Raw genomic sequence first — 120,482 nt, 5'->3', positions numbered from 1 at the left:
GGTTAAGCGCAGGTGGCGCAAAGCACAAGGACCGGCATAAGGATCCCGGTTCGAACCCCGGCTCCCCACCTGCAGGGGAGTCGCTTCACAGGCGGTGAAGCAGGTCTGCAGGTGTCTGTCTTTCTCTCCTCCTCTCTGTCTTCCCCTCCTTTCTCCATTTCTCTCTGTCCTATCCAACAACGACGATAACAATAATAACTACAACAATAAAACAACAAGGGCAACAAAAGGGAATAAATAAATAAAATAAATATTTAAAAAAAAATTTAAAGAAGGAGAACAGAGTCAGCTCCCAGGCTTGCTGTGAGGATAGAATGTGTTAAGACGAGTAAGAAGTTTAGAACGGGGTCGGCACAAGGAAAACATGGGATGTGTTTGCTATTGCACTCCCTCGAGGCCTGTCGGCTTCACCTCCCACTCTTCTCCCTCATGCACTTTGGCCCAGTGTTCCTTCTACCTGGATATGTCTCCTTGTGGGATTCTGCAGATCCTAACACGGGAGCTAAGTCCACTGATGCCCTTCATTGGGGTGAACTTCTTCGCCTCTCCATTCTTACATGGCATCATTTCTCTCTCCCTCTCCCCTCTCTCCCCTATTTTTTTGTTTTGTTTTGTTTTATATAACATCTCTGGACTTTATCACTCTAGGCTGACCTATTCAATAGAGAAAGTGAGGCAGAGTGAGGAGGGGGGTAGGGGAGGAGACACACACACACACACACACACACACACACACACACACAGAGAGAGAGAGAGAGAGAGAGAGGAAGCTATCACTACACCAAAGCTTCCTTCAAAGTGATGGGAGCCAGATTTGAACCTGGAAAAACACAGCACTGTCCAAGTGAGCTGTTTTTGGCATCCCTGTTCCTATCCAATTCGTTCTTATAATTCCAAAAGTACCATTCTAAGTGCTTTCTACACAGTGATCACATAAATAATACATAGATTTATCATCTATTACAATATCAATGAGTAGCCAGCGTTAACACTATTATTATGGCAGAAAAACCAGACGCCAGGAGATAGCTCAATCAGTAGTGTCTGCACTTTACCACATGTGAAATCTTGTGTTGGAGCCCTGGCACCACATGGGAGAACCATGACTCCAGAGGTTACACAGATGGTAAGCAGAATTGTGCTCTCTCCTTCTCCCTTTCTCTCTGCCCCCTCTCTCTCATGCCTCAGCTGTCTGTATCTACATATCTGAAGTAAAATGAATGAGGGAAATGGCCTAGGAGGGGAGAAATAAAATATGTGCAAGCCCTGGCATTGCATACTGAAGAAAAAAATTACAGAGGAGAGTGGCTGAGGAGATAGCATAATCTTTATGCAGACAACTTGTGTCTGAGGTTCAGAGGATTCAGAGGACCCAGGCCCAATCCCTAGCACCAACATAAGCCAGGGCTGAGCAGGGCTCTGATAAGAAAGAGAAAATGGAGGAAAGACTGGTTCTAGGAACCCAGGTTCCGAAGTTGAAGCCAACATCGTAGCTGCCTTTTGGAATAAAGTAGAATTTATGAAATGCAAAGGTAATTTCATTTTATGAAAACTCAGATGGTTTCTGGAACCAAATCAACACAGAATCAAACCTCTACTTTGAGATGAAGCCAAGTGTCCTGGGTCAGGAAGGGTGCTATATGACTGTCATGTGTCCTGGGTCAGGAAGGGTGCTGTATGACTGTCATGTCCTTATCATCGCTCTCGAAGAGAAAACATAGACCTTTCCAGATTAATACCCATTTGGCCATGACAAATGACCCCTGATGCCAAAAGCCTTTTACATTCCCCTACTTCTTTCTCTAGGAGTGTCTACACACCTTCCTAAAAGGTGAGTTGTCTCCCAGGATCAAGCATTTTGCATATGCATTCATTCACCTCATCCTCCAAACTGTGCTGTGGTGAGGCCGGTTCTCTTCTGAGCTGTAGCTTATCAATGAGAAAACAGAAACACAAGGAAGTTGAGTAACTTCCCCAAAGTCATTGTCTAGTGCATGTTTCTGCCCATCATCCCACCTTTGCTGTCCTCCAAGGAGGTGCGGTGGAGACCTGGGCAGACTATCTAGGACAGTCAGCTGCTTTGCAGTAAAGGAGGTTAAAGGGGTGCTCTCAGGTGCATTCTGGTCTGGTCCAGCGGGACATTATCAATTGCAACTGCCTGTTAGGATCAAAGCTGTTCACTCAGTTAAGGCTAAATTCAAGTCAGATTCCCAATTCAAGGGCAATTCAGGTGAGAGTCTAGCAACGGACTCTCTGGGCAGTGGTAATATGAGATCCAGTAAATGTTGCAGATGACACATTCATTTTAGAGAAAGAGACACCCAAGAGCTTGGGATAAGCAGGAAGGGGGTGGGGGAGTTAAGTGTTTGGGACAAGGACCAGGGAGATAACAATATGCACAAGACATTCAAATCTGAGGTTCTAAGGTCTCAGGTTCAACCCTCAGCTCTAGCATAAGCCAGAGCTGAGCTGTGTTTTGGTTAAGAAAAAAAAAAGGGGGATTCAGGTGGGTGGTGGTGCACCTTCGGAAGTGCTCTATTACAGTGGTCCTCACCTGCAGGGGAAGACTTCAAGAGTGGTGAAGCAGGGATTCAGGTGTCTATCTTTCTCCCTCTCTATCTCCTCTTTCCTTCTCAATTTTTCTGTCTCTACCCAATAATAAATTTAAAAAATACATTTTTAAAAATTAATGGGGGAGAAGGCCTAAGGAGTATACAAAGTGACTGACACCTGAGACTCCAAAGCCCCAGGTTGAATCCTCTACACCATCATAAGCCAGAGCTGAGCAGTGCTATAGTATAAAAATAGAGAAAGAAGGGGAAAGAAAGAAGAAAGAAGAAAGGAAGGAAGGGGGAGTCAGGTGATAGCGCAGCGGGTTAAGCGCAGGTGGCGCAAAGCACAAGGACCCGCGTAAGCTTCCCAGTTCGAGCCCCCGGCTCCCCTCCTGCAGGGGAGTCCCTTCGCAAGCGGTGAAGCAAGTCTGCAGGTGTCTCTCTTTCTCTCCCCCTCTCTCTGTCTTCCCCTCCTCTCTCCATTTCTCTCTGTCCTATCCAACAAAAAGGACATCAATAACAACAACAACAATGACTACAACAATAAAATAACAAGGGCAACAAAAAGGAAATAAATAAGTATTTAAGAAGATGAAAGGAAGGGGAGGCGGGCGGTGGCGCAGCGGGTTAAGCGCACATGGCGTGAAGCGCAGGGACCGGCGTAAGGATCCCGGCTCGAGCCCCCGGCTCCCCACCTGCAGGGGAGTCGCTTCACAGGCGGTGAAGCAGGTCTGCAGGGGTCTGTCTTTCTCTCCCCCTCTCTGTCTTCCCCTCCTCTCTCCATTTCTCTCTGTCCTATCCAACAACGACAACACTAGTAATCACAACAATGCTAAACAACAAGGGCAACAAAAGGAAAAAAAATAATAAATATAAAAAAATTAAATAAAAAAAGAAAATGAAGGAAGGAAAGAATGAGAGAGAGAAAAAGAAAGGAAGTAAGGAAAGAAGGAAGGGGAAAGGGAAGGGAAAGGAAGGGAGGGAGGGGAGGAGAAGGGAGGGGAAGGGGAGAGGAGGGGGGGAGGAAAAAGTTTGGGAGGAAGCTAGACCAACAGTGTAGGGCTAAGGATATCTGTAAAGGTGGCCTCTGGGAGCAACTCAACCAGAGGCTACTATTGCCACATGTTAATCCATTCTGCACACAACAGGAGAGATTAGGTAAACCACAGGTCCAATCATGCCACTTCTCTACTTAAAGCATTCATTCCCATGATTTCCCAGTTGCCTCAGGGTAGTCGGAGGTCTTGCCAAATAACACGGCCCTTGGTGATCTAGTTCCTGCCTTCCTCTTCAGTCTCATCTCATCATTCTGTGCTCATCTGTCCGGCCCCACCCACCCATCCAGAATGAAAACAAACGTTACCCAATAGCTTAGTTACTCAAAGTGCTCTGCTCTCCTGCTGTCCTTGTTCTGAGTTCTCCCTCTCTGTGCCCAGCTATGACCATCCTTTAGGTCTCCCTCTGGCTGCCACTTGCTCTGAAGTCAGCCTCAGGCCCTGATCCCAGTCTGCCATAAACATCCTTTCAGTATATTCCCACCACGCTTTGCAGTCATCTCTCAGGATCAGCCATCTTGGATTCTAACTACCTATCTCTCCAAGTAGATTAGAAACCTTCCGGTCTTGTTTGCTTTCCTATTTCCACAATGTCAGCAATGCAATAGATACTAGCAAAGAATTGGTTTCCATCAAAAGAAAGACTTGAGCCTGAGGACAGAAGAGCACAGTACAGAAATGCCTCCTGCTGCTGTAATGGGGGTAGGGGGTAGCAAAGAGAAGACAGACAGACGTACATGATGCACATTAAATGTGAAGTAAACACACACAAAGAGGAAGGATTTTGAGACACTACTAAGTGTCTAGAGAGGGTCTAAATGTCATAGATTTGAAAGCTATTTATAGTGTTCCCACTATTGTCACAAACATGTATCTGCTGAGTATCTTTGCTAGATCAAAAGTTAAAAGCTTCAGGCTGGCAAAATATCTCACCTGGATAGGACCCCTACTTTGCCATACATGAGAACCAGGTTCAAACCCAGTTCCCACTTCACTGGAGAAAGTTTTGGTACTTTGTCTGTCTGTCTGTCTGTCTGTCTGAAAAAGTCAGCCTGCACTGATAGGCCACCAGAGATAATGAAAGGAATCAAGAGGCTCAGCTGGAAGGCAGGAGTGTGACTCTTCTCTAGGGTTGTCATCTCATGGGAAGAAGCAGGAAGAATGACAGAGCAGGGAGAACACTAGGATTCATAAAAGTTAACTACTATCTCTTTAGAACTGACATGAGCCTACTGATTAGGGGACAGGGAGAAACAAAGGAGTGAATACAGACAATGGGAATTCTGCAGCATTAGAATGTGGCTGTGGGGAGACCACACAGGCTGTGATTTTGTTGTAATTATTAAATATACCCCAATCACAATGCTATGGAGGGGAAAAGACAAATTAATCGAAGGCTTCTCGTTTTGTGAAAGTTTAAATAAGCAAACAACTTTGAGCAATACTACGAAGTCAACTAATAAAATAAATAGAAAGAAGATCCAAGAGCTTTAAACATGAAAGTTGGGGTGGGGGCGTGAGGGGGAAAGAAATGCACAAAGCAAAACAGACAAAACACAAGGCTAACCAAACAAAAGCTAAATCAAATAAACAGGCATTGCTGTGTGCCCTGGAGGACTGCCAAGGAGAGTGAATTTCAACAAAGAAGGATTCTGCTGGAGAACTTCAATTGCAGAAACGCTGAAGGAAGGCTACAGCCACTGATGAGTAGCTCATGGTTGCAAGGGCAGCAGGTCAGATGTGATTTCAGGCTCTGAAGACAAAATTTAGAAGCTTCCTCAAGCAAGACACGGTCAGGCAGCCCACTGCCTTCCAATATGTCCCAAACACAGCCTATTGTAAGAAAGAGTAATAGTTGTAAATGAAAAATTTACAATGTTGAGCATTGCTTGCAACAGTCTTCTCTTTTCAGTTTTCAGACTAAAAGACCATTGTAAGCACCTCCCTAGGCCATCCTAGTATCCAAAGGGTTCAGATATGAAGAGTCTATGAAACCCAAGTAAAACAAAGCACAGGCCAGTAGCTATGAGCATGGCCCTCGTGGACAGAGTTTTGGGTCTGAAAGGAGTGGAAAGAAGGCCAGGTAGGTTACTCTAGCCAGGAGGTGCTGCCCATCTTCACTGCCATAGCAATGCAAAACCAGAGAAATGCCTTGAACACATGACTGGCCACATGGCTTAAGATCCTAGTGGTAAACCAGAAACGGAAGAAACCAACTGGGGCCAAGATGGCGCCTGCAATGTCCACGGCATGGCCCTGAGCCTCATTATACCATCGTGATAATCAAATCTCCATACTAATTGGGCAAAGGCCCATCATGCATCTGATGCCAGAAAGCTCTGAAAATGACACCTCTGGTCAGAAAAGAGGAGGACTGAGAATCACTAGGAAAATTCCACCATCCATTAAATCTGAGCTGCAACTTACGGATATCACTCTCGGAATCCTTTCTGGACTCTGATAAGAACCTGTATCTAAGTTTAAGGTATGTTTTTCTACAGGTCCTGGGATCTCCATGCTATATCATCTTCCATAAAGAGCCAGGCAGATCCAGATCCAATATCAGAGGAAGAAGAGCCAGTCTTAGTACCCAGTTTTGGCCTGGAGTACTCTGGGTAGTCAGAGCAGTAATGGTAGTGGTAATGAATACCACTACCTCCGTCACCTTCCCCACCACCACCAAGGTGTCCCCTGCCAGAGTATTTATTCTGCACCAGACACAGTGCTGGCACCTTGCATGGATTTCCCCTCTTAACCTCTCAACAGCCCATAACTTTCCTAGTTTTAGTAACTCATATTGTGAATGAGAAAACCAAAGCAAGTTGAAATATTTTTCATAGGCTTCAGAGCCAGTAAGCAGAGGGACAGGGGTTTAGCCTTTCAAGGAATTATTCCAGATCTTGTTCTCTTAATTTGTCCAATAACCCAATACAAAAAAGCTAGTAGTCAACCATAACCGCTAGCCAGGTAGTGTACTAAAAAGTAGGACAGGTGAAATTGGAAAAGAATGGTTTCCTTTTTAGAAAACTAGAATTCCTTTTATATCATTGAAAAAATTTCTTGAACTTGATTTGTCATTGAAGAAAAAAAAAAAAAACCTACTCCTGAATATCTAGTATAGCTACTCAGGAAATATTTAGGTTGTCCAAACCCTAAGGTCAATAAAACAAAAGAAGTGTTGATAATATATAGTTTCATGGGGTTTCTTTGGGTTGGTACTGCTCAAAATGCAGAATTATTTAGCTCTAAACGCTGGGGAGACCGTGAATCTGAGATGTCTTAAGATTTCCCTCGGTAGAGCATTGCTCCTCCTTAAGTTTCTATATTGCTCGCTTTATTCAAATTTTTGTACATTAATATGTGCTTTATTTCCACATGACCTATTTCCCAATGGGACTGTAGGGAAGCAAATCACAAGTGCATATTTAAAACCACGAAAATATTTCAGTTCTCCCTATTTTATCATATATTTTCGGTACTTTCTATTTGAGATGAAAGATAAAAACTTGCGTGCATGATTAATTGTAATGATGAAAGAATGCGAGGCAGTTGCTTAAGAAACGAGGACAACAAAGGAATAAACTATTGCAGGCATCACCAGGACTGGAATGACACCGCTCTGTGTACTCGATTGCCATGGCAACCGGCAAAGGGAAGATGAATGTTTCATAGTCGCTCCGCTCGGCGGTACACGTCTATAAATCAAACTTGCATAAAGAGCACAAGATTTCTGCTGTGGGCTCTGCTCGGAGCTGGTTTATTTTCCTGGTACCGTATAATTATGGAAAAGAAGCCCCAAACAATGAGGTCATTTTTAGTAGGGAACAAACTCAGAAATTACGAATACACCTGCTGCACACTACGCCCAGAGGGCAGGCCAGGCCACCCCAGGAAGGCCGAGAACTGCGGTGCGGTGCGTGCCTGCTGAGCGCTCCCTTCCCCTCTTCTGGGCTCTGAAATGTTCATAGGAGCACCTTCATTAACTGCCTCGGAGACTGTCAAGAGTTTGCATCCCGATAATTGGGCAGATACGCCACTCCATTCTGGGGAATGAGAAGTTTATGGAGCCTGAACAAGCACACATTTGTTTTTGTTGTTGTGTTTCTGTTGACACTGAAAGGGGTTCATCCTGTAGAAGTAAGGCTGGAAGAACGCAGTATGGGCGTGGAACTGGGAGTCAGGAGACCCGAGTTTGGACCCGGGTCTGAGGAACCCTGGGTAAACCATTGTGCGCGATCTGCCTCCATTTCCTTAGCTCGAATAGGAAATGGTGGGTGTGACCCTGCAACCAGGATCCTGCAATTTCTCAGTCGCAAAGGTCTGAATCTATCAATCAAATCTAACCAACGGAATTAGTCAGCTATGCGACTCCTAGAATAAAACACACCTTACATAGTTTGATGTGTAAATTCTATCCTGGCTGAAAAAAACAATTAATGGTGCTTTGTGGGGTGACAGCATAATGGTGATGCAAAGAGACTTTCATGCCTGGGGCTTTGACGGTCCAGGTTCAATCCTCAGTACCACCATGAACTGGAGTTGATCAGTCCTCTTATCTATTTCTCTTTAATTAAAATAAATATTTTTAAATAAATATTTTTTTAAAAAAACTCAAGTTTAAAAGAAAGTGGTTTTGATTTAAACATGAAATCCCAGCCTGCCTCCAACTTACGTCAGCCTTCCGAAATAAAACTATCAAAGCCTAAATACACATATATATATATATTCCTATAGCTGAATTTTATGATCTTATAAAGAATATTTGAATTTAAATAATCTTCCTGTCTGTACATGAGGGATGCCCTTCAGTTCCTGCCAAGCAGGAAGTAAACTGCTTCTTGGAGTCTGCAAGTCTCAGACATAATGAAGTTCTCCTGAAGTCCGTTTGTGGAACAAGAAATGGAAGAAAGACAGGAAAACAGACATAGACCTGCATTCCAGAGGTCCAAGTTCCATCCTCAGCACCACCAATAGTCAGAGCCGAGGGTCAGCTCACCTGGATAGAGTGTCAGCTTTGTCATGAGTATAACCCAAGCTTGGCAAAGCAGAACAATATCCAGGTGAGCTATTTTGCCAGCCCAGGACTCAGGTTCGATCCTGGCTCCCACCACACTGGGAGAACTTTGGTGCTACGGTGTTTCTCATCTTTCTCCATCTCTCTTTTCTGCCTCAAATAAGAGAACTTAAAGAAGCGACACCTAAGAAGCATTTTGTTGTTGTTCAGACTGCTGTCTTGCTTATGGTAGTGCGAGGGATTGAACCTGGGACCTCTGAGCCACATGCATAGCAGTCTGTTTGCGTGCTCTCTCCCCACCATAGAAGCACTTACTATCTTGTTTAAGGCTCACGCCAACTTTGGGGGGGGGGGCAGATGTTATCCCTGCTGTACAAATTGGGGAAAATGAGTTGTAAAGAATTTATGTAAGTGGTAGAGGTCCGGGAGGTGATGAACTAGTTAAGACTCTCATGCATGAGGTCCTGGGTTCAGCCCCCAGGCAGCACATATACCAGAGTGATGTATTTTCTCTCTCTCTCTCTCTCTCCCCTCCTATCTTTCTCTCTCTCTCTCTTTCTCTCTCTCTGTCTCCTCCTATCTTTCTCATTAGTAAGTAATTAAATTTTTTTTTTTAATTATGTAAGTGGCTGTTGGGCAGCTGTGAAGTATATAGGAGGTTGTTTTCCTAGATGCCAAGACCTCAAAGGTCTTGGGCTGCACCTCAGGATCCCTTCAAGTCACAAGCTATTTCTCTACTGAACGTCTTTGATGCTGGGGGGGGGGGTGGCATTGATTCGAAGGTCGTTGTGCAATGATAAAGCTCTAGACTCACAAACAGGAGGTTCCTGTTTGATTCCTGGCATTGCACACACCACAGGGCTTCTCTGATCTAATCTGTTTCTCTCATAAAAAAAAAAAAAAAGAAAGAAAAAAGAAAAATGAATCTTTAAAAATATTTCAATATAAAAAGTGGAGTGGTTTAAAAGATTTCAATAAACTTAGCCCCTTCATATAGCACACTGATCATTAAAAAAAAAAAAAAAAAAAAAAAAAAGTAGCACTGCCATGACTCAATATTGCTGAAATCTGCACTTAACACCAAAACAGGACCAGGAACACGCCACTGCCTGCACCTCCACTCCCCAGACAGAAAGCTAAAGACTCCTCCAAGATGGAGTCAGATGTCACACACCACACTTCCCAACATGTGAGTACAATAGGAGCCGCTATCTTTACAGGTGTTCGCCACAAATACATCCTGCAGTTCACAAATAGATTTGACTTTGGGTCCTATGTTTAGATAATGCAATAATTTGGACATACACTTTTGGTACTAATTATTTGAAGACTAATAAAATAACAACAAAAAAGGGGGGGTGCTCCTTTCGTGCCAGTTTCTTACCAGAGTTTTTAGCGCCACCAACTGGTGAAAGAGACCTACTACAAATCTGCCTGGTTCTCAATCTGCTTTGTTCATTAAGGGAGGATCGTTATTTATTTCGCATTTACTTTACATAATGTAATTTATTTCAGTCACTAAATAAAATGATAAATGTCACTCCTTGTCAGTCAAGTAAATAATAATCCACTTTGGCTTTTTCACATTAGAAGAAGGTATACTTTGGTGAGTAAAAGTCATTAGAGAAAACGAAATCTACCCACTAAAAGCTAATTTGATTTATTCTGCAATTAGCTCATACTCAAAAACAAAGAGAAGAACTAGCACGTGAAATAGAAACTGGGAGATGATGCTAAAAGGCACTGAATCCTACGCTACCCTCCAGGACTCCTATCAGACATCGGACTAACAAGAAATAATGATTCAAGGAGCAGTGGCTGGAGCAATGAACTTGCACGGAATTCCACATTCAAACCACAGCATCAAATATCCCTGAGCACTGCTTTAGTCTTCTCTCTCTCCTCTTTCAGTAATAAATAAAAGCCATTTTTAAACAGATGAACGGGAGGCTGGGCAGTTGTGCGACCAGCAGAACGCACATGAGCAAGGATCCAGGTTCAAGCTCCTACTCCCCATCTGCAGAGGAGCTTCATGATCAAAGAAACAGCACTGCAGGTGGCTCTCTTTCTCCCTCTCTAGCTCCCCCTCCCCTCTCAATTTCTGTCTGTCTTATCAAAGAAAAAAGAAAAATGGGGGGAGAGGGCTGGGCGGTAGCCCACCAGGTTAAGCGCACATAGCGTGAAACGTGCAAGGATCCCAGTTCGAGCCCCTGCAGGGGGGGTCGCTTCACAAGCAGTGAAGTAGGTCTGCAGGTGTCTGTCTTTCTCTCTCCCTTTATCTTCCCCTCCCCTCTCAATTTCTCTCTGTCCTATCAAAAAAATTTTGAAAAAATGGCGTCCAGAAGCTGTAGATTCGGAGTTCCAGTGATAACCCTGGAGGCAAAAAAAAAAAAAAAAAAAAAAAAAAAAATTCACAGGTGTTGAAAATGCCGGTTTTGCAACAGGATTTATCTACTAAGTTAGACGCAGGCAGGTAGGAAGAAGAAGACAGGGAAGCAGCAGGGCAGAGGGTTACATGTGCAAGATCAAACTTGGGGGGTGGGAGGGGTGGCCCGTCATAGATAAAAATGCAGTATTCAGGGACTTGGCAGGTGGTTCAGTAGGTAGAGCACAGGCCTTACCATGTGTGAGGCCCTGGGTTTGATCCCTAGCACCCTGTGAAAACACTATGGATAGACAGCACAATCGAGGAAGACCTGTAGATGAGATATATGTGTCCTCTCTCTCTCTCTCTCTCTCTCTCCCTCTTTCTCTGTCTCTCAAAATGTAGAATAAAAATTGGGACAGGAACTGCTCAAAGTGAGAATCTTCATTAGACTGTATGAAGTGAAAGCTTTAGTGCTTAAGGCACAAATATATGAAAATTTATATAAGAGTGAGACTAAAAAGTGTATAATGATGACAATGAGATAGTTGGGGGCTGGGAAGATAGCATAATGGTTATGCAAAAAGATTTTAGTGCTTGAGGTGCTGACATACTTAAGGTTCGACCCCCAGCACCACCATAAACCAGAGCTGGGCAGTGCTCCAATGAAAAACAAGTAAACAAACCAAAGTGCACCAGCAGCTTTGTAGTATTTGATATGCATTGGACCTGGGTTCATTTCCTGGTACCATTTTAAGAAAAATGAACAAGGCTCGGGTGCTGACACAGCATGTTTAGTCCGCACAAGGACTCGGGTTTGAGCCCCACCCCCTCCACCTGCATCGGATGCTTCAGCAGGAACGGTGAAACAAGTCTGCAGATGTTCCTTTTTCTCTCTCCCTCTTTATCTCCCACTCCCCTTTCAACTTTTCTCTGTCAAATAAAATAAAATAACATAACATAAAATAAAATGAAAAAAATGGCCACTAGGAGCATTGGATTCCTAGTGTTTGTTGGCAGTAAGCCCCAGAAATAACCCCGGTGGGAAAGGGAGAGAGAGAGAGAAAGGAAAAAATGAACACAGTAATGGAAATCTTTGGTCCTGGTTTTAGGACAATAATGGAAACTTAAGAAGTGTAACTTTGAGTCTTTTTTTTTTTTTCTCCAGGGTTATCACTGGAGCTCGGAGCAGGCACTGCTTGGTACTCCTGACTGCCATTTTTTCCTTTTTTATTGGATAGGAAACAAAAATTGAGAGGGGATGGCTGATAGAGAGGGAGAGAGAATGACAGACAACTGCAGATCTGATTCACCAGTTGTGAAGCATATCCCCTGCAGGTGGGAAGCCGGGGCTCGAACCCAGATCCTTGAAAGGCCTTTGTGCTTAGTACTATGCGCGTTGAAGCGAGTGCGCCACTGCCCAGCCTCCGAGCCCATTTTTTTCATGGTGTCTTAAAACAGTATTAATTTAAATATTATATAAAATATCGATTAAATTATGTATCTTGTGTTCTTTACTAATGAAATACAAGCTTTTCATATTTTATAAATACAACACAGAGTGTTATCAACTTTTCATCCAGAAGTTGTTGGCTCTCTATTACAAAAGAAAAACAGAAGAAATCTATTTCTCTTTTTTGGTAAGGGGAAATGGCATGAATATATTCATGATGTGTGCTTATTAATAACTTCAAATACGATGAAGGAGGTGAGCAACATTGGGTCAGAGGGAAGAAACCATGACAGTGGCTTCTTATGTGACAGCTGGATTAAAGGAAAAGCAGGCCCTATGCTTTCCAACCATAAATGTAGAGGAACTGGGTATATGGGCCATGACACTTGTTACAGTGACATCTCAAACTAAACCCGGGTTGGGCTGCTGTCAAACCCAGTCATTTCCTCTTGAGAGCAGTCTTTGTCACACTGACAGACCACATCTGTATTCATGCTGCGGTGGAGTAATGTCTGTGATACGCAGTGAAAATGAAGCAGAGGGCCACACCACCCTACAGGACAGACGGCCCCTCTCACACCATGCCCCCAGCAAGCTCTCGCTTTCTAGCATTTTGTATGCTAGACGCAACTCAGTCATGTCACACCACACCCTCACTGCTGACAAGAAGGGCAGTGGCCAGAGGGTCATGGTGTCATGCACTGAGTCAGGTAAGGGGCAGAGCTGGGAATCAAACTCGAAGCCCCCTGAATCCCAGTTCTGGGGTTTGACTGCACTGCGTAATCTTAATATGGCATCTGTGTGGTATTTAGAGAATAAAACAAAAAACATTTAAGAAGACGGTGGGGGACGGTGCGGTAGCGCAGCGGGTTAAGTGCAGGTGGCTCGAAGCGCAAGGACCATCAGTTTGAGCCCTGGCTGCCCACCTGCCGGGGAGTCGCTTCACAAGCAGTAGAGCAGGTCTGCAGGTGTCTGTCTTCTCTCCCCTCTCTGTCTTTCCCTCCTCTCTCTATTTCTCTCTGTCCTGTCCAACAACAAAGACATCAATAACAACAATAATAGCTACAACAATAAAAAAAAAAAAGGTGACTGGCTGCATGAGCCAGTCCTTTGTATAATCTGCAGTTGCTTATGCAAAAAAATACAAAATGACACTAGGCTCATGTTCTAACACTAGAAATAACATAGGTGTACAAATAACTCCATACAAGCCTCAAGAAGAAATATATGGCCGATTTAGGAGTTTAAAGCAGAAGGCAGAAACCTCTTTTTCTTCCCTTTGCAGAGTACAGGGGAAGACCAGCTTTCAAACAAGAAATTTCTTTTTTTTTTTTCTATTTTGACAACAGTGTTATCACTGGGGCTCCAAGCCTCTATGATTCCACCGTCCCCTCAAGGTCCCCTTTCTTCCCCTCTGCTAAACAGAGGGAGAAAGATAGAGAGGAAGAAAGTGACAAAGAGGGAGAGAGAGTTAGAGAGAAGGAGAGACACCTTAGCACCACTTCACTGTCCATGAAGCTTCCCTGCAGCAGCGCCCCCACGTGTTGGCCAGGGGTTCAAACTTGCGCCTTCCCACATGGTAACAGGACTCTAAGATAGATAGATAGATAGATAGATAGATAGATAGATAGATAGATAGATAGATAGATAGATAGATAGGTAGGTAGGTAGGTAGGTAGGTAGGTAGGTAGGTAGGTAGGTAGGTAGGTAGGTAGATAGATAGATAGATAGATAGATAGATAGATAGATAGATAGATAGATAGATAGATAGATAGATAGATAGACAGATTAGATAGATAGGCAGACAGACAGACATCTTATCAGGGCTGGGGAGATAGCATAATCATCACACAAGGACATTCACTCTTGAGGCCCTACAGTCCCAGGTTCAACCCCTAGCAACACCATAAACCAGAGCTGGGCAGTGCTCTAGTAAAATAAATAAATCTTAACAGCTAGGTCTAAAGGAAAAACAGAATTTACATCAGATGGATTTTACATAAGAGAGGACTACAAAATCTGGGCATCTGGAGTGTGAAAGATATTAAATATTCTTTCCAATAAAACAATAAACCCCTAATAAGAATAACTAATTTAACTTACTGTCAGACCAAAATAACATATTTTATTTTTTTAAAAAAATGTGTGTAATGAAATCATCAATCTTCTCTGCTTTCACTCTGGCCCACTTTCCTGAGTTTTAATTTCTCTGCCTCCAGTTCTAAAGTTTAACTAGTCTACAATGTGAGGATTTAATTTTTGTCCATGAAGCAAAACTGATTAAGAATGCTCTGGAAAAACTGGCTTTTTAATTTTTTTTTTTTTTGCCTCCAGGGTTATTGCTGGGGCTCAGTGCCTGCACCATGAATCCACTGCTCCTGGAGGCAATTTTTCCCCCTTTGTTGCCCTTGTTGTTGTAGCCTTGTTGTGGTCATTATTGTTGTTGTTGATGTCGTTTGTTGTTGGATAGGACAGACATAAATCGAGAGAGGAGGGGAAGACAGAGAGGGGGAGAGAAAGATAGACACCTGCAGACCTGCGTCACCGCCTGTGAAGCGACTCCCCTGCAGGTGGGGAGCCGGGGGCTCGAACCAGGATCCCTACATGGGTCCTTGCGCTTTGCGCCACCTGCGCTTAACCCACTGCACTACCGCCCGACCCCCAAACTGGCACTTTCTTAAAATGATTAGCATATAATGATTCCTGACTATGTATACATTATTGTATAAAATCATAGCTGGATTTTTGATGCAGATACTACATAAATTATAACTGGGTTTTTAAAGCACAGTTATACTGAGTTGTAAGAAAAGTCATGACATGCTTTTTTTGTTTTTGTTTTTCTTTTTCTTTTTTAATTAATTAGGTTTTTTTTATTGTCACCAGGTGTCACCACTGCTCCAGGAGGCCATACTCACCCTTTTTTTTTTTCTCTATTTGTTATGACAGATGTAAATTGAGAAGGTAAGGGAGAGAGGGAGGAAGGCAGACAGAGACACACGTGCAGCACTTGCTTCACTGCTCATGAAGCATCCCCCTTCCAGGTGGGGATCAGAGGCTTGAACCCAAATCCTTGTGCATGGTGATGTGTGCACTTAACCGTTGCACCACCACCTGGCAACCTTTTCTGGTTTCCTATGCAAAAAATGATTTTTCCAACAACCTAATACTTAACATTTTATGTATGCAAGTCCCCAGAAGAAAGAAATTCCAAGGTCAGCTTGAAAAGCTAACATATACTTTTTATTCAGTAATAATAAGCAAAGAGATAAACAGAAAAAGGATTCTCTGACAATCAACCTTTGAAACAACTAAGAAAACTGAAATAACAACCAAAGCATTGCAATGCAGGGAAATATAAAAATTCATGCACTAACAGTTGAAAATTCAAGAAGTATACTTCTTTTACCACTAAACTCACGCATGACTTCATGTGTGGTTAGAATGAATGAGATATGATTTGTAGCATTTTTTTATGTTTTCCTATGCACAGAAGCATGTTGATACTTAAGAGAGAATTATTACATTCACCAGAGTAGGTATTCACTATAACTGTGATCTTGTTGAGGTCACATGATGTCATCAATAAAAGAAACATTCTAAGGTACTAAATAATAAGTAGCAAACTTCTTATAAGAGGTTATCCAAGAAAATGGCACACAAGTTGACTGCAGCAGAAAGAACTCACAGGAAGTGAACAGACACAATGAGGGATAATATTTTTTAAGACATGTAAATGATTTGGAGTGGGGGAGACAGTAGAATGGATAGAGAAAAGACTTTCATGCCTGAGTCTCTGAAGCCCCAGGTTCAATCCCCTATACCACCATAAGCCAGAGCTGAGCAGTACATGGGGGCGGGGGCGAGAGGTAGAAGAGGAAAAGGAGAAAAAAAAATAAATATATATATATAGTAAGGCAAATGATTGGGAAAAAATGCTATCTTCAGTCATTTATCTTTGGGCTCCGGGCTCTGAAAGACTCCTCCATTTAGCATAACAGGAGAGTCTGTTAAGATCTAAGCTCAGGATGATTTTTCCCCCCTCTAAATGGCTCCAACCAGTTTTCACTTTCCAAAAAAATGAAGAGTTATGTGTTCTGTTTTATTTATTTATTTTCAGTCTTCCCATATAATATAAGGAATGGGATTCCTAAAGCAAAGATAGCAGGTACAGGTGGAATAGGGCCTGGCACACAGTGCCGGAGTGTGGACCTTCTGCACACCCACATTTCATTTCTCGTCTGCGAAGCAGGAGCCTTCCAGGGCTGTTTGCCACTGACAGGTGATGTGACAAGACAAATGTGGAACTTACAATGAGACAGAGAAGGTTCCCAGGCACAGAGAAGTAAACATACATATACAGACAAAAACACCAGCCAGAAATAGCACCAGTTCTGATGGCGGGCTACGGCAAAAGAGAGCATGAAGCCAGCTCCCTGAGGATAGCTCAGGTTAAATCACAACCAGAAAAATACTCCCCGAATGAAACAAAAAGAGGCCGTCAGAGATTAACTCATAAAATCCATAGAAGGCACAAGTGGAAACCAAAGCTGGTATGATTATAAAGCTCCTGAATGTATTTTCAAGTACTCTTTCTTAGTTTAAAGAAAATGACACCATAAAGAAGACTGTATTTTCCTGTTACTGGGTATCTGGAGTGACATGGACCAATGGTCATTTCTTAAGTAGTAAAAGCATAAGGCAGCATGTGGGCACAGTGAAAGGTTCATAAATTCAAAGACCTTGTAGTAGCTTGTGCAGATAATCCTAAACACTGCACTTTATTTATCAAATAAGCAATTGAGGGGGTAATGTAGACAAGTGTAAGTAATATCACAATTTAGGACAAGGAGGTACAACTGTTCAGTGTAAGGAAAATAAGCCTTTTTGAACGAGACCTTGAAACCAAGGTCTCATTTGGACAGATGGGGAGGAAGACAGGAAATGAAATATAAATGCCCATATTTAACGGAGTATGATGCCAAGGGAAACACAGGACTTTAGGACCTGAAAGATTAATTGTAAAGAGGACTGTGGTTTGGAGTGCTAGGTTAGAGAGTCTTAACTTCACTCTTTAGAGTCACTGAAGATTCTGGATGTTTAAAATAGAAAAGATAGCACTACAATCTCTTTAATTAATTCTGTTGTACGGTTACTTTTCAGCTCTCATACCTCCTCAAATTGTGTCTTTTTGCAGGGTAGGGAGAAAACTTTTAAGAAGGACTGGAGTAAGGATCCCGGTTCGATCCCCCAGCTCCCCACCTGCAGGGGAGTTGCTTCGCGGGTGGTGAAGCAGATCTGCAGGTGTCTTTCTTTCTCTCCCCCTCTCTGACTTCCCCTCGTCTCTCCACTTCTCTCTGTCCTGTCCAACAACGATGACATCAATAACAACAATAATAATAACTACAACAATAAAACGAAATAAATAAAAATAATAAAAACATTTTTTAAAAAAAAAAAAAAAAAGAAAAAAATCTTCTGTCTATGGCCATACCACCCTGAACACGCCCGATCTCGGAAGAAAGAATCTTCTTGGGCTAGGTGGTAGCTCACATTACCATGTTTGAGGAGCTGATTAAAGTCCCCAGCCCCAAGGAAAGGTGGTGACACACCTGGTTGAGCTCACATGTTACAGTGTGCAAGGACCCAGGTTCGAGCCCCTGGCCCTCACCTATGGGGGAAAGCTTCACAAGTGGTGAAGCAGTGTTGCAGGTATCTCTCTCTTTTTCCCTATCACCCCCTTCCCTCTTGATTCCTGGCTGTCTATCCAGCAAATAAATAAAGATAAAAAAATTTTAAATAATAAAGTCCCCAGCCCCAGACTGGGGAGACAGCATAATGGTTATGCAAAGGACTCTCATACCTGAGGTCCAGGTTCAATCCCCAGCACCACCATAAACCAGAGCTGAGCAGTGCTCTGGTCTCTCTCTCTCTCTCTCTCTCTCTCTCTCTCTCTCTCTTTCTCTCTCTCATAAATAAAATATTTTTTAAAAAGTCCCCAGTCCCCACCTGCAGGGAGGTAAACTTCGTAAGTGCTGCAGGTGTTTCTACTTCTCTGTCCCTATCACTCTGTCTCACCCTCAGACAAAGAAAGAGGAAGGAAGGAAGGAAGGAAAGAAGGGAGGGAGGATGGGAGGAAGGGAAGGAGGGAAAGGCCAGCAGGAGCAATGGAGTCATTGGTGCAGGTACTGAGGCCAGCAATAACGCTGATAGCAAAAAAGAAGACTTTTCTATGAATTTTGGAATGAAACATTACCTTTGATAGAGCCTTGTTTATTTTACTTCTCAAATACACAAGACAGATTATCATACCTAAGTAATACATAAAGTGGTAATTTCAACTACTTCAAGAAATCTCAAAATGTGGAAGCTAAATATAATATAAAATGACTGAAAATTGTTAACATATAATTCTTACATATTTTTATTCAAGGACAATTTCCAGCTAACAAACAGAGAAGACACCAGGGAAGATAGTTCCTCAGGTCCCCACTGAAGAATAAACTTCAGTTAAGAAGAAACTATGTGGGGGTCTAGCGGTGGCGCAGCGGGTTAAGCTCACGTGGCGCAAAGCGCAAGGACCGGCATTAGGATCCCGGTTCGAGCCTCCGGCTCCCCCCCTGCAGGGGCGTCGCTTCACAGGCGGTGAAGCAGGTCTGCAGGTGTCTGTCTTTCTCTCCCCCTCTGTCTTCCCCTCCTCTCTCCATTTCTCTGCCCTATCCAACAACGAACGACATCAACTTTTCTTCTTCTTCTAGCGTTTGCCCTTCTTCCGTAGCCAGTCAACAGGTCAGGTTGAAAGCTGTCAGGAGCTGCTTGTTGCTGGCTTTGAAAGTGACTGGGATCCATGTGGATTCAGTCGGCTAGGAAGGATCGTCAGTTTCCCCAATGAATGGGTACTCACGGGATGCACAACGAGAAGGTCGATCCAATGCATCCAACGACATCAACAATAACAATAATAACCACAACAAGGCTACAAGGGCAACAAAAGGGGGAAAACTGGCTTCCAGGAGCAGTGGATTCATGGTGCGGGCACTGAGCCCCAGCAATAATCCTGGAGGCAAAAAATAAAATAAAATAAAAAAGAAACTATGGTACAAAGTCTAGAGGTGAGCTTTGGATCCACTTAACTAAGATGAAAACAAAACAGATTATGACTGCAGAATAGAATATGGATGTTATGAAACTATACATGTGTAATATAGATATGTATATACATATACCTCAGATTGCTTTTATTCATCTTTACAAAGTCACAGTAAACAACACCAGAGCATTTAAATACACACACACACACACACACACCTTTTAGATTTTAAAATTAGACTTAATGAATGATATTCCAGTATTTCCACCTTGCTAAAAGTGAAACGATTCTTTGATGCCTTATGCTCCAAGTCTGTCTTTTCAGGGTTTGATTAGCTGGTTGGTTGGTGAGTAGGTTTGGCTTGTAAAATAGATTTGTAATATGGACAAGTACTTCTGAAAGAGACTACTCTTGATCTACAGAATTCTTTGGGAATAATCTGGCAATTTTATTAATTAATTAATTTATTTATTTATTTTTCTATTTGTTTATTTATTTGAAAGATAAAAGAGAGAGAGAAGGATATCTACTGCAGTGGATAAAGCACTGGACTCTCAAGCATGAGGTCCTGAGTTCAATCCCTGGGAGCACATGTACCAGAGTGATGTCTAGTCTCTCTCTCTCTCTCTCGCTCTCGCTCTCACTCTATCTTTCAAATAAGTAAATAGATAGAAAAATAAATAAAATCTTGGGGGCTGGGCGGTGGTGCACCAGGTTATAGCATAAGGACCTGTGCAAGGATGGGGGGGTCGCTTCACAAGTGGTGAAGCAGGTCTGCAGGTGTCTTTCTCTCTCCCTATCATTCCCTCCCCCTCTCAAGTTCTCTCTATCCTATCCAAACAAATGAAAAAAATGACCACAGGAGCAGTGGATTCACAGTGCAGGGACCAAGCCACAGTGAAACCATGGAAGCAAAAAAAAAAAAAAAGAAGAAGAAGAAGAAGAAGGAAAGAAAGAAAGAAAGAAAGGAAGAAAGAAAGGAAAAATAAATAAAATCTTTTTTAAAAATACTGTGAAGACACTTTCAGTCATTCAAACCATTGATGACTGTTGGAATCTGAGTTCTCCCATCCTGCTGCTTGTCTCATCGTGGTCTTCAACCATCAGCTTTCCTCTGGGCAGCTGTGGGCCAGAGCAATGAACCCCATCCATGCACCTGAGCTTCTCAGAAAGCACCTCCCCTGACACACGTCACAGACTCTTAACACAGGCTCAGCACCTGACCTTTTTCTCATTATTCTGGGTTCTTCCTCTCCCTGTTATTCTTAAAAATTGTTTACATCACTGAAACAGAGATGTGTGGAACTTAATACATCTGTTTCTCTGACCTACTTCGATATATACTTAAGGGAGATGCTTCTCTCTCTTTTCTTTTTGTTTCAAACTTCATTTACTAGTTAGTATGCATCATTTATTCTGGCTTAGGGACTGTGGTGCTATAAATAATAATACAAATGGGAATTTAAGCAGGGCAAGTTTACTGAACTAAAATGCCTTGCTTGGCTGTATACTGAAGTGATTTCTAGACTGACTGGATCATACAGTCTAGGAAACACAAGGTCTGTAGGTATATGAATATATTTATTTACAGCTCATATACACGCACACTATTATGCTAATGTGAACAATATAAAATCTCTGATGCATTGATTATTTAAATATTGTATTTATTAATGACAACTGACTCTTCTGTTACGAGAAACTAGAAGTTCAGCTTGTCTTATTACTTATTTTTGATCCAAATTTAACACTAACCGGGATCCTTACGCCAGTCCTTGCGCTTTGTGCCACGTGCGCTTAACCCGCTGTGCCACCGCCTGACCCCCACAAATGTTTTTTCTATAACTCCCTGTTCCCCAAACACCCCCCCCACACTGTCAAGGTGTAGATGGATGACACATTTCTCTCCTGGATCATGACAATGGGCCATGTGATGAAATATTCTTAAGAGGGAACACAGGATACTTTAGTGTTCTCCATAAAACTAACTTCTTCTTCTTCTAGTGTTTGCCCTTCTTCCGTAGCCAGTCAACAGCGTCTGCTTGTTGCTGGCTTTGAAAGTGACTGGGATCCATGTGGATTCAGTCGGCTAGGAAGGATCGTCAGTTTCCCCAATGAATGGGTACTCACGGGTTGCACCACAGGAAGATCGATCCAATGCATCCCATAAAACTAACTAAAACAAAAGGTCAAAGGGCAGGTATATGTAAAGATTTTAGTGCCTTACCTGAACACCTCCAGAATGACCCTTTCTGGTAACCTGGGAGCCACCTGTTCAAAGGCTTTTTTGAAATCTTCCAGAGTTAAATAGCCACGATCTATTGGGAAGACAAAACGGAAAAAATAATCCACTTACCTTTTTGTTTGTTTGTTTGTTTGTTTGTTTTCTTCTTTTCTCCACACTCAGCTCTGGCTTATAGTAGCAGAGGAAGTTGAACCTAGGACCTCAGAGCCTGGGGCATCAGAGTTGCATCTATAACCACTATCCCATCTTCCCCAGCACCACCCATCACTTCTATAGATGTCCCGGCCTATATGGCAGCCATAGTGTTTGTGTGAAACTTCGGCACATTATTAGAAGAGCGGCAATTTATCATTGGTTTTACACATGAGGCAATCTGAGAATGCCTCATTGGAAGAATTTAAGAATCTGCTTCCTCTCTCCTTCAATCCCAAATGACTCCAAAGTCATTTCTAGCTCTGTCATTTGCTGGTTCTCTGAGTCCAGGAAAAGGGCTACAGTGACACACACTGCAGTGATGGCATTAAGCTGTGAGTGCTTGTGAACTTACAAAACAGTTTGTTCTTCAAAATGCATGCTCTGTCCTAGCTTGCTATTAGAAGCGTAATGCATTAACATTTCATGTGAGTGCTTCACCAGATGTGCCACCACGCATTAATATTTAGAGAGAAAGTATGACAGTGGTGAAGACCCTGCAGCTGGATTTCACAAGTATTTCCATCTTATGTATGATCTGGGGGGCTCTCTAGGGGGTCTGAAGCCATTCTGCTCAGTCACACCCAGTGTGAGAAAACAGCTCTTCCAGTCCCTGTGTCAAGTGAGAAGGCCAACAGGTGGCTCATGTCCCCACATTCCTAGACCTTTTGCTGTCCCCATCAGAACATAAGCAAGTCATAAGTACAGTTAAAAAGCTAAAAATGTTACCTCATCCATGGTAAATGCCAAGAATTTAAGATCATAGTAGAGAAAAGAACGCCACAGCAACACGGAAGGCACTAGCTAACGAAAGCAGTGAAGCAGTCCTCCAAGTCCACAGATTAGCTGATCTGTTATCATCTGCTGTGTGACTGAGTGTATGTTCCCTCTCACTGTTCCTTAATGGCAATTTCTCAGATCAAAACACTTTAAAGACACTTACAGTGCCTGTCAAAAGCTGTGAAGATGTGTCGTGCTTCATTCTGATAAAGTTGAGCTTCCTTCTTCTTCCTTACAATGTTTAAAAACTCCCCAAGGAGTACACCTAAGAGTTGGGGGGAAAACAAATTTGACAAAAGTATCTTCCTCCTTTATGAAAAATAAAATAGAAATGAAAAGTGTCAAGTGTTACAACCAGATGTTTCATCTTGACTTTGGTGGACAGTATTTACCCCGTAAATCCATGGAGTTAACAAAACATTTTTTTTTCTCCTAAGGGTGCAGGGGAGGGCTGGGCGGTAGCTCACTGAGCTAAACTCTTACTTATTACCATGCACAGGACCCAGGTTCAAGCCCCCTGGTCCGCATCTGTAGGAGGAAAGCTTCTTCACATGCAGTGGAACAGTGTTGCTGGTGTGTCTCTTTTGCTTTCCCTCTCTATCTCCCCTCACCCTTTGATTTCCCTGTCTCTGTCTATTAAATAGAGAGATGAATAGATAAATAAATAATTTAAATCATTATGCTAAATACAGAGTAACTCAACACTAGCGATCAATAGCCAGAACCACAGACATGGCTAGAGTTCACCGATCTTTTCCTGGAGATAAAGGAATGGTGATCTTGAAAAAGTATAGCACTCTCCTCCCTAACAGATCTGACAGGGCCCACAACAACTTGTGAAACAAGGTCTCTTAATTTTTCTTTCCTTCTGCCTCTTTAATTCCTCCCCCTACCCCCCCCCCAGCCAGATGTTATTACCACAAAGATTTCTTTGCCCAGCTGGAAGACAGGGGTGAAGAAGTCATTTCTCAAAAGTCAAATCCAACTGCATACCACAGATAAAGGTGGAAAGAAATATTCTATAAACAATAGAGCTGGCATGGTCCCCAGTCTCGGGTGCACCCCACGACTGTTCAGCCGCCTTGGGCCCTGCTTCCTGTGAGGCTCGTAACACAGGAGCCCAGCAGGACCACGGGAGATTGGATACTGCATTTACACTGTCTATTCAAGTGAATTCTAATGTGATCTTTGTGGAAGGTTTACAGTGCGGAGCCAAGAACTTAAATACTTCAGTGAACTGAGCCCTAAATATATACGTATTAAAAAAAAAAAGACAGAGAGAATTTTTTATAATTCAGGACTTCCACCCTGAAAGTGTCGCCCTGTTTTAAAAATAGCCCCAATCACACCAGCACCACGTGCTGTCTGTTCGGCACCGCCCGTCGCCTTGCCTGTGGGTACAGTCATGCTGAGCTGTACACCTTTCCCAAAATAGTGCCAGTGGCTTTTTAAAATGTGAAGGCTGTTTCTCTAATTTCTCAGGGTTTTTTTTTATTTGTAGCTGAATAGTTAGAAAAATTTTAAGTCAGTCTATCTTTTTACGTTTAAATGATTCCTTCATGAGTCTGACCCACTGGGTATAAATAAAGGTGCTGTCTTGAGCTCTAGGAAGAGGAGAAAGAGAACACACGTGATTCCAGCCCCAGGAGTTACTGGTCTGGGGTAGCAGACGGTCTCCACACAGGTGGAGCTTCAGTCATTCACATGGCTACACACAATAAAGAGGAGAAACAGGGGTTCCTAAGAGTCCCAGGAATTCTACAAAGTAGACTCTGGTGAAAGAGAAATCTCTTAGGGGTGGGAATATATGAGCTAAGACCTAGGCAATGAGAGGACACCAAGTGGCTGAATGGTGAGAAGAGCATTCTGCGGGGCTGAGTAGTGGCCCACCTGGCTGAGCACACACATTACCATATGCAAGAGCCCAGGTTCGAGTCCCTGCTCCCCACCTGCATGGGGGACGTTTTATGAGTGGTGAAGAAGGTTTATGAGGATCTATCTTTCTTTATATATATCTCGCCCTCCTCTCTTAATTCCTCTCTCTTTCCTGTTAAATAAAAAGGAAAAATGGCAGCTGAGAGTGGTGGATTTGTAGTGCAGGTGTCAAGCCCCAGCAATAATCCTGGTGCCAATGAAAGAAAAAGAAGAATAAGGAGAAGGGGAAGGGGAAGAGGAAGGGGGAAGAGACAGAGAGAAGAGAAGACGAGGAGGAGAAAAAGAGGAAGAAGAGAAGAGGAGATGGTTAGAAGAAGAAAAGGAGAAGTGGAAGCACCGTATGCCAAGGCCATGGGACAGGACACAGAGATGACAGAGACCACTAACCACCGCGGCCCAAGAGGGAGGAGCCAGAGGCAGGCAGGCAAGGGTCAGGACCCAGGCTCCGTGGGTGCCAGCAAGTCATCTGATTTTTATGTGGCCTCAGGAAATCAATAAAAACAAAGGTTTGAGGGTGGGGTAGATAGAATAATGGTTATGCAAAGAGAATCTCATGCCTGAGACTCCAACGTTCTAGGTTCAATCCCCAGCACCATCACTAGCCAGAGCTAAGCAGTGACATGATCTGATTCAGACTGGAAAGATTACTCTGGCTAGTGTCTTGAGAGAGGACTGGGGAGGGGGTAGACATGTTGAAAGGGAGACCCATTCGACACCTACTGGATAGAGATACGGTGGCCACCGTGCCCGAGTGTCCTGCAGCAAGGTACAGATATCTCCACATACAAAGAGGAGTGGAGTGGAAGGCATCCAGATGCACAGCAGTGTGCTTTCTGGAAAGTACAGAAATGCAGAGGTGTTCCTGTAAGACGTCCCTATACCTCTGGCTGCTCTCGAAATGGCCTAGAAATCCTGTTCCCACTACTAGCTCCACCTGCTGTCACAACAGTCAAATCGAAAATTACCACTTTACAAGGATCTCCAATAATTCCATTGCCATCAGCTTTTCACAACCATATACTTCTGTATATGGCTTGTGTCGACTCTGGAGTGAAAGAATATGCTCGAAGGACTCTAATTTCATATACAATATTAGGGGCCAGTGAAATAGCTCACTTGTGTAGCAAGCAGCTTTGTCATGTGCATGACCCACGTTCAAGCCAGGCCCCCACTGTACTGAAGCTTCGGTGCTGTGGGCTCCTATCTATCTAGCAACCTATCTATCTACCTACCTATCTATCTATCTATCTATCTGTCTGTCTATCTGTCTATTTTAAATATACAAGTACAATGCCAGGTCTTCTAGATAATTTATTCTACTAATAACAGTCACCTAAACAGACTGTACTCTAGTTACACATAAGCATACATCAGGAACTACAATATAGATCAATGTGTTTATCTGCGCTTATTAATGGGATCTCCAGAAGGTTCTCAGAAATCACCTGGCTACTTGGATATTATTAGTAATCCAAAGATTTGGGGCGAGACAACCTTACCAATGTGTCCTGAAGTCTCACCTATCCAGAGTCCTACCCCACCAGGGAGAGAGAGAAATAGGCTGGGGGTATGGACCCACCTACCAACGTCCCTGTTTTCAGTGGGGAAGCAATTACAGAAGCCAGACCTTCCACCTTCTGTACCCCATAAAAATTTTTAGTCCATACTCCCAAAGGGATAAAGAATAAGGAATCTGGGGTCCAGGTGGTGGTACAGCTAAGCTCACGTATTATAGTGCTCAAGGGCCCAGGTTCAAGTCCCTGGTCCCTACCTGCAGTGGTAAAGCAGGGCTGCAGGTATCTCTCTCCCTCTCTCCCTCTCCCTCTCCTCTCAATTTCTCTCTGTCCTTATCCAATAATAAATAAATAAATAAATAAATAAATAAATAAATAATATTTTTAAAAAAGAATAGGGAACCTTCAATATAGGGGATGGGACTCAGAACTCTGGTGGTGGGAACTGTACAGAATTGTACCCCTATTATCTTAAAATCTTGTTAATCATTATTAAAGCACTAGTAAAAAAAGAGAAAAAATATTTGGGTCTAGGCAGTGGTGCACTCATGTTATATAGACATGTTATTATGTGCAAGGACCACAGTCCAAGCCCCTGGTCCCCACCTGCAGGGGCAAAGCCTCATGAGCGATGAAGCAATATTTACAGGTGTCTCTCCTTCTTCTCTATCTTTCCCTTCCCCCTATTTTATTTGCTTACTGGGTAGAGACAGAGAGAAACTGACAGGGAAAGGGGGCACCACTTCACTGCTTGTGAAGGTTTCCGCCTGCAGGTAGGGACTAGGGGATTGAACCCAGGTGTATTGGACGCTGTAACGTGTGCTCAGCCAAGTATATCACCACCCGCCCTCCCCTCCTCTACCTCTAGATTTTTCTCTGTCTCTATGCACTATGTAAATCAAATAAAAATCATTTGAAGGCTTATTTTTAGCTCTAGAAAAAGTTCTTTATAAACACAGAAGGGTGAGCCAGGCAGTGGCACACCCAGCTGGAGCATACATATTACCACGTGCAAAGATCCAGATCAAGCCCCTGCTCCCCACCTGCAGGGGCAAGTAAGCTTCACAGGTACATCTGTAGATGTCTATCTTTCTTCCTATCTTCCCCTCTTTTCTTGAGTTCTTTATTCTTTAACAAAAAAAAAAAAGGAAAAATAGCCCCCGGAAATGGTGGGTTTGTAGTGCTGGTGCAGAGCTCCAGCAATAACCCTCCTGATAATTAAAATAAAAGTTAAAAAAAAACGGCACATTTGAATAATGCACCTGCTTTGCCATGCACATGACCCAGGTGCAAACCCAGTCCCCACTGCACCAGAGGAAGCTCTGCTGTCTTTCTCTCTGTCACTGATAGCTATTCTACACGATGAGCCTGGAAAGGAGACCTATTGTATAAACAAAAGCAGAGCTACTCAACTATGGACAAGGTGGTCTCCTCATCCTCCTCTCACCACCATTCCCCCCACAAGACCTAAACTGAGGATCTTACTGATGGACTCGAGACCAGTAATCAAATCCCTCCAGACTCTTCAAGTCTGCATTTTCCACTGGAAACACTTCCTTCTGTTTTACAAGTCACTCTACAAAATGAATTCTTTTCATGTTCCATAATGAATATCTATATTTTACTGTCCACGCTATTTAATTCATGTAATATCTATATTTTATTGTCCATGCTATTTAATTCATGTAATCTTGATATGCCAGAGAGAGAGAGAGACAGGCTAGGATTGTTATCTTTCTGACTTTATTGTTTTTAAGCAGTTTCCTATGAGGGTAATCATTTTTCACCACAGGGGTGGGTATATTCAAAAAGTCCAACAAAACTATATCATTTTCTCCCCCAGAAAGTTTCATTATGTATATTCTTTTTGTGGTTAATGGTTCTAACCTGCAGGGTCAGTGCACCCAGAGGAGGCTTTTTGAAAATGAGTAGTCTCCTTTCTGGCTATCACAGTGAGCTTAAATTAGAAACTGCAATAAACCTGGGGCGAGTGAAGGAGAAAGCAATAAAAATGCCAAGTTATTTAGACTGCGGCTCTGGTCCTGGATATAGCAGAAAGAGAGAGAGAGAGAGAGAGAGAGAGAGAGAGAGAGTGTTCATTCATGGTGCCATATATTAATATTTCCAAGGATGGCAAGAGTCTTAAAATGAGGGTTTTGAAGAATTCAGTGGGCTTTTAGCAACTCTAATGCAAGCATTCTCCAGCTTGGGAAATTAAATTCGGATGACCTCCCCTGGGGGCGATAGAGATAAAATGTGCTCACATAAGAATACAACAAGGAGGGGAATCGGGCTGTAGAGCAGCGGGTTAAGCGCAGGTGGCACAAAGCACAAGGACTGGCATAAGGATCCCGGTTCGAACCCCGGCTCCCCACCTGCAGGGGAGTCGCTTCACAGGTGGTGAAGCAGGTCTGCAGGTGTCTGTCTTTCTCTCCTCCTCTCTGTCTTCCCCTCCTCTCTCCATTTCTCTCTGTCCTATCCAACAACGACAACAACAATAATAATTACAACAATAAAACAACAAGGACAACAAAAGGAAATAAATTAAATAAATAAAATATATATATATATATATGTATATATATATATATATATATATATATATATATAAAAGAATACAACAAGGAGGCCGGTTACATAACTCACCTGAGAAGATGTCATCTCTGCTCTGTGCATGGCCCAGCTTGGAACCCCAGGCCCTACAGGTCGGGAGTGACACTCTCTCTCCCTCAGTCAAAAAAAAAAGTCAGACTGGAACAGTGAAGCCCTGGTAACAATAATATATACATACATGTACACATATATAAAAAAGAACGAGGGGGCTGGGTGGTGGTGCACCTCATTAAACACACATGTGACCATATGCAAGGACCAGAGTTCAAGTCCCGGCTCCCCACCTGCAGGGAGGATGCTTCACAGGTGGTGAAGCAGGTCTACAGGTGTCTCGCTTTCTCTCTCCTCGATCTTTCCTTTCATTCTCAACTCCTCTCTCTATCCTATAAAATAAAATAGAAAATAAAAAGGAAAAAAATGGCTTCCAGGAGCAATGGATTCATAGTGTAGGCACTGAGCCCCACTGATAACCCTAGTGGAAATAAAATCAGATAAAATAAAATAAAATAAAATAAAATAAAATAAAATAAAATAAAGAGTTTGCAATATGAAGTCAAACAAAATCTGACTATAACTGCTTACTTGCTTAGGTAGGAGCCAAAGGCAGCAAAACATATAATAGCCGGACTAGAATATGGACGTTTAAACTGAGAATACATTCAACTATCTGGTTCAAAGCACGCCAGACCCAATAGTAATAAACAGAAGTAAGCAAACCAGCTTGCCATTAACGTCATCATCCATGAATTATTTTTCTATTGCAATGACACTGGCCAGCATGGTGGAGGCAAACAGTCCATAATAACCATTACGATGAATAAGTCTCTCTGATTCTGTCACTGCAAGTTGAAAGGTGAAAATGAAGTTCCAGAGAGCCTTTTCTTTTTAAAGCATGAAAATAGAATATATTTCATATTTGTTTTAAAGATTTATCTATTTATTCATGAGAGAGCATGAGGGGGCAAAGGGAGAGAGAAAGAGAGAGAAGGACATCATCTGAGCACATGTGATGCCAGAGATCAAGCACAGGACTTCCTGCTTTTAAATGGTCCAAAACTTGGAGCCGGATGGTAGCACAGTGGGTTAAGCGCACGTGACACAAAGCACAAGGACCGGTGGAAGGATCCCTGTTCGAGCCCCCAGCTCCCCACCTGCAGGGGAGTCACTTCAGTCGGTGAAGCAGGTCTACAGGTGTCTTTCTCTCCCCTCTCTGTCTCCCCCTCTTCTCTCTGTCCTATCCAACAACAATAACAACAACAATAATAATACAACAACAGCAATGATTAACAACAAGGGCAACAAAAGGGAAAAAAAAATAGCCTCCAGGAACAGTGGATTCATAGTGTAAGCACCAAGCCCCAGTGATAACCCTGGAGGCAAAAAAAAAAAAAAGAAGTCCAAAACTCTGGCCACTGTGCCAACTCTCAGGACTCTGTTCATTATTTAAAAAGTAATAAAGGGGCTGGGCAGTGGTGCACCTGGTAGAGTGCACACATCACAGTGCTCAAGGTCCCAGGTTTAAGTCTCCAACCCCCTCTTACAGAGGGGGAGTTTCATGAGCGGTGAAACAATATTGCAAGTGTCTCTCATCTTGCTATTTCCCCCTTGTCTCTCAACTTCTTTGTCTCTATCCAAAATAAATAAACAGGGGCCAGGCAGTATACACCCACTTGGGGGCATATATTATCATAGTCCAGGGCCCAGGTTCATGTCCTTGGTCCCCACCTGCAGGGAGAGTGCTTCATGAGCAGTGAAGCAGGTCTACAGGTGTCTCTTTCTTCCCCTCTGTCTCCCTTAGCCCTCTCAATTTCTCTTCTCAAGTTTCTAGCTATAATTTAAAGAAAAATTTCTATCTAGGGACGAGGAGTGTTTCAAAGAATCACCCAGTGAAAAGAAATTCCAGGGTTCTTTGTTCAGTCCCCCCCCCCCACTTACGTACATTTTATATCGATGCAGGAGAAAAACACAGACAGCTGTGTAAGGATGGGGGGCACAGTGCATGCAGATTTTATCTGATTCACAGCCTTGGGCATACAGAAAGCAGAATTCCCCCCAAGTCTGAACTGTTGTTATTTATATAAAATACTGTACAGTTTATCCAGCAAGGAAATAAAATCATCCAAGACTGCATACGAGTCTTTGACATGCTCTGGCATTGAAGACTGCTAGTGGCCTACACTGGAGAAAGTTTAAGGACTATTCTTCCACAAGGCACGAGTGCCTCTACTCAAGAGTGTGCAGATCTCAGCATCCACAGGTCACTCTCTCCTCTGTGAGACGCTGTGGAAGAAGTAGTCCTTGTCATGAAAAATGGGGCCTCTCCACAAAAGGGAGTCCTAGTGCATGGATTAAACTCCATCTAGCAAACACACACGACCTGCTTTTGTGCACTGACCCACTCCTGAGGTCAACTCACAAGTTAAGTTCCCAGGGAATGAAGCATGTCACGGTACCCAGTACTTGTCCCAGGGGCTGACATGACCTGTGACCTTAAAACAAAAAAAAAAAAAATCAAGAGATGAGCTTGTCATTTGGTGAAGAGGATCAGCATTGAGATGAGACTGCTATGAGGTACTACCTGGCAGTCAGCTGAGTCACCCTGGGCAAATGACTCACCCTCTTCAAGCAGCAAAGTTTTTCCTTTTATACTTTCCAAAATGGAGATAATCTTAATGTGATTGAGCTGTACTCATGTTAGCAATCCACTAAGAGTGGCAGACCGTTCATCACAGGGTCTACACCTGAAGGGAATTCATAGGGGCTGGGTGATGGCACACTTGGTAGAGCAAGCAGGTCACCAAGCTCAAGGACACGGATTCAAGTTCCCACCTGTGGGGGTGGGGGGTGAGGGTGGGAGGGATTTAGCTTCACAAGCAGTGAAGCAATACTACAGGTGTTTTTCCTTCTATCTCCATCTCTCACTCATTATCTTTCTCCCTCTCTATCTCTCTCTGCATCCCACCTCTATCAAAGAAAAGGGAAAAAAATGGCCACTGATTCCCATGCAGGCACTAAGTCCCAAAGATAATACTGCTGAAGTAAGAGAGAGAGAGAGAGAGAGAGAGAGAGAGGAAGACCAAAGCATTCAAGAAATCATAGGTATAATTATTTGTGATAACTGTGGTAACACGGCACAAATTTTATTTTATTTTATTTTAATAAGTTTATTCTTTTTTTTAACTTTTTTTTTTTTTGGCCTCTAGGGTTATTGCTGGGGCTCAGTTCCTGCACTATGAATCCAATGTGCCTGGAGGCTATTTTTTCCCTTTTTGTTGCCCTTGGTTCAGCACTAAACATTCTGATAGAGAAAAGTTCTGCTAGCAACAATCAGAGGGTAGCAGTGATTTTTCGCTAGAATGGCTATTGTATTCTTTCTCTTGGATGTTTAGCCATGTGTCTCCCCACTGAAGTGAACACAAATTGCAACTAGTTGGAGAGTTAGCACCCTGGCTGTGAGTCTATTACTTTAATCCTCAAGAAATCACTCAAGAAAGTGACGCTTTGTGGAAATTACTTTACTATTCACATCAAGACTAGAAGAGGGAGGGAACCGAGGGAAAACCTGCAGGTGAAGGAGAGTTCTTTCACAGAAATACTGGGTCAGGGGGATAAGCATCTATACTGGCTTCTCATCCCTCCAGCCCAGACCCTTCCTCGCTCTGAGAAGCCCCTTGAATTTCTCAGATGATGAATATACCTTGTGACCTTTTGGAAAGTATTATAAAATGAATCATTTCTGGGAAGGCAGCATAATGGTTATGCAAAAGAATGAGAGTTCTGTGTGCACTCTACTGGGTATGCCACCCCCCTGCCCCTGAAGACTATTCAGTATAACAACAACAGCAAATTCTAGTTTGAAACAATTCTTGAATTTGAAAGAAGTGTTCCATTCGAAGCATATTCACTGTCAATGAGAAGGGGGCACAGGAGAAGCCACGTGTGTGAGATGGATGTAGAGACGCTCTCATCTAGAACTTAAAGTTGCAATGTTTGGGGTCCAGAGAGGGCAAACCAGGTAGAGCAAATGTGATATTATGCACAAGGACCCAGGTGCTAAGCTTTAAAATAGGCTCTTCACTTTCAAAAATAAAGGAAGCAATACCTCTCTCGGCTCATAACCACTATGTGCCAACCATAAGACTTACCTACTGCGCAAGGACCGTGTCTGTCTTTCTCTCCCCCTCTCTGTCTTCCCCATCTCTCTCCATTTCTCTCTGTCCTATCCAACAACAAACGATAACAATAATAACCACAACAAGGCTACAACAACAAGGGCGACAAAGGGGAAAAAATGGCCTCCAGGAGCAGTGGATTCATGGTGCAGGCACTGAGCGCCAGCAATAACCCAGGAGGCAAAAAAAAAAAAAAAGACATATATACTTACCCCCTCTTCCACCTGCTGCAGCCTGGCCTCTGTCCTCAGTGCACAGTGAAACCCCCATGTGGCCAACCCCAGTGGCTCCTCTTAAGTTCTTCAGCTTCCAGGCTTTTCAGCAGCATTCCACAGTGTCTCCCACATAGTCTCCCTTGAAATACCTACTTCTTGTGACTTTCAAACACATTCCAGATTCCCTCCTGTTTCCCTGCCATGGCCAGATCCTCTCTCTGAATGCCAGTTAGTTCCAGCCCACTGTCTCTAGGTGGTCTTGCCTGGTCCCATGGTTTCAAAAGCCATCTGCAAGCTGATGATCCCCATATCTATTTGCTTAGCCCAGAGTGGTGCTCAGAATGTCATATTCATACCACTGACTGCCTTGCCGCGGTGCCCAAAATGTCCCCGACTTAACCACATTCAATGTGGAGTTCTGCCCCACAACCCCCAGTCTCCCAAGCTTCCTATTTCGGTTCATGCCACGTCCATTCATTCAGCTGCCCAAGTCAGAAAACCCAGAATCATCTGCTGGATGTTGTAATTACAAGCAACATTCTCTTCTTTACACTTTGGTTTATTTTTTTTCTATAATAAATATATACATTACACTTATAATTACATAATCAAAACTAAAAGAACCAAAGTCTTTTTCTTTGGGGGTAACTAGAAACAAAATATGTACATAAACATAATGCTTTATAGCTTCTACATTTACTCTTAATTTTAAGTTTTATGGCTGAATAAGGGTGTTATTTTTAACTTTTATATTACCGGAGGTGTCTGCGTTTATTGAAGACATCACAGAATTGGTTTCTATCTAGAAAAGAAAAGAAAGGGCAAGTGAGTTCATCCAGTGCATTCACAATGTCAGTTGTTAAATTTAGGAGCACGGGGAAGGGATGTCTTTTGTGAGAAAATAACTTTGTGAGGATGCAGCAAAATAGTAATGTCACGGGATAGCTATTTACTTATTTATTCTTCCACCAATCTCTGTCAAATTTGATGCTAATCGGATACCAATGCTAATGCAACACACACACACACACACACACACACACACACACACCCCAAATGCTATTCTGCTGACCAAAACAGTGTAAGCAAATTAGGGCAAAATATATACCTGAAAGCAAAAGTACACAATAATCTACAGTGAGTTAGTATGAAGTTCACAATGAAATAGTGTCTACTTAGACTTAAATACCCTCCTCACCTATTTCCTATTATACTTCCCTCACTCATTCCCAAGCTACCCTTATCGAGCAAGGACTGCAAAAGCTGAATAAGGGCAAGAGACTGGCACACGTTAATGATAACTCTTTAGTCACTATCAGGCCACCACATCAGCTGGGGCCCTATTCAGTGAGTCCTGAGATTCCCAAACAGACATGATGGGCCTAGACCTCGAATAAATCCCTCTCTCCATTGTTACCAGTCATCTCTATCACAAACAACACAATAGACCCCTTTGTGGGCCCCCATTACCCTTAACTTGGATCAACAATGGTAGAGTATGTTCCATCCTCCAAAGAGAGGCTGGACAACATACTCTATGCTACACCTGAGGAAGATGGGTCCTGATATTGGGGCGGCTTGGAATGTTCCTACTCATGACCACAGAATGTGAGCTCAGATCTACAGGGATGCAGAGGTCACATAGGCTCAGAAGCTGAATATGGGCCCCAGATCACATCAAATCAATGGGGTTTACAGTCAACAATATTTATACACCTTTCCCATATTTGGGAGCTACTCTCTTCCCTGATTCAGCTTTCTGGTCCTTTTTCCAGCCATGACATCATTTCCCCAGACAATAACTTGGATCCACCTGCATATCAGATTTCAGGCTCAGAGGGGAAAAAAAAAAAAAACCTAGTATAGCCACAAGCCCTTTGGAATATAACTAAAATATGCCTACTAGCTATCTACAAAATGGAGACACCCCCCCCAAACTCTTCATCTGAACTATTCCAGCCTTTAGGCTCATGATTAGTCAACAACTGGTTTGGCTTTATATGTTAACTCTTTTTTTAGCCACGAGGTTCCAGATGCTAGTATGATACCAACCAGACTTCCCTGGACACACAACCCCACCAGTGTGTCCTGGAGCTCCGATTCCCCCAGAACCCTGTCCCACTAGGGAAAGAGAGAGACAGACTGGGAGTATGGATCAACCTGTCAATGCCCATGTTCAGTGGGGAAGCAATTACAGAAGCCAGACCTTCCACCTTCTGCATCCCACAATGACCTTGGGTCCATACTCCAAGAGGGTTAAAGAATAGGAAAGCTATTGGGAGCTGGGTGGTGGTGCAGTGGGTTAAGCGCAAGTGGCGCAAAGCACAAGGACCCGCGTAAGGGTCCAGGTTCGAGCCTCTGCTCCCCACCTGCTGGGGAGTCGCTTCACAGGTGGTGAAGCAGGTCTGCAGGTGTCCTATCTTTCTCTCCCCCTCAGTCTTTCCCTCCTCTCTCCATTTCTCTGTCCTATCCAATGACAACAATAATAACAACAACGACAATAAACAGCAAAGACAACAAAAGGGAATAGATAAATAAAGTTTTTTTAAAAAAGAATAGGAAAGCTATCAGGGGAGGGGATGACATACAGTGTTCAGGTGGTGGGAACTGTGTGGAGTTGTGCCCCTCTTATCCTATGGTTTTGTCCATGTTTCCTTTTTATAAACAAAAAATTAAAAATAAATAAATAAAAATAAATAAAATAAAATAAACTTGGTTGTCACACATGTAGTTGACCTTTCTGTTGTAGACCTCCCAAAATGCAATTCTTCCAGCTAGCTCAATTTTAAATCCCTTCTCCTGATCATGGAACATGAAAAGCAGAACAGGATGTGGCACAGTGGCTGGAGTACTGGACTTAAAATGCATAAGGTCCCAAGTTCAATGCCATCACCTATGGCTGAGTGATGCTATGGCTCTTTTTTATTTACTATTGTCATTATCATTATTATTAAAAGGTTTGTTAATTTATATGAGAGAGAGAGAGAGAAAGAGAGATAGAAAGAGAGAGAGAGAGAGAAAGGACCAGAGCATCTCTCTGATATATACATTGGTGGGAACTGAACTAGGGATCCCTTTTCCCTAGTTCAGTGCTTGAGAGTCCAATGACTTTGCCCATTTTTCCACTTCTTGGGCTGTGCTATGATTCTTTATCTCTTCCCTTATCACTCTTATGTTACCAAATATATAAATCTCTTAAAAAGACACAATATCAAATTGATGAAATGTTTAAAAAACAATAATTCAATGAAAGTCATTGTTAATACTATGGCCTAGCCTAGCATTCTTTTATTCTTTTTAAAATTTTTAACTATTGATTGGATAGAGGAAGAAAGAAAGCAAGAGGGATGTAGGAGAGAGGGAGTGAGAAAGAGAGAGACCTACAACAGTGTTTCACCACTCATGGAGCTTTCCCCCCTGCAGGTGGAGACCAGGGATTTGAACCTGGGACTAAAGCATAGACATGAAACAGCGAGCTGCATCAAATGGATTATTTGCATCCTCCTATCTCTATCAGCTAGCAAGTGTTCTTTTTATTAGATAGGAACACAATAGATTCCAGTGTTTACAACTGCAGCCACATATAAATGACATGTGACATAATTGCTTTACAGTTCCCTGACCTGCGTCCAATGAAGACTTCATTTGTTCAGAACTACTATTCAAAAATAAAACTTCCAGGGGACTTTGTGATGGTGCATGCACCATTTGCTTTTTGTTGTTGGTTTTTTTTTTTTTTAAACACACACATATTTATACACATTAAGTTTTTTTTAAATATTTTATTTAGTTATTATTGAATAGAGACAGAGAGAAATTGAGAGGGTAGGGGGAGACAGAGAGAGGTAAAAGGACACTGCAGAGCTTGCTTCACCACTTGTGAAGCTTTCCTCCTGCAGGTGGGGGCCAGGGGTTTGAACCCAGGTCTTTGTGCACTGCGATGTGTGCGCTTAACCAAGTGCACCACCGCCTGGTCCCCTAGCACATTTGTTTCAATGAACAACGACCTGGGTTGAAGCCCCCCAGTCCATACCTGCCAGGGGAAAAGCTGCTGGAACCATCGAGCAGTGCTGCAGGTGTCTGTCTCTCTCCTGCTTTATCTTCCCCTTCCCTCTCAAATTTCTCCAGATCTCTTTCTAACTAAACCCAGGTTACACATAATGCTTCACAGGGTGACTCCTTTAGCTGGCTAGCTTTGGAATTCCAACTCAATGACTATAGGTTAACAAGAAAGCTGCAATTCCGGGAGCCAGTCCTGACTCCTATAAGCTTCATCATCTGTTTCTCAGGAACCAAGCATGAACCACTGTGAAGCCAGCTGGGCTGTTGTTGGGACCTGTGTCATCAGAACATGCTTACTGTAAGGTGGGACACACTGAATCCTTGAAGGATGTAGGGGAGAAACACCACAAGGCCCCTACTAGCTTCACCAAGCCTGTAATCTGGCAAAGGGAAAGCACCATGAGGACCAGAGTGACTGCCACCCGTTGGTCTGGCAGCCGGGACAGTGGTGGCTCGGCAGGCAAAGCACACTGCTTGCTTGCGGGGGTCCCCAGCAGAGCATACAACAGAGTGGCGCCCTGTCTCTCTCTTCTCTCTCATTATGGGCTGGTGAGATAGTTCACCTGGGTAGTGGGACCCAGTTTCAAGTCTGGCCCCGACCTTACTGAAGGAAGCTTTGGTGTTATAATATCTCTCTCTCCCTCTCTCTCTCTCTCTCTCCTCTCTCTCTCTCTTTCTCCTCTCTCTCTCTCTCTCTTTCTACTCTCTCTCTCTCTCTCCCTCCCTCCCTCCCATCTGTCTTAAATAAATAAATAAATCTTAGAACAGAGCTGTTGGTCTATATCATATACAAGAGAGGGCATTCCAGACAAGAGCCTTGGCTGCTTCCTCTGCTGGATGAGAGCAGTTAAATTCCTTAAATCTGGACAAGATCTTGACTTTGATTAATTCCACTTCAATAGCTTAATAGGAGGGATCCATCCATCTCCAGAAAGGAGGCAACAGCTAAGAGGCAGGAGGAGCAACACCAAGCGGGCGGGGATAGCTTAGGAGGCGTCCTACTCAATTAAGAACCTCACTGCAGCTTGTTATTGATGAGTTAGGGCAACCTTTTCTTGAGCGAGCAGTATCCAGCAAAACTTCAAATGAACTAGCAACTGCACTTCTAGGAAATTACTACATAACTATACAACTATACAGACATAAAAGCATGCTCACTGTAGTAATATTCATAGGAAAGAGAACAGTGAAATGAGTATGGGTGAGGGAGACTGCGTGATAGTTACACAAAAGAGTTCCATGCTTGAGATGCCAGAGCTCCCAGGTTCATTCTCTTGCGCCACCATAATCCAGAGCTGACCACTGACCAGTGTTCTGGTCTCTCTCTCTCTCTCTCTCTCTGTCTTTCCTCTGCTTTGTATCTTTCTCTCTGTATCGCTCTCATTAAAAATAAACAAAACTTTAAGAAATTATTGACTTTTTAGGCTCCTAAGTCCCAGGTTCAGTCCCCTGCACCACCAGAAGCCAGAGGTGAGCAGTGCTCTGGTGTTTCTCTCTGCGTGTCTCTCTCAAAAAAAATTTAGAAAAGAAAGAAAAGAAATTATTGACTTTTTTCTCGTTTTGCCAGAGCACTGCTCAGCTCTGATTTATGGTGCTGCCAGGTTGAACCTGGGATTTTGGAGCCTCAGGCAAGAGAGTCTCCTTACATAACCATCATACCATCTAGTCCCGAGATTACAGAAACACTCTAAATGACCAAATACAGAAAAAATGGCTAAAAAAAATAATGTCATATACCTATTATTTTTGTCATGGTGGTATGGTATGAATTTATATGTTCATCTATTGTTAAGTGAATAAAAGCAAGTTAAAAGAAAACAGCATACTATGCACCCAGTTATATTTCTTATAGAATACTATGCATATAAATATTTGTCATTCATAGGACAATTTGGAATGATTAACGCGAAACTGTTAATAACAGTAATGACTGAGATATGGCTCTTGGGTACAGAGGAAGGAAATTTCACATTCAGTTTTATTTTAAAAAACTTTATTATATTTATTTATTGGATAGAGACAGTCAGAAATTGAGAGGAATTGGGAGCTAGAGGAGAGTGACAGAGAGACACCTGCAGCCCTACTTCGCCACTCACGAAGCTTTCCCCCTGCAGGTGGACCTGGGTCTTGAACCCGGGTCCTTGCACATTGTAACATGTGCGCTCAACCAGGTGTGCCACCATCTGTCCCTGTGTTCATTTTATTTTATTACTAGAAGACAGCTCAGCTCTGGCTTATGGTGGTGCAGGGTATTGGGGGGGTGCTGAGCCTGGGACTTTGGAGTCTCAGGCATGAATGAAAGTCTTGCAAAATCATCATACTATCTTCCTAGTTATCATATTCACATTCATACCATTCTGTACTTTTTGAAGTGTTTTTTGTTTGTTTGTTTTCTTTTTAAGATTTATGAAGGAGAGGAGAAAGACAGAACCAGAACATCACTCTGGCACATATGATGCCAGAGACTGGACTCAGAACTTCATGCTTGAAAGTCCATCACTTTTAGCCATTTCTTCACCTCTAGGGTCACTTGTTTGACTTTTTTTTTTTTTTTCCACAAGAGAGGTTAACAAGAGAACTGTTTGGCTTTGGCATATTGTGTTGAACCTGGGACTTCTGGGACCTCAGACATGTAGATTTGGTGTGCAATCTCTCTGGCCCTCAATTTGCTTACTATATAAATATATTACTTCTTTTTTTAAAAGATTTTATTTATTTATTAATGAGAAAGATAGGAGAGAGAGAGAGAGAGAAAGAACCAGACTTCACTCTGGTACATGTGCTGCCGGGGATTGAACTCAGGATCTCATGCTTGAGAGTCTAGTTCCTTAGCCACTGCGTCACCTCCCAGACCACAAGTATATTACTTCTGCAATTAAATTTTAAACTCTTAAAAAGATGTGTTAATATGAGAGTGAGGGAGAGAGAGAGAGAGAGAGTCATACCAGGGATCAAACTCAGGAACTTATTCTCCCAAGTCTAACACTCTACTCACTAAGCCACCTCCCAAGTCACTCTTTTCTTTAAATAAAGAAATCAATAGCCAATTCCTCTGTGAATTGTTCCATTCATTATCCTCCTCCCCGTCACTGTAACATCTCATACTGACTATAAATATTATCAGTCTAGTGATGAGATAGGCTTTTGTGAGGTTTCTGACTCACTCCTGAGTTTTTTTTTTTCCTTTAAGGTTTATTCATTTATATGAGAGAGAAAGAGAGAGAGAGAGAGAGAGAGAGAGAGAGAGGGAGAGGGAGAGAGATGGAAACTTAAAAGTCCTCTGCCCTGGCACATAAGGCACCAGAGACTGGCCTCCAGGTCCACTCCAGCAAATGCCAAACCACCTCTTCAGTGAGCATAGAACTAGTTTGTGAGAGGTCCCACGTGCAACCCCTCCAGCCACCCATAGCCACCGGGGAACAGTACACTGTTCAGAGGAGGAAAAAAGAAGAAATGCAGTAAGCACTGGGAAAAAACCTGCAACTCCTTACACTTTTCATCCCACCCCCAAATACAAAAGTAAGCTCTACCTGGGTGGGCTTGTACCCAAACAGCATTACAACAGCAACTTTAAAGTCCTCTCTGCTTAGATAGCCTTTGTTATCTTCATCACATGCTTTAAAGACCTAAAGAACATTAAATATCTTTATTAATAAGGCATGTATCGTTTGTTCAATTACTCTATTACTAGCTTAAATTCAATGTATAGTTAATATATTCAACATCTAAAATTCAGCCTGGCCGTAAGATTTGGAAATTGAATTGAATTATCCCCACTTTAATCCTCAAGAAATTTAAACGATGGGCAAAAGTTACTCGGGGAGGAAAAAAATGTGCAAACGACTCCATCGCTAGGCTAATACAAACCAATTCCTTTAAACAGCTGGGATAAAGTTTACCCTAATTTCCGTCCAAGAAAGTGCTGCCTTTTATTTTTACTTTGTTACTATTTTATTTTTATCAGAGCACTGCTCGGCTCTGGTTTGTGGAGATTCAAGGGATTGGGCCTGGAACTTCGGAGACTCAGGCAGAAAAGTTTTTTTTTGCATAACCATCATGCGATCTTCCCAGCCCAGAGGTTTTCTAGCTTACTTATTTATTCCTTGTTTTGCACCAGGTCTAGCTTAAGGTGGTGCTGGAGACTGAATCTGAGACCTTTGTTGCCTAGGGCATTAATGTCGTTTTGCATAACTATTAAGCTCTCTCTCCAGTCCCTAGATCGTAGGTTTAGTTCACTGTGTGACACACAAGAGAGAGGGATCCAGAAATCTTGCAGCCGAGGCCTCATTACTTTGGAAGGACGGTCCAGATCTAGTGAGTCCCAGACCCGGGGGATGGACTGGGCGTCCTGGGTCAAGTTCACGTGAGAGCCCGAGCTCCGGACACCTACTTCCACCCATTTCTTGTGTTCCGAGGGGCTGATTTCCCTTGTCCGTGGCCGGGCCCCGGCCTCAGAGAAAAACATCTCGACCAGCAAAACGGAGACGGATCCGCAGCGAGCGCCACAGCCTGAGCCTGCCCCAGGGAGGCCGCTGCCAGCCCGCCCAGCTCTCAGAGTGGCTCCCCAGGCGGACTGTACTTCCAACGTCTCGTTCCATTGGCCGGCCTGAGCACCACTGGCGTTGATCCTGCAATGCTATTGGACAGAACTTTTGTTTACAAACGTTTCCTAGGGATGACCTATGGCGCGAGGCACCCTAGCCCCCGCCCCTATGCTTGTTCCCGCCCCGTCTGGGCTCTTTTAACTCTAAACTTGCTGCCCAGCATCCAGCCTTTCTGTGCCTTCCTTGTGTGTCATGTTCTCTCCCCACCACTTGTGTTGAATTACTTTTAATTGTTGTTTTTTTTTTAAGTTTTATAGAGTCAGAGAGAAATAGTAATGGGGAGACAGAGGGACACTTGCAGCACTGCTTCAGCACTCATGAAACTTCTCAGTAAGTGAGGACCAGAGGCTTGAACCCTAGTTCTTGTGCACGGTAACATGTGTGGGTGTTAACACCAACCAGCTCCATGATGAATTAGCTTTGATAATTTACTTTCAATTTATGCCACTATAAATGTTATAACCTGGAAATGTTATAATGGCTACAAATTGGGTGTGAGTCCAACAAAATGACTCACCTCCCGGTGGATGGGGAGATATTTAAGTGGTAGTGCATCAAGTTTGCATAGCTGCCCGCCCCCTCCAGTCACTGACATCACCATATGGCAGAACTGGGCAGTGCTCTGGGTGGGATAAAAATAAATGTTTTTGTTGTAAGAAGAGAGAGAGTGTGTCAGGGAGATAGCATAATGGTCATACAAAAAGACTTTCATGTCTAAGGTTCTGAGGTCCCAGGTTCAGCCCCCCCCCCCCCCATACCACTATATGCCAGAGTTGAACAGATCACCAGTTTCTGGGTCTATCTAGCTCTGCCTGATGTGAAGGAAACGTTCAGTAAATGAACCAGGAAAAGGTTCCAAGTCTACTACATCAAGTCTTGTCATTTGGTCCTCTGGGAAACTTGCCTGATTATAGAAAAGCATCAAGAACAGATATTACAGGCAGCCTAATTCCATAACAAAGCTGTGGAGACCAAGCCCACATCCCATAACACACATAGTTACTGAAGACGAAGTCTATGTTTATGAAACTGTACACCTGGAACTCTTTATAACTTTGCAAACCAATACAAAACACTAACAATAGAGATTATTATCTTTTTGGGGACTTATTTATTTGAGCATGAGAGAACCAGAGGATCACTCTGGCATGTGTGATGCTAGGGTTTGAACTCAGGATCTCTAGCTTGAAAGTCCAGTACTTTATCTGCTGAGCACCTCTCAGCTCAAGATTATTTTTAATAAAGTAAATTCAAAGAATGAGGGTGGGTTGCATTTTGCAAAGTTTATTTCAAGCCCCTTATTCTGGCAAATCAGTAAGATTGAAAAGTGCATACGAAGGATGGGGGTGTGTGGACAGGAACTTCCGTGCTGGTGAGTTGTACACATACACATGTCATTGGAAATCTGTACCCATGAACTCTTACACTTTTATAAAGCACAGTTAAGCCCATATTGTTCAAAAAAATAAATTTAAAATAAAAATAAAGAGTACACACTCACACACCTAGTTCAAAGAAGAGACAAGACTTTGGAGGTTGAGTCTCTCGGGAGTACATTGAACCTTTTTATTTTACAGCAGCTTTTAAAGCCTATGCCCCCGAGAGCCCTTGACTCAGGAACACGGGTCTCAGACCCAAAGCTGCCAGACCTCTCACTGATTCTCCGTCTGCCTTTCAAGTTATTTTCAAATAACTTCCCACTGAAAGGGACAGGAGGCTAGTGTCCGAGGGTGGAGGAGTAGATGTGCTTGACACCTAGCTTAGGGAGATGTGGAATTATACCCCGCGACACCCCTATAGCTCACCATTTTCTCAAATTACTGTTGTTGTTATTATTATTACCGTTATTGTTATTTACCAGAGCTCAGCTCTGGCTTATAGCGGTATTGGGATTGAACCTGCCAACTCAGGGCCTCCATGAGGAAAGTGTTTTACAGAACCATTATGCTGTCTCCCCAGACCAATAAGGTGATTTTTTAAATAAAATTTTATTTATTTATTATTGGGTAGAGACAGAAATAAATTGAGAGGGATGGGGAGATAGAGACACAGAGAGACACCTGCAGCCCTGCCTCACCATTCATGGAGGCTCCCCCTGCAGGTAGGGACCAGGGGCTTGAACCTGCGTCCTTATGCACCATAATCTGTGTGCTTGGCCGGGTGCGCCGCCGCCTGGCATCAATAAGGTGATTTTTAAAACCTCCCCGACAGGAGAGCCTGGACTCAAGTTAGCACTCTGAGCATCTCTGCAGCAGTGAGCAGGAACTTTGTTAGGGAGCTCCAGGGAGCAGCCAAGGAGATCTCTGTTTCTGGGCCCGTTTTGGTTTGTTTGGATAAGGTGCCAGCAGCTAAGTCCAGCCCTGGAGGCACTCCCAGGACCAGTTCTCCTCCAGGGCTAGGCTCATTTGCTGGCACCTTCTTCAAAACCAAAAACAAAACAAGAAACAGAGAACCGGCGAGCCTTAGGACCCGGGGGGCGTCTGGAAAGGGAAGGGGCGAGGCCCCCCGCGGTGGCGGGGAGGGTTTGAACTCCGCGCAGGCGCAGACGGCCGCGGGACTGCGGGCGCAGGGAGCCGGCGGCTTCAGGTGTGTGCGTGGCGCAGGTGCGGGCGCGGGGGCGCAGGTACGGGCGCGGGGAGCGCGGGGCTCTCCGGAGCTGCTCCAGGGCCGCGAACCTGTTTCTTCCCGCCTATCCCGGTCGCTTGGCTGGCGGCGGACCCCGGGGACAGCCGGGCATCACCTGGGCACTGGGGAGGGTCTCCACCTCCGGGCTGCGGGGACCCGGGTTCTGCGGGGAGTGTGGCAGGAGGGACCCCAAGTCTGACTCTCCTCGCGGCCGGCGGGTGGTCTCTGCTGGGCACCTGTTGGGCCCCATCCGAGAGACGGCCCCCCCGGTTTATAGGCTTGAGTGCTGCAGACCAGCGAGGCCAGAGCACAGCAAAGTTGGTTGCTGTCTGTCTGTCCTTCCTCAGCTCACCCCAAATCTGCCTTAGGGACATCCGGTCGCCTTCTGCCTCACCTCTCACCTTGCAGGAACTTCCCCCTTTTGGACCCATGTCATTTTTGAAAGTACTGTCCACAGAGTTACAGGGAAAATTACCTTTTAAAGTAAAAGACTGTTCATGGGGGCCAGGCGGTGGCGCATCAGGTTAAGCGCACGCGTTACAGTGCGCAAGGACCTGGGTTCAAGCCCCTAGTTCCCACCTGCAGGAGGGAAGCATCACGAGTGGTGAAGCCGGGATGCAGGTGTCCCTCTCCTCTCCCCGTGCTGTCCCCCTCTTCCCTCTCAATTGCTCTCTGTTTCTATCCAATAATAAAAATAAATAAATACTCATTAACAAGACAGAGAGCCAGAGCATCGCTCTGGCACATGTGATTCTGGGAATCAAACCTACGTTTGAGATCAGTCAGAATTGCACTTGCTCTTTCTTAAATTGTCCTTAATCCTGTGCATCTGTTGGAAGCTTCAGGGTCAGGAATAAACATTTTGGTGGTCTGGGAGGTGGCGCAGTGGATAAAGCATTGGATTCTCAAGCATGAGGTCCTGCGTTCAGTCCCAGGCAGTACATGTACCAGAGTGATGTCTGGTTCTCTCTCTCTCCTTGTATCTTTATGAATAAATAAATAAAATCTTAAAAAAAAAAAAGACAAAAGGATCACTGTTTATAAAAAAAAGAAGAAGAATAAACATTTGGGGCCAGGGAGAAATCATAGCATGAGGGCACAGGACTTTTGTGCCTAAGATCCCTCTTTCAACCCCTCACTTAGAAAAATAATTCTACTGTAAAAATAAAGGCTATTTTTTAAAAATCAGCATTTTTTTTTTTTTTTGGAGTTTGACTTCTTAGGGCATCTAATAGCAAGGTGTTCATTGAAAGACAAAAGGAGAGATTTTTGCTGTCACTTGCCCAGTCCCCATAGTAGAGTCTGTTCATGCACCCTGGTCACCTAAGAAGCAGCTGGTGTTACACTAGTCAGACTTGCAGTCTGGTGTTGAGATGTTACAGGAAGTCATCTGACAGGGGATTTGAGAGCCATAGAATCACTTTGCTGAAGAGCCGGCTGTTAGTAGAAAGTAACATTATTTCCATCTTGTGTTTCCAGAGAAATAATGTCTCAGGAAGGTGATTATGGGAAATGGTCGATATCCAGCAGTGATGAGAGTGAGGAGGAAAAGCCAAAAGTGGACCAACCTTCTACCTCTTGTCTGCCTCAGGCTGAGCAACAAACAGCAAAGGAGCCAGGGTACACCTGCTCTGAGGCCCGCAGAGCTGCCCACCGGAGGAAGCTGTCGCCGGTGAAGTTTAGCAACACAGATGCAACCTCCATTGTTTCACCTCCAAAAAGGCAGAAGGGTGGGTCCCAGGAAGACCTGGGCTGGTGCCTCTCCAGCAGCGATGAAGAGCTGCAGTCTGAAGCGCTTGAGAAGCAGGACAGGACAGTGGTGGTGAAGGAGGAGGAAGGCCTCCCTCCTCCCAAAGGGAGTGCCACCCAGCAAACCAAAAACCACAGCCCTCCTGCCAGCCACAGGCTCAAAGAGGAGGAAGACGAGTATGAAACATCAGGGGAAGGCCAGGACATTTGGGACATGCTGAATAAAGGGAACCCCTTCCAGTTCTACCTCACTAGAGTCTCTGGAATTAAGCCAAAGTATAACTCCGGAGCACTCCACATCAAGGGTAAGTGGAGGCTGGGTGTTCAGGAACTGGCCCCTGCCCTTGATTGAGGTCCCTTCAGGAGAACCAGGAGGGTGTCTTAAAATGATTCACATGGTCTGCCCTTTCTTTCTTTCTTTCTTTCCCCACCCCCATTATTTATTTATTTATTTATTGGATAGAAACAGATTGTGAAGGTAGGGGAAGCTAGAGATGGAGAGAGAGAGATACCTGCAGCACTGCTTCATTGCTCCAGGGGGGGACCAGGACTGGGGACTTGAACCTAGATCCTTTTTTCTTGTCTTAACTCTGAACAGGAATTTATTTCATTTTATTTTGGGTAAAAAGATGTATTAACCTTGTTACCAGTAGTTAAATCTAGTCCATACATGATTTTTTTTTTCAACTCTGGGGGAATTGAGCCTGGGACTTTGGAGTCTCAGGCATGAGTCTGTTTTCATAACCATTATGCTATCTACCCTTGCCTCATCATATTTTATTTCTTACCAGAGCACTGCTCAACTGTGGATGCTGGTGGTGCTGAGATTAAACCTGGGACCTTTGGTGTCTCCTGCAGGAAAATCTTTTTTGCAGAACCGTTATGCTGTTTCCCTAGCTCCTAGTCCTTAAGTGATAGATAAGTAAACACATAAAGGAAAAAAGATGAGCTTTAGGGCCAGGAGATAGCTCACCTGGTTGAGTATGCCCCTTACTATGTTTCAGACCCTGGCACCATATGGGCGTACCCCGCATAGGGGGAGCTTGATGGAGCAGTGCTGTGGGCTGGCTCTTGCTCCTTCTGCTTATTTATTCTCCTTCTCGTGCTCCTGCTCTCTCTCTCTCTCTCTTACCCTCCCTTTCTGTTTACAATAAAAAGAACATAAGAATGGGAAAGTCGTTCCATGAATGGCGGTATTGCAGGCATCCCCACCAGCACCACTTCCGCTCCTTGCTAATTAGTTTTTATTTCTTTGTAATTATTCCTTGTCTAGAGCAGGAGATGAGGAGCTTATACTCTGAACAATCCTGGCCCAGGTGGCTGGGGAGCAAAGAATTAATGTTGACAACTGCCCTCTTCCAGACTGGGCTAGACAGTTAAGTGGAGGTAATAAATGTTTGACTCCTCCAACAAAGGAGAAGAATGGGAAGTAGGTAACTGCCTCCCTGAGAGGAGAGCCCCTTGTGTTTCTTTGCTGCGTGATTGAGTTCCAGAAAGTTCCAGAAAGACTCAAGACACTGGTGTCCAGGAATGTAGGTCCTCAACAGGAGGGAAGCTTGCCCTGAAATGCTTCATTGACTTCAGGAAGTCGGAAGACTTTTCTTATTCCCTGCAAGATCAGAAGCCAAACTTGGGACCCCAAAAGTCAGGCTGTTCAACCAGCTTTGAAAGGGAAAAAAGTTTTACTGCCTTTGGAAACTGCAGTGGGAAGCTGAAGTACTTTTCCCAGACCAACCTCCCCACTTCTAAAGAGGAGGAAGGGGGGCTGTGGGGCAGGGGATGGGGGAATAAGGGGAGGGGAGGGAAGCTGGAAGGACTTAAGATCACCCTGCCTCCTGGACCAGCACTGCTCAATCAGTTTGGATTATTATTGCAAGAGGGCAAGGCCAACAGGGACCGAAAGGGGAATATGAGCCCCTGATGCTGTCTTTGTACTTGCAGATCTGGATCTTGCATATTAATGTCGCTGTCCCTTTGCTAAACAACTGCTTCCTATAAGCAACTAAAGCCACTCCCTCTCCCTGGGGCCACCTCGGACAGCCTGTTTCTTTTGGGATCAGCCCACTGGGATACTTAGCACAAATTTGCAAGTTACTGTTGTTTATTTACTTTAAAGATGAAATGTGATCAGAAACATTGTACACATACTTGACAGCAATGGTTCCCTTCATCACCACCAGCACCCAGGCTTTGTTAAAAATGCAGATTTGGGGGTCAGTAGCAATGCAGGTTAAGAGTAAGTGGTGCGAAGCACAAGGATCCGGGTTGGAGCCTACGTGCAGGGGAGTCGCTTCACAAGCAGTGAAGCAGGTCTGCAGGTGTCTGTCTTTCTCTCCCCCCCCCTTCTTCCCCTCCTCTCCATTTCTCTCTGTCCTATCCAACAACAATGACAGCAATAACAACAGCAATAATAACTACAACAAGGGCAAGAAAAGGGAATAAATAAATAAATAAAATCTAAAGAAAAAATGCAGATTCACTTCTGGGAATGTCGTTGGGAAGAGTGACAAGACTTGCACCCCTGAAGCTCTCAGTTCAGTTCCAGAGTAATGCTCTGGCTTTTCTCTCTTTGTCATTTGAAACTGTTTTATAAGAAATAAACCATTTTTAAAAAGGGTTTTTTTCATTATAATTATTTTTATTGACACCAAGGTTGCCACTGGGACTCAGTGCCAGCACTATGAATTCACCGTTCCTGGTGGCCATTTTTTTTCCTTTCCCTTTTTATTTTATTTGATAGGGCAGAGAGAAATTGAGAGGGGAAGGGAGATAGGGAGAGAGAAAGATAAGACACCTGCATATCTGCATCACTGTTCCTGTAGCATCCCACCTGCAGGTGGGGAGTGGAGGCTCAAACCCTAATGTGCGGGCTCAACTGGGTGCAGAAAAAGATTCTAAAAAGCTGATTGTCTGGCTCCGTCTTACATTCATTGTCTTAAACTCTGGGAGCAGGCCCTGCCATCTCCTTTAAGAAACCTTTCAGGACCTTAAGAACACGTGCTCTGGTTCCTGATGAAGGGGGGGGAGGGGAGGGAGGCAACTTACAAAGCGGGTGTGAATCTGAGGGTGCTCTCTGGTTGCTCTGGTTACTCCTGGGAGCATCTCTGATCTGAATTTGGTCTTCATCCCAGCTTGGAGGTGGGCTTTGTTCCCAGCTCCTGAAATAGCTCCAGGGTTATAAAAGGTACAAAAGATTGTCTTTGTTATTCATAAGTAGCTCCTTTCAACCACACTGGAGTTATGCTAATAAGGCTACTTTTGGAAAGCCCTCAAGAATGGGGGCCTGGGTGTGTGTGTGAGAAGAGAGGTGGGGTGATCGCCAGGTAATCTAACCTTGTGCATCAATTTGGGATCTTCTCCCCCTCCTCCTCAACTGGAAAGATCATGATTTTTTACCCTTATTGGCAACTTCTAAAAAGTGACCCAGACCCAGTATTGACAGGGTAGATCTAAGTTTGCATGGCGTTTTGGTAAAGATTGCATAGCAAGTAGCGCTGAACACCTTGGGGAACCTTTTCTCTTGAACCTGATGGAGCAGAGTTTAGCGTTTAATCACTTTTCCTCTCCTTTGTCTCCATTAGTCAGTTTTCTGAGTCCAGTTTGACATCCGACCTTTTACAAAGTCACTTGTGATTACTATTATTGTTACTGGAAAAATTTTGGCCAAACATGAATCAGAATGAAATGTTTTGTCTTCGCAGATATTTTATCTCCTTTATTTGGGACACTGGTATCTTCAGCTCAGGTGAGTTTGCAGTTTCTCTGCGCCTCTCCCCCCATGAGAAGGATAAATAAACAATTGTCTCTGAAAATGTGGACAGTGGGGATCTTCCCTGAATTATTACCTACACAGAGGCTGCCACTGAGCCTGGCACTTGGTGGGGCCACAGCCACCAACCAAAAACACAGGGACTAGCCAACAAGCTATTTCAGAAATCCCAGCCCACTGTGGGGCCCTAGTAACCTCATGGGACTCTACTCTAAATCCTGGGGAGAAGTGAGTGACCCTGTTACATTTAATTTGCTTTAGAAGAGGAACCAGGACAGTTTTCTGCATCTGAAAAAAGAAGTGAGGAAAAATCATAGGTATTTCTTTCTACCAGTCTGGTTGCTCCTACCAGCCATCATCACTCTGTGCTTAGAAATCATGTCACATTATGGCTCTCAGGCCAAGGAGACAGTGTCAACTCACATGGCTTGCACTCAGGACGGCCTGTTCCCGGCACCCCCCTGAGTAGGGCTCTGCTTTAAAACACAAAATAAAAAGACTCAAGTAAACTTTCTGGAGAAGGTGGCGGGGAGGGGGGGGCACCCAAGCTATCGAAAAGCACAGTTTCATGTGCTTTCTATGTTCTGTGTGGTTGGCCTCAGATTCCTTGGCCTCTAGGTGGAATGTGGGGTGACTGCGTCGGGACCCATATTCACTGAGTTACTGTGTGCAGGGGGACCAGAGGTTTACAGGGGCTTGGAGGTACCCCAGGGGTGACTGTAGCTCAGGACAGACGGCCTGGGTGCAGTGGCTAGAAAACTGGTGAATGTTCACTTCTAGCCCCCAAGGTAGGCTGCAGAGAAATGTCCCTTTTCTAGAAGTCCGTCAGGGCTGATAGGATGACTTGATAGGCCCATTTATTTCTATTAATCGGGAGACTGAATGCTCAGTTTCCACACACATAGGCTATCATAGCAGGCAGAGAGGGTTTCTTTAGAACCTCCTCTTTCATTCGCACCTCCATTGTTGATTCAGAACCTGGACACCAAGTATCCCCTTTGAGATATATTCTAGGGTTTGCTCAGAATGTATCTGGTACATAACTATATCGTGGTAGCATAACTGGCTAGATTTATAAATGAGGTATGTAGAACGTCGTTAGTTTAGAGAGAGTTCCGATTCAGTAACCAATAGCCTTTTTGCAAACTGTTTGGCTGTAAGGCCTGCGACCTAGCAAATTTTCTCTCCCCACCCAGTTTAACTACTGCTTTGACGTGGACTGGCTCATCAGACAATATCCACCCGAGTTCAGGTGAGCTCCGCGGGACTGCTGAGTGGCACGGTAACTTGAACGGGCCTTTGGAAGACAGTGTGTGTTTCCCAGGCAGCTGCTGCCCACCGGTGTTGAGTGTTTCTTCTGAAACCACTGAACTCATCCGAACACTGCAGCACTGAGGAACACAATGTTTTGTTATTGTTTGTTTGATTGATTGATTGATTGATTCATCTAACTAATCCCATGCCTTCCTTATACAGATTTTAACCAGGTTTCTTTGCTGTGCTGTCCCGAATGTCCAACTATGTCAGACAGCTTGAGGTCCCATAGTAAAGTGAAGGAAAAGGGTATTGTAGGCCTGTCAGCTTGCCAGCCCCCCACTGCATGGCACAGGCACAGGCGCGCTCTCCTTTTTCTGAGCGTCTGTTATTAGGTGCTTCTTCCTGTTAGGTGTTGGGGGGGGGGGGCATAGGGCCTTTTATATCCAGGTGACGGATTTTCCTTTTTAACAATTTTTTTAAATAAACATTTCCGGGACGCTGGGTGGGGGCACACCTGGTAGAGTGCACACATCACAGTGCTCTCCCTCTCTGCCTCTCCCTTCCCTCTCAGTTTTTCCTCTCTCTATCAAAATAAATCAATGTAAAAAATTTTTTAAATTAAAAAATAGATTTATTTCGGGTTATAGCCCAGGGCGTGCTGCAGGGAACGAAGTGCTGGGCTTACAAGCATGAGGTCCTGAGTTCAAGCTCCAGCATCTCATGTACTAGAAGAATGGCTCCATCATTGTTAAAAATAAATAAATATTTTAAAAGGTTTATTTAGAGCAAGCAAAACAGCTTTCTTGGATAGTGCGCAGCTTTGCCATGTGCACAACCCAGGTTTGAGCTCGGCCCCCACAGCATTGAAAGAAGCCTTGGTGCTTTGGTTTCTTTCCCTCTCTTCTCTGCCTTTCTTTCTCTCTGTTTCTATCTGAGGAACAACAAACTTAGCCAAAAAAAAAAACCAAAAAAACAGGAAAGCAAGATTTATTTCTTGGGGGAAGAGAGAGGGAGGCTAGAGTGGTACTGGGACAGACAAGGGAGTTTGTGTGTGTCCAGATCTAGATAGAGCCTTCCTGCTGCACCAGCTGGGCCATTTTATTAAAAATAAAAACATTTATATATTCACTTGTGTTGATGAGAGAGAAGCTAGAACACTACTCCTCTGCATGTGCCAGTGCCAAGGATTGAACCTGGGGCTTTAGGGGTGCAAGTCCTGTGCTCTTAACCCTGGCCTGGGAAGGTGACAGGTTTTCAGACTTCCTGTGGCGTTTCTGGTACAGTGTGAGACCAGAAAAACCACACACAGACAGCATCACAGAAGGGCATGCCTCTGGTCCCTGGCTCAACACAGGTACATGACAGAATCCTAGAAAGTAACATGGAGGGGGTCGGGCGGTAGCGCAGCAGGTTAAGCGCACGTGGCGCATAGGACAGGAGTAAGGATCCCAGTTTGAGCCCCCGGCTCTCTACCTGCAAGGGGTTCGCTTCACAGGCGGTGAAGCAGGTCTGCAGGTGTCTTTCTCTCCTCCTCTCAGTCTCCCCTCCTCTCTCAATTTCTCTGTCTTATCCAACAACAACATCAATGGCAATAATAATAGCGCCAACAACAAGGGCAACAAAATTGGGGAGAAAATAGCCTCCAGGAGCAGTGAGTTTGTAGTGCAGGCACTGAGCCCCAGCAATAACCCTGGAGGGAAAGAAAGAAAGGAAGGGAGGGAGGGAGGGAGGGAAGAAGATTTTTTATTTATTCCCTTTTATTGCCCTTTTTTTTTTATTGTTGTAGTTATTGATGTCATTGTCGTTGGATAGGACAGAGAGAAATGGAGAGAGGAGGGGAAGACAGAGAGGGGGAGAGAAAGACAGACACCTGCAGACCTGCTTCACCGTCTGTGAAGCGACTCCCCTGTAGGTGGTGAGCCGGGGGCTCGAACCGGGATCCTTACGCTTTGTGCCACCTGCACTTAACCCACTGCACTATCAACTTCTGTTTATGAGTGGGATCATCCCATACTCATCTTTGTCTTTCTGACTTACCTCACTTTTCCGTTATTTTTAAAGACTGATTTTTTAGAGAGAGAGGAAACCCCTCTGGCGTTTACAGTGCCAGGGGTCAAACTCAGGCTTTCAGGCTTGAGAGTCCGGTACTTATCCTGCACCACTACACCCCACGGCCATCAGAACTTCGTTTGTTTGTTTGTTTGCTTGCTTGTTTTGTTTTCCATGAGGCCTACCACTAGGGCTTGGTGCCAGCGCTATGAATTCACTGCTTCCAGCCCCCGTTACCCCCCTTTTTCTTTCTATTTTTCATTGGGTAGGACAGAGAAAAATTGAAAGGGATGGTGGAGAAAGAGAGAGATGCCTGCAGACCGGCTCTACTGGTAGTGGTGTTCCCCCTGCATATGGGGAGCAGAGGCTCAAACCCAGATCCTTGCACATGCAGCACACGCGTTCAACTGGGTGCACCACTGTCCAACCCCTTAAGAGACCTGATGGTCTGATTGCATTAATTATGTCTACATGACAGATGCATGTTGTCACATGCCATACTCTGCAGTGTAAAATAGGAAAGTTTTTCCAAATCAGAAAGAGTTGGGAAGCTGTGCGTGTTCCTGAATTTCGTTTCGCCTGGCGTGTGTAGAATAAGGCCATTGTGCAGTGGCTGCTTGGCTAGGCATCAGTGCAGAACAAAATGCCTGTTGTATAACATTTCTTCTTAGTTAGTGCTGTCTCTGAATGAGTGACAAAGAACCACTCCTCAGTGCAGTTGCTAAATAGAAGTGGCTGCAGCCTTTCACCTTGCTTGATTGCTCGTTGAAGAGAAAGGCAGTTTTTGTTAGGCTAGGAGAACTTGTAAGGATACACTGATCTATAAGGATTCCGTTGCTTTGCATGAAGTAGCAAAGCACACAGTTCCCTTCTCAGCCTTTGCAGTCTATTCATGAAGGGCATTTTTACATTGTCCTTTTGGAACTCCAAAATTATAGTACAATCGATTTATCCTGGACTCAATTTCATTGCGATCTAGCCACATGGCCCAGTGAAATAGCTCACTGGGCCAGTGCCCTGCTTTGCCATGTGCACGACCCAGGTTCAAGGCCCCCCACTGCAATGAGGAAGGCTTTGGTGCTGTGGTCTCTTTCACTCTGTATTTTAAGAAAGAAAAAGAAACCCAGCCCCTTATTAGTGGGTGTCCTTCAGTTGGGAGGCCCAGTCATTTGTTCACTCACAGTGCTGGCAGCTGGTGGGTGGAGGTCCGGTGCGGAAGTGAGCCACTGCCTGGTCTAAACGAAAGGAAGGAAAGAGCATCTGGCGCACCGCATCTGGCGCACCGCATCTGGCGCGCCGCATCTGGCGCACCGCATCTGGCGCACTGCATTTGTTGCCTGCCTGATAACCTGAATTGAAGCAGGCAAATTAGTCAATGCAAAGTTACAAGTACTCTTAACAGTTGTTGTGGGCCGAAACTCCTAACTCCAGACTTGTATCACCGGGGCTTCACTGCTCTAGGCCAACTCTTTATTTTTTTCTGATAGAAAAAGGAGAGAGAATGGAGGAGAGAAAGTCATTATAGCATAGGCGCCCCCACGCCCCCCCACCCCCCAGTGCACTGGGACCCTGCCTTAAACCTCTGTTGCACATGGCAAAACAGGCACCCTTCCAGGTAAACTATCTTGCCCACCTCTAGAACTTCACTAAGTGCAAATCGATGGTCTTTTTTTTTTTTTTTTTTTTTTAAGATGTGTCTATTTTAATAAGAGATATCATAGAGGACTGCTCTGCTCCAGCATGTGGTGGTGTGCTGATGGAGTCTGGGGCCTGTGGGGCCTCCGACACTAAAGGCTGGTACACAGGCACCATGCTCTCCTCTGGGGGCAAAACCCCTCCTGCCCCCACCTGGCTTACAGAAGAGCCTCAGGAGTAGGCCATGTGACTGTGACCATTATGAAAGGACGGGCACTTGATGCACCTGTGACAGCCCCATCCTCCATCCCCACAAAGTCCAGGAACACACCTTGGCAATAAGGACACTAATATTCCTTCCCTGGGCCGAAACCCAGCTTTGTGAGTGACAGACTCTTAAGTCTTCCCATCCTCTGTTCAGGAAGAAGCCCATCCTGCTTGTGCACGGGGATAAGCGAGAAGCCAAAGCCCGCTTACAGGCTGAGGCGAAGCCGTATGGAAACGTCACCCTGTGCCAGGTAAGCTCCTTATTGTGATGTGATGTCATCTGCCATCTGGAAGGAAAGTTACATTTTTACTCTCTCTACCTTCCCAATACGAGGAGACGCTCCAGTGCTCTAATGTTTTCCTGTCTGTCTTTCTGAAATGGAGGATGAGGGAGAAATTGCCAGGGAACTGTGAAATCACACATGCATAAGATTTTTTTCTTTATTATTTTGTTTTACTTTTTTTTTTTTTTTTTTTTTTTAACCAGAGCACTGCTCAACTCTGGCTTATGATGGTATTGGAGATGGAACCAGAGACCTTTGGTGTCTCAGGCATGAAGGTCCTTTTTTCAGAACCATTATGCTGTCTCTGCAGCCCTGCATCTAGTTTTTCATAGTCTCTTCTTGCCCTCTTGAAATCTAGGTTTCAACTCTGATGCAGTTCAGGGGCTGTTTTAACCTATATGCCCAGGTGTTAGCCATGGGGGACACTGTCCCCCATGTTCTTCAGCTCTTTTCCAGATGGATTGCATCTGAGGTCCACAGTTCAGGCACCCGTCTTACAAACAGACCTGTGAGGAAACTTAGCTGTGAGCTGTGTATGAGCCAGGCTTGCTGAGGGAGCAAAACTATAAAGAAACCCCCCCCCCCGGACACACACACACACACACACACACACACACACACACACAGCTGTTGCTAGGTTTCTCTTAAAATTCCTGTAATTCTTTATTTTTTTTTAATCTTTACTGATTTTGAATAGAGACAGAAATTATAAGGGGAGGGGGAAGTAGTGCGGAAGAGAGACAGAGAGACACCTGCAGACCTGCTTCGCCACTCGTGAAGCTTTCCCCCTGCAGGTGGGGACCAGGGACTTGAACCCAGATCCCTGGGCACTGTAATGTGTGTGCTTAACCAGGTGCGCCACTGCCTGACCCCCCAAATTCCTATAACTCTGTCTTAATACTTTCCAGTCAGAATGCAGTGTGACCTGCATAATGACTCACTGTGTTTGACTCCATTGGGAAAGAATCCTGTGTGTGTTATGTAGAATCCTGTGTATGTTATGTGGAATCCTGTGTGTGTTGTGTGGAATCCTGTGTGTGCTGTGTGGAATCCTGTGTGTGCTGTGTGGAATCCTGTGTGTGCTGTTTGGAATCCTGTGTGTGCTGTGTGGAATCCTGTGTGTGCTGTGTGGAATCCTGTGTGTGCTGTGTGGAATCCTGTGTGTGCTGTGTGGAATCCTGTGTGTGCTGTGTAGAATCCTGTGTGTGTTATGTAGCTCACAGTTTCTCACACACCTTCTAGCTCTCTGTGTACTCTCTTGTGTGTATTTTGGAGGGAGGATACACTGAGGACTTGCGTACAAAGGGAGCCACCACAGACCAGAGCTGCCCCAGTGATGCCAGATTCTTGTGAGGTGAATTCGAACCTGGGCTGCCTACGGTGGGGTGCCCTATGGGGGGCGGGGGGGGGGCTGTGCTGTTCCTCAGAAGGTGGGAGGGAGTGTGTGTGTGTGTGTGTGTGTGTGTGTGTGTGTGTGTGTGTGTGGTGATTTCTATTCTCTGGATCACTTTCTTTTTCAGTCAAAGAGAGAGAGAGAGAGACTAGTAACAGAGTATTCCCATAGAACCTCCCCTGTGGTGGTGATGCTTGAGCCTGTGTGTTAACATGCAGGCACCTGACCCAGTAAGTCATCTCTGGCCCGTGTGTGTGTGTGTGTGTGTGTGTGTGTGTGTGTGTGTGTGTGTGTGTTTCAAAGATTACAACTGTGAGAAATCTCTGTCTAACCAATCTTGAATAAATCTGACAGGTTTTTTTTTTTTGGTTTTTTTTTTTTGCCTCTAGTTGCTGAGGCTTGGTGTCAGCACTACGAATCCGCTGCTTCTGGTGGCCTTTTTTCTTTAGTTTAAATTCCATTTCATTTAATAGGACAGAGAGAAATTGACAGAGGAGGGGGAAATAGAGAGAGGGAGAGGAAGATAGACACCTACAGACCTGCTTCACCGCTCATGAAATGTCCCTGCTGTAGGTGGGGAGCTGGGGCTTGAACCCGGGTCCTTGCTTATATCCTTATACATAGTACGACTTGCACTTAATCTGGTGTGCCACTGCCTGGTTCCCTATCTGACAGGGTTTTTTTTTTTTTTTCCCCCCTGTGGTTTAACCCCGTCCTTTACATAAAGCCTTCCTTCCCACTCAGCATATGTGTGGTTCAGCCTCTTCTTGGAAAACCAACTGTGCTTAGCAGTTGCCTAAAATCCCACCCTTTTGTTTCCCAAAACAGGAGAGGTTAAACTGTCACCTTATCTCTCAGCACACTAGTGGCTGTCTGAAAACAAAACAACAGGAATTCTGAAAAATACTGATTAAGTAAGCCACAGTAGGAAAGTGCTTTTCAAATCCTGGCTGTAGGAGAGACCATGGCAAGTCTGAGACCGTGCTCTGTGTTGGCCACTAGAGGGCAGAATACACTCTGGCTTCCAAACCTTCACAGGGAGCTAGCTGGGGTTTTTGTTTTGTTTTGTTTTGTTTTGTTTTTGTTTTTTGTTTTTTGTTTTTTGACTCCAGGATTATCACTGGGGCTCAGTGCCAGAACTATGGATCCACTGTTCCTGGAGGCCATTTTTCCCATTTTGTTGCCCTTGTTATTGTTAATTGTTGTTATAGCTGTTGTTGTTGGGTAGGACAGAGAGAAATCGAGAGAGGAGGAGAGAAAGACAGACACCTGCAGACCTGCTTCACCACCTGTGAAGTGACCACCCTGCAGGTGGGGAGCCGGGGGCTTAAACCAGGATCCTTATGCCGGTCCTTGTGCTTTGCACCATGTGCGCTTAACCTGCTACGCTACTGCCCAGCCCCTGGAGAGCTGTTCTTAAGCCCCCAGCTCTAGTCCTTGTCACCAGGCGGATTACGACCCAGTCCTGCCCTATTGAAATGCCTCGTCAGTGAGAGTCTTGAGGTTTTCTGTACAAACATAGAGTCATTGGATTCAACTGAAGCACTCCGGGTGAAGAGTGAATAGAAGCTTCCCCTTGTCACACTTTGTACGTGTGGCATCTCTATCAGAGGTGAGACCTTCCTGAGGTCAAAAGTTCAGATCATCTGAGCTCCCAGCCTCCCAGCTGTGTTTCTGGCTCAGCCCTTCAAGTCTTCGAGCCTTTACTTTGAAGGCGGCTTTGTCGCTCATTGAGCACTTTCTGCACAGGGCCCTCATGCAGAGGTTGGTACACCCACGCAGTGCCACCAGCTGAAGTCATTCACACCCTTCCTTCTGTGCTTGGGTCAGTCATAGCAAAGCTGAATTCTGCCACCAGTTCTTTGGCCCAGGGCTCTGCTTAGCTAGATGTCAGCTGGCTGAGTGACGGTCTTCCTCCTGCTCTTGTTCCCTGCCTGACCTTTGTGGCCAGGCCACGCACATTCACGCTGGCCCCGTGGGCAGCCCTGCAGCCGGGGCTGGTGAGGAGCCTCTTTCAGGTCCCGCCTGTGAGCTGGACCACACCCTGGGAGTGCAGTGCCCGTTGGTGGCTCCAGCAAGGAGTTCCACCCGCAGCCTGGTGGTTCTCGAGGTTCTGCCACCGCAGAATTTTGCCATGTGCAGCCCCCCCAGACTCCCTTTCCTAAGCTTTTAACTCTCCTTTCTCAATCACCCTCTAGAAGCAGCTGTTTAGACCCTGAACAGTGCCCTCTTTTTACTTTTTTTTTTTTTAACCAGATCACTGGTTAGCTCTGACTTGTGGTGTGGGGGATTGAACCTGGGACTTTGGAACCTCAGGCATGAGAGAGTCTTTGCATAACCATTATGTGTCTATAACCCCCACCCTTACTGAAATTTTTAATATTTGTTACCCAGTCATCTGTGGATGGGCATCTAGGCTACTTTCTTTTAAAAATATATTTATTCCCGGGAGTCAGGCGGTGGCGCAGTGGGTTAAGCGCACGTGGCGCAAAGTGCAGGGACCGGCGTAAGGATCCCGGTTCGAGCCCCCGGCTCCCCACCTGCAGGGGAGTCGCTTCACGGGTGGTGAAGCAGGTCTGCAGGTGTCTATCTTTCTCTCCCCTCTCTCTGTCTTCCCCTCCTCTCTCCATTTCTCTCTGTCCTATCCAACAACAAAGCAACGTCAACAATGGCAATAATAACCGCAAAGAGACTGCAACAACTAGGGCAACAAAAAGGGGGAAAAATGGCCTCCAGGAGCGGTGGATTCATGGTGCAGGCACCAAGCCCAGCAATAACCCTGGAGGAAAAAAAAATACACACACATATATATATATATATATATATATATATATATATATATATATATATATATATATATTCCCTTTTGTTGTCCTCGTTTTATTGTTTTATTATTGTTGTCGTCGTTGTTGGATAGGACAGAGAAGTGGAGAGAGGAGGGGAAGACAGAGGGGGAGAGAAAGATAGACGACACCTGCAGATCTGCTTCACTGCTTGCCAAGTGACTCTCCTGCAGGTGGTGAGCTGGGGGCTCGAACTGGGATCCTTGCACTTTGCACCAACATGCGCTTTACCCACTGCCCTACTGCCTGACTCCCTAAACTACTTCTGTATTGTGGCTGTTGTGAGTAATGCAGCAGTGAGGTTGAGGGTGCTTGTGTCAGTGTTTCTCTGTCTGTTGGATAAATGCCTAAGAATGGTGTTGCTGGATCATAGGTAACTGTTGTGTGTGTGTGTGTGTGTGTGTGTGTGTGTTTAATCATGGGTTACAAGATTTTAAGATTGCAGAGTACAGTTCCATGCCACGGCCGCCACCAGGGTTCTGTGTACCTACCTTCCCAACCCCATGGTTCCCATAAAGCCTTAGAAACAGTTAGATTGCTTCCGGGTTGGTTTTGTTTACCCAAGCTCGTGTGCATTGGCTCTCAAGGCTCCATCTTTGCTTGTTGCTGAGTTCTCCACACTATTCTCCACATTGGTTGCGCCAGCAGCACTCCCACCAGTGGTGTAACCGACCCTCTCCCTCCACATCCTCACCAGTACTTGTCCTCTCCGCTTTTGTTGCTGTGGACCATTCTCACGGGTGTGAGACAGAATCTCAGTGTGGCTTTAATTCCCATTTCTCGAGTGATGAGTGATGAGTGGAGTGGAGTGGAGTGGTTCTTACTATGTCTGTGGGCTCTGTGTATCTCTTCTTCAGAGAGCTGTATATTCATATCCTTCGCCCACTTTTTTATTGAAAGTACCCTTATTTTACTTTCTTTTTTAAATATTTTTTATTTTTATTCACTTTTTAGATAAATACAGAGAGCAACTGAGGGAGAAGTGAGAGATAGACACAAAGAGAGACACTGAGAGCACTGCCCCACTGCTTGTGAAGCTTTGCCCCTGCAGATGGGGACCCGAACTTGAACCCGGGTCCCTGTGCTTTGTAGCAGCTGTGCCTTACCAGCTGTGTCACCACCTGGCTGCGGAACCCTCACTTTAAAGAGGGGAAAGATGAGGTGTGCAGATTTAAGTATTCCCTTTTCTTTTTTTAATATTTATTTTATCTGACAAGTCAGAAGTTGAGAGGGAGAGGAGAGACAAAGGCGCAGGACTGCAGCCCTGCTTCACCACTCATGAAGCTTCCCCCCTGCAGGTGCAGAATGGGGACTTGAACCCAGGGCCCTGTGCATGGCAGTGTGTGCGCTTGAGCAGGTGTGCCTCCTGTTGGCCATTAGAGTTAAGTGTTTTCTAAAGCCACGTCTAGCGACACAGCTGGGACTTGGCTCATGCACTGCTTGCTTCATGTGTCTGTCTGTTTTTAACTCGTGGCCCCTCCATCTTGAGTCAGATTCTAATTAACCCAGGTTTTTCTATGTTGAGTGTTAAAATGTATTGACTTTCTCCACCTACCCACCCACCCCTGTTGGTTTGCAAAGGTATCATTTTGTAATGTGAAAATAGCTGGAATGTATTATCTTTACTTTCTGCTTTTGCTGTGTTACTACTGTAGGAAATTCTCTGTTTTTATATATGTCTTAGTGCTACATTCACTCTTTTTAAATGTGATATATATATATATTTCTGGATACCCTGAATACTCTAATTTTAAAACTTTTCAGTCTCCTTTGTTTTTATGCGTCTTTGATGACTAAAAATTCAGTATAATGATTCTAATTGCTATAATTTAAAATGCACTGCTATGTATTGAATCATTCTGAGCAACTCTAGTTATTATAAAAGCTGTTTTGTAGATTCAGGGCTTGTCCACGAGAGGGCAGTAAAGGGCTTTTTAAAAGTTGATGGGCCCCTTTTATAGACTAATGTCTAGTAGGCAAGGATATGTCCTGAAATAAGTAACTTTAACCTCTTTTTCATCCTAGGCCAAGTTGGATATTGCATTTGGAACACACCACACGTAAGCAACTTTATGGAACGGGGCAAGAAAGAAAGGATGCTATTTACAGAATGTCATTTTAAAGGCTTTGCAGAAACTGAAAGAGAAGAAGAGTTGCTTTAAAAAAAAAAAAACAGCGTTAAGACAGATTGCTGGGAGCGGGTTTCACGCACCTGGTCGATGGCAAACATCACCGTGCTCAAGGACCTGGGTTCAAGCTTCAGTCCCGGTACAGGGGGATGTTTCACCAGAGTTGAAACAGGCTTGTAGGTGTCTCTCTCCCTCTCCTCTCAATTTCTCTCTGTTCTATAAAATAACAATAAGCAAATATTCAAGAAGAAAGACAGTTGAGATTCTGACTCTGGGCATAAAGTCTGAAACTGCTCTGCAGTTTCTGTTTCCTGTTTAGGACCCTGATTCTACCTATGACCTATCTCCGGAAGACTGGCCTGTGGTCCTGGGTCGTGGGCAACTGTGCATGTGTGAGTCACATGCCGGGGAGTCTAGCACTAGACACAGTCTTGTGATGTTTATCAGAGTCTGTCTGACATGAAGTAGGATATTGGGTCAGCTCCATGCTGTGACTGAAAGAATGATTATCTTACCAAAAGTTGTCAACTTGAGGGACGGATGCCTGCTCCAGCTCAAATTTCTTTCTTTCTGATCCCCCCCCTTGGATAAGACAGAAATTGAAAAGGATAGGGAGATAGAGGGAGAGAAAGACACCTGCAGACCTACTGTGCCACTTATGAAGCAACACACACACACACACACACACACACACACACGGAGGGAGCAGAGGCTTGAACTCTGGTCCTTGTATCTGGTGATATGTACACTTAGCCGGGTGCACCACCACCTGGCCTCCCCAGAAATTTCTCGTTGCAATTAATTTCCTGAGACATTGCAAACCCCAGATCAGGAAGACTTTCTTTGAGACTTCCTACTGTCGACATTGTGCTTGATTATTGTCTGGACTCTGTTTCTTTCCCAGAAATCTCCAAGCTCTTTTGCTGTGTCCTTTTATATAAGTAATTCTGCAAATAAGAAAAAGAACAAAATACAATTGTTTCCATTTCAATGCTTTCATAAAACTTTTTCTAGAGGGGCTGGGTGGTGGCTCACCTGGTTGAGAGCACATGTCACCATGCGCAGGGACCCAGGTCCAAGCCCCTACCCCTCACCTGCAGGAGGGAACAAATCTTCATGAATGTTAAAGCCGTGCTTCAGGTGTCTGTTTTCCTCCTCTATCTCCCTCCTCCTCTCTCAATTTTTCTCTGTTCTATCAAGTAAAATAGAAAGAAAAGACAGGGGAAAAAATGACAGCTGTGAGCAGTGGATTTGTAGTTCTGGAACGGACCCCTGGTGGCAAGGAAAAAAAAAAAATTTCTCTGTGAGACTGGCAAGACATTGACTAAACCATAGGATAAGCAGGGGTACAACTCCACACACTTCCTACCACCAGAACTCTGTATCCCATCCCCTCCCCTGATAGCTTTCCTATTCTTTAATCCTCTGGGAGTATGGACCCAAGGTCATTGTGGGATGCAGAAGGTGGAAGGTCTGGCTTCTGTAATTGCTTCCCTGCTGAACATGGGCGTTGACAGGTTGGTCCATACTCCCAGCCTGTCTCTAACTATTGTCTTCTTAAATGCTAAGACAGCAGGAACCTCCCGCTTCCTCTATAGAGCCTATATTTCCCCAGTCCTGGAACCTCTAGGGTGGGGCTCACTTTCCTACATGCTTCTTTCAATTCATACCAAATGGTATTGCATCTGCCGATCCCAATCTAATCAATTCAGCGAGTACCACCTCAGCATGTTTCATTTTTCCCTTTTTAAAGTTTGTCTTTTTTGCTTGATAGTACAGAGATACATTGAGAGGGGAGGGAGGGATAAAGAGGGAGAGAGAAATAGAGCTATCTGCAGTCCTGCTTCCATCACTCATAAAGCTTTTCCCCTGCAGGTGGGGACCAGGCACTTGAACCTGGGTTCTTGTACATGGCAACATGTGCATTTAACCAGGTGTGCCACTGGCTGGCCTCTAAAGATTTAATTATTAATCAGAGAGACAGAACCAAAACATCACTCTGGCCCATTTCATGACAGGGATCAGACTCAGAACCTCGTGCTTGTGAGCACAGAGCTTGATTTGCTGTGCCCCTGCAGGCCACACTCCTTGGGTTTTGTTTGTTTTAATTTGCTTTTTCCCCCTTTTGTTTCCCTTGTCTTTTATTGTTGTTGTAATTATTGTTGTTGTTATTGATGTTGTCATTGTTAGATAAGACAGAGAGAAATGGAGAGAGGAGGAGAAGGCGGAAAGGTTGAGAGAAATATAGACATCTGCACACCTGCTTCATCGCCTGTGAAGCGACCCCCCTGCAGGTGGGGAGCCGGGGGCTTGAACCAGGATCCTTACGTGCACTTAACCCGCTGCACTAGCGCCTGACACCCAGCCCTTGTGTTTTTTTAAAAAATATTTTTATCTGTTTTTTATTGATTAGGGACAGAGAGAAACTGAGAGGGGAAGAGTGGAGAGAGAGACAGAGAGACACCTGCAGCCCTGCTTCACCACTTGTGAAGCTTTCCCTCTGCAGGTGGGGACCAGGGGCTTGAACCCAGGTCCTTGCGCACTGTGTGTGTGCGCTTAACCAGGTGTGCCACTGCCTAGCCCCTGTCCTTGTGTTTTATAGAGGTTCTGAATCAGCAAGCAATTTTCTTCAGACTGGTACTGGATGCGAATTCACTTATTTTCACTTGAATTTTTAATCTATCCCTATCCCCTGCTAAAATTAACTTCATTATTTCCTGTGCTCTGTCCCCACCCTCCTGCCAAAAGACACACACACACACACACTCACACACCCATGCACACACTCAAACTCACACACACAGACATACACACACTCTCAACACTTACACACTCACACACGCACACTCAAACTCACAGACAGACACACTTCTCCTTCCCGCCAAGATGCACACCTGCAGATTAGTTCCCCCAGAGGTCTTCATCTGGGAAAATTATTACAGTAGAACCCTTCCCAATCTCATACTTCATTTAGCTTATGTTTTCTTAAGTTTCTATAATCTTATAATCTTATAAGCAGGAGATTCAACTCATGTCTCTTTAAAAAAAGTTTGTTGTTGTTGTTGTTGAAGATTGTTTCTCATGAAAGAGACCAGTACAATTCTGAGCTCTGGCCTATGTGATGATGGGATCAAAACCGAGACCTCTAGGGAGCCCTGTGTTGTCTCCCAGCCCTTGAACTCAAGTCTCAACATTACTTTCGGTTTTTCATTTTAAAATGTTTTTAACAAGTCTCCGCGGAATCCCTTCTTCTTCTGGCGTTTGCCCTTCTTCCGTAGCCAGTCAACAGCGTCAGCTTGAAAGCTGTCAGGAGCTGCTTGTTGCTGGCTTTGAAAGTGACTGGGATCCATGTGGATTCAGTCAGCTAGGAAGGATCGTCAGTTTCCCCAATGAATGGGTGCTCACGGGATGCACCACGGGAAGGTCGATCCAATGCATCCCGCAGAATCCCTGTTACCTTGAGACACAGTTATCAGGTATATAGAGTATTTCAAGACCTATGTTTCCAGCCTGGGAGGTGGTCCAGTGGACAAAGTGTTGGACTCTTCAACCATGGGGTCCCAAGTTCTGTCCCCAACATTATATGTGCCAGGGTGATGCTCTGGTTCTCTCTCCCTCTCTCCCCTCTTCCATTAATTAATACATCTTTTTTTTTTTGAATGAAAGACAAGTGTTTGTTTTAGCAGCTTTTAGTCATCATACACATGATCACCTTCAAGTCTACCCATTTTGTCCCAAAGAACACAGTGTCCTCTGTGATTGCAGAGTAATACCCACAGAGTGTGTGTGCCGTCACGCCTTCAGCAAGTCGCTGTCGACGGGCATCTAGGCTGCTTCCACTCTGGCTATCGGAATAAAGCAGCTGTGAGCACAGGGGCGCACGGAGCCTCATTTGTTTTATTTTTATCTCCAGGGTTATGGGGGGGGGGGGGCTCAGTGCCTACACTACGAATCCACTGCTCCTGGAGGCTGTCTTCCCATTTTATTGCCCTTGTTGTTTATCTGTTGTTGTTGTTGTTATTGTTATTGCTGTCGTTGTTGGATAGGACAGAGAAATTGAGAGGGGAGGGGAAGGCAGAGGGGGAGAGAAAGACAGACATCTGCAGACCTGCTTCACCGCCTGTGAAGTGACCCCCGTTGCAGATGGGGAGCCGGGGGCTTGAACCGGGATTCTTGAACAGGTCCTTGAGCTTCAAGCCATGTGCGCTTAACCTGCTGCGCTGCTGCCCGACCCCCTCATTTGTTTTTTAATGTGATGCCTGGGGTTGACCCCAGGGCCTTGTACCGCAGGTGGCCTCCACAGGCCAACGTTCTCATTTATTTCTATGGGGTGTAGGGGCAGGAAAGACAGTGCATCGTCCGTAGAGCTCGTCCCCTCCTCAGTGGCACTCCTGTGTGTTGTGGGGGCTCAGACTTCAGGACTCAGCAGCAGGCTTTATGGGTTGAACTGTCTGCCAACCTGCAGACAGGTAAACTTACCCAGGTAAACTAGCCCGGAGCTGACCCGACTCCCTGGAAGTCGGCAGGGCGTGCGACTTGCCTTCTCTCTCTGCCTGCCTCCCCTCTTGTTCTCATGCTCCCCTTAAAAGACAAGCTTCATATTTGCAAAATGTCCTATATTCTACTCCCGTGATTTAATAGTGTGCGGGACAGGACACTAGTCAAAGGAAACCTTACTTCTTACCCCTTGTTTGCCACATGAGCTTTTGCTGCAGCTTCATGGACTCCACCAGTCCTTGTGGGCTCTTTTTCCAATGGGGGGGGGGGGCGGGCAGAGAAGGAGAGCCCCTGCTCCCTCACTCGTGAAGCCTCCCCTGTGCACAGTGCGTCCATGTGGCGGCCAGCGGCTTGAACCTGGCACACGGCAAAGTGTGTACTCTGCCTGGTCAGCCATCTTCCAACCCCTTTGAATCCATTTGTAACTGAGATTGGCACACGCCATCCCTTCTGTGAAAAGATGAATCTGGCTCTTCTTGGATTAGCTCATAACTGACAGGATTCACCAGTGTTAGCTCATGCTTTTCCCAGTATTGACGCCTTGATGAAGGGAGATGTCTGTAAAACTTACACCGTGAATTCATAACTGGCTCACTCTCCATTGTAATCAGCTGCTGGTTTGCCAGCTGCCTGTACATCGGCCCAGATTCCAGGGCGCACCCTTCGCGAAAGGGAGGAACAGCTCGACGCCTCTCGCTTCTCCAGCTTTGCATTAATTCACATTTGCCAGCTTGGGCTCCATTCTCCTTTTGGCAGAAGAACTGAATCTCTCCAATTCGTTTTTTTTTTTTTTCCCCCTGTTCTTACATTCCTCCTGTGCTAACCCTATTCTCTCCAAAGATTATCTTGTTCGTTTGAGAGAACCAGTGGGGGCGTCAGGCGGTAGCGCAGTAGGTTAAATGCATGTGGCATGAAGCTCAAGGAGAGAACCAGTGGTTCATCCTCCCCCCCCCCGCCCCGCCCCCGCCGCCGCCGCACATTTGAAAACCAGAGTTACATCGGTTAGTACGAAGTAGTTATGGAGTCTCAGTGGAACTGTATCCGGGCAGAGCTATAGGCTGCACGGAGTGAATTTCTAGTTGGGCAGTTGAGATGCCTGGAATATAGTTAGATTAACTATTTGGACAGGAAAATCATCCACTAGTCCATTACAGACTTAAAACAAGGTATTGAAGGAGTGGTGGGGGGGAACACCCGTGAGACTTCATGTTTAACTAATACATAGTTATTTTATTTTACTTTATTATTAGTGATTATTATTATTATTATTAGTGATTCATTAATGATTGACAAGATTGTGGGATAAGAGGGATATAATTCCATACAAATTCCAGCACCAGAACTCCTTATCCCATCCTTTCCATTGGAAGCTGCCCTATTCTTGATCTCTCTGGAGTATGGACCAGAGATCTTTATGGGGTGTAGAAGGTGGGAGGTCTGGCTTCTGTAACTGCTTCTCTGCTGGACATGGGCATTGGCAGGTCGATCCATACTCCCTGCCTATCCCTGTCTTTCTCTAGTGGGGCGGGATCTGGGGAGGTGGGGTTCCAGGACATATTGGTGGGGTCGTCTGCCCAGGGAAAACAGGTTGGTGTCTTGGAGGCATCTGCAACTTGGTGGCTTGTGGTCTGCTTCAGGAGTTGCTAGAAGTGTTGCTCTAATGTCTACCCCTGCCACTGCCACCCCCTCCAGTCACCCTTCTCAGCACACCACTTTGCCAATTTATCACATCAATTTTGATTAGGTGTGAACTTAAAATTTTTTTTTTTTGATTTTTATTTTTATGAGAGACCAAGGATGAAAGAGAACAAAGTGCCACTCAGCTCTGGGATGTCAAAAGGAAAGCTAGGAAAGGGGGGCAGAGCGGCATATGTGGTAGAGTGTACACATCACCATTCACCAGTACCCTGGGTCAGGTGTCTCTCCCTTTTCTCTCAATTTCTCTGTCTCTATTCCACAATAAATAAATAAATGAAATATTTCTGGTCAAGTGCTGGCACACTTGGTTGACTGCACACAATTCAATGTGCAAGGCCCTGGGTTGAAGCCCCTCTATCCTATCAAAGTTTAAAAAATAGTCATATATATATGTTTTATTTTGTTGTTTTTTTTAAAAGCCAGGACCTCTGCCATCACCTTGGACATACAAATCCTGTGCTCTAATACGGGGCTACCTCCCTGGCCCCAAATGCATTTTTCCCCTGACAAGATGGATATTGCATTCCATTCTCACAACAACCCTGTAACGTACACAAGGGTTGCTCGTTTATAATGAAAAGCCACAGCTTGGGGACACAGAATGTCTTAGGGACATTAAATAACTTGCCAGGGTCATACAGAATCTGACAAATAAAGACAGAGTGGACCGCTCTTTATAGACCTTTGTCTCTTCTCACTGGCCTTAAACTTAGAGAATTACATCTGGAAACTGGAGGCCGGGGAAGCCCCATGGGAAACACAGACCTCCTTGAGGTCGGGTTTGATTTAAGCGAGAAGAACAGGAAGGACTGACCTCATCCCCAGACCCACCGGGTGGCCAGCCTGGCGTCTGTGGGGTGTGTGTGCAAGGAGGTCGGACTTAAAAAAGAAGTGAAGCGTCTTTCAAGCTTTATAACCAGCAACCTGCTGCAAGAAACTCATTACAATTTGACCTGCTACACACATTCATCCATGTGTGCTTGGGCCTGAGTAGCATGAGCCAGTAGTAAATTCCACTATATACACTTTGCTCTTGGGTTTCTGAGTTACTCAGTTACCATTTTAAAGGGAATGCTAGCCACAGCACAGAGGTTGTAGCCGCACTCCAAGAAACGCCGCCAACGAAGGTCCCCATTGTCCCTAATGGCGACAGATGCTGCTGCTTAGAAAACAGAAGGCCAGGCTGGCACGGAAGTGTCAGGGCTGCCAGGACTGGCCAAGGCAGATGGAATGAATTGAAGGTTCATCTGAAGGGCTGGCAAGATAGCTCACCTGAGAGCATGCCGGCTTTGCCCTGCAACTGACCCACGTTTGGGCCCAGCCCTCACCATTCTAGGGAAAGCTTTGGTGCTATGCTGTCTTTTCTTTTTGTCTCTTTGTCTCTGAAAGTGGGAAAAGGTAGGGGGATTACAAGAGCTTAAGGGATTGATTCCTCTAGTTACTAGATAGCAAGCTTGCCCTAGACAGGTGTTAGCACTTAGAATCAATGTTAATGCTTTTTGGGGCCCCCACCCCCACCTTCTTTTCTTGTCTTTAAAGGAAAATGATGCTTCTGCTCTACGAGGAAGGCCTCAGGGTCGTCATCCACACCTCCAACCTCATCCGAGACGACTGGCATCAGAAAACCCAAGGGTTAGTCGGCTTCTGTCCACGCCATGGCTGTGTTTGTGTTTTCGGGCATATCCTGAAAGGACACATGTACAGGAAAGATTGAGTCCGTTGCTTTTTGCTACCTTCTCCACTATTTTTATAGCATTTTTTAAAAAATGTACTTATTTGTTTTTATTTATTGCCACTAGGCACATAAGCCATGTGCTCTTCTGGTTGACTTACCTCTTCACGGGCTAGGAGATAGCTCAACCAGTAGAGTGCATGCCTTACTTGCAAAAGGCCCTGGGTTCATTCAGGCTCCAGCACTAAGTGGAAGACACGCACCCCACATCCCCATACACACACCTGTTGATGGAGGCCTGTGAATGGTAGCGTAATGCTGTGATTCTTTCTACCTCTCATTCTCTCTCTCTCTCTCTCTCTCTCTCTCAATAGCGACTAGAAATAATCAGCCCAAGAAAGCCACCCAGCGGTGGTACTTTGCGTGGGGGAGGCCCCAGAGCTGCATAACAGAATCATCGTATATTCTAATGATAAACACACACAGTGTCAGCCCAGCTGGTTCAGGGCTAGGAGGGCACCACTCTGTCTCAAAGGCCCCAGCGCTGTCTCAGTCCACTCAGTTCTGAACTGCCCAGATGGGTCTTGGGACTTGGGGCTCACATGTAACCCCACTGAAAGAGGAAGTGAAATCAGTGTAGCTTGTTTCTAGGGAAACAACAGTTGCTGTAACTAGTGGGATTTATCGAGTTGGCACCCAGTCCCATTGTGGTTCACCCATGACCTCATCTCCTCCGGAAATTTGGATTTGCTTTGGCTTCTGTGGGGCAGCTGCTGTGCAGGAAGGAATTAAAGGCTAAGGGTTTGCATGTTAATTTTTAAATTTTATTTAGAGAACATTTTCATGAGTAGGGCAGGGCAGCTATGGGATAACAGAGGCCTTTGGGAAGAGGTTCATGAGTTTGGGCAGAGATAAGGGAGTTGGATTAAATTTAGGTTGAAAATGATGAACCAGATAGAACCTTTACAAAACTCCAAAAACAAGAGTATGAACAGGGGACCCCTCCAGCTTCCCTCCAGTGTCCATCACCACAGGGTAGAGATTCTTCTCTCTGATAACTCGTGTTGTGGGCTGTGCTTAAAAAGAAGTGAAAAGCATCAGCAGTGTCATCTTGCTTTGCAATCTGCTGATAATAATTTTCTCATCCTATTTGGCTTAGGTGTTTAAAAAAAAAAAAGTCTCATAGTTAGCACCCTGGTTTGAGACTATCATCTGAAGTATCCTTGCTCTAGAACTTTCTGCGGATCAGCTCCTCTTCCAGCTGGTGCCCCACCCAGCCTGTACATTTATTTGTTTGTTTGTTTGTTTGTTTGTTTGTTTTACCAGGGCCCTGCTCAGCTCTGACTTATGGTGGTACAGGAGATTGAACCTGGGGCCTGGGAGTCCCAGGCATGAGAGTGTTTGCATGAGAGACAGCCACGACGCTATCTCCCCTGCCCTCAGTCTATCCCTCTTATGGATGATACTTTATTATACAGTGGAGCCCCTGCACCACTAAGAACAGAGACCCAGGTTGCTCAGCACGCTTGTCTGTGCCAGGGGGTATAGGACTCTGAGGACACATAGTATATATCCATGTGTATAGGACTCTGAGGACACATAGTGTATATCCATGTGTATAGGACTCTGAGGACACATAGTATATATCCATGTGTATAGGACTCTGAGGACACATAGTATATATCCATGTGTATAGGACTCTGAGGACACATAGTATATATCCATGTGTATAGGACTCTGAGGACACATAGTATATATCCATGTGTATAGGACTCTGAGGACACATAGTATATATCCATGTGTATAGGACTCTGAGGACACATAGCTAGGATCTTGGGGTTCTCAGTGCTTCCTGCCCTGAGGACTGTATCCTCCCAGTCTCCACTGGGGGCCTTCATGTGAGAGAGGAAGGGAACAATTTCTCTTTGGGCTTCCTGGGTAGAACTGCAGGGGAAGTTGCCTCAGCCAGGGAGACAAGCAGGGACTGCTAAGCTTGCTGGTTGCGCCACCCTCAAGCCGGATACTGCTGGCTCCTTAGCTCAGCTGTGTCTCTGTAACAGCGCGGTCAGGTCAGGCTGTCGGCCTGCTTTTCTAGTTGATGGACTGAGCTGAAGAGATGTGAAGCCGGCTTTCTGTAATCTGCCCTGCAGTGGCATCTAGAAGGGTTTGCATGTGGCAGTTCTCTGTTTGTAGGTACAACTACAGATGTTCTGGCAAAGTGCAGTGTTTTTTTTTTTGACTTGGTGAAATGAAAAGTTAATATCTTGGGTGCCAGTAGGCGGCTCATCCAGTAGAGTTCCCATATTACAAGGCACAAGGACCTGGGTTCAAGCCCTAGGCCATCACATGGGAGATCCTGCAGCACAAAGATTCATAAGAGAGGGAGAGCCATTGCAGTATCTCCCCTTCCTGCCCCTCTGGGGAAAGAAATGGCCACTGAGAGGCAATGAAGCTGTGCAGGCACTGGGAACCCCAGTGGCAGACAATTAATTGCCTGGAGCCGGCAAGACAGCTCAGCTGGGAGGGTGCTGCCTTGACATGAGTGTGACCCAGGTCCTGGCCCCCGGCACACCACAGGTGAGCATTGTGGTAGGAAAAGCTCTGGGGCTGTGATGTCTCTATTGGGGAGGAAAAAAAAAAAAAAGCAACACAGTCACACATGTGAGACTGTGATACTCACAACAGGGTCTTCAGTGTTTGTTTTTTCCAAATAATTTTATTGAGAAAATAATGGCTCACAGAACAGTTCATATTTTTTCCCCACTGAATTATGTGCTTGAAATTTTGAGGTCCCTATTAATGTATTATCATGAAATGTGGCATATACTCATTGTAGACCTCAGAAAAGTAGAGGATGTGAAAATAGCCCCAACCACTATAGCATCCATCATGAAAATGTCTGTTTATTGAAAACTAATGTGGGGTGGAGGAAATAGCATAATGGTTATGCAAACAGACTCTTAAGGCCTGAGGCTCCAAGGTCCCAGGTTCAGTTCCTCACTCCACCATAAGCCAAAGCTGAGCAATGCTCTTGTGAAAAAAAAAAAAAAAAAAGAAAGGAAAAGAAAATTAATTTGGACCTTTTTTCTTAAACATATGTAAATGCAGGTAACTTATTCTTTTCCATTTGGCCAGAGAGCTGCACAGATGTTCGCGTGAAGGGGTGGGTTGGTGTGGATTTGCTATTTAGCATAGAACTCTTAACAAAGAAAATATTGATTTATGAGAAAGTGAACCAGAATTTTACTGCTGTGTGGCGGTGGTGACCTCACACTTGAGAGTCTTAACATTTTATCCACTGTACCCCCTCCCTCCCAGGCTACAAGCATAAAACACTTAACTATTACCATCAAAGTCTCCAAAGCAATGCAGGGGTACCAGAGTCGGAAGAGAAATAAAGAAGGTGTGAATACTTGAGAATGGGGGCTTGAGTTGGGGAGCTGGGCAGAAGGCAGATCTTGCTAGGCCTTAGTTCATGTCGCCATGTTCAGAAATGACTCTGAAGATGACAGGAGCCGCCAGCATGCTTCCATCAGTTCCATCTTCCACGTTGCACAAATATTTCTGTGATCGGGGGCTCTTCTGACTGTTACAGGTCCACTTTTTGCTGTTCTATTCCAGAATGTGGCTGAGTCCCCTGTACCCACGAATTGCCCACAGATCCCACATGTCAGGAGAATCAGCAACTCATTTCAAAGCCGATCTCATCAGCTACTTGATGGCATATAATTCTCCTCTACTGACAGAGTGGGTGGACACCGTCCAGGAGCATGACCTCTCAGAGACCAAGTATGTGTCCTCTCAGCCATCTGGGGTGCTCCTGGCATGTGAATGCCACTTTAGCTCTGGATGGCACGGGCCTGGGGAAGGTGGTATGATCTTTGGCTTCAGCAGCGGGTCTGTCACTATCTCCTCCTCCTAGTATCCAGGATCTAAAGGAGAGCCAAATGCATCTTCCCTCTTGCCCAAAGCCTGGCACTGAAATGCTCTGAAAACTAATGAGCTTGTTGGGAATCGGGCAGTAGCAGCGGGTTAAGCGCACGTGGCGCAAAGCACAAGGACCGGCGGAAGGATCCCAGTTCGAGCCCCCGGCTTCCCACCTGCAGGGGAGTCGCTTCACAAGCAGTGAAGCAGGTCTGCAGGTGTCTGTCTTTCTCTCCCCCTCTGCCTCCCCTCCTCTCTCCATTTCTCTCTGTCCTATCCAACAACAATGACATCAATAACAACAACAATAATAACTCCCAACAATAAGGGCAACAAAAGGGAATAAACAAATTTTTTTTTTTAGAAGTGTTTCTCTAAAAAAAAAACTAATGAGCTTGTTGCTTGGTTCCTGACCCACGGCTCCAGTGTAACTTGATGTGCATAGAAATTGGTTTAAGTATTCGTTACTACTTTGGTGGGTGGGGGATGTGCCAAGAAAATGGGTTGGCTCTTAGAACATTTTGTGATTGTACTTAAGTTTCTTTTGTGTGTTGTGATCCTAGGGTGCTCAGATCACTTACAATTCATGTTTTCTGTCTCTTTAGTGTTTACCTTATTGGATCAACTCCAGGACGCTTTCAAGGAAATCAGAAAGATAACTGGGGACACTTTAGGCTTAGAAAGGTAATAACAGTTTTACTGTTGTGTCATTTGTGTATTTATTGACTTCTGGGCGGTGTGGCTATGGACTAACAGTGAACAGCAAATATTCTCCCCCCAAATGCAAGAAATATTGACAACTATCAAACCCACTAAATTGCACCTGGACATCTGCAGGCACTGAGGCCTCAGGTGGGTGCTGGTGTGTGTGGATGGGCTGAAAGGGGGCACAGGACTGAAGCCCAGCACCGGGAGGCTGGGAGCTCCAGCAACAAACAGCACCACTTTGATTCTCAGCAACTCAGTAAGGGCTGGGCACGGTGTTGACTGTGAGAGAGCGTAATCTCTGAGCTTTGGCCCATGACCTTGGGGGTGAGAATCTGTTGAGCTGTTGGTGGGGTTACCTCACAGTAGCCGGGATTTGCCAGACAAGCTTGGTCTGCCTCTCAAACTAAGGCAGACATTCAGAAGGTCATTTCAGCAGCTGGCAGCTAAACGGCAATAGGCAGCAGCTGACAGACCATGGTAAACTGAACCCTGCTTCTTCAAACACAACTGCCTCCTTAGTAGCAAATCCTCATGACTTGAATTCAGACTGAAATCTTACCGAGAAGCCATATATACACACTGCGTGGAGCTAAAAACTGCTCATATGATTAATAAGGACTGTAACCCCAACCTCCACTCCCCCACCACCATCTAATACTTAAACAAGAAAAACCTAGTAATTAGAATAATAGCATCACCTGTTTGCTCAGCAGCAACTAGCACAGCAAATGTGCCAACAGGGAAATAACAAACTGCAGAATATGACTACTCAAAAAACCAGAAATGAAACAGGACTCCAGGAAATTTTAGATATAGAGGGACTGTCAGAGGAAGACCATAGGAAACTCATTAATAGGACTTTCCAAGAGTCTAAACACAGTACTGAAAAGTATACTCGAGAACTCTCTAAGCAACTAAAAAACGTGAAAGATAAACTACAAACAGAATTCAGCCAGCAGCTAGGAAGCATGAAGGAAAAACTTTAGAATTGCAGGGTGTGTATTTATTTATTTATTTATTTATTTATTTATTTATTTTTACCAGAGTAGTGCTCAGCTCTGGCTTATGGTGGTCCTGGGAATTGAACCTGAGACTTCAGAACCTCAGTCATAGAAGTGTTTTTCATAGCCACTATGCTATCTCCCCTTCCTTATTAAATGTTTTAATGTATTCTTTTTCCTTTATAAATGTGTGTATTTAGTTTTATTTATTTATGAGAGGGTGAGAGAGAACAATAGATCATCACAAGCATATGTGATGCCAAGGATAGAACTCAGTACCTCACGCCTGAGAGCCCAGCATCCTAGCCACTATGCCACCTTTCAGGCCACGCATTCATAATTGTGTGTTTCAGTGCTGGTTCTAGATAGTTTGGCTACAAGCATCTTTGCCACAAGTAGTTTCACCACATAACTATTTGGCTATAAAGCAATTTTTCCACAAAAGAAAAATGAGGAAACAAAATGTGAACATTCAAAGGAACATAATGAAATGTGACTTTGCGCAGTTATGTACAAAGAACCAATCTCCATTTTGGGGAAGAGAAAACAAAAAAGAAAAATACATCATGAAGCATGTGCAAAAATAAAGGCCAAGGTCAGAATTGAATAGCAAAATACAAACTATTCCAAGAGAATATATTGCAAAAAATATAACACATTCTGGTACTTTTGGAAATGTGGGCCGGTGCTTCAAGGTAGATCATATGACACACAGCAGGTATGTGAAGTCCTTGGTTTAATTCTCTGCCCCAGAGAAGCCAGCTTGAAGAAAGAAAAGAAAATACAGCTTCATGACAGTACTGTACGAAGAACCAGTTTTCTTTCTTTGATGGAATGGGCTCCTTGCACATGTGGGGTTTCAGTGCTCCAGACACTTTTTTCATCCAGAAAGAGAGAACACAGCACTTCTCGAGCCCCATGTTTGATAGGGCCGCTTCCTACTCAGTGAGCTGTCTCTCTAGCCCAAAGACTTTTTAATTAATTAGTTAATTAATTAATGGTAAACTGTCCCTGAGCCTTTTGTTTCCAGTTGTTTATTTTTTCTTTTTTTCTAAGAATCGTGTATTATTTTGGTGATCAAACTGATCAGAAGCATGAAATCTGTTTGTCCAGATCACACACCATTACACTAGAAGAAGACACTAGCCTGTCAGTTCACAGCGATGGTGTCTGATTCCATCAACGGGGGGAAAGGAAACCAAACTGACAATTTATTATTAAATACTGTCAGTGGAAGGTGGTTGTTTGATTGATTCATCAATGGAGGCATGAAAGCAAACTGTCAGCAAGTCAGCGCTTTCCCTTTTTATAGCAGATGTGTCGCCTCGTTGTGCAGAACGTCTGGCTTCCAGTCTCCTCAGCACAGCTCTAGTCTAACTGCAGGCATTGCACTAATTGTCTAGTTGTATTTTCCAGTGGCTGTGAATTTTAATGTGTTTTTAAATGTCTAAAGTTTACAAATATTTTTTTAATTTCTGTATTTCTTCTCCTTTGCTTCCATCTTTTTAATTTATTATTTTACACCACTGGTGACCACTAGCATGAATCCACCACTCCCAATGGACTCTTTTTGTTGTTGTTGAGAAATAGAAGAGAGAACCACCACAACACTGCTCCACCATTTATGAAATTTCCATGTGCAAGTGCTCCCATATGTTGGTCAGATGCTCAAACCCAGGTCCACATAATAAAATGTGCTCTCTGCTGGGCAGGCTAGTTCCAAGGCTCCTAGTTTATTTTTTGTAATAAAAAAATGAGGTTTCTTATTCATACAGATATCAAAGTTGTTTTTTTTTTTTACCCGTGTTACCAAGGTTTAACTGCTCCTAGCTGTTGTAATTTTCCTTTTATATCAGAGAGGGGTTGAGGGAGAGAGCAAGGAAACACAGCATGGAAGCTTCCTCCAGTGCAGTGCAGCCTGGGCTTGATCCCACCCGGGTCCTGCATCTGACAAAGCAGAAACACCAGACAGGTGAGCTGTCTTGTTGGCCCAGGATTTTAATTCAGCATATCAAGACTTCTTAATAAGCAAATTGAGCAGAGAACAGATAACGATGCCCCCCTGCTAAGTACAACTGAGATGTAGGATATTTTGTCACTAAGCCAGTGTTCTTAAGAGAATTTAAGTGACAGAATTGCACTGCTACTTTTATGAAAATGAGCAAGGAATTACAAAAAAAAAAAAAAAATTAGATTGAATTTTTCTTCATCTGTCTTTTAGGAGACAGTGAATCCATCTTAACTCCCTGAGGTCACTTTTATTGGTTATAAAAAATTTCTCTTTGGGGCCTGGAAGATGGCCTATAATGGGTATCTAAAATGATTTTCTTGCTTGAGACTCTGAGGTTCCAGGTTCAATCCCCAGCACCACCATAAGCCAGAGCTGAGCAGCATTCTGGTTATTTGTTTGTTTTAGCTGTTTGATTAATGGAAAGTTTTCATTTTGTGTTTTTTTCTTTTAATGCTCCCATAGCTGAAGGCAGACAAGAACTTGAATGCATATCTTACCTTGATGGGGAAACTGGCTCAGGGCACAGTTCTCAAACTGTCAGATACAGACTCAGATCCTTACCTAATCTTCACAAGTCGTGTGACCTCACTTCCCCCTAAAACTGCCTCTCTTGTCATCTATAAAATGGGACAGTAGGATCAGACAGTTACACACTTGTAGAGCAGACATATTACAATGCACAAGGACCTGGGTTCAAATCCCTGAGCCCTACCACTTGCAGGGGAATAGCTTCACAAGCAGTAAAGCAGTGTCAGGCATCTCTCACTCTTCTCTCCACCTCTATCTCCTACCCTCTCGATTTCTTTCTATCTCTAGCCAATAAATAAAATATTTTAAAGGTTGGGCAATAACAGTTGGCTAAATAAGCAGTGGCTAAAGCAGTAGACTTAAGGTCCCGAGCTAAATCCCTGGCACCATGTGTCTTAGTGTGATGCTTGGGTTCTCTCTCTCTCATTTTAATAAATAAACATATATAAAAATAATACTTTTTTAGTGTTTTATTTATTCATTTATTTTGGATAGAGGCAAAGAACTGGGAAGGGGGTGGAGGGAGAGAGAGAGAGAGAGGGAGAGAGAGACCTGTAGCCATGATTTACTGTTTGTGAAGTTGCTTCACTGCAGGTGGGTACTGGGGACTTGAACCTTGGTCCTTGTGTACTGTAGCATATACACTCAACTAAGTCCCCCCCCCAGTGATGTTATCATGTGCAAGAACCTGGGTTTATGTCCTGATCCCCACCTGCAAGAGGATACTTGATGAGCCGTGAGGCAGATCTGCAGGTGTCTGTCTGTCTCTTTTCTTCTCTATCCCCATCCCCCGCTCTGGTCTCTTCTTAATTTCTCTCTGTCCTATGAAATAAAAATAGAAAGGAAAGAAATAGCCATCAGGAGCAGTACCGTACAGTGGATTCATAGTGTGGGCATCAAGCACCATTGTTAGCCCTAATAATTTTAATAATTATTTATTTATTTAATAGTTTTTTTTTTTTCCTCCAGGGTTATTGCTGGGCTCGGTGCCTGCACCATGAATCCACCACTCCTGGAGGCCATTTTTCCCCCTTTTTTGTTGCCCTAGTTGTTGCTATTTTTTTTTTAAATGATAGTATTCCCTCTCAGAATTACAGAAAGGGTAAACAGAGCAGCTGGTGCGACCTGGTGTGTTCACAAGCTTTGTGACCAGGTATCACAGAGGTTGTGTAGGACCAGTTTTCCTCAACACTGGCATCACAGAGTTTGCAAACCCCTTTCCACACCACAGCTCCTGTGGCATCATAGCTGCCTTCCAGAAAAGACAGGGTGATGAGACTCTGTTTCACTGAAGAGGAAGCAGCAGGACACTCAGGACTGCCCAGCATCACACAGTCGATTCCGGGCTGAGCAGCAGGAAAGAAACCTGGGCTTGTGGTTGGCCCTTCCGTTCTTTTCCCATCCCCATACCACACACATGGCGGGAGATGCCAGCAATGTTGGCTCTTTGATAAATAGTTAATAAAAAAAACATTAATGCCCATTTTTGTGTTGTTTCTTCAGCTTTGCCTAAGTGTCAAGTAAAGGTGAAAAGTAGATCAGTCTCGATCTTTTGCAGTAAGAGCATCACAGCTCCCTGAAACCTAAATGTTAGACCTCTCACACAAGGAGTTATTTAATATTTAATAGTTTGCTCATCTGGGTCCTGTTCAGCTATGTTAGACAGCTGGTTTCGGTGCAAAAAAAAAATGGCTTTCATATGGCAGGTTGGTAGTTCCATTGGCATTTGCTACTGTTTTGCTTTTTAAACAGAAGCACTGCTCAGCCATTATGGGGATTCCAGGGATTGAACCTGGGATGTCAGACATTATGCTATTTCACCTCCCATTAGCCCATTAATTTTGTGATCCTGAAAAAAGGATCATTTAAAAAAATGGGAGAGAGAGGCTGCAAAATAGTTTGCTTGGATAGTGTACTGCTTTGCCATGTCTGCTACCCAGATTTGATCCCCGGCCCCAACTGCAGTGTCTGTCCCTCTCTCTCTCCCTTTCTGCCTTTCTTTTTTTTTTTTTTTAAAGACTTTCTTTATATATATATATATATTTTGTAATTTATTTATTTATCTTCCCTTTTGTTGCCCTTGTTGTCTTTTTATTGTTGTTGTAGTTGATGTCGTCATTGTTGGATAGGACAGAGAGAAATGGAGAGAGGAGGGGAAGACAGAGAGGAGGAGAGAAAGAAGTCACTTCACAGGCGGTCACTTCACCGCCTGTGAAGTGACTCCCCTGCAGGTGGGGAGCCGGGGGCTCGAACCGGGATCCTCTTGCCGGTCCTTGTGCGTAGCGCCACCTGCGCTTAACCCGCTGCGCTACCGCCCGGCTCCCCCTGTCTGCCTTTCTAAGTCAATCTGAAGAAGCCTGGGAAAGTAAGTAAAATATCAACTAATTGTTTTTGTTTTGCTTTTTGTACAAATCAAAAAAAATTTGGAAAATGAGTAATTGTCTTATCTTTGTACCTTAATGTTTACGTCCGAAGGCTGGGGACATAGCTCAGGGGGAGAGCACAAGACTTGCATTTGGCCCCACAGTGCATGTGCTAGAGCTGAACTGGAGTTCTGTCCTTTCTGACTCTCGTTGAAAAGACAGGATTTAAAAATGAATTTCCAAAGAAGACCGCGCAGACACAGCTATAAAATGGACCAGTAATATGTTGAGCATTTCCTCACCCACTCAGGGAACCCCAATGGCAGAAAGCTGTTTTCCGAGTTGTCATTTCTCTGCTCACAGCTCCTGAGAGAGCATGCCCAGTTCATGTCGGAAGCAGCGTCTTGGCCGGTCGTGGGCCAGTTCTCCAGCATCGGCTCCTTGGGTGCCGACGAATCAAAATGGTTGTGTTCTGAGTTTAAAGACAGCTTGGTGACACTGGGAGAAGAAAGCAGGAGCCCTGGGACAAGTGCTGCCCCGCTTCACTTGGTGAGTGTCCCTCCTTGAGTTCACGTACTTTCTCATCCAGAAGAAAAGCTGAGAAGTGATCTTCCATGTGATAGAAGTTGCCCTGAGCGGCTTTGGGATGAGACAGCAACAGATAGGCACCATCATTTGTAATCAGAGTGTATGCTGTTGGTATTTTTTTTAAGATTTTATTTTTATTCATTAGCTATGAAAGAGAATTTTACATGAGGCAGAGAGGAGAGACAGGGGCTTGTGCTGGATTCAAAGCTCCATTTCAATGACAGATTAGCCTACAATTGGTCATTTCTTCAGATTGTCAAAGCCAAGGAGAAATATTTCATGAAGTATTGCCAGTAGGATTATGAGCATGTTAATTATTTACAGATCTTTGGGTTAATAATTTATTTTGCGTTCAATTCAATGTTGGCATTGCAGAGGAAAAACTATTTAAATTGAAGTGCAATCATTTTTCTCATCTGATATATCTGTTTCCTGTTAGTTGCATTGCTAGAAGTTAAGTTTGTTTCCGGAAGACAGGAACTTTTTTTTTTTTTTTTAAGATTTTGCACACTTTCCAAGTTCTTTTTTTTTTTATATTTATTTGTTTTCCCTTTTGTTGCCCTTCTTTTATTGTTGTAGTTATTGTTGTTATTGATGTCATCGTTGTTAGATAGAACAGAGAGAAATGGAGAGAGGAGGGGAATATAGAGTGGGGAGAGAAAGATAGACACCTGCAGACCTGCTTCACCGCCTGTGAAGTCTGGGGAGTCTGGTGGTGGCACAGGAGGTTAAACACACATGGCGCAAAGCACAAGGACCAGCGTAAGGATCCCAGTTCGAGCCTCCGGCTCCCCACCTGCAAGGGAGTCGCTTCACAGGTGGTGAAGCAGGTCTGCAGGTGTCTTTCCCCCTCTCTGTCTTCCCCTCCTCCTTCTATTTCTCTGTCCTATCCAATAATGATGACATCAGTAACAACAACAACAAGAACTACAACAATAAAACAATAAGGGCAACAAAAGGGAGTAAATAAATAATTTTTTTAAAAAAAGATTTTGCACACTTTCCAAGTTCTTTTTTTTATATTTATTTACTTTCCCTTTTGTTGCCCTTCTTTTATTGTTGTAGTTATTATTGTTGTTATTGAGGTCGTCGTTGTTAGAACAGAGAGAAATGGAGAGAGATGGGGAAGATAGAGTGGGGAGAGAAAGACAGACACCTGCAGACCTGCTTCACCACCTGTGAAGTGACTCCCCTGCAGGTGGGGAGGCAGAGGCTCGAACCGGGATCCTTACGCCGGTCCTTGCTCTTTGCGCCACGTGCACTTAGCCCACTGCTCCCTCCAAGGTTTTATTTATTTATTTATTTATTTTTTATTTAAGAAAGGATAAATTAACAAAACCATGAGGTAGGAGGGGTACAACTCCACACTATTCCCACCACCCAATCTCCATATCCCACCCCCTCCCCTGATAGCTTTCCCACTCTCTATCCCTCTGGGAGCATGGACCCAGGGTCATTGTGGGTTGTAGAAGGTGGAAGGTCTGGCTTCTGTAATTGCTTCCCCGCTGAATATGGGCGTTGACTGGTCGGTCCATACTCCCAGTCTGCCTCTCTCTTTCCCCAGTAGGGTGGGTCTCTGGGGAAGCGGAGCTCCAGGACACATTGGTGGGGTCTTCAGTCTAGGGAAGCCTGGCCGGCATCCTGATGACATCTGGAACCTGGTGACTGAAAAGAGAGTTAACATACGAAGCCAAACAAATTGTTGAGCATCCAAGGTTTTTTTAACTAAGTATTCCATCTTGAGATTTTCGTTTTAAAAATGAATTTCATGGACAATAGTTCCATCTGTTAGAGCAGAGAACTGGAAAGCCTACAGCCCCGAAGGCTACAAGTTCAATCCCCTGCACCACCTCTGCCAGAGCTTATCTATATTGTGGCCTCTTGTTCTCCTAGCTCTCTCTCCTTCTCTCTCTCTCTCTGTCTCTCTAAGTATATAAATAAATATTTTTATTAAAAAACTAATGTCAGTCCTTTTAATGAGTAATAATAAAAGTTTGCTCAACTCGGCATGTTCTTTTTTCAGATCTATCCTTCCGTTGAGAACGTGCGGACCAGCTTAGAAGGCTATCCAGGTAAGCGTTGGAGGGACTGACCCAATTATGGTTTTTTGGTGTATGTTTCCTAAGTGTCCTCGCGAACTTTTTTTTTAAATTTTCACATTTATTGTTGAATAGAGACAGAAATTTGGGGGTGGGGGGTAGAGAGAGAAGGAGAGAGACACCTGCAGCCCTGCTTCACCACTCCTGAAGCTTTCCTCCTGCAGGTGGGGACCGGGGGCTTGAACGTGTGTCCTTGCACACTGTCATGTGAGTGTTTAGCCATGTGGACCAGCACCTTGCCCTTCCTAGCCAACTTTTAAATACAAGTGGTAAACATGTTCTCCTCCTTGAGGTGAGAAAAGTGTTAGTTAGCAATTTGGGTAGGACTTACTGTTAACTACTTAAGGATCATGAATATAGGTAAGATTGAGCACTGATATTTTCCATAGCTAAGACCATGCAATGAGACTGCTCGGGGAAAATGATTTAATCCTCACAATAAGCCCCTGAGTGGTAATTACTACCCCATTACTGGGAAGGCTGTTTATTATATAAAGAAGATGAGCAGACAAAGCCAACTTAAACACTTGCTCCATGCTTTTTCAGAGCACTTCTTACATACCTTTTCCAGATCACGTGCTCTCTCTCCACATCCTCATTGCCTGTGTCTAAAATAGATTTGTTTCTTCCAAATGTGAAAGCCGATGCAGTTATATTTAAGGCCTTTGGTGTGACCTAGTTGATATATCAGCTCTGTCAAAAGCTATATCTGTAAATGTCTGAGATTATTTGATAGACATTTTCCAATTTCTCATCCAGTTTCCTTATGTCAGTGTTGTGCACTGGGCTTTTCTGTAGAATCCAGGTCCCTCCAGACAGTGCATTCAGGAGACAGGCGCCAAGAACCCAGATAGTTGTGCCTCTGGAAAAAGGGCAGTCTCGTTGACATGTGCTCCCTACTGGAAGCATAATGCTCCACATTAGGCTAATTCAGTTCATTTACTACTTGTCAAAGTAGAAGTGACCCTGCCAGAAAAATGTCAGTAGGATTTGGAGTGTATTAGTCCATTTGTTGCCATTTAATGGCAAAGCAAAAGCTATTTCACTGGCTTCAAGGACATAGTGATTGCTGGGGTTTTATTCTTTTTCTCTTTTCTCTGTGTATCTTTTTTCTCTACTTCTAATAGCTTCAATCCATTCAAAGCAATTTTTCCTTCATGTGGAAGAACATGGTATTTTCAATAAAGCCATTTTACAGCTGGTCTTGAAACCCTGACTATGTTTTAAGTTATTTACAGTTGGAGATACAATGTACCTTTGATAAAGCCCTCCTTTATTTGTTTGTTTGCTGGACAAAGAGAAACCAAGAGAGGACTGGGAGATAGAGAAGGAAAGAGAGACCTCCCAGCATTGCTTCCCCACTAGTGATGCCTCCCCTGCAGGTGTGGACAAGAAGCATGAACCGCTGGGGTCCTGGAGCATTGTAACTTGTGCACTCTGAATGGGTGCACCCCCACCCAGCCCTAGTAGCACCTTTTTTGAGTATGGATTGTGGAGAAGTAAGTTCCAGCCTGTGTCTAGGAAGTCCCTCCTTTGAACGATGAACAGAAATCGTCTTCTAATTGTGTTTCTACTTGTAACTGAATTTATTTTCCTTGTAGGAAGATGGCTTTTAGCACTCCTTCTTGTAAAGCTTAAATGATTACCGAGCATGTTAATTTAATTGGTTCTAATGATCATTCTGTTCCTTTTATAAGTATTCAATTAGCTAATACAAAGTCTGTTTGGAAGTAGTAGAGTGTAAAAAGTGAAGGAGGCAGAGAACCAAGTTCTCCTCTTAGTCTGTCTCCCTAAGGTAAAAACAGAGCCCTGCTAGGCCTCATCTTGCAAAGTCTAGCTAAGACTAGGATTCTCTATGGTATGTTATACACATCAAGCCTATGCTGTTATAGATATTATATCACCACTCCAAGCGATTCCTTGGATCTTTTATTAATTTTTTAAATTTATTTAATTTGACAGAATATAGAGAAATTGAGAGAAGAAATGGATAAAAAGGGGAGGGAAGGGGGTTAGGCGTTAGCGCAGCGGGTCAAGCACACATGACACGAAGAGCAAGGACCAGTATAAGGATCCCAGTTCAAGCCCCCGGCTCCCCACCTGCAGTGGGGTCACTTCACAAGTGGTGAAGCAGGTCTGCAGGTGTCTTATCTTTCTCTCTCTCTGTCTTCCCCTCCTCTCTCCATTTCTCTCTGTCCTATCCAATAACTATAACAACAATAATAATACCCACAACAATGATAAAACAACAAGGGCAACAAAAGGGGGAAAAAATAGCCTCCAGGAGCAGTGGATTCATGGTGCTGGCATCGAGCCCCAGCAATAACCCTGGAGGCAAAAATAAAGTGGGGGGGGGGAGGGAAATTGAGACGCCTGTAAGTGCTGCTTTACTGCTCGTGAAGCATCCCCCTAACAGGTGGGGACTGAAGACTTAAACTCAAGTCTTTGTGCAATGTGATGTGTGCACTCAACCGGGCACGTCACCACCTAGCCCCTATACCTTTTTAATTTCAGGTAGTTAATATTTCCTCTCTCATATTCACCCCAAAAGAAAGGAAACCCTATTGACAGATAGGCCTGAGTATAGATAATAAATTTCGATGCTGTAACATAACAGTGACTTTATATTTCCCTGCCCTCTCACTACTTGTTATAGATTTTTCTCCTTAATGAAGGATCCTCCAATTCCATAAATTTTATTTATTTATTTATTTATTTATTTATTTATTTATTTATGGCCCATCCACCCATCCAGGCAGTGAGTGAGTAGTTAGTTACAAACACAGGTAGAGTGAAGTGGCAGGGCGCTGGGAACGGCTAGAGGATAGACCCAGGGGACTATGGGGACATGAGAAGAAACCGGAGTCACCAGTGACTGCAGGCTTTGGCCCAAGAACTGAGCCCCAGAAGCCACTGGTGGGATGGGGGGGGAGGGGTAGAACTTTCCAGAATGTCCCAGGCTGTTTCGCACCTCAGGGCTGGATGCATTCAGGCCTGGAACGCCCTCTCGGGCCTCTCGAAAAAGAAGGTGGCAGTGTGGGGGTCGGTGGTTGCAAAGCGGGTTAAGCACACATGGCGCAAAGTGCAAGCACAGGCGTTAGAATCCGGGTTCAAGGCCTGGCTTCCCAGCTAAATTCCATAAATTTTATTTATTTTATTTTCCTCTTTCTTTTAAAAGCTGGGGGTTCTCTTCCATATAGCATCCAGACAGCTGAAAAACAGAATTGGCTCCATTCCTATTTTCAGTAAGTAATTGGTTTAAAATGCTGCTGTGGCTCCTTTTGAAATAAGAGTGTTATTTATGTCAGTCTGATTTTTATAAAAGCCACCTTACATAATATCACAGTACTTTTCCATCTACATGTGTCAATAATAGATCTAATAGAAAACAAGGTTTTGACATTTTCTGGAATAGATTTTATTGCCAAAGAGTAAAATGTATCTTTGCGAGATTTCTTTTTATATATTGGTTTGCAAAGAGAAAGACCACTAAAGAGAGCATGTTGGGGGGCTTAAAAATTACATAAGCAGTATTTCAGTTCTTATTTCCTATGTCAGAAAAATTGTTAATATGTTCATACCCTGTCTTGTAGTTGAAGGCTTGTTCAGGGCAGAACCCATACCACTGCTTCTCCAGGACATAGGATCTTAGGTTTGTTGTAAGAGTTCAGTAAGTCAGGCTTGGAAGAGAGCATTATGGTTAATTTAAGTGCCGGAATGACTCTGCTGCTTTTATAAAAATGAGCAAAGAAAAAGGGGCATTAAGACAAAACAAGCAAATTAAAGATTGCAGTTTTCTTCACTTACCTTTTAGGAGACAGTTAATCCATCACAAGTCCCTAAAAGTGACTTTCATTTGTTATATAAGATTGTCCTTTGGGGGCCTGAGAGATAGCATATAATGGCTATGCAAAATGACTTTCTTTCTCTTATTTATTTATTTATTTATTTATTTATTATTGGATAGAGACAGAGAGAAATTGAGAAGGGAGGGGGAGATAGAGAGGGAGAGAGACAGAGAGACACCTGTAACACTGCTTCACCACTTATGAAGCTTTCTTCGTGCAGGTGAGGACCAGGGGCTTGAACCTGGATCTTTGCACACTGTAATGTGTGCACTTAACCAGGTGTGCCACCGCCTGGCCCCCAAAATGACTTTCTTACCTGAGGCTTTGAGGCCCTAGGTTCAGTCCCTAGTACTAACATAAGCCAGAGCTGAGCAATGCTCTGGTTGATAATAATAATAATAATAAGCCACATTAACAAAGTAACTGAGTGCATAAGTGAAGTAAGTGGCCTGAATCCTTCCCTAGTTAGACAAGTGGCACATCCCCTGTGATCTCGGCCAATCTGTTTCATGCCTGGCTTAATAGGTGTTCTGTTTGTTGGGCAGATGTGTCAGTGTTAGACTGATGTCCTTCTGAACTGCCCCCCTGCTTTTCAGCATTGAGTTTGGATGCTCATACGGTTTGCATTTTTCCCACTTTGTATTTTGTTCACTAAGTTTTTCTGAGCCCAGGCTAAGTAATGCACTATGAGAGGATGATTGTGGCTTTTAAGAAGGTAACAGGCCAGAGAAACAGCACACCAGAGATGTGTGTGTTTATGTGTTCTTGACAAAAAGATATAAGAAGGTTCTATTCCGAAGAATTTCACGGTGCTTTTTTTTTTTTTTTTGTGGTTGGTGGTAATCCTCCACACACATGTTATTTATAAAGTGTACACACATGATTCTGTTACCTGAGGCTCGGCCGCACATGGCGCTGAGTGCTGTGTGCTCACTGCCCAGATGACAGAGGCTTGGTTTTCAAGCAGTTTTCTAGTACTAGGATTATGACTGATTTAGTCTTTTCTACTGCTCAGTTCTGGCTTATGCTGGTGCAGGGGATTGAACCTGGGACTTTTGGTGCCTCCGGCATAAAAGTCTTTTTTGCACAGCCATTATGCAATCAGCCCAGCCCTTCATTTGTGGTTTTTCTTCTTGATTTCTGTCTCCTGTGACTAGCAAGTGGTCAGCAGAGACTTCTGGCCGCAGTCATGCCATGCCGCATATTAAGACGTATATGAGACTCTCTCCAGACTTCAGTCAGATGGCTTGGTTCCTTGTCACAAGGTAAGTCAGTAGTCCCATGTAAAACTCACACTGCCTTTCCAAAAAGTGCTATCGTGAACTGTCGATAACTTGCTCTGTGTGTGGCGTGTGGATCCATTTAAAGGAGGCCCAGGACTTAAATCACTGCCTGATATTACTAACACAAACATCTGGGATTTTCTGCTTCAATGATGAGGATTAGGCCAATTGACATTTTGAGGTAAATACAGAAGGAAAATAATGTAGTAAAATTAATATTTGTTCTTTCATTACTTTCAATAATTAATTGAAAGTTGAGCAATCAAATTTCCATTGTGTCCTTTTAAAAAGACTTTGTTAAGAAAGAACTAACATACTAACTCCCCAGTTTAAAGTTTGTGGTTTAATTTAGTGCATTCACAGATCGTGCAAACATCACCATAATCTTAATTTTAGAATGATTTCATCATCCTTCTATTAAAAAAAAAAAACCTTATTTTTAGAGCAAGGTAAATTGATATGCCCTTTGAAAACTACTGCTGAAATCAGAATGAGTTGCTGATTTCTAGTCTGGGTAAATACCATTTGGCATTTCTTCATGAGTTAAGAACACCATTGACATCAATAGCAATGAATTCAGGTATAGTAGAATAACTTATTAGTAGTGAATAAACTTTGAAAGAAATAGTTAAAAGCCCTCCTGAGTAAACTTTAAAACCAAAGTGCCACTTGGAGACAAACACAAATCCCTTTCCTGGGCTGTGGAAATCAGTCACTAAACTCTTCACCTTGGCTGAGGGTAAGAAAGAGTGACCTGCAGTGCCAGGGGTATAGGTCAGGTGCAAAAGAGGACTTCTTTTCCTGGAGGGTTTTGAGACCCCATAGCATAATGGGAAAACAAATTTTTGAGTCCTCAAGATAAGTATTCCAGATGTTCTGCCATCACTGGCTAGTTCACTTGGTGACCGTGGGAAGTTTATTTAATCTAAGTCTGTTTTCTTGCCCATAACATGGACAACACTGTGGCTGCAATTCAGAGTTCTTGTAAGAACTGATGGGAAGCCAGAACTGAGCACAGCCTACTTTTCAGTACACTTGTTCAGGTTCCATCTTCAGGACTGGGGAGGGATGATGGCCAGGGAATCAGTGTGTTTTCCTGTGCAGTCTTTCAAAAGAGAAACTTTTGCTTCTGAAGAGGTAGGTTTCCCAGCTGCCAAGGCCTGAATTCTCTGTTTCTTGGGTAGAGGAGTTACTTACTGCCTGAGACAGGTGAGTGGTGCCTGGCAGAGCAAAGACATTAGAAGGCATGTGACCATACTTTGGGCAAGTTCAAAGCCCAGTTGTCTTAGTGAGTGTGACTTTGGCATTGATCCCTTTCCCTAATTTTATTTCAAATGAACACACACTTGAAAAAGCCAAATTATTTCAGATACTCCTCATTAAGCTCCTGAATGATTAGGTTATAAAGATGCTCGGCCTTCGACAAAACTAGCCTTGAGTCCATTTCCAATTGTTGATCAATCTGTAAAGGGATCTGAATACTCAGAGAACCATTTCTATTTCAGCTCATCTGTTTATTCACACCAAGTTGCCGAGTCAGGGTTAGAAAGCCCTGGCTATTGCTGCCGTTGTTTGACATGTCTTGATCCTGTGTGACCTTCGCTTTCTATAAATTCTGATAAGAGCTGATAGGACTAGAAAAAAATAATCTACCTGCTTGCATTTCTGAAGCTTTTATCTGTGGTAGACCAAGAGCCACTTTATAGTAAGCCTCTTTATTTTTGTGTGTTATGTACCTGAAGTGCAGTGACATTCCCTTCAATCTAGTATGTCCGATCTCTAAGAGTTTGGGTGGCAAGACTCTAATCATTCTATTACTTTTACGCTAGTCAAGAATCTTACCGAAATGCCACTTTGCAACAATGTCAGTTTATATCTTAAGACTATACTTTGGTGAACAATCCTCTGAACCTTTAACTATTTGAATTTTTTCAGTAGGTAGTAAAAGCAGCATAGAGAAGCTTATCAGCCACTCCATAGAAATAGAATGTGTCTAGTATCATTTTTTTTCCTGCTGGGACAAGTAGTGCCCAGAGAAATTAACGTGACCAAAGCTAGACAGCTCAGCTTAGAGCCCCACAGAATGGCTTTTTATTGCCTCCTGCCTCAGGGGGTACATTTGTTCTCCCAGATAGCTGTGTTTTGTCCGTTTCTCCTCCTTGTGGATCTTTTGAAGTTTGCTAGAGATGGAATCTTGGTGCAGACAGAGAGAAATGGAGAGGTAAGGGAGAGAGAGAGACACCTGCAGCTCTGCTTCACTGCTCATACTGCTTCCACCCTACAGATGGGGACTAGGAGCTTGAACCCGGGTCCTTGGTCATGGTAATGTGTTCACTTCCCTGAGTGTGCTACTGCCCAGCCCCCAGGACATTCCCTCTTACACTTCTGTAAAGATCAGGGTTCTCCAGAGAAATATTGTTAAAACTGACCAGACACACAGAGAAACAATCAGATACACAGGGTACGAGTTTCTTTTTATTTTAAGAAACTGAATCACAACTGTGGAAGCATGGCATCCTGATATGCAAGCTCTGAGCCTGGATCTCTGTCTGTTTCGTTGGAAAACTGACTTGAATATCTGCTTGGGGACTGTATCATCCCTCCAACGTGGAGTAAGACAGTGGAGAGGTGCTTCCCAAAAGTTGCTGAGTGCTTAAAGATCCTGTTTCAAGTGCATTTAAGAAGGCTTAGATACGGGAGTCAGGCAGTAGCGCAATGGGTTAAGCACATGTGGCGCAAAGCGCAAGGACTGCTTTAAGGATCCCGGTTAGGGCCCCCCCCGTCCCCCCGCGGCTCCCCGCCTGCAGGGGAGTCACTTCACAGGCGGTGAAGCAGGTCTGCGGGTGTCTTGTCTTTCTCTCCCCCTCTCTGTCTTCCCCTCCTCTCTCAATTTCTCTCTTTCCTATCCCACAATGATGACATCAACAACAACAATAATAACTATAACAATAAAACAACAAGGGCAACAAAAGGGAGTAAATAAATAAATATTAAAAAATTTAAATTAAAAAAAGAAGGCTCAGATAAAAGTAACCTTTTACAAAGGCAGTTTTTATAGCTGAGTGACGGTGTGTACTTGTTTATGAGAATACAACTAGGGAAAAGCCTAATTCCTGTGTGGGGTGGGAAGGGACACTTTAAACAGCTAGGACACTGTATCCTCTTGTTTCTCTCTTTATCTGTGTAAAGGCCATAGCACTCCCAGTGTGTTATGTCTTTGGGGTATGGTGGGGGAGGGGGGCCAGCTTGAGCTTTAAAGTGGCATGTCATCACAATCTGGATGTACCTCTAGCACCTGGGAAAGCAGCTCAGCTGGCAGGGAGGTGCTCTTCCACAAGGCTTTCTTGGAAGAGATGTGGCTTGTGGTCCAGGAAGTGGCTCAGTGGATAAAGTATTGGACTCTCAAGCATGAGGTCCAGAGTTTGATCCCTGGAAGCACTTGTACCAGAGTGATGTCTGGTTCTTTCTCTCTCTCCTCCTCTTTCTCATTAATAAATAAATAAAATCTTAAAAAGGAAGAAAGAAAGAAAGAAAGAAAGAAAGAAAGAAAGAAAGAAAGGGAAGATGTGGCTTTAGCATACATTTGAAATAATGTTTCTCAGCAGGGTGTGTAGTTTTGGCATTTTGGTCCAAAAAATTATTTGTTCAGGGCTGTCCCATGCATTGCAGGATATTTAAAAATCTGCCCTTCATATACTAAATCTTGCCGAGTCATGGTAAAAACAAACAAAATTACTCTTTATTTTTATTTATTTATTTATTTATTTATTTATGTTTTTGGTCTCCGGGGTTATCACTGGGGTCCGATGCCAGCACTATGAATCCACTGCTCCTGGAGGCCATGTTTCCCCTCTTGTTGCCCTTGTTGTCGGCCCTTGTTGTGGTTGTTATTGTTGTTATAGTTGTTGTTGGATAGGACAGAGAGAAATCGAGAGAGGAGGAGAGAAAGACACCTGCAGACCTGCTTCACTGCTTGTGAAGAGGACACCCCCCCCCCCCGCAGGTGGGGAGCTGGAGGCTCGAACTGGGATCCTTGCGCTGGTCCTTGTGCTTTGCGCCATGTGCACTTAACCCACTGTGCTACCACCCAGCTCCCCCCCCCCTTTTTTTTCATTGGGGTTATTTATTGCTAGGGCTCTCTGCCTGCACCTGTATCCATTGCTCATCTCAATTTCTGTCTCAACCCAGAAATAAATTAAAATAAAAGAATAAAGATTAATGACCATGGGGGTAGGAGGTTTCGGGTCCTGGTGTACAGTGGTGGAGGAGGACCTAGGCAGGGGGTGAAAGTGTTTTGCAGAAAACTGAGAGATCTGACACATGTACCAACAACTGTATTCACTGTTATCCGTAAGCTATTAATCCTCCCAATCAAAATTTGAAAAATGATAATGATGATGAAGACTGGGGAGTTGTCTCAGAAGTAAAGCTGATCCCTTGCAAACATGAAGCTGTGGGCTTCCTCCCTGGCCTACTAAATAGAGCAGTGCTCTGGTCTCTTCTCCGTAAGCAAGTAAATAAACAAACAAACAAACAGTTATGATCACGGGCCAAGGAAGTAGCTTCATAGTGCTCTGACCTCTCTCTCCCTCCTTTATTTTCTCTCTCATAATAAATCTTTTTGATGATAAAGATGATGATGAAAAATATGCAGAACCCCTCCAAAAGATCAGATTTCCTAATTTGGAAGAATTCATCACCTTAGAAGTGCATTTCACAGAATAGAATCCTTGAGGTGTTTCTCTTCCTCTGTCTGGTAAGTGGCTTCTTGTCATAGCCACTCTGGTTTTTGTTTCTAAGATTTATTTATGAAAAAGAGAGAGAACCAGAACATCACTTTCACACATGCAGTGCTAGGGATCGAACCCAGGACTTCAGCTTAAGAGTCCAGTGCTTTATCCACTGCACCACATCCGAGTGACATCACATTTGTGGAACCTGACTACTGAAGGTCAGGGATTGAAATCTTATTATTAGAATATTATGAAGATGCTGAAGATACGGTTTCACCTTCTATGCTATTTAGTCTATTAAATACAAATAGATCATTAAGTTTTCATTTCCCCTTTCTCTTTCATGTGGTGCTACCAGGGCTCTGGCTGAAGCATCTGTCATAGATCTTGGGTTATATTTTAGGATGAGTTGCCACAGTTACCGAATTGTAAAGTCTGGGCTGAAACCATTTTTAATGAAGCTTCCCTTCTATTGGACTATCTACATTAGAAGTGTTTGTTCTGTGCTAAGAGAAAATGAGGTTTGATTCCCCTACACCTTTTCTTACACACCTGGACTGTCAGTAATTATTTGTATCGTGTTTGTGTCCCTTCCCAACCAACACGTCATGCCTGGTGTCTAGTGGCTCCGAAAATTATGAATGAATGATAACTCCCCTTAATCTAACTATGCTATAAGTACATATGCCAAAAGCATATGTTCAGACACTAGAAACTAGCACCTTAGGGCTGGGGAGGCAGCATGTGATGCAAAAAGACTTTTGTGCCCGAGGCTTCAATAGCCAGGGTTCAATCCCCAGTTCCATCGCCAGCCAGAGCTAAGCAATACTGGGGTGTGTCTGTCTGTCTCTATCTCTCACCCTTCTCGGGATTTCTTTCATTCAATATTAAAAAAAAAAAAAAAAAAACTAGCATTTTTAGCTTGAACTTCTTAGAATGTACTATTGGCTGGCAATTTCTTCTTTTGTCTAGTCGCATTTCTAGAAAAATATTTATAGCCCTCAGTCCTGCCACAGAGGCATCCTGTGTTTGATGGACAGCCTGTTGTTATGGAAATGATTGGGGACACGATGGCAGATACAGTGTTTAAATTTTGCCACACCACTGAGTCGGCAAGAGGAGTTAGAAGCAGCAGCCTTGGCTAAGAGAGTACCTAGGAGTAATTGGCAAACTCGGTGAGAACAATTATGAAAGCTGTGCATTGTAGGTGGGTAGAAAAAAAAAAAAAAGAAAGAAAGAAAAACCGCTGTTCCAGTTGCCTAGCAACTGACAGGCATTGTGGGCTCTTTAGAGATGAGCAGGAATGTTGGTGCTGCCACTTTGGTGGGGGGGAAGGACTAGACAAGTGTTCAACTACATAACTACCAAGTTTTTTTTTTTTTCTCCTTTCTTTTTAATCATCTTACTAGGGAGATAATAATTTACAATGCAGTTGTCACAGAAGTGCAGTTTCTTATCTCCCCATGACAGGTGTCTTAAATCCTCCTCCACTGTTGTGCACAGATCCGCAGTGCCTTCTCAACCCTGGTCCTTCTCCCCCCACCACTGTATCATTTTGAAGAAACATGAAAGACATTCTCTCCTCCTCTGCTTTTCAACATCATCGCTATGTGATACTTCTCTGATGTCTGTTCCTTTGATACTGAAACAAAACAGTCTTTTCTCCCTCCTTTGTCTGAGTCTTTTTTGGTGAAGAAGAAATTGGATCACACACAAAAATATTTGTAGGTGTCATGGGTAGGCTTGGTTGCTGGGCGCTGGGACTCTCAGATAATGGGCTGAGTTGGTATGCCTGATGTACTTTGTTATAAATAATGATTATCGGTACTGTGTCTGCAAATGACTTCCTTTGTACTTGAGAGATGATTCAAGGCCATCTCTCCACCCCCGCTTTCTTGCATTCTGCTTCACAGAGAATAGGGACAGATCATGCCCCTTTTTCATCCTTACAGGAGCAGGGGAAGCTGGAGAACCCTCCCCAGGACCTCCAGGCTCCTCAAGCATTGGCATTGGTACCCACAGAGCATACCTGTAGTCTGAGATGAAAAGTTACTCCAAGCTCTTTCTGGGGTAAGCTATCTCCTGGGGGCCAGGAGATAGCTTACCCCTCAGGGCATATGCTTTGTCCTGTGTGTGACCCAGGTTTGAACCCCAGTACATAGAAGTACCACCGTACCAGGGAGGGGAATGTCTCTAGTGCTGTGTTATCTCTCTTCCCTGTCTGAAACTGAAACCATGAAAAACTCATGTGCAAGAGGCCCCCGCATCACAAAATGCAGTCTATAAAAAAGATCCTTTACCTGGCTCGAGTCCCCAGGTCCCCACCTGCAGGGGAGTCGCTTTACAGGTGGTGAAGCAGGTCTGTAGGTGTCTCTCTTCCTCTCCCTCTCTCTGTCATCCCCTCCTCTATCCATTTCTCTCTGTCCTATCCAACAACGATGACAACAATAACTACATCAAGGGCAACAAAAGGGAATAATAATAATAATAATAATAAAAAAGATCCTTTACAGAAACCATCACCACAGGTGTATGGTCCTTAGTAGATGCCAGCTGAGGTGATTTCATACTGTCTTAATTCACCCTCCCAGTTCAGAGCCAATGTAGGAGAACTATTCATAGAGACATTTTTTAAGGAATTTTTTTAAATATTCTTTATTTTTTTTAATATTTTATTTTATTTATTTATTCCCTTTTGTTGCCCTTGTTGTTTTATTGTTGTAGTTGTTATTGTTGTTGTCATCGTTGTTGGATAGGACAGAGAGAAATGGAGAGAGGAGGGGAAGACAGAGAGGAGGAGAGAAAGATAGACACCTGCAGACCTGCTTCACCGCCTGTGAAGCGACTCCCCTGCAGGTGGGGAGCCGGGGTTCGAACCGGGATCCTTATGCCGGTCCTTGTGCTTTGCGCCACCCGCTGCGCTACAGCCCGACTCCCCATAGAGACATTTTTTTTTCTTTTTGCCTCCAGGGTTATTGCTGGGGCTCAGTGCCTGCACCACAAATCCACTGCTCCTGGAGGCTATTTTTTCCCTTTTGTTGCCCTTGTTGTTTATCATTATTGTTGTTGTTGTTATTGCTTTTGGATAGGATAGAGAGAAATGGAGAGAGGAGGGGAAGACAGAGAGGGGGAGAGAAAGAGAGACACCTGCAGGTGTGTGAAGTGACCCCCCTGCAGGTGGGGAGCCGGGGGCTGGAACAGGGATCCTTATGCTGGTCCTTGTGCTTCATGCCATGTGTGCTTAACCCAGTGCGCTACCGCTTGGCCCCTTTTACTTTTAAAAGATATCATCGGCAGAAGATGTGTGTGTGTCGCCAGAGATAGAGAGGGAAAAGGAGAGACCGGCAGTGGCCTGGGAGGTGGTGCAGGGGATAAAGCACTGGACTCTCAAGCATGAGGTCCTGAGTTCCATCCCCAGCAGCACATGTGCCAGAGTGATGTCTGGTTCTTTCTCTCTCAGCTATCTTTCTCAAAAATAAATAAAATATTTAAAAAAAAAAAAAGAGAGAGAGAGAGAGAGACCTGCAGCCCTACTTCACCATCATGAAGCTTGCCCCCCTGTAGGAGGAGACTGGGGGCTTGATCTGGCATCATTGCACATGGTAAGATGTACACTCAACCAGGAATGCCACATCCTGGCCCCTCATAGAGTCTTTAAATAGTAGTGTGTCCCACGTGACCTAAGAGCCGGTAAGATATAGAACTGGCATCCTGCCTGTGTGCCAGGCACCCTTACAACCTTTGGCTGTGGATGAAACAAGAAAAGCAGAGCCCCTGCCCACAAGGAACTTTTGTTTTATCAATAGTCCCTGTAGCTCGGAGGCCCTTCCTCTTTGCAAACCACACACTGGCTAAAGATCTGGGGTAACCCCCAACTCAAAACCTGACTTCAGGCCCCACACACGCACATTTCCGGAAGGAGCAACTTGTCAGGCCTCTCTCTTTCCCCCTGGATGATACCCTCTGACACTGCTGGGTCTGGCTGGCGCTTGACTCTCCCCTGTCCTCCAGCTTGTTCGCTGAGCAAGTATTTACTGAGCGTTCATTTCATACCAGACTGTGCACTGAACACTGTATGGCAACTTGGAAAGCTCCTGGAATTCCGTTTGTGACATCAGGAAAGTGAGATCCTTTTAAAGACTATACAATAAACTGAGGGCTTTCATGGAGCAGATGCCACTGTTGAAAATTTGGTACAGGGAGTCGGGCGATAGTGCAGCGGGTTAAATGCACATGGTGCAAAGCTCAAGGACCGACCGTAAGGATCCCAGTTCAAGCCCCCGGCTCCCCACCTGCAGGGGGATCACTTCACAGGCAGTGAAGCAGGTCTGCAGGTGTCTATCTTTCTCTCCCCCTTTCTATCTTCCCCTCCTCTCTCCATTTCTCTCTGTCCTGTCCGACAACGACGACATCAGTAACAACAACAACAACAATAAAACAACAAGGGCAACAAAAGGGAATAAAATAAAGATTAAAAAAATAAAATAAAAAGTATTTAAAAAAAAAGAAAATTTGGTACAAATTGAGAAGAATCTGCTCCCAGGTCATCATGAGCCTGTGTGTGGGAACAACCAACTTCCCAGAATCTATTTGGTGAATTGTTAAAACTGTAATTTGCAGAAGCCCACACCACAGAGCCAATCTCCTGCCATGGGAGGCTCTTGCTTATCTGTGGGAGAGTACACTGTGATCACATTTTCTCCCTTCTATTCTTGTTGACATTTCTTAATACACTGTATCTGTAAAACATGAGACCAGCCCTCAAACAAAACACATATGACACACCACACCCCCACCTGGTGTTTAATCTCACAAGGTTGTTGACTGTTTGCAGAACTAGTTAAATTTTTTGTATTGTTATAGTTGTTGTTATTATTATTGATGTCGTTGTTGTTGGATATGACAGAGAGAAATGGAGAGAGGAGGGGAAGACGGAGGGGGAGAGAAAGACAGACACCTGCAGACCTGCTTCACCGCCTGTGAAGCGACTCCCCTGCAGGTGAGGAGCTGGGGGCTTGAACCAGTATTCTTACGCTGGTCCTTGCACTTTGCGCCACGTTTAATCTTAACAGTGCCATTACATTCCTGGAATTTGTCACTCATAGCTATACTAAAAAGTGCAAACCACATGTCTATATTAAAGGGCCCAGAATCCTCTGGACATCTTTACAAGATAAAATGGACTGCACTGGATTTCTGTCTTGGAGTATGAGAAAGGATTATGAAGTGGATGAAACAATCTAGTACAGTTCTAAGACCCATCTACCACTAAAGTTTCTGGGACAAGGTCTATAAGCCTGCCTTCTGGAGAATTCTATTGTTTGTTGAGTCACACAAGAGAGAAACCAGAGTCACCCACCCACAACTGTTAACAATTGACAACTGTTAATGCTCATTAAACATCATTTGTGTCAAGGGGCTTTACATATTTTGTCTGATGAAGTCCCCACATGACTGTGAGGCGGTAAATCACCGGAACTTGGAGCTACAGCACTTCAGAGTGTGTGAGGGGCCAGGCTGTGGCACACCTGGTAGATTCTTACACTGCCATGAGTAAATGAGGGCCTGGGTTCAAGTCTCTGGCCCTTACCTCCAGGAGGATGCATCATGAGTGCTGCAGGTGCCTCTCTCTCTCTCCCTGCCCCCCTCTTTTTTCTTCTTCATGTCACCTGTGGGCCCCCCCGCACGCTTCACACCTCGAAACCTGACTGGCTAATTTTTTCTGAAAGACCTCTGCTGTACACTCTAAAAACACACTGAAATCGTCTCCCTCATCAGCCTAGCTCTCTAATTTTTGCTGAATAATGTCTGTTATTCAGGAGCTAATTAGAGTAACCAGCTGATTGGAGGCACCTGTTGGCCCCACCCACTTCAGAACCTGATTCTCCCTTTTTATTTCTGTCTTTACCAGAAAATGTAAGAAGGGAAGCCAAGGGAAGGGGTCAAATGACCATTGGGAGCAGTGGAGTCATTGTCCAGACACCAGTGATAATCATGATAAAAAATAAAATGTAATTTAAATTTTTTAAAAATTCAGTGTGTGCCAGCTCATATTTCTACTCTTACAAACCTGCTAGTTCTGTTGGTGCCTAGTCATGAAAGTCTTTCTCCAGTTTTCAAAAGTTTTTAATTTGATAACTATAATGAACAAGATAATCACAGTGATTCATATCTTCTAAACCTTTTGTGTGTCCATCTTTAATTCATTCTCTGTTTCTTGCCTACTTAACATCTGCAGGATTCAGTTGGGATGCATCTGAGGTCTGACATAGCCTTAGACATCCCTCTCCTCCCCTACCACCCCCCTTGTTTCATTTTGTTTTGTTTTATTAGATTTATTTCTCAATCTGTGAGAGAAAGGGAGGTAGAACCAGAGCATCATTCTGGCACATGTGATGCTAGGGATCAAACTCTGAACCTCATGCTTAAAAACTAAGTGCTTTATCCACTGTGCCCCCTCCCAGGCTGTAGTGGTACCTGGTTTGACTTTGGCATTTCATAGTGCACCACCTTCTGGACTGAGTGGAACATAATGTATTACTGTATGTTGAGCCTCACGCCATCACTGGGTCGCATGCTGCAGATTCAGATCTCTTGTCTGGTCCGCTAACCTTGTTTTCAACTGTCAAGTGGAATTTTAGTTTTAGTGATTCCTTTTCAGTTTGGGATCTTTCCAGATACAGTGTTGCTTCCTGGTTTAGAGCTCTCACCAGAGTCAGATGCCTCTACCCTACATGTGATTATTTCTGACTTACCAGCGTGTTGCTCTGTTATCTGAAATTCTTGTTGCTCATGATGGATTGGGAGTATTTTCTATTATGTTTCAAAATTTGGGATTATAAGTATGTCTTCCTTAAGACTGCTCCTGGAGGCTGTTTTAACCTACAAGAATCCATGGTGGCTTGGCTGGGCCTCTATACCTCTGAAGAGAATTTGTTTCTGTCATCTTTTTTTTTTTTTTTTTTTGTCTTCAGAATTATTTCTGGGGCTTGGTGCCTGTACTACGAATCCACTGCTCCTGGAGGCTATTCCCCCCCCCTTTTTTTGTTGCCCTTATTGCCCTTGTTGTTGTTGTTGTTGTTATTGCTTTTGTCGTTTGTTGGACAGGAGAGAGAAATCAAGAGAGGGGGAGAAAGATAGACACCTGCAGACCTGCTTCCCCACTTATGAAGCAACCCCCCTACAAGTGGGGAGCCAGGGGCCTGAACTGGGATCCTTATGCTGGTCCTTGTGCTTCACACCACGTGCACTTAACCCAGTACACTACCACCCAGCCCCCTCTATCATCCTTTTGTAAAGAGCCAGGAACTAGTGTCCATGTGAATAACAGCCTGGAGGGGTGGATCAGCAGTAGAACAAGGACTTTGCATGCAAGTTATTATCACTTTATGAGACAGGCCAAATTCCCAACACTCCTGTATTTAAAGGTCAGTCAGAACAAAGAAATGACCAAAGAGACTCAACATAACAAGAGATTGACAGAATTCAGGGGAAAATACTTCCTGGAGGCAGGGGACTGGTGAAAGTCACATACGACAAACAATTGAATAAGAGGCTGAAAAGGTTTCTATCAGATATGGTTATATGGAGATTTCTAATTCTGAGCAATTTCAGTATAATAGCATGGATAAGGTTATAGTATCCCTGTAGTAGATCAGAGGCTAAAGAGCATATCCTTAGTGGAATGGCACTAGAATCAGATCCAGTACCATAAGGCAAGAATTAAAAGACAAAAAAGATTGTAGAAGAAGAATTAAAGACTGTAGCTCCAGTGGCGTAATTGGCTAGAGTGTGGTACTTATAAAAGAAGAATTAAAGTTAAATGCATGGGTGGCGTGCTACATATTTTTACAAAGTTCTGAGGAACTAAGTAAAATATGATTAAAAGTATCAAATACGGGGGGGCAGGCACAGTGTTGTTAAGCACACCTAGCACAAAGTGCAAGGACCAGTGTAAGGATCCCGGTTTGAGCCCCCAGCTCCCCGGCTTCTCACCTGCAGGGGGGTTGCTTCACAGGTGGTGAAACAGATCTGCAGGTGTCTTATCTTTCTCTCCCCTTTTCTGTCTTCCTCTACTCTCTTGATCCCTCTGTCCTATCCAACAATAATGGCAATAATTCTAATAACAATGATAAACAACAAGGGCAACAAAGGGGGGAAAACAGCCTCCAGGAGCAGTGGATTCATAGTGCAGGCACCAAGCTCCAGAGATAACCCTGGAGGCAAAAAAAAAAAAAAAAAAAAAGGTATCAAATGCCTAGACATGAATTAAACAAAAGATGTGTTAAGACATCTACACTGGATGTAAAACACTACTGAAAGAAATTAAAGATTGTTATATATAAGAAGAGAGTTGCCTAAGAAAGAAACTAACCAAGCACCGCTCCAACATCAGGGTTGGAACCAGGAACCTCACAGTGCAGTTAAGTTATCTCCCTGGCCCCTGAAAGAAATTAAATATGTTGAGGACATTCATATTCCTGGTTTGGGGAGAGTTAACATTAATATTCATCTATCAACTTCATTGATAGATTTCTTTGAGCCCCAATCTAAATCTCAACCTTTTTTTTTTCTTTTGGTAAAAAAAAAAAAAAAAATCAGCAAGTTGATTCTGAAATTTACTGGATGTGTAAGGTCTTTAGAATAGCCATGGTGACTTTAGAGAAGAAAGCTGACTGGCAATTCACATAGATACACGACCTAAAGTAGCCAAGAGAGTTTTCAAGAAGGCTTAACCTCAGCTGACCCCCTATAAAATGCTACAAGACACTGTAAATGCTGTAAGACTGTGCTGTCAGCATTAGTAGATATGTTGATCAATGAAACGGAAGAGTCCAGTGGTGAGTTTTGACTGAGACGCCAGTTAAATTCAATGGAAAAAAAGACATTCTTTTCAGTAAATGCTGCTAAGACTATTGGATATCCATGCAGGATGGAGGGGCGGATAAATGGGATAAGAATTTGATATCTATCTCTGACGATAAACAAAGCTAATATGTGAATATATATTATATTATATATTATATGAATAGTAGCCCTAAGTATCAATTTTGAGCACAGTGTCCTCCTGACCTTTGGAGTAGGCCAAGATTTAATGGCTGGAATGCAAATGTGCTAGGTCATCAATTTTTTTTAAAAAATGATACATTTGTGGACTTAAGGAATCTTTTAGAAATTCAGTTCATCACAAGGCATCATCTAGGTGTGGTTGTAAAAGGCCTTTCTAAACAAGACCTCATACTCAGAAGCTATAAAGGGGAAAAAAAAAAATCACAGCTTGAATAACTCTCCTTCCTTGTCTCAAAAGATAAAAGCCAGCACAAAAGGCCATCTGAACTATATAAAATCTTTGCTAAACAGCTTTAACAGACTGAGAGACCATTTGCAACATAATTGCAATATGTATAAAGGTCACCCTTTTGTGGAGAGAACAGGGCTCCTTGTGATCTTGTCCTAATCCCCAGGGCCTGGGAATGTTCCTGAACAGAGGAGGGTCAGAGTGTAGACAGAAAGACATGCTAGTGAATGACTTTAGAGCGGGGGTGGGGGGGGCGTGTAATCCTGGAGAGTCTAATGCAGTCTTGAAGGTGCTTAGAAGTGGGAGAGGAAGAAATCAGGACAGATGGAATTCAGAAAGGACCCACCAACCATATTGACCATGAAGATGAAAGAATGGAGAGGCAAAGAAAGAATGTACCCTCCAAAAACTGGGAAGGACATAGAAGGAGGCTTTCCCCTAGAGCCTACAGAATGAGTGCAACCCTTCCATGACGTTGACTCTAGCCCTGCATGACCCACATCAGACTTGATGCAAGTTCTTCTATTTGAAGTTTTTGCTTTTTTTTTTATGTATTTTATTTATTAATTATTGGATAAAGACAGAAGTTGAAAGGGAAAGGGGAGATCGGGAGTAGGAGTGATAAAGAGAGATCTACAGTATCGCTTCACTGCTCATGAAGCTTCGCCCTGCAGCTGGGGACCAGGGATTTGAACCTGTGTCCTTGTGTACAGTAATGTTTGCACACTACTATGTGTTACCCCCCACCACCATGTTGTTTTAAGCTACTGAATTTGTGGCAGTTTGTTAGAGCAACAATAGAAACCTAATGTACACTAGATAGTGATAAAAATAAGACAAACAGCCGAACTCTAAAAGTGATAGTAGAGATAATTCATACGATTTTGAAAAGCTGTCCAGTGAATATGATTAAGATACTGAGTACTGCCAGTAGATCAGGGAAATCATATTTACATAAAATCTATTTGCCTATTAGATGAAAGGGGGGGGAGTTTGTTTTTAAAAGATTCTACCGGGGGTCGGGCGGTGGCGCAGTGGGTTAAGCGCATGTGGCGCAAAGCGCAGGGACCGGCGTAAGGATCCCGGTTCGAGCCCCCGGCTCCCCACCTGCAGGGGAGTCACTTCACGGGCGGTGAAGCAGGTCTGCAGGTGTCTATCTTTCTCTCCCCCTCTCTGTCTTCCCCTCCTCTCTCCATTTCTCTCTGTCCTATCCAACAACGAATTGCGTCAACAAGGGCAATAATAATAACCACAACGAAGCTACAACAAGGGCAACAAAAGGGGGAAAAAAATGGCCTCCAGGAGCGGTGGATTCATGGTGCAGGCACCGAGCCCAGCAATAACCCTGGAGGAGGAAAAAAAAAAAAAAAGAGTTAGTGGAAACAAATATTTATCAAAAAAAAAAAAAAAGATTCTACCCTCCCCATTGTTCTCAAGGATCTAAGAAAAGACTTTAAAATACTGTTGGTGATAGTCTAAATGGTAAAAGTGGATAAGGGAAATGGATAGACTCTGTCCAATCTGTATGCCTACATCTGTATATATTTGTACCTCCAACTCAAATCTTCTACCCCGAGCTTAGTTTTCCATTTCACTTGGGAAACATCTTAGCACAAAAGAAGAAAGCCAGCCCAGTGTCAATACAAGAAGTCCTACAGCACACGCTAGCTGGGGGTAACTTGCAGCATCGGCACATGTGACAGGCATGAGTTTAAGGTGTGTGGGGGGGGGTGAGGGGGGCAGCAGCATTAGCTGGGGTGAATCATCTTTCCTCCTGTCTCCCCAGCTGCTTAGTCTCTAACTCCCCACATCCACTGTCAACATTCTGCTCCTCGCATCTGTGCAAGTGTTTGCTTCCCTTTCCCCCATCCTCTGGAAGGTTTGGTTTAGAACTCGGGCTGTTAGTCATCTCGACACTCTTTGAGCAGCTGCTGCCCCGATTAAGGACTGATGTGTGTTCCCATGAGGCAGCTGCTCTTGGGGATCCTGCACCTTGAAACAAAATCTGAAAAGTCAACTCAGTCAGCCACTCTGAGCTCAGGCCGGGGTTGGGGGTGGTAGGAGATGCTGTGAACTGCCACCCGACTTTTTTCACTTGTAGAGATCACTGGGCCAGGGCTTCCCAACACTTTGTCAGGGAACTCCCAAACAGAAATTGCTCAGTGTTGAGCCCACAGGGAAAACTACTGATTTTGTGGCGGGAAGTGAGGAGGTAGAGATGGACCAGCTGGAGGGGAGGGGAGGGGAGGGGAGGGGAGTGGCCTACTTAAATGTGAGCATAGATCCTTCTTCACAGTTGACTGTTACCTGAAAAGGAGTTGTATTTGTTTCTTATCAATCAGAACTCATCGTTGTAGAGAGGAGAAAGTAAGAGGTTCCAGATGCCAAGCATCGGATGGGTGGCTAAAAAGTTGTGGGTTTTTTTTTTCTAGCGTTTGCCCTTCTTCCGTAGCCAGTCAACAGCGTCAGGTTGAGCCTGATGTAAAGATTCGAGACCTCCTTTGAATCTGGAGAGGTGGCAGTCGTTGACTATGTGGGTCATAGTCTGTCTGGAGCCGCAGGGGCAGTTCAGGTCGTCTCTGGCTCCCCAGCGATGGAACATAGCGGCGCACCGGCCATGGCCTGTTCGATAGCGATTGAGGAGGGCCCGATCATAACGTGCCAGGTCAAAGCCGGGTTGACGCTTGCAGGGGTCTGTGATGAGGTGTTTGTTCTTTACCTCAGTTGTGGTATATATACATGATGGAATACTACTCAAGTATTCAAAATGGCAGTTTCACCATTTTCAGCCCATCTTGGATGGAGCTTGAAGAAATCAAGTGAAATAAGTTAAGTGAAATAAGTCAAAAACAGAAGCATATAGGATGGTCTCATTCATAGGCAGAAGTTGAAAAACAAGATTAGAAAAGAAAACACTAAGCAGGGAGTCGGGCTGTAGCGCAGCGGGTTAAGCGCAGGTGGTGCAAAGCACAAGGACCGGCATAAGGATCCCGGTTCGAACCCCGGCTCCCCACCTGCAGGGGAGTCGCTTCACAGGCAGTGAAGCAGGTCTGCAGGTATCTTTCTCTCCTCCTCTCTGTCTTCCCCTCCTCTCTCCATTTCTCTCTGTCCTATCCAACAACAACAACAACAATAATAACTACAACAATAAAACAACAAGGGCAACAAAAGGGAATAAATAAATAAATAAATTTTTAAATGTTTAAAAAAAAAAGAAAGAAAACACTAAGCAGAACTTGGACTGGAGCTGGTGTATTGCACCAAAGTAAAAGCCTCTAGGATCCGGGGAGAGTTCAGGTCCTAGAACAGGATGGCAGAAGACCTAGTGGGGGTTGTATTGTTGTGTAGAAATCTGAGAAATGTTATGCATGTACAAACTATTGTATTTACTGTTGACTGTGAAACATTAATCCCCCAGAGAGTCGGGCGGTAGTGTAGGACCGGCATAAGGATCCCAGTTCAAGCCCTGGCTCCCTACCTGCAGGGGAGTCGCTTTACAAGCAGTGAAGCAGGTCTGCAGGTGTCTGTCTTTCTTTCCCTCTCTCTCTCTCTTCCCCTCCTCTCTCCATTTCTCTCTGTCCTATCCAACAACGACAACATCAGTAATAACTACAACAATAAAATAACAAGGGCAACAAAAAAGGGAATAGATGAAATAAAATAAAACATTAGTCCACCAGTAAGGAAATTAAACAAAAAAAAAAAAAAGGAAGTTCCTCTGTTCTGTGGTGTTGATGCTGATGTGTCAGGGGGCTGACAGGAAGACAGGAAGACAGTCATCTAGAAGTAGGGGAAATACTCCCAGAAGATAACTCCCGCTTCCCTTTGACTGATTGACTTTGACATTGGCCTTGTGTCTCTGCCCCAAAAGTCTCATTTCACTAACATGTCAGAGGCCTGAGAGGGGAGAGGCTGGGCCTGTGAAATAGCATAGTATGCTTCTTTGCCATGTGCATGCCCCAGTTTTGAGTCTTGTCCCCACTGTATTGGAGGATGCATCAATGCTGTGGTCTCTCTTATTCCCCCTTAAAAAAAAAAAAAAAGGAAATTAAAGAAAAGAAAGAAAGTAATTTTGCTGACTTTTTAAAGCATTTTATCTAGATTTACTGTACTGACTTACCCACTTCCACTTCCTCTGCACTTTGTCTTTGCGATTCACCCCAGGCTGTGGTGTTCACGCCTGAAGCCCTTGAACAGCAAAGAAAATGTCCTTGTTCTCAGTATGGTCCTCTTAAGAAGACAGGAGTCTACAGAGATGTCTTGTTTTTAGTTTTTTTTAATTTAGCTTGATTATTTAAGGAGCTTCCTCCTCTCTGATTTCATCTTGTCTGTTCTCTGAGAATCCTGATCAAAAAATGCGTAGTGATTCTTCCTCTCCTCCTCCTCTTGCAGCTCCTCCTCCTCCTCCTCCTCCTCAAGAATTTTATTTTGGATTAGAGACAGAAATTGAGAGAGAAGGAGGTGGGAGAGAGAGAGAGAGAGACCTCCAGTATTGTTTCACCGCTTGTGAAGCTTCCCCCCTGCAGGTGGGAATCAGGGACTTGAACCTGGGTCCTTGTGTGTGGTGATGTGTACACTCAACCAAATGAACACCACCTGGCCCCACAGTGGTTCTTTTCATTGAACTTGAGCTCTGCATCTGTCAGGCTTTCAATTCCCAGGACTGCAGCTCCAGAACTTAGTTCAGAAAAATTCTAGGCGCCCCTGTGAATGAATCTTGAAAAGCTCAAGCCTCTGGTCCACACCTGCTGGGAGCACGCTTCACAAGCAGTGAAGCAAGTCTGCCGGTATTTATCTTCTCTTCCTCTCTGCCTCCCCATCTCAATTTCTCTCTGTCCTACCAAATAAAATAGAAGGAGGGGGGGAAATGGGTGGTGGGACGACCTCCAGGTGTAGTGGGTTTGCAGTGCCGGCACCAAGCCCCAGCCATAAATCTGGTAGCAATAAAAAAAAAAAAAAAAATGCTTCTCCTGGATTTTCACTAATTAATCTTCAGATGAAAGTTCTCAGTATGAGTTCCTCTAGTAGTGATTCTCTAAAACAATCCCCCCAGGGCTGGAGCTTATCATCTCTCCTTGGGTATCCTGACTCTTGGTCCATCTGGTCAGTTCAGCATGTAGTTCTCACCCACATCCGTGATTCCCACTTTTCCAGAGCACTGCTCATCTCTGGCTTGTGGTGGTGCTGGGGATTGTTCCTGGAACCTCAGAGTCTCAGGCATGAAAGTCCTCTGCATCACCACTGTGCCATCTCCCCAGCCACATACCCTCAACCCTTTGCCCATATAAAACGGGACTCTAAATTCACTGTTTTCTTTAGCCTGAAAGTAGAAAACGGTCTCCAGAGGTGGTGCAGCAGTAAGAACACAGGCTTTGCATATATAGAAACTAGCACTGTGCTGCCCCCCCCAAAAGAAAAAAGGTCAGAAAAAAAGGAATATGGAGTTTCAGATAGTCCTGTATATAATAATGTTGACATCTTTTTTTTCCTGTCTAAAATGCTACTTTTACATACAACACAACTATCCTGGTTACCCCATATACTTGCAAAGAAAAGGAAACTAAGGAAGAATGATTATTTTAATAGTGTCCACAAGAGAAAATTCAGATGAGGATGAAATGATCCCAAATCAGCAATCAGATAAATCTTAAGGATTACAGCACAGAAAGGTTGAAATTCCATTGGCCAAAGCGGGTGTCTCTGCCAGAATCTGAATGAGTGTGATTGCAGCTATCTGAGTTTCTGACCCACACTCTGGCAGCTGTGGGAGTCTGACCCATGCTGAAATGCCTCACCGAGTCAGCCCTTTCTGTGTCCTTGTCTCCACAGCGCCAATCTGTCCAAGGCCGCCTGGGGAGCATTGGAGAAGAATGGCACCCAGCTGATGATCCGCTCCTATGAGCTTGGAATCCTTTTCCTGCCTTCTGCGTTTGTAAGTTCTCACGAGATTTGCAATGTTGTGAGTTTATGTGTGCTCTTCCTCTTGTCGTAATGACTTGTCCCCCAAGTTGGGAGATAACAGACCTGGCTTCTGACCCCAAGCCCAGCTCAGCCACTGCCCTGCATTGACTAGCTTCTGCATCGCTCAATGTTCTGGGTCAGACTGGCCCACCTTTGTGTCTCTTGAATAGAAGCTCAAGCCCCAAACATCCATATTATCTGAGTTGTCCACTTTTGCCCTCCCTTCCTGACCAACCTGACCCTTGTGTTCTTGAATGCTGAACTCATGCCAGCATTACCATTAGTTACGGTTTGTTTCTGGGCAGAGATGTCTTTTCTCTTTGTTTGTTTGTCACTATTTTTAATGAAAAAGAGAGACCAGAGCACTGCTTAGCTCTGGTTTATGGTAGTGCTGGGGATTAAACCTGAGATCTGAGAGCCTCAGGCATGGGAGTCTTTTACAGAACCGTTATGCTATTTCCCCAGCCCCATAGGCATTCTTTAAAAAGGAATGCTGCAGCTCACAGCTCCCCACAGCCCTGCAGGTCCATGTTGCTCAGGAATTCGTGGCCAAGACGTGACGCGTTACATGGCATAAATACGGTAGCTGGTCCAGAGCCAGCTCTTCCCATTCCGAGCAAAATTACCTTCTGAAACTTGTGGGATTGATCTGAAAAATTGAAAGTCTGTGGTAACCAAATACTTTGTCCCCATTTTGTCCACTTCTTTTAAGTGGCTCAACAAACAGGTTGATTTTGAGACAAAACTGTCCTGTCCTGAGAGCGTGGGATGTGTAGCTCTCACTCTGGTTAGGAGCACGTTCAAGAGCTCCAGAAATGTCTGTCAAGGCAGTTTGTGTACCCAGCACTTGACAATCACACTACACTGTAGGTGCTGGATACATGCTTGAGTTAAACCCAAGGCTAGATTCTTTTGAAGTCTAATATGAACTTACTTACCTGTTATGTAATCTGGGGGAGTGTCCCTTTCACTTAGCTCTACAACTTTTAGGTCACACTAACTGATTAAGGGTCAGAACATTTCAGTAAAAGAAAGGTGTATTTATTCACGTAGTTATTTATGTCTTTATTTTATATCATCCCTCAAGGTTTTTTGCTTAATATTTGTTTTATCTTAGAGAGAGAGAGAGAGAGAGATACCAACCACTGGAGCACTGCTCAGTTCTGGCCTTTGGTGGTGCTGGGGATTAAGACTGGGACATCAGATCCTTAGGCAGGAGTCTTTTAAGATTACTATACTGTTGGGGCCGGGTGGTGGTGCACCTGGTTGAGTGCACGTATTACAGTGCACAAGGACCCAGGTTTGAGCCCCTGGTCCCCACCTGCAAGGGGAAAGCCTTGTGAGTGGTGAAGCAGTGCTGCAGGTGTCTCTCTGTCTCTCTCCCTCTCTATCACTCCCTTCCCTCTTGATGTCTGGCTGTGTGTATCTAATAAATAAAGATTAAAAAAAAGAAAAAAAGAAAAGACCACTATACTGTCTCCCCAACCCTTATGTCTTATGAGAATAAATGGGCATGGGTTAAAGAGTGAAAACACAGCATTGCTCAGCTCTGTCATGTGGTGGTACCAAGAACTGAACCTGGAACCTCTGAAGCCTCAGGCATATAAGTTGGTACTACAACAGTCTAGGCTGTTTCGCCAGCCCGAGACTTTCTTTTGACTTATTTTATGCTAGAAGGAATTTTACGCATAAAGATAGAAGCCAGAGCAACACTGAGGTGTGTACAATGCCAAGACTCAAACTGGGAACCTTGAGAATGAGAGTTCTGCATGCTTACCAGTCTTGCTATTTCCCCAGAAGCAAGATTTAGTGATTTTACACATCAGGGGCTATATTGCAGATCCAGAGGCATTTGTGAGCTTATTAGGAAGATGGGAGTATTTTTTGCTTTGAATTGGGGCGGGGGGGGAGTGAGAGAGGAGGCTTTGGAAATGGTGGAATGGTGGTGCGTTGTCCTCTTTCCTTCTACCAAAAAATGGCCGCCAGGAAACAGTGGTAGAATCTAGTCCCCAGAAATAACCCTAGTGACAAAAAACAAAACAAACAAAGCAAAAAAAAAAAAAAAAGTTTTAGCCACATCCCCAGAAATTTCTGTCTTCACTTCTCTGTCATTAGTATTTTACCCAGGAAAAATTGATAGCTTGGACAGAATCTTACTGCTTATGGATGCTACTCAGGTTAGAAGCCATTAGAAGATAAATTGCGTCTCTAACTGGAATTTAACCGTGTTTCTTGTTCCCTATGATTGAGCTAAGCCCCTAAACATAATCTGTCACAGAGACGCACAGCTCTCTCACTCCCAAAGCCGATAAAGGAAAAAGTCAGTAATTTCTCATGTGTGATACATGTCCACCCTCTCACCTGGTGTTTTATAAATGCATTGTCTTAACTGTCTGTTAAGTAGCTGTGCCTGGGAGGGGGATCTTCCTCTGTTTTGTGCATTGCCAAGTGATACATAAATAATGATAATTAGAAGACAGCTTCAAATTATTTGACACCCAGATTGAAGAGAAAAATGGTACTGTTTTTTTTTAAATATATATGCACTACCCTAGAATTTGGATCAGCAGTGGCTTTCAGGAAGAAAGCACATTGCTTCCAGGCAAACACAGATGGCTTGAGCCTTCTTAGATGTGAAGCCAGACACCACACAGCAGAGTCACAAACCTAAATGTTTAGGCCATCAGACCACAGGCCAGCCTGTGGAGACTCTTAACCCTTCGCTGGGGTGTGTTTGAAAATAACAGAAATGAGCCAAAAATAGCTAACAAAAAAAGGAAGGGTCATTTTTTACTTGAAACTCTTTTTAGCCTAACAGTCCCTGCAGCTGTAACCCAGGTCCTCGTGTATAAGTGACATGTACTGCAATGGATCGACCTTCCCGTGAGGACCCATTCATTGGGGAAACTGACGATCCTTCCTAGCCGACTGAATCCACATGGATCCCAGTCACTTTCAAAGCCATTAACTGGCTACGGAAGAAGGGCAAACGCTAGAAGAAGAAGTGACATGTACTCTCTGAACTGGGTGTGCCACTACCCAGCCTCTTTTATGTGAAAGTCTATATAGTGTTTAGTAATCTTCAAATTGGCCTCATATCTCAGCCTCTGCCCTCTTTCTTCACAGAAATGAGCATATTGACTCGTCTTTCTTGACCTATGTTAATATTAACTTTTTTCTAATTGCCACGAGGGTAATCACTGGGGGTCTGTGTCTTGATGGCAATTTTTCCCTTTCTTTATTTCCCCCTTTCTTTATCTCCCCTTTTTTGTCCCCCTTTCTCTATCCCCCTTTCTTTTTACCTGATAGGCCTCCCACGTGTTAAGGTGTGCACCCCTGAGCCACCTCTCAGGCCTCAAGCTTTGCTAGAATTTAACTGGTGAAAGACAAACTATCTAGGCTGGGGAGATAACATAATAGTTATGCAAAAAGACTTTTTCATACCTGAGATTCTGAGGTCCCAAGTTCAATCCCCAGCACCACCAGATGCCAGAGCTGAGCAGTGCTCTGGTATCCCTCTGCCACCCCTCAGTAAGATAAATAAATAAATAATATATTTTTTTTAAAAAAAGGAAATTCAGGCCTAAATGCATTAGGTAAAATGCCTTTGTGGGGAGTTGTAAATATAGTTGGCCTTCCAAACAGGGGAGGGAGCTTAGATTTTTATTGTGAATGTATGTTGGTGTGCTTCTAGTTCTGCTTCTGGGATCCGTTCTGTACGTTGCTTGACGTTGTGGTCTATTTACATGGTCATTCTGTTACATTGGTTTGGTCTCACTCCCCCTGCCTCCGGGAGATCGTGGTTTAGTCTTTGCCTTTTTGCTTCTTCCTTCTCCCCGCCTCTATCCTCTATTCCTGACGCTGCCCCCAGAGGAGAAAGATGGAGGACAGAATTGTGTGGTGATTAGATTAGATTAGTTTTTTGAACCATTGGCTCGTGAATAAAGAAATATAGCTTCTCCGCTCAGCCTTGTGTCCCTCCCTGGCCGTCTATCTACCGCCGCGAAGCTAGCCTGGCATACTGTCGCCGTGAATTTCAACGACAAATGTATAGATGTAATATTGGTTCTAGAGATCTTTTCTAAGAAAACCGGAGAAATCACCAATTCCTTTGTGTGTCTGTAGGGTCTGTACAGTTTCCAAGTGAAATCCAAATTCTTCTCGGGGAGCCAGGAGCCGAAGGCCTTTCCTGTGCCGTACGATCTGCCTCCAGAACTGTATGGCAGCAAAGGTGAGATGCAGAGATCTCTGCACACGCAAGAGGAGGCAAAAGGGACAGAGAGTGGCTTAGGGTTGTGATGACAATAATTCTGACTTGATAGGCTCCTCTCCTTAAAAGGGAGGTCACGAGGTCGGGTGGTAGTGCAGCAGGTTAAGTGCACATGGCAAGAGGTACAAGGACCAGCCTAAGGATCCCAGTTCGAGCCCCCAGCTCCCCACCTGCGAGTGAAGCAGGTCTGCAGGTGTCTGTCTTTCTCTCCCCCCTCTGACTTCCCCTCCTCTCTCCATTTCACTCCGTCCTATCCAACAACAATGATATCAATAACAACAATAATAATAACCACACAACAACAATAAACCAACAAGGGCAACAAAAAGGGGAAAAAATAGCCTCCAGGAGCAGTGGATTCATCACTGAGCCTCAGCAATAACCCTGGAGACAAAAAAAAAAAAAAAAGGGAGGAGTGGGGGGGGGAGGTCTCTTTGAAACTTAGAAGCTCTGGGCAGAATATTGGGTTGTTGGAAAAGCCATGATGGGGGCCAGGTGGCGGTAAACCTGGTTAAACACACATCACAGCGCACAAGGAAAATCCGTGACACACTTTTGCAGAAATCCCTCACGACTTTACCGACACCCCAGTAGCTCGCTTGGGTAGTGTGCTGCCTTGCCATGTGCATGAGCTAGGCGTGACCCTGGCCTCTACCATACTGAAGGAAACTTCAGTGGAAGAGGGCCTCTCTCCCTTCCTCTCTCTCTCTCTCTCTCTGCCTTCTCTGTGTCTGCCAAAAAGTAAGGAAAGAAGGAAGGTGGGACCTAGAGGTGGCACACCTGGCTAAGTGCACACATTACAGTGCCCAAGTACCCAGGTTCAACCCCCACCCATAGCAGGAAAGCTCCGCAAGCCGTGAAGCAGAGCAACAGGTGACTCTCTCTGTCTCCCACGTTACCTCCCCCTTCCCTCTCAGGTTCTCTCTGTCTCTATCCAAAGTAAATAAGTAAAAAAATACTGAGAACAAAAAAGAAGAAAAAGACGTGGCATAAAGCGCAAGGACCGGCTTAAGGATCCCCTTCGAGTCCCAGGCTCTCCACCTGCAGGGGAGTCGCTTCGCAGGCGGTGAAGCAGGTCTGCAGGTGTCTGTCTTTCTCTCCCCCTCTCTGTCTTCCCCTCCTCTCTCCATTTCTCTCTGTCCTGTCCAACAACAAACAACATCAACAATGGCAATAATAATAACCACAACAATGATGAAACAGCAAAATAGGAGATACAGAGAGCAAGAGAGACCCCTGCAGTACTGTATCACCACTCCTGAAGCTTCCACCCTGCAGGTGGGGACCAGAGACTTGAACCCAGGTCCTTGTACAAGGTAATGTTTGCACTCAACTGTATGTACCACCAACTGGCCTCAAGAGTGTCTTTTTTTTTTTTTTTTTTTTTTTGGTAGAGAAAGAGATATACCAGAGCGCTGCTCAGCTCTGCAGTATATGGTACCAGAAATTGAACTTGTGACCTCTGGAGCCTCAGGCCCACAAGTCTGGTGTGTTACCACTGTGCTCTTTCTCCAGCCTTTGATGAATCTCTTATTTGGCCAGCACGCAGCACCAAGGTTTCTATTTTTTGTGCCTTTGCTCTGAAAGATGTATACAAAAAAGTGGAGGGTCTCATTTCTTATCAGCACTGTGTTCCCTTCCATGCTCTTTGGTAGCATTTGAAATAATGCCAGTAAGTCAGAAACCATCCTTTCATAAAGAGCGAACATTCAAGGGAGTCCTATGTGATTTTGAAAGCGCTAACATGTGGTTAAGACCTTATTTAGGGCTGAGGAAAATAGCACAGTGTTTATGAAAAAGACTAAAAGACACCCATGCCTGAGGCTCTGAGGTCCTAGGTTCAATTCTCCACCCAGCATAAGCCAGCACGGAGCAGTGCTCTGGTGTAAAAAAAAAAAAAAAAAAAAAAAACTTGTTTAGTATTTTCTATATCAGTAGACTACAAAGAATTTAGCAGGGAAATACACTGCTGTTAACGAATCACAGTTCGACACGAGAAGCCACCAGAGGCCCCGAAACAGAAATTTTCTTTTTTTTTTTTTTTTTATTAAAGAAAGGATTAATTAACAAAACCATAGGGTAGGAGGGGTACAACTCCACAGAATTCCCGCCACCCAATCTCCATAACCCACCCCCTCCCCTGATAGCTTTCCCATTCTCTATCTCTCTGGGAGCATGGACCCAGGGTCATTGAGGGTTGCAGAAGGTAGAAGGTCTGGCTTCTGTAATTGCTTCCTCGCTGAACATGGGCGTTGACTGGTCGGTCCATACTCCCAGTCTGCCTCTCTCTTTCCCTAGTAGGATGGGTCTCTGGGGAAGCTGAGCTCCAGGACACATTGGTGGTGTCTTCAATCCAGGGAAGTCTGGCCAGCATCCTGATGACACCTGGAACCTGGTGACTGAAAAGAGAGTTAACATACAAAGCCAAACAAATTGTTGAGCAATCATGGACCCAAAGCTTGGAAAAGTGGAGAGGAAGTATTAGGGAGGTACTCACTGCAAACTCTAGTATACTTCTGCTTTCTTACTTTGGTGCCATACTCCAAACTCAGTCAATTTCTGCTTTGCGTTTCTACTTCTTTTTTTTTTTTTTTACATGCATAACATTCCCCAGATTCCCATTTAGCAATACAACCCCCACTATTTCATTCATCATTTTTCATGGACCTGTATTCTCCCCACCCACCCACCCACCCCAGAGTCTTTTACTTTGGTGTAATACTCCAATTCCATTTCAGGTTCGACTTGTGTTTTCTTTTCTAATCTTGTTTTTCAACTTCGGCCTGAGAGTGAGATCATCCCATATTCATCCTTCGAAACAGAAATTTTCAAATAAAGTAAAATGAGAGCAGAGACTCGGCCGCAGGGTCTGCCTCGCTTCATGCAGAGCTGGCTTCTTGTCTGCTCTCTCTGCAGGCACGTAGGTTCACAGCTGCTGCGTGCAGACTCTTTAAGAGCCTCCAGTGCGTCAGCGAGTAAGGCAGACCCCATCCGTGCCCTCATCACTTTTACGTTATGCTCTTGACGTCAGCCTTAACTCATTCCACTCAAAGGGCACGTGGTCCTAAAAGCAAACCTTGTTTCCCCCACTAAGTTCTTTTCAGTGGAACTTTGCACCTGCGTAATCCCAGCATTCCCAGCAGACCCTTTGAAATAAGTTGGTTACATGAGTAGGCTTGGCCACTGGGAGGTGGCACAGTGGATAAGGCATCAGATGCTAAAGCATGAGGTCCCAAGTTTGATCCCCAGCATTGTATGTGCTGGAGTGATACTCTGGTGTTCTCTCTCTTCTCTCTTCTCTGTTGTATTGCCAAATAAACAAAGTATCTACTTAATAAATAGAACAAATAGGTTCGCCTGGCAGAGCATACACTTTCCTCTGTGCCAGGACCTGGGTTTCTGCCACAGGCACCACATGGGAGCACCTGCACATGGGAAGCTTCACAGCAGCGGAGCAATGCTGCATTATCTCTCCTTCACTCCCTGTCTCTGTCTCTCCTTCTCATCTTCCTATCCATTTTGCTTGTCAGACCAAAATGCCATCACTGTGCCACCTCCCAAGCTCTTGTGTCTTCAGTTGAGCCTTTGCCAAAAGCCACTGTCTAGAAGGGACAGTGGTCTGGAGTTGGCTTTAGGAAAGCTTCTTCATAGTTGGGAGATTCTAGCTCATGAGTTTATCCTATCAGGTGAGTAATTTTTACTTTAATTCTGCTTAAGTTGATGCTGTATATATGTAATGTGGCTTATCTCCCCCTCCACCCAGATCGGCCCTGGATTTGGAACATTCCTTACGTCAAAGCCCCAGATTCACATGGGAACATGTGGGTTCCCTCCTGAGGACCCTAAAGCACCAGGAAGCATAAGACACTGAGCCAGAAACCTTGGGTGTTTATCTTCAAGGTTTTATCTGCGCCCCTCTGAAACTTTGCAGAAGTCAACTTTTGCACTGTGGATATTTCTTTGTTATCCTTTCAGTGGTCATTATTAACATCCTCACCTTAAAAAGATGTATTTTCTTACTTTACTTTGGAAAAAAAGCTATTAAACTTGGCAACAGAAAAAGTGTAGATGGTGTCACGTTGATGGTTCTGAGCAGGGGCTCACTGCACGGCACTCCTCCTCCAGCATCCTTTCTTTTCTCAGAGGAAGAAAGTAACCATTTTCCTGCCCTGCCTTCCCTCAGCTTTCTGGGTGTCTGGAAGCTTCCAGATTTAAGTCTGCAGATGTCCCTACTATCTGTCGCCAAGGCTGGCATGCTGCTCAGGTGGTCACCCTTCAGGCTCCAGAAGCCAAGTTTGTGGCTCTTGTGACACTGCCCTCTAATTCCCAGAACGTTCAGACCCTTGTTGGATGAGCTCAGCGGCTGGGAGCAGCAGATGCTGCCCTCGATGCATTTTATGAGGCTACCCAGGCCTGGCAGTCAAGGCCGGTGTATCCGTTGGGGCCAGCTCAGGGCAGGCGCCGGAGGTCTGGGATTTGTCTATGAGCTCACCAGCCACTGGTCCTGTGCTGGGGGCAGAAAGGGGGGAGTCCAAGCTGCTCAGGACCTAGGCAGTGGAGGTGACATGGGCAGATGGAAACCAGAGTGTATTTGGGTGCACTACTCCTGATCCACAGAACTGCAAAGTAAGGGGTCTGGGCAGTGGTTCACCCAGTTGAGCACACATGTTACCAAGTACAAGGACCCAGATTCAAGTCCTCAGTCCCCCACCTGCAAAGGGGGAAGGGGTCGCTTCATAAGCAGTGAAGCGCTACTGCAGGTGTCTATCTCCTCCTCCCCTCTCAATATCTCTTAGTCCTGTCAAAACAGAGAGGATATGGTTAAAGACTTTCATGCCAGAATCTCTGAGGACCTAAGTTCAATCCCCAGCACCACCAGAAAGAGGGAGAAAGAACCAGAGCATCACTGACACCTGTGATACCTGGGGTCAAACTAAGAACCTCCTAAGCTGCAAAAGCACAAAAGATTGCAAAGGTGTGTGGAGACAGCATAAAAGTCATGCAAAAGGAGCTCATGCCTGGGGCTCTGAAGTCCCAGGTTTAACCCCTGCACCACCAAAAGCCAGAGCTCAACAGTGGTGTAACAAAAAAAAGGATTTAGGGGTAAATGTCGAAAAGTTTGCTTTGAAATACATTGAAGGCACTGGGAGACAACCTCAGGGTTATGCAGACTTTCATGCCTGAGGCCCCAAGGTCTCACCATAACCCAGGGCTGAGCAGTGTTCTGGTCTTTCTGTATCTCTCTCATTAAAATAAAAATAAATTTTGGGGTCAGGGTGGTAGTGCAGTGGGTTAACCACACATGGCGCAAAGCACAAAGACCAGTGTAAGGATCCCAGTTCAAGCCCCCAGCTCCCCACCTGCAGGGGAGTCGCTTCACAGGTGGTGAAGCAGGTCTGCAGGTCTATTTCTCTCCCTCTCTGTCTTCCCCTCCTCTCTCTATTTTTCTTTGTTCTATCCAACATCAACGACAGCAGTGACAACAATAACGATAACAAGGGCAATAAAAAAGGGAAAATTAATAAAATGCATTCAGGGTTGGGGGGCAGCATAACAGTTCTTAAAAAAAAAGACTTTCATGCCTAAGGCACCAAAGGCCCCACATTCAGTTCTTAACATTACCACAAACCAGAGCTGGTTAAAAACAAAAAAAAAAAAAAAAAAGAGGGAGTTGGGCGGTAGCGCAGTGGGTTAAGCACACATGGCACCAAACGCAAGGACCTGCATAAGGATCCCAGTTCGAGCCCCCGGCTCCCCACCTGCAGGGGAGTCGCTTCACAGGCGGTGAAGCAGGTCTGCAGGTGTCTATCTTTCTCTCCCCCTCTGTCTTCCCCTCCTCTCTCCATTTCTCTCTGTCTTATCCAACAACAATGACATCGATAGCAATAATAATAATGACTACAACAATATAACAGGCAACAAAAGGGAATCAATAAAATAAATATTTAAAAAAGGAAAAGAAATGCATTTAAATAAGATGTATTCACAGGTGGGTGGGTATATATCAAGTTAGTATAAAACATTTAAATTGTGCCTTCTAGGTTGCCTCTATAAAGTTCTTTCAATTTTAGCATCAGTTTAAAAATTTAACTATTAACCAGAGACGCCAGGTGGTGGTACACCTGGTTGAGCACATATGTTACCATGTACAAGGACCTGAGTTCAAGTCCCCACTACAGGGAGGAAACTTCCTAAGAGGTGAAGCAGAGTTACAGGTGTCACCCTCTCTCCCATTCCCATATTGATTTCTCTCTGTCTCTAGCCAATAAATATAAAATAAATAAATAAATAACCAGAGAGATAGCTCACTAAGGATTCCATAGCATGGGAGAAGCTCTATTGCCGTGTTATCTCTCTCTCCCTCCCTCTCTGTCTCTGTCTGACCTCTGAAAATAGTTGATACCTGGATCAGTGAAATGAGCAAGACCCCCAAATCCCCCAGCAAGCCCTCCAGCATGAAGTTTTCTGGGGGTTTGAGCCAGGGTCCTTGCACATGGTAGCATGTACACTCAACCAGTGATGACTTGGCCTGCACACTTCTCTGTGTGTAGTTGTTTTATTTTGTTTTGTTTTTAACTAGAGCAGTATTCTGTCCTGGTTTATGGTGGTGCTGGGGACGAAACCTGGGAACTCAGGTATGAAAGTCATTTGCAGAACTATCATGCTGTCTCCTGGACCCTTCTCCCTTTAAAAAAACTATTTGATAAGACTAGAGAGCAGTTGAGAGGGAGAGGGGAGATAAAGAGACACCTGGGCTGGGGAGAGAGTGTAATGGCTATGCAAAAAGACCTTCATGCCTGAGGCACCAGAAGTCCCAGGTTCAATCCCAACACCCCAATGCCACCATAAGCTAGAGCTGAGCAATGCTCCTATGAAAAAGAGGGAAACAACAGCAGCAGTGTTTCACCGCTTACAGGTGGGGCTGCCGGGTTGAACCCAGCTCCTTGAACATGGTAAGATGAACTCAATCAGTGGGCAACCACTCCCCTCACCCTTTTTATACTATAAAGTATTTCTGGGGGTGGGTGGGTGACATAAGGTGTCTTCTGGCAGGACCAAATAGCTCCCATGGAAGCAATTTTCTCCCAACAGAAAGTGTGTGCTCTGAAATGAACATCTGCAAAGTCCAGGCACTGAGAGAGATGGACTGAACACCAGCAGGCAGAGTGTGGAGGAGTGGTGGCAGCAGGAAACACCAGCTTGTGCACTCACCACTTTGGTCAGTGGAAATGTGCCAGCCTGCCAGCCTGCAGACCCAGAGCCACTGCAGCCTCGGACTGAGGGCAGAAATCACCGAGTATATCGAGCCGGAGTTAGTCCCTCGTTCTGTCCATACACTCAGCTCAAACCTCTGGCTGATCCATTGTATAGTGCATGCGGAAGGAAACTGAATGAAGGAAAGTTCCTGCTACTTCCCACTGCATGGAGAGGTGTTTGCAGTTGAGTTCAGCCAAGTTAACTGCCTGTTTGAAAAGAACAGGAAGGAGGTCACGTGGGGGCGCACCTGGTTCCCATGTGCAAGGACCTAAGTTCAAACCCTCAGTCCCCACCTGCGGGGGGGAAGGTTCTTGTGGTAAAGCAGTGTTGCAGGGATGTTTTTCTCTTCTCCTTTTACTCTCAATTTTTCTGTGTGTACTTTCAATTAAAAATAATAAAAATAAAACAATAAATTCTTCAGCCCACAGGACTTTGAATTTCCTTCACCTACATCTTTTTTTTTTTTTTTTTTTTTTTTTTTTTGGTGGTACTGAGGCTGCACGCATCTAAAATTCTGCCACTGGGCAATTTTTCTTTTTTATTTGATAGGATAGAGAGAAATTGAAAGGTGAGGAGCAGATAGGAGACACACCTGCAACACTGTTTTACTGATTATGAATCTTCCCGCCTACAAGTGGATACCACGTCCTTGTGCATGGTACTTAAGTCCACTCAACTAGGTGAGCTACCGCCTGACCGTATTTATTTATTTACTTACTGATTTATGAGAAAAAGACCAGAGCACTGCTCAGCTCTGGCTATTAGTGGTACTGGGAATTAATCCTTGGAACTCAGAGCCTCAGCAATGAAAGTCTTTTGATGAATTATATGCTGTCTCCCTAGCCCTATTCTTATTTATTTATTTATTTATTTATTGGATAG

At 44.3% G+C, this 120,482-nt stretch overlaps 2 protein-coding genes across 5 annotated transcripts in view; one reads left to right on the top strand and one right to left on the bottom strand.

The window, feature by feature from the left end:
* The window catches only part of EFCAB11 (EF-hand calcium binding domain 11), a 151,919-nt gene extending 110,100 nt beyond the window's left edge, over nt 1-41,819 (bottom strand). For 3 of the 4 annotated variants that reach the window (XR_009547246.1, XM_007526827.3, XM_060181237.1), the window contains exons 1-5: nt 41,648-41,819; nt 40,788-40,883; nt 33,952-33,997; nt 22,910-23,011; nt 21,757-21,847 (exon numbers count right to left, since the gene is read on the bottom strand). Coding sequence is in view for 2 of the 4 variants with exons in the window: in XM_007526827.3 (XP_007526889.2) it covers nt 21,757-21,847; nt 22,910-23,011; nt 33,952-33,997; nt 40,788-40,883; nt 41,648-41,722 (410 nt within the window). In the remaining 2 variants the exon portion in view is untranslated. The remainder of the gene's footprint in view (nt 1-21,756; nt 21,848-22,909; nt 23,012-33,951; nt 33,998-40,787; nt 40,884-41,647) is intronic. The other variant, XR_009547247.1, reaches the window with a different exon arrangement.
* A 2,573-nt stretch (nt 41,820-44,392) lies between these two features.
* Nucleotides 44,393-116,410, top strand: TDP1 (tyrosyl-DNA phosphodiesterase 1). Its single transcript, XM_007526828.3, has 16 exons — nt 44,393-44,447; nt 45,966-46,540; nt 49,937-49,980; nt 51,201-51,256; nt 55,367-55,463; nt 61,758-61,792; nt 69,596-69,688; nt 73,350-73,517; nt 74,258-74,336; nt 80,627-80,812; nt 82,875-82,923; nt 86,129-86,195; nt 87,956-88,063; nt 107,942-108,044; nt 112,199-112,304; nt 116,107-116,410. The coding sequence occupies exons 2-16, from the start codon at nt 45,973-45,975 to the stop codon at nt 116,178-116,180; spliced, it is 1,833 nt and encodes a 610-aa protein (XP_007526890.1). The 5' UTR covers nt 44,393-44,447; nt 45,966-45,972; the 3' UTR covers nt 116,181-116,410.
* The last annotated feature ends 4,072 nt before the right edge of the window (nt 116,411-120,482 follow it).

This window comes from Erinaceus europaeus, chromosome 22 (assembly GCF_950295315.1).
Source record: "Erinaceus europaeus chromosome 22, mEriEur2.1, whole genome shotgun sequence".
Classification (NCBI taxonomy): domain Eukaryota; kingdom Metazoa; phylum Chordata; class Mammalia; order Eulipotyphla; family Erinaceidae; genus Erinaceus; species Erinaceus europaeus.
This window is presented reverse-complemented; position numbering and strand designations above follow the sequence as displayed.

Bases quoted from the DNA above. Each gene is read 5' to 3' on its own strand.
- TDP1 (XM_007526828.3), top strand. From the start codon at position 45,973: ATGTCTCAGGAAGGTGATTATGGGAAATGGTCGATATCCAGCAGTGAT. The intron at 69,689-73,349 runs GTTAGTCGGCTT...GTTCTATTCCAG, and splicing joins TGGCATCAGAAAACCCAAGG to AATGTGGCTGAGTCCCCTGT. The intron at 73,518-74,257 runs GTATGTGTCCTC...CTGTCTCTTTAG, and splicing joins CATGACCTCTCAGAGACCAA to TGTTTACCTTATTGGATCAA.